At 33.7% G+C, this 141,160-nt stretch overlaps 18 protein-coding genes, 1 long non-coding RNA gene, 1 other non-coding gene and 1 pseudogene across 24 annotated transcripts in view; 11 read left to right on the top strand and 10 right to left on the bottom strand.

Annotated features, from left to right (window-relative positions):
• LOC122281745 (UDP-glucose 4-epimerase GEPI48-like) overlaps positions 1-853 on the top strand; it is a 5,266-nt gene extending 4,413 nt beyond the window's left edge. Inside the window, exons 8-9 of the mRNA XM_043093502.1 lie at positions 181-272; positions 538-853. Coding sequence (XP_042949436.1) covers positions 181-272; positions 538-631 — 186 coding nt within the window. The 3' untranslated portion in view covers positions 632-853. The remainder of the gene's footprint in view (positions 1-180; positions 273-537) is intronic.
• Positions 854-4,347: 3,494 nt separating this feature from the next.
• On the top strand, positions 4,348-13,787 carry LOC122281744 (dynamin-related protein 5A-like). The gene is made up of 16 exons (XM_043093501.1): positions 4,348-4,685; positions 5,532-5,595; positions 5,688-5,795; positions 6,044-6,145; positions 6,436-6,486; positions 8,057-8,118; positions 9,111-9,201; positions 9,340-9,404; positions 9,986-10,180; positions 10,317-10,436; positions 10,697-10,767; positions 10,878-11,103; positions 11,706-11,756; positions 12,826-13,054; positions 13,149-13,288; positions 13,387-13,787. Exons 1-16 carry the CDS (start codon positions 4,557-4,559, stop codon positions 13,513-13,515), a joined length of 1,833 nt encoding a protein of 610 aa, XP_042949435.1. The 5' UTR covers positions 4,348-4,556; the 3' UTR covers positions 13,516-13,787.
• A 791-nt stretch (positions 13,788-14,578) lies between these two features.
• On the top strand, positions 14,579-19,749 carry LOC122281743 (GDSL esterase/lipase At4g10955). Its single transcript, XM_043093500.1, has 3 exons — positions 14,579-14,883; positions 17,552-17,657; positions 18,428-19,749. The coding sequence occupies exons 2-3, from the start codon at positions 17,596-17,598 to the stop codon at positions 19,398-19,400; spliced, it is 1,035 nt and encodes a 344-aa protein (XP_042949434.1). The 5' UTR covers positions 14,579-14,883; positions 17,552-17,595; the 3' UTR covers positions 19,401-19,749.
• A 723-nt stretch (positions 19,750-20,472) lies between these two features.
• On the top strand, positions 20,473-25,133 carry LOC122281742 (GDSL esterase/lipase At4g10955-like). 3 transcript variants are annotated; one of them, XM_043093497.1, is made up of 3 exons: positions 20,473-21,068; positions 23,294-23,498; positions 23,646-25,133. In XM_043093497.1, the coding sequence occupies exon 3, from the start codon at positions 23,649-23,651 to the stop codon at positions 24,714-24,716; it is 1,068 nt and encodes a 355-aa protein (XP_042949431.1). In that variant the 5' UTR covers positions 20,473-21,068; positions 23,294-23,498; positions 23,646-23,648; the 3' UTR covers positions 24,717-25,133. The 3 variants fall into 3 exon arrangements, with proteins under 3 accessions (XP_042949431.1, XP_042949433.1, XP_042949432.1); XM_043093499.1 differs by having other exon boundaries at positions 20,476-21,068; positions 23,357-23,498; positions 23,744-25,133; XM_043093498.1 differs by having other exon boundaries at positions 20,476-21,068; positions 23,744-25,133.
• A 2,049-nt stretch (positions 25,134-27,182) lies between these two features.
• LOC122280677 lies at positions 27,183-28,101 on the bottom strand. The gene has a single exon (XM_043091654.1). It carries the CDS (start codon positions 27,964-27,966, stop codon positions 27,352-27,354), a length of 615 nt encoding a protein of 204 aa, XP_042947588.1. The 5' UTR covers positions 27,967-28,101; the 3' UTR covers positions 27,183-27,351.
• Positions 28,102-47,879: 19,778 nt separating this feature from the next.
• Positions 47,880-51,372, bottom strand: LOC122280386 (phosphatidylinositol 4-kinase gamma 2-like). The gene is made up of 2 exons (XM_043091262.1): positions 49,265-51,372; positions 47,880-48,822 (listed from the first exon to the last, which is right to left on the bottom strand). Exons 1-2 carry the CDS (start codon positions 50,633-50,635, stop codon positions 48,445-48,447), a joined length of 1,749 nt encoding a protein of 582 aa, XP_042947196.1. The 5' UTR covers positions 50,636-51,372; the 3' UTR covers positions 47,880-48,444.
• Positions 51,373-53,428: 2,056 nt separating this feature from the next.
• On the bottom strand, positions 53,429-54,754 carry LOC122282556. Its single transcript, XR_006230407.1, has 2 exons — positions 53,820-54,754; positions 53,429-53,640 (listed from the first exon to the last, which is right to left on the bottom strand). It is a non-coding gene; the product is annotated as an uncharacterized LOC122282556 (long non-coding RNA).
• Positions 54,755-61,406: 6,652 nt separating this feature from the next.
• LOC122282424 lies at positions 61,407-66,382 on the top strand. Its single transcript, XM_043094377.1, has 3 exons — positions 61,407-61,772; positions 62,462-62,972; positions 63,063-66,382. Exons 1-3 carry the CDS (start codon positions 61,407-61,409, stop codon positions 66,380-66,382), a joined length of 4,197 nt encoding a protein of 1,398 aa, XP_042950311.1.
• A 585-nt stretch (positions 66,383-66,967) lies between these two features.
• LOC122282423 (replication protein A 70 kDa DNA-binding subunit D-like) lies at positions 66,968-69,582 on the top strand. The gene is made up of 8 exons (XM_043094375.1): positions 66,968-67,217; positions 67,284-67,380; positions 67,474-67,598; positions 67,681-67,759; positions 67,843-67,987; positions 68,088-68,224; positions 68,327-68,447; positions 69,463-69,582. The coding sequence occupies exons 1-8, from the start codon at positions 66,968-66,970 to the stop codon at positions 69,580-69,582; spliced, it is 1,074 nt and encodes a 357-aa protein (XP_042950309.1).
• A 5,293-nt stretch (positions 69,583-74,875) lies between these two features.
• Positions 74,876-77,281, bottom strand: LOC122280769 (annotated as a pseudogene).
• A 669-nt stretch (positions 77,282-77,950) lies between these two features.
• LOC122282421 (calcineurin B-like protein 7) lies at positions 77,951-82,850 on the bottom strand. The gene is made up of 6 exons (XM_043094373.1): positions 82,845-82,850; positions 81,774-81,991; positions 81,010-81,217; positions 80,813-80,887; positions 79,905-79,970; positions 77,951-79,799 (listed from the first exon to the last, which is right to left on the bottom strand). The coding sequence occupies exons 1-6, from the start codon at positions 82,848-82,850 to the stop codon at positions 79,674-79,676; spliced, it is 699 nt and encodes a 232-aa protein (XP_042950307.1). The 3' UTR covers positions 77,951-79,673.
• LOC122282422 lies at positions 78,422-78,853 on the bottom strand. Its single transcript, XM_043094374.1, has one exon. The coding sequence runs from the start codon at positions 78,851-78,853 to the stop codon at positions 78,422-78,424; it is 432 nt and encodes a 143-aa protein (XP_042950308.1).
• Positions 82,851-83,567: 717 nt separating the features above from the next.
• LOC122281588 (E3 ubiquitin-protein ligase SINAT5-like) lies at positions 83,568-86,862 on the bottom strand. 2 transcript variants are annotated; one of them, XM_043093211.1, is made up of 3 exons: positions 86,394-86,862; positions 84,605-84,991; positions 83,568-84,135 (listed from the first exon to the last, which is right to left on the bottom strand). In XM_043093211.1, exons 1-3 carry the CDS (start codon positions 86,589-86,591, stop codon positions 83,773-83,775), a joined length of 948 nt encoding a protein of 315 aa, XP_042949145.1. In that variant the 5' UTR covers positions 86,592-86,862; the 3' UTR covers positions 83,568-83,772. The 2 variants fall into 2 exon arrangements, with proteins under 2 accessions (XP_042949145.1, XP_042949146.1); XM_043093212.1 differs by lacking the exon at positions 86,394-86,862 and adding an exon at positions 85,898-86,375.
• A 12,504-nt stretch (positions 86,863-99,366) lies between these two features.
• LOC122281586 (probable inactive ATP-dependent zinc metalloprotease FTSHI 1, chloroplastic) lies at positions 99,367-116,216 on the top strand. 2 transcript variants are annotated; one of them, XM_043093208.1, is made up of 15 exons: positions 99,369-100,378; positions 100,457-100,541; positions 101,399-101,833; positions 101,956-102,009; positions 102,117-102,182; positions 102,900-102,995; positions 103,078-103,206; positions 104,753-104,805; positions 105,585-105,780; positions 106,160-106,274; positions 106,344-106,618; positions 114,888-114,971; positions 115,057-115,169; positions 115,254-115,503; positions 115,676-116,216. In XM_043093208.1, the coding sequence occupies exons 1-15, from the start codon at positions 99,651-99,653 to the stop codon at positions 115,859-115,861; spliced, it is 2,865 nt and encodes a 954-aa protein (XP_042949142.1). In that variant the 5' UTR covers positions 99,369-99,650; the 3' UTR covers positions 115,862-116,216. The 2 variants fall into 2 exon arrangements, with proteins under 2 accessions (XP_042949143.1, XP_042949142.1); XM_043093209.1 differs by lacking the exon at positions 115,676-116,216 and having other exon boundaries at positions 99,367-100,378; positions 115,057-115,153; positions 115,254-115,465.
• Positions 116,217-116,411: 195 nt separating this feature from the next.
• On the top strand, positions 116,412-119,160 carry LOC122281587 (F-box protein SKIP8-like). The gene is made up of 3 exons (XM_043093210.1): positions 116,412-117,121; positions 117,687-117,883; positions 118,697-119,160. The coding sequence occupies exons 1-3, from the start codon at positions 116,657-116,659 to the stop codon at positions 118,938-118,940; spliced, it is 906 nt and encodes a 301-aa protein (XP_042949144.1). The 5' UTR covers positions 116,412-116,656; the 3' UTR covers positions 118,941-119,160.
• A 414-nt stretch (positions 119,161-119,574) lies between these two features.
• TRNAQ-CUG lies at positions 119,575-119,646 on the top strand. Its single transcript has one exon. It is a non-coding gene; the product is annotated as a tRNA-Gln (tRNA).
• Positions 119,647-123,076: 3,430 nt separating this feature from the next.
• Positions 123,077-125,532, top strand: LOC122283016 (RNA polymerase II transcriptional coactivator KELP-like). The gene is made up of 3 exons (XM_043095150.1): positions 123,077-123,536; positions 123,677-123,782; positions 125,247-125,532. Exons 1-3 carry the CDS (start codon positions 123,258-123,260, stop codon positions 125,333-125,335), a joined length of 474 nt encoding a protein of 157 aa, XP_042951084.1. The 5' UTR covers positions 123,077-123,257; the 3' UTR covers positions 125,336-125,532.
• Positions 125,533-125,774: 242 nt separating this feature from the next.
• On the bottom strand, positions 125,775-127,195 carry LOC122282420 (probable protein phosphatase 2C 80). Its single transcript, XM_043094372.1, has 3 exons — positions 126,878-127,195; positions 126,468-126,611; positions 125,775-126,062 (listed from the first exon to the last, which is right to left on the bottom strand). The coding sequence occupies exons 1-3, from the start codon at positions 127,193-127,195 to the stop codon at positions 125,775-125,777; spliced, it is 750 nt and encodes a 249-aa protein (XP_042950306.1).
• A 4,796-nt stretch (positions 127,196-131,991) lies between these two features.
• LOC122282841 lies at positions 131,992-133,555 on the bottom strand. Its single transcript, XM_043094884.1, has one exon. It carries the CDS (start codon positions 133,451-133,453, stop codon positions 132,350-132,352), a length of 1,104 nt encoding a protein of 367 aa, XP_042950818.1. The 5' UTR covers positions 133,454-133,555; the 3' UTR covers positions 131,992-132,349.
• Positions 133,556-136,275: 2,720 nt separating this feature from the next.
• Positions 136,276-136,896, top strand: LOC122282419. Its single transcript, XM_043094371.1, has one exon. The coding sequence runs from the start codon at positions 136,276-136,278 to the stop codon at positions 136,894-136,896; it is 621 nt and encodes a 206-aa protein (XP_042950305.1).
• A 3,282-nt stretch (positions 136,897-140,178) lies between these two features.
• LOC122281335 (DCD domain-containing protein NRP-B-like) overlaps positions 140,179-141,160 on the bottom strand; it is a 2,636-nt gene continuing 1,654 nt past the window's right edge. The window contains exons 2-4 of the mRNA XM_043092738.1: positions 140,937-141,037; positions 140,759-140,842; positions 140,179-140,643 (exon numbers count right to left, since the gene is read on the bottom strand). Coding sequence (XP_042948672.1) covers positions 140,491-140,643; positions 140,759-140,842; positions 140,937-141,037 — 338 coding nt within the window. The 3' untranslated portion in view covers positions 140,179-140,490. The remainder of the gene's footprint in view (positions 140,644-140,758; positions 140,843-140,936; positions 141,038-141,160) is intronic.

Below are 141,160 nucleotides of genomic sequence, written 5' to 3'. Positions count from 1 at the left end.
ACTTCTGACCACGCTAAATTTAAATGTTAGATCTTTATTCTGCCTGAACGGGAGTAGGTTTGCATGAGTGTGGTTCCTTGATGTAGGCCTTTTTAATTCTCTGAATTGCACTGGAAGAATCTAGGATCGCCTTTGTTTTTCTTAATCTTGAGTTTTACTTTAAACATCTTACTGTTCCAGAAAATTCCACTCGTAATGGCTGGGCGGCGAGCTGGTGACGCTGAAATTGTTTATGCATCAACAACAAAAGCAGAAAAGGAATTGAATTGGAAGTAAGTGCTAATTTACAAGCAAATAAGTACTCAGGTGTAGATCAGATCATTCAATTAACACTAGCTGAAGGGATTCGTGATGTCCACATGCTAACACTTCCCATTATTTTAACCTTATAAGCTCTGCTATAAATAACTATAAAAGGTGAGAAAATGTATCAAAATTGTTTTTGTTTCCTTCAGTGGTAAATTTTTTTCAAGGCCTCTAGCTTTGGGGCATTTCCATGTGGTGTTGCATCTTCTTATAAGTTTGATGTCCTTGCAGGGCCAAATATGGCATCAACGAGATGTGCCATGATCAATGGAACTGGGCAAGCAAAAACCCTTATGGCTATGGATCACCCGAGTCCACGAACTAGCACGTCGTTAATATCCGTTTAAAGGTTACATGTTGCCGGTGGTGTCATGCTTTTGTAGCCTTCTGAGAATAGGTGTAGCTAAATTTTAAATTACAGGAAACCGTCTTTTATTTATTTATTTATTTATTTTTATTTATTTATTTTTATTTTTAAAGAAGGGTATAGCTGAATTTTGTTGGACTTTTAAGCTGATAATCAGTGGCGTCATAGGTTACTAGCCAAGTTCTTCTTGTTTTATTTATTCCATCATCATAAAGGTTCTATTAGGTTTCCCCCTCAAAAATTTGTGGGACTTGAATCACTCATATATGTCTGCTACAATCCCAATCTTCAAGTTCATGAACATTTTGCATGCACTTTGAAGGAGGGCTTGCAGCCTTTTAGACCGGTGTATATTACAATAACAATTACAATTCAAATACAAGTTTACATTAGAAAAATTACGGGTACGACTTTCCTAATTCATTCATAGTACAGCTTTTGATCTTCTAAGAACAGGTAAGTGAATGCCATTAAGCAGTCCTCTGTCTTAGATTAGATGAACAATTTTTTTAAGATGAGAGAAACAGTCGCCTGTGGTGTCTTACGAGTAGTTGCCTGTAGTGGCGGTGGAACGACACATGCCACAAGGGTTGAGGAGTCCATGAAAATTGTGTGTGGTGGTGGGTGAAGGCTGCACGATGATCGACTGACTATATTTCGTCTATATATGGGACGAATTGAAGGGAAAAAGCAATGAAAATAAGAGGCTTTGCAAATGGCAATTGTAATAGGCAAAAAGAGAGGGAGCAGCCTAAAGGGTGATCAACTCAAAATAAAAATAATATTTTCGAGCCGGTGAATATAATACATAAAATTTATTACAGAGGGTGATATTTTAGTAAACAAAGTGCATTGTTGAGTGGAATTATTTTGATTCTTTGAACTCGAAGTAGTGTTGGGTGGGTGGGTTTACTTAATGAATTTGAATTGCAATAGCCGTTGGACATTTTGGAATTTAGTTAGATATGGGGTTTCTCATTGGTGGCTTTGGATTTAAAGTTGAGAACTGCAACAAGTATAAAAAGATTACACAAAAGTAAGTTTACAAACTGACATGATTTTATATGATCTATTATATATACTTTACACTAAAAGTAATTTTATAATTTGACGTATTACATCAGGTTACGTCAGTTTGTAAATTTATTTTTATATAATTCCTTTATAACTAAATATTTCTCTGTAAAATTTGCGACCTCCAAGGTTGAAGCTAGGGGTGTAACCGGTCCGATTTGATCCGGTTTTGAACAAAATTTAGGATCGAACCGGTATATACCGGTTTTGCATTTTTCAAAATCGATTACGCACCGGCTACCCTCCTAAACCGGTACTCCGGTTTTACCGGTTTTCGGTCCGGTTTTACCGGTTTTAATGTACTATATTATATATTATATAATATATATAATATAATATATAATACTATAGTGATAATATATTGTAGTATATTATAATTGTATTATAGACTATAATGATATATTATAATATATAATATAATGATATATTATATTATAATATATAGTGATATAGTATAAATATAACTATTAATATGCACTATATAATATTACTATAACTATTAATACAATAAGAAAAATTATATAAAATTTTAAAATTTAATATTATATTAATTAGTAATTTATCATATAGTACAAAATTATTTTATATATAGTTATATATTATATATAAATATTATATACAATATAAAAAATTAAAATATATATATAAATCGGTCCAATCCGGTCCGGTCCGATTTTAGAAAAAGAAAAATTAGAACCGGACCGATTTTGACTAGTTTTAAGAAAACTAAAATCGATACCGAACCGAACCAACCTCAAAATCAGACTGATGTCACTAATTTAGTCCGGTCCGGTCCGGTCCGGTCCATCGGTTTATCAGTTTTTTTTTACGCCCATAGTTGGAGCGTAAATAAGGGAAATTAAAACCGGAGTTATTAACGTCTCTTTTGGAAGTAGTCTTTGGGTTTCTTAAAGCGACAGTTGTCGCCATAGTAACATCCGTTTACCAAGTACCATAAGCCATTAGTACGAAAGAAAGACCGATTGTATAATAAGCTGTCCTGTAGTGGTCGAAATGTGACATATTAAGAACTGTTACGTATATAAATATATCATATAAAAATGAATTTTAATTATACTATTTCATAATTTTTATTTTTATACTAATTATATATTTTCATAATTATACTAATTAAAATTATTTTTTATATCTTTATGATTAAAATATTTTTAATTTATAATTAATTTAAAACTATTTCATAATTTTATAATAAAATAATATTTTCTTAATTTAAATATATTAAAATTAGTTTATCATAAATTAATTTTAATTAGATAATTAAATGGTCAGCCACTATAGCTTCTTCATTCAAAGGTAGGGCGTGGACAACGTTGTACCATGACATGACTGACCCAACATAAACGCCCAAGTCAAGAGTCTTTTGGACGGTGCTAGATTTGGCCATAAAGTCATCACCACAACTGTCTTCCTTTTCGAAAAGATTAATGGTACGTGAAGTCTTAAAATGTATAAATATTATATAATTATTTTAAAAAATAATGAGTTTAATTATTAAAAAATTAAATTTTTTTATGTAAATTTTATATTTACTTATTTTTATTAAAAAGATTATGTAGTATTTATACATTTTACACTTTTAAATATTATTTCTCTTTTAAAAATTATATGTTCGCAAATAAAATTTTGTTGTCCATTTACAATTTTATAAAATTTATATTAATTCTTAATTTTTAAAATTAGCTAATAGAACTTCGCTATCTAATGTTATCACGCCAATTCATTAAGGCTTGTTTGGAGAAAAAATTTATTCTAAAATTCTCATATGGTCTTGTTTAGTCTCATTTTACATTATTCTCAAATATCACTTAAATATAATATTTTTAAACTAATTATTATAATTTTTTTAAATTTTTAAATAAAAATTAAAAAACAATTTAAAATTTTCAAATTTTAAAATAAAAATAATATTAAAAAATTATATTTTAATAATATTTTAATTTTATAATATTTTTTATTCACATTTTTTTCTCATTTTTTAAAATCTAAAAAATACTCAATTCAAATTATTTTACTAATATTTACAAACTATCTTACTACTATTCATAATAATCTTATTTCATCTCGATATTTTTTTTAGTTAGAATTTTTATTTATTTAAAAGTTTAAAAAAATTGTAAGGATTAGTTTGAAAATTTTATATTTAAATTATGTTTAAAAATAAGATACAATTAGATGAAATAAAATTAGATAAAAATTTTATATCTTACATTTTATTTATATGGTTGTCTTTGCCAAAAATATTGTTATAAAATCCAAACTGTATATAAAAAATTAATTTTGTAATAATAAATTTCATTTTTTTTAAGATGATTATATAGAAATTACGTATTTTATAACTGTAAGCAATATTACTTATATGTTAAAAATACTTTATACAAATTATTATTATTTTTCTGAAAGGAACTGATCGCGGCACTTTTTTTTTTTTTTTTTTTTTCATTTATAAAATGGAATGCACTCATGGCAAATCCAACGGCAGTGAGAAGGGGACACTGTATATATGGTACAGCTGGCGGGTCATGTCACGTCTATTGAATTTCAAAACGTTCTCCTACTTAAATATTTTATTCTAAAAATTCTCAATTCTTCCGAAACGCGCTTCGTCGCATTTACCCACCTCCTTTCCTTCAAGACTAGGCTTCAACACCCACAGCCATAACCCTCCCCCAGAGTCAATCTGTTTCTCTCTCAGCTGGCATATCACTTTCTCAGATCTATTTCTCTCTTCGGCCATCGGATCCAGTGGTCTAAACCTGAGCGGCTCTGAGAGGCTCCGTTCTGATCAGAAATGGAGAACTTGATCTCTTTGGTGAACAGAATCCAGAGAGCTTGTACCGCCCTAGGTGACCACGGTGAAGCCAGTGCATTGCCCACTCTATGGGACTCCCTCCCCTCGATCGCCGTCGTCGGTGGCCAGGTCAGCTCTCTATCTGTCTCTCTCTGCTCCCTCTTGCACAGAGGAAGCCCAAGCTTGTTCTATTCTATGAGCTTCGGTTGGTAGCCTGAGCTGATCTCTCTCAAATCTCTCTCGTATTTTGTGAAAAATGATGGATTCTTCCAATTGTTTTGGAAACATTCAATATCCGTCTGCGTAGGTTTGTTCGTGTTTTTAAATTTCTTTGGGATCCTATTAGAACTTCTGTGCCTTTTACCAAGCTGGATAAATTAGATTTCGGTTTATCAAAAGCGAAAAAAATGAAGTTGTCCATCAATGGTCGCTTTATGAACAATAAAATTATTACCGGCATTTAAAGCTCCCGATTCTGTTGCTTAGATGTCAAATGATTCTGAAAGCGCTTTTGGATTTTAATTATCTCCTCAAGTCCTCCTGATCAGTATTCGTTGCTGTCCGGGGGCTACTGAACAGTTTGAGGATGATATTTATTATTTGTTCTGCTACTCAATTCTTGGTGCTTTCCACATTTAACATGTCCTAGTAGAGCGGTCAATTAGATTTGTAGATCCACTTAAACTTAACTTTTTATGGTTATAATTTATTGAGTTGTATTTTTGCCTCATTTACAAATCCATGTATGAACTTTCTTTATTCCGTCAGCTAACGCACTTGATGAGTTAGGATGATGATTGTTATTATTTCTCTGGTTTATGCATTCAGGGCAGTTTCTAGATACTTTTTTGAAGTTTCTGAAGGGGAAAAGATCATAATGATTTCAAATATATAACCTTCATTGAAAATATTTGCCTTTTTAATCCATGCCTGAAGAAAAAATGTAGTTTAATTCTGTATTTTATTATTCCACAGAGTTCGGGAAAGTCTTCTGTGTTGGAGAGCATTGTTGGAAAGGACTTCTTACCTCGTGGATCTGGTAATTTATGGAACTCATAACTTTATACATACATGTTTGTTTCCTTATTTGTTTATGTTGAATGTTAAAATAATAGTGTAAATTATATGCAGGAATTGTTACTCGGCGTCCACTTGTCTTGCAGCTCCATAAAAGTGAGGAAGGCAGCAGAGAATATGCAGAGTTTCTCCACCTTCCAAGGAAAAGATTCACTGATTTTTGTAAGTTTCTTTATCCTCATAAAGTTTTTAACTTATGGACTGAGTTTGAAATGTGAAAATGCCATTTATGTTTTGTTTTAATTTATTAGGCCGCTTTAAAGATTTTCTAATCATCATATGGCACATCATGCCATACCTTAATACATTGACAACATGCACGCAAACCATTCATGGGGAGGGAGAGAGAGGAATGTAACCATTTTTAATATTGTTTCACTTTACACATCTTCATTAATGATATTGTGCAGCTGCTGTAAGGAAGGAGATTCAAGATGAGACTGATCGAGAGACTGGCCGTAGCAAGCAAATCTCCAGTGTTCCTATTCATCTCAGCATTTATTCTCCTAATGGTAAGATAGAAATCCAAAATTATTTTTGGTTCTTTCTTTCTTAACTCTGCCTGCATGAATGTATCATTTATGTTTACACGTTTTTACCGATTAAAAAAAAAAAATCTGTCATTTATGCATGAAAATATTTTCTAATGTGGGCACGAAGTCATTCCTTTGTACTTGAGTGTGTGTTTTAATTGATATTAAATTTTTGTATAGGAAAATATGTTCTAATGTTATAATTTACTTGGTTCTGATTTCTTTATCAATTATTTTATTTTATTCTGATTTCTCAAATTTTTTGGCAGTTGTTAACTTGACGCTCGTTGACCTTCCTGGGCTTACGAAAGTAGCTGTTGGTAAGCTACATTTGTCTCTGAATTTGTTATGTGATTCATTTACTGATATTCTTCTCTGTCACTTTTCTGTTTTGTTGCTGAGAAGCACAAGAAAGTGAAAGGAGAGGAAATTTGAAACCACAAGCCCTCATTATTTAGGCTGTGACTTATTAAAAAAATGTGTTCCTATAAAAGACTCATTAAAAAACTGAAAAAAGCATCTACACACTGAGGCTGTTTTTGTTTCGGCTGAAATATGTTTGGGGGAAATGCTTTCATTTCTTGGTCTGTTTGGAAAGGGCGGAAAATAGAGGTCAATGGAAAAGGACTTCTGGGTCAATAGGAAAATCTTGTGTCTAGGGTGGAAAATGATTTGCTCCTTTTCGACTCCTTGCTTCACGCATTCTTCTCTACCCAGACAAAAGGTAGACCCTTTTTGCTCAAATAAAACACGTGGCTCAGCCATAAACTGCCACATGTTGATTTTTTTTTTAAGAAATCTAATTAAATATTTTTTATAATAAAAATATATTTTAAAAGTATAAAATTCACTTTTTATTATAAAAATGTATTTTTATTTATTAAAAAAATTTAATCAAATAATTCTTAAAATCCCTAGAGGTTGGCTCAAGTAGTAAAGGCCTTGGACTTGGGGGTATCCTCCCCTTAGGTCTAAGGTTTAAATCCCCTTGGATGCAAACAATCTCTAGGAGCTATTAGACTGAGGGATTTTTCTCTTGAATTACCCGAGGTGCACTTGCGGGAAACTCCTTGCTAAGGGCCTGCGCACCCTAGGGATTAGTCTGGACGTTGTTCCAGGACGCCCGATACCAATAAAAAAATTTAAATAATTCTTAAACTAAATTAACACTTGGTGGTCTATGATTGGGTATGTGTTTTTATGTTGATGGTGATGGATGAAAAAAGTAACGGATTATTCTATTTCTAGTAAACTCATACCAAGGGGTTATTATTACAACGAAGTTTTTACTGAAAATTTTTTGTAAGTGTGAATAATATTAAAAGTTATTAGGTTTTCTATATTTTTAAAGTATATTAATATGATGAATCAAATTGTTGTTGATAAGTCATATAATTAAGTTAATTATCTTCAATGCAACCAAACATTGAAAAGGCATTGTTTGGTTACACAAAACCAAAAATCTCATTTCATTTCATCTCAACTCATCATTACAACTTTTTCAAATCCCCATACAAAATATAATAAACAATCTAACCTTTTCAAATCCCAATACAAAATTAATATTCAAAAATTATATTATAACAATATTTTATTCATTACTATTTAAAACATTTTATTTCATCTCATCTGTGTAACCAAACGAGGCCATTTTTGTATCATTTTCAAAGTACCAATCAAACATCAGAAAAATCAGCAATTCTTCCAGAAAATAAAAACTGCCTAAGTATTGTAGAATTATTTGGCTGGCTTATCTTTCTGTTGGAACCTTTTAGCTCTCCTTTCTTCTTTTTCTTGGCTTTCTAATTTCTATTCAACAAAAAAGTCATTGTTTTTTTGTATATATATGAATGAGAGGATATTGTATCTAACACTTTCTGGGTATTATAGAGGGCCAACCAGACAGTATTGTGCATGACATTGAGAATATGGTTCGCTCCTACATTGAGAAGGTAATATTTGTGTCAAGTAGTGTTTTTTTTTTTTTTTTTTTTGTGCAAATAACCAATCAATCAAATTAAGTATAATTTTCCTAAATATAAGGGCCATGTTTGGTTAAGAAATTCTGAGATGCGTTTTTTACTGGGTTTTGTAAGGGTAGATAGGAAAATCTGAACATTTTTCTTGAAATGTGTTTTGTATTGAGATTTGTGAAAGTAGATGGGAAGAGGGGAAAAGTTTTTTAGATATTATTTTTAGGATAGTTTTGTTTTGGTGTTTTTGACTTTTCACTGAAATCTAGGTAAATGGTTGGAATAATTGATATAGTAAAAATATTTGAGATTGAAAGATTTATGGTTTGGAAGTTGAAAAAGTATGAAATTGGACTTACCAAACCATAGCCAAATATTCTTCTGGTCCTTTTAGATTGTGGATATGGAACTGGAGACCCTTTTTTCCTCTCTAATCTTAGAGAAAAAGAGGACAAGGAGAATCAAAACCTAAATTGGTACTTCACAGTCTTTCATTCTTATCTAATATGTTGGTTATCTTCTGAGTTCAGAGCTTCTACCTGTGGTTTTCTAGTATCACATTGCCCTGAAGATGGTAAACTCCTTAAGAGTTTAGTTTTTAGTAAGCAATTTCTAGGAAACCAGAGGTGGATTGTGCTTTTTGCATTCTGTATTTAAATTCTTATTGATTATAAAAAAAAAAAAAAAAAAAAGAGGCTCAAACTATTCTGTTAGACTTCTTTCCTATTATGTTTATACCCTTTTGTTTTTTATTCACATATTTTTCTGTTGATGAATGTGGTTCCTATTGTTTTGTTGATCAATGTGGTTCCTATATTTTGCTCGTCCATTCTTGGGTTAAATTCTCCATGAGTTAATGATTTTTCACCGTTTATGTTAGGAGTAATTCTTTTGCATTTTAGCCTGTCCTTATTTATGATTTAGAAGCTAAATTTCTATGTTGTTATTTTGTCTTCTGTACTTTTATGCAGCCCAACTGTATAATTCTGGCCATTTCACCTGCTAATCAAGATCTTGCTACATCCGACGCTATCAAAATCTCACGTGAAGTAGACCCTACAGGTAACCCCAATATCGTTTCTTTCAACAGTATTTTCTCTTTTCACAGCTCATGTATACCCCATTGAGTGCCGTTTTCATCATGTGTAGGAGGGGCTCTTTCAATGTTCTAGTTCTTGATTTACCATTTTCATTTTGCAGGGGAGAGGACCCTTGGGGTGTTGACAAAGATTGATCTTATGGATAAGGGTACTGATGCAGTGGATGTAAGTTGACTCGATCTATGACCCAGAATGATTTGTGATGCTTCAGTGTATGCTTACAAAAGAGAAGGAAAAAAAAAAAAAATTGTTCAATAAATTGTGATTTTCTTGAATGCTTGTCTTGTTTAATATGTGGAATGCGCCACTTATCTGCATCATGTCCATCAGAGGGTCCAATGGTTCCTGCCTCCTGGATGTCTTATTAATTAAGATGGGAATATTTATGCCACTAGGCCTGATACATTACATATACATGATAATAGGTGCTGATAACTTTGAGAGGGGTCCAGAGAAACCACATTTTTAAAGTACACTGGGATAGTTTTCTAGTAACCTCAAACTTTTGCCAAGGACCCTCTCCCTCTCCTGACTGGCTGTCCCTATTTCCCAGATATCTGAGTTTGTTGTGATCTGGTATTTCAGTCCATGCCACATCTTTAGCTAGTATTAATTTATGAATAGGCACCTGCTCATTCAATAAAATTGAGATTATCTAAATGTCTTAGATGAATTCTATATGTTATACAGCTAGAAGCATTACATGCTTTGCTTTTCTAAATTTTGAGTCATATTTTGTTTCTTAGATGTTAGAAGGGAAGTCTTATCGGCTGAAATTTCCTTGGGTTGGTGTTGTGAATCGGTCACAAGCGGATATTAACAAGAATGTTGACATGATTGCTGCTCGGCGTAGAGAGCGTGAATATTTCTCGAATACCCCTGAATACAAGCACCTGGCTCACAGAATGGGTTCTGAACATCTGGCAAAGATGCTTTCCAAGGTGGGCTAATCGATATTGTTTCCTTTCTAGTTTTTGTTTTTCTTGGAAAAAATGTGGCAGTTGTATTTGGATGTTAGTTATTATGTTTCTGTCCTAATGTTTATATCCTGAGTTGATCGAGTGGTTCATATTTCAGCATTTAGAAACTGTAATCAAGTCCAGAATCCCAGGCATTCAGTCCCTTATTAACAAAACAGTTTCAGAACTTGAAACAGAGTTAAGTCGTCTTGGAAAGCCAGTTGCTGCAGATGCTGGAGTGAGTTTGATCTTTCTTACTAGTTTGGCTTGCTTTATCCTTTAAATATTCAGCTCTTTTGACCATCAAACTGAGTAATAATATGGCTTCCTCTCTCTCTCTCTCTCTCTCTCTCTCTCTCTCTCTCTCTCTCTCTCTCTCTCTCTCTCACACACACACACACACACACACACACACACTATTTTGACTTGGCCTCTTTATTTTCAGGAGATCCTCATCTCTGTAGGATTTACTAGTTATTAATTGCTAATGGCATGCAGGGAAAGTTGTACATGATCATGGAGATTTGTCGTGCTTTTGATCAAACATACAAGGATCATCTTGATGGGGTGTAAGTTTCATATTTTCATCATCTTCCTCGATTATGGGCAGACAGCGGGGATTCCTTGTGATGCAGTTTCTATAATAAATTTGATTTATTGTGTTCAATATTGTCTGCAGGCGTCCTGGTGGTGACAAAATTTACAATGTCTTCGATAACCAGCTTCCTGCTGCTCTTAAAAGGTTGCAGTTTGACAAGCAACTTGCAATGGAAAATATACGGAAGATTATAACCGAGGCTGATGGATATCAACCTCATTTAATAGCTCCTGAACAAGGATATCGTCGTCTCATAGAATCAACTATAATTACCATCAGAGGTCCTGCTGAAGCAGCTGTTGATGCGGTATGCATTAAAATTTAGGAGAAACATATATTGAGGAACCAAAATTCTACTTGCCATATGTTTCATGCCCATTTATAATTGGTTCTTCTTTTTGTTTCTTATTAACCATCTCAATGTAGACCTTTAAAAGACAGTCCGAGTATTGTGTTGGCATCACCATCAATCTGTGTAGGATGTATATACCAATTTGATGGGTGTCTCACTCCTATTGACACCTGTTTTTCGAAGTTCGATTTGTCTGGCAGTGTCAACACCATCATGAAATCATCTGGCTAAGGTTACCATTTGGCCCTCGTAGATGGGCCTGCCCATTTGTGTGGTGTTTTCACCCAATAGTTCAATTGACTGTTGCTTGGAAAGATTAAACATAGATGGAACATAATGGGTCTGATTGTTTCGTTGAGAAAGTCAACCCTGATTTGGCCAAAAGTCTCATATCCTGGCTTTGTAAAAGGCAGTGGATTAATATATAATGAAAAACTTTTACCTGAAATCTTATTGGTATAGAGTTGCCGAATTTCCTTCATATCCAAATTCTGACTCCTTGCTGAATTGTGGTTCTTGCTTTTTGACGACTCATTTATGTTTTATCATGGTTCCAGGTCCATGCCCTACTGAAGGATCTAATTCACAAGGCTATCAGCGAAACTCTAGTATGTTCCTGACATGCCAAATTTTATTTCTTGCCATTATAATTGTCCTTAATGTTTCTTAAAGTTTTGTGTGATGAATCTAACTAGACGACCTTTTCATTATATCAAATCTTTCATAAGTATTAACTCAGAAAAAGCATGGGCATTTCTAAAACGACTTGATTGAATGATATACATGGCAGTGACTCATATTTTAAGTGTGTGCTGTTCTTATGTTAGAAACAAATTTGGTCCAATCAAGAAGACGAAGATAGATCTATAATCCAATTTTCGCCTTTTTTTTTTCCTATAACAACAGAGGTAGAAATATATTGTAGAGGTCAATGGAAAAAATTGAAAATTTGCAGAAATCTTGACACCTTTACAAAACAGTGTGCGGTCATAAAGATTTGCATGTAATTATAGGGTCAAATCCCACTAAGAACCTCCATGAATAATATTACAAAATTTGGAATAGCAGAAGTCCTAATTGGAGTGAAGTTGGGAGACAGTTTCTTTTGACAAAAAAGAAGTATTAGAGGCAGTTAACAACTGATGCAAGTTTGTGTACATGTTATAATTCAGAAGTGGAAGTTGACGTATTTAACCTATATTATGTTCAAAACATTGAAGTTATAGATATTATCGTAAAGTTTGGAACTTCGAGCTTTTGAGCCCCTTATACCTATCTTGGAGAAAGCTAGTAGTTTAAGGTTATGCCAAAAGCTTGGGCAAACGTTTTGGCATCAATTGACCTTCACTTGCTTGATTGATGACAACACTTGCCTACCTATACCACAACATCCATGCACCCTCACCCACCTGCATCTGCACCTGCACAAGTCCATGCCCAGTTCAAGAATACATGTACGTTTTGCATCATTGGATTTTGAGCCCCTTAAAAGTTGAAATTTTGCTGCTTCAGAAATCGGGTCAGAAGAGGTTTTCTTTCTTCTCTTTCCAATCATGTAAAAAGGCCATACGCACTAGATGCCCTTACCCATTTTTTCCTTTCCTTCAGCCTTCTCTTGGATCGAGGATCATAAGTTTTCAAGCTTTTTTTGTAAGTGTAATTTTGCTTGACTCACAGGAGTTGAAACAGTACCCTGGCCTCAGAGTAGAGGTTGGAAATGCAGCAATTGAATCGCTTGATCGGATGAGGGAAGAAAGCAAAAAAGCAACACTTCAGCTCGTCGATATGGAGTGTGGTTACTTGACAGTTGATTTCTTCCGGAAACTTCCTCAAGATGTTGAAAAGGGTGGCAACCCTACACATTCAATCTTTGATAGATACAATGATTCATATCTTAGGCGAATTGGTGAGGCTTACAACTATGACAATTATGCCTGAACTTGTCTTTTTATCTTACCTCGGTTTCTCTTAGCTGATTTATCCGATGCCTCTGTAAACAGGGACAACCGTATTGTCGTATGTCAATCAGGTATGCGCAAGTTTGCGAAACTCAATTCCCAAGTCCATTGTTTATTGCCAAGTGCGGGAGGCCAAAAGAAGCCTACTTGACCACTTCTTCACGGAGTTGGGTAAAATGGAGGTGAGAATCGAGATCCCTCTTATCACGTCTTTGTTTCTATCTTTAGTTAAGCAAAACTGATGGATGGATGTTTGGGTTTAAAAATCCGCCTGATGCAGCCGAAGCGGTTATCAGCCTTACTGAACGAGGATCCGGCCATCATGGAGCGACGTACTGCACTCGCAAAGAGGCTGGAGTTGTACAGGGCAGCACAACAAGAAATCGATACAGTTGCTTGGTCCAAGTAGAGCTGTAGTATAAAGCGCCATTTGTTTTTGTCCGATGGATTTGGTTGGCTACACGTCAGCCAGTCATGTTGTAGTTTCCGAATTATGGTATGTAAAGAGGTGATTGTCGTCTATTGGCAGGGGAAACATTCGTCTTTTTCGTATGCTAAAATTTACACGTTCAATATTATATATGAATGCGTCATGTCATATGTTCATATTTTTCTTTTCTGAAATTTTATTTATAGAGTCGGTGTAACATATTTAATATGATGGGAGCATTGATTTGATAATGGAAAACTACTTTTTCTTTGCACCTAACCATAAGAAAAATATAAAGATATTTTTAAAAATTTTTTGCCCCAGGCCTCGTTTGGCATTGTGCTAGTACTGCATGAAAGCCAAGATTTCTTAACGAGCCATTCTATATAGCACGTGGGGTATTAATAAATTCACGGAAATGATATTTTAGTGATAAGACTAAATCATGTAGAGTCATTAGAAAAAGATGGATAAATTTGATATTCATACGAACAAGTTATTTATTATTTTTATAGATGCTGCTACTATGCCTCTCAGTATTTATCGGCTCCTTTCGTGTAAATTGTATTTTTATTTTCATTTTCTTTACAAATTTTTTTAAATATTTTTAAATATATATCAATACATTAATAATTATTTTCTTAACTATTAAGTAACTAAAATCAAATAAAATGACATATATAAATGGTTAAAATGAAAAAACAAAACCATAAGATATACTATTATTATTTTTTTTTTATAAATAGATCCCCTTTTTTAAAAAAAATATATAATGTATTAAAATTGTATCTAACGTTTAGGGCTGGTAACATTAAATGTAAGTTTGGATTTTGAGGTGAGATGAAATAGTTTTAGATAGAAGATGAAAGTTAATAAAATATTTTTAAAATATTATTTTTTAATATTTTTATTATTTTAAAATTAAAAAAATTAAATTAAAAATAAAAATAAAAATAAAATAAAATGAAAGTGCGGTAGCATTACTCATTCAACAATCTATCTCCTCACTGGCGCGTCTTTTAAATCTGAATCATCGGACCTCTTCCCCACGGTTGTGGAGTGTGGACCCCACACACACGAACACGTCCTTTCCTTTGATTGGTGAACCACGTTGTACTTAAAGACACGATACCGTCTTCAGAGGATTTCGCTCGTCGAATATGATTCCAGATTCCATGTTGAGTTTGAAACATTTCGAAAATTCCCGTCATCCCATTGCCCATCGGATGGAGAATTGGTGACATTTCGCATTTGTCTCTCAACAGCCATCAATTCTCAGGCCCTAATTCTTTACCTCAAATTAAACCTCCTGCACATTTCGTCAGATCTGATCTAGATTTCTTGAAGGTCCATTTCTCTTACTTTCTCATGTTTCAGTTACCTAAATGATTTATTTGTCTGATTATTTGGCTTTTGAGAATTTTAGTCGTTAGAATGTCGGTTTTATTTAGCAATCTTGGACAATGTTCAGATAGAAAAGCTTAAACTCTTATTGTGGGTTTTGGTTGAATTGGTTTTGCATGGAAGAAATCGGCTCTTTTTTTCCGAAATGATTTCTTTTAGTAAACATATATGGCTTTGTTTGAAGCATTTACCATGATGGGTTTTCCTTTCCGTCACCAATGTAGTTATTATGTTTAGTTCTAAGTTGATTTTAATGACGATAAGCCATATGCTTGTTCCTGCCCCTGTAAGGAAATAAAGGAAAATTGCTTTAGCTAATGGGTCTTTTGTAAAGCATTCTTTTTCCAACAATTATTCCTACCTTAAGAAGGTGGCATTTTGGTACCATCATTTTTTTATTTTAATTTTTTTTTAATGTTTGAAGTTTGAGGAACCAAAAAACTGGGCTGTTGATTAATAAAAAGAGGTTTATAATATGGATCTAGGTTGAGTAAATTATACATGTTTGTTGTATAAAGGGAATATATTATGTTCCAGAGAGAATAAATTAGCCTAAAATATTTGATCATTTGTTGTCTTGTGAAACTTTTATCTACCTGCACCATTATCCTTCTTGCTAGACTACAAGGTGAAAAGGACAATGTTAGCTTGCAACACTGTAGGATCTGTTGATGTGCAAAATATGAATTTGGGAATTAAAGGGTCAGGGTCTATATGAAAAAGTATGTGGTGGAATCACAACAACCACATGCTTCGGCGCTGATTAAAGAAGTATTCCTTTCTTAAACGCTTAGATATAGCCTGAAGTGACCATCCGTATATTGGGGATAAGGTTTAAATTAGAGTGGCTTTGTTTCCCCTTTTCAACAAGCTAGCTAAAATTTCATTAATAGAAAAAAAATATGGGTGGTACCTAGCTAGCTACACAGAGAGTATTCTATGCTTAAACAAACAAAGAACAAAGAGCAAGAAATTCCTCGAAAACCAGAAATAGAGCAAAAGTGAGCAGACATCCAAATATAAAGGAAATTAAGGAAGGATCCTTGATTTTCTCCACCGTGCTCTCACAATCCTTAAAATGACAATCATTTCTTCCCCACCAAAAACCACCTGACTTTTCTGAGTCGCTTACTTCTCAATGAGCACTAGCAGCCTGGCCTTTCCAATGCGCCAATCTTCTGTTTTTTGATTGGTCAAAAAAGGCTAATAGATCCACAATCATTTGAGGCAAATGAAGGCCAAACAAACTGATGATAGGGCTCCATAAAACTCTAGCAACCCCACAATGAAGCCAAAGGTGGATCAACCGTTTCCTTACACTTTTCACATATACAATATTGATCTACCACTAGAATATGCTGCTTCCTTACGTTTTTGAAGCGAGATTCTTCCCTAAAACTACCGTCCAAACAAAGAAAGCCACTCATAAAGGAGCCTTCCTCTTCCTAATATTCTTCGAAGGGCCCTTCCTTAGAGAGGTTTCCCAACATTTAAAAAAAAAAAAAAAAAAAAATCCTCGAAGGGTAAGATGATCTATCATTTTAGGGCATAACTTTATAGAATGATCTATCTATGAATGCCCCTTGCTTTGAGAGAACCCAGAAAGCCTTTCCTCACAATGTCTTAAATGGGTGGAATACAAGCTATCCAAAAGTAGTTTTCGATAGAGTTTACCATCCAAAAGAGATGTAAGAATATCTACCTCATAATCCCATGCTGCTCTGATAAAACCAACATCCCACTGATGAGAACCATTGGAAAATTGTAGATGGTTCACCACTGAAGCTTTTTTGACGAGCAAACCCATATTGCACTTGATAAATTGCCACCTCATATCTAGTCAAATGGGAAAACTTCCCTTAGCAACATCTGAATGTATTTCCAAAGTCCAACCTTAAATGTCCCATTTAACTTTTTAACAGATCCATCCATCCCACAAGCATCCATATTGAGCTTCCACCTCCACGTGCCATATACTTTCACTTTCAGAAGTATACCTCCTTAACCATTTCTCCAAAAGAGCTTCATTGAACATAGTTATGTTTTGAGGAACACGCATTGGTGTAGTGAAAAGGGACATACAATAAGTTGGCGAATTTGGAAAAGTATTCTTGATCAAAGTAATTCAATCTCCCTTTGACAAGTACAGCCTCTTCCATCCAGCTCAACACTCCATCTTCTCCAGAATGTCATCCCAAATAGACTTTCTCTTGTGATCTAAATATGTTGTTGGCAAAGATGCTTCCCTGCACCCAAGGATATTAAACAGAGTTGCTTTGTTGTTTTAGGTTAGTGTCTAGGATCTAGAACTTGGTTAACCTCCAATTGTTAGGACCCGCAACCTCATTGACATGATTATAATTGAAAAGATGTAATTAATTACCCGGTTTTAATTATGTTATGAACTGCCTGAATGGCGTTATACTGTAAAGAAAGAATATAGGAACTTTTTTAAAAATTATTGTGGTACTCCTTATAATGAGTTCCCCAAGGGTTTACATTACTTTAAGATCGTTTATGATAATTTTTTTTGCTTTTAATACTTGTATCTAGAATCTACAATGATAGTCTACGATGACCCCTGAAACACTTCTTGACTTGTGCATTGCAGACAGCTTTTGAGGATATTGAAAGGAAGACAGAAACGAACGTATAATGGCCTCTGAGAGGGAACACTTTAGCCTTTCTGGACCATTACACCTAACTTCAGTTGACTGGTGAGAACTGAAAAACCTAAACCACCACAACAACACGTTCCCCCCCCCCCCCAAAACAAAAAAAAAAAAACACACACACAAAACAACAAAAAAAAAAAAAGAAAAAGAAAAAAAGAAGAAGAAAGAACATAAGAAAGGATAGATAAATAAATGTCCTGTTTAGTATTTTACTTCATCTTTTTAGGTCTTAGGCCTCTGAGGTTGCTTAAGATGATGTGTAGGGAGTGAAGTGAGTTCAACTTATTGACTGAGATTGGTATGCTAGCTTGATGTCAAACAAAATAAAGATGTCTTGTTTCTCAGCTGTTTCATTGTTTTGCAAATACAATGTAGTCAGATTATACTAAACTGAAAACTACCAAAAGTTTTCTGGTGCAACTTATAGGTAGCAACCATAACTCATAGGCTTCACCCCTTTCCCGCAAAGGGTGGCATGTGTTCTAATTACGCCCCAGATTTATATCTTAACACATCTAGAAGCTGGGGTCCACTTATTTATTAAGTTAAATGCGTATGGCTCTTTTCCTTACTAGTCATTTTTCGGCATATGCTTGTTGACATGACTTGGGTCCATACTTTTGTAAGAATTTGAAGATTCTGTTCTTCGCTAAATTTCCCGAAGATGGGCTGTTTTGTTGCATGCTGTTAACATATCTAGTCCAATGCCATCCAGTATTGGATTAGTTTTAAGTCAGCATTGGTTTTGCTGGATATCCTCTTTCTCTGTTTATAAGATCATGAGGGTAAAATATTTTACATGCTATATCCAGGGAGAGTGCACATGATCAAAGGTCTGTGGCTGCCTGTTTGGTTCAGGGTGTCTACATTCTTGAGCGGGACCGCCAAGAGAAACGTCAAGGTGCCCATGCCCTTGCTCCTCCTTGGTGGGAGTTTTTCCATTTTGGGTTGCTCCGTTGTCTTGTGGACAATGCTGATTCTTCCATCTTTGGTGCCATTTTTGAATTTAAACCTCCAGCATCTTGCTGTAATGACTCACTGGATGGAAGTCCACGATACGTGCTTGCTTTTCGAGGCACCATAACTAAGGGAGACTCCCTCTCACGGGATCTTGAGCTTGACCTCCACTTGATCCGAAATGGACTTCACCAGACATCTCGCTTTGAGATTGCTATGCAAGCTGTCCGAAACATGGTTGCTGCTGTAGGTGATTCAAATGTCTGGTTAGCCGGCCATTCCCTAGGGTCAGCGATGGCAATGCTTGCTGGAAAAAGTATGGCCAAGAATGGCATCTTTCTCAAATCTTTTCTTTTTAATCCGCCATTCTTTTCTGCCCCAATTGAGAGAATCAAATCTAAAAAACTGAAACATGGGATTCGATTTGCTACCAGTGTGATCACAGCAGGACTCACTCTTGCCATGAAGGCTAAACACCAGAGTAATAGGGCACCAGAAGATCCATTTGCTGCTTTGTCTGCATGGGCCCCTTGTCTATTTGTGAACCCAGCAGATCACATTTGTTCAGAATATATTGGGTATTTTGAACACAGGAGAAAGATGGAAGAGATTGGAGCAGGAGGTATTGAGAGGTTGGCGACCCAGAACTCGATAGGAAGTCTGTTAATAAATGCAATGGGGAAGGAGGCTGAGCCACTACACCTCATTCCTTCCGCAAGAATGACAATCAATGCAACTCCTTCCCGAGATTTTAAATATGCTCATGGAATTCATCAGTGGTGGGGACCTGATCTGCAGTTGCGGTCTGAGCTCTACAAGTACAAATAGATGTTGCCATACTTGTCGATATTATTTGCTGAAAGACTTTCTATTGGTGTTGGTCCTCCTTGTAATGGATTATAAAACAAGTTTTTGATCAGGTTCTTATCCTGCTACTTAGTTGTCTCAGCCAGTCAATTTGAACTTGTAGCGAAGGCTGTTTTATTTTGTGGACCGATGAGGGTCAGACAATGTTTTGAAGCATGGAGCTTTGAGGCCATCGGTTCCTTTGATGGGCTCTAAATGTAATTTGAATTGGTTGTATGTGCTTAGAGCCATGCTTTCAAAAATATTATAAAGTTTGTAAAGAGAACAAAATGATTGTGATATGTTTAAAATTTATTACTTTGGTATTTAATGTTTATAGTATTGTTACTTTTTATTTTAAATTTTGTATTATTTTAAATTTTGTATCATTAATCGAAGCTTCTGATTCGGTATGTCTACTACTTAAATGAAAAATTTTAAATATAAGCCCACAAACCAAACATCATATTTTTCTTTTTAATTTTTAAATAGATGATCTAAAATAATAAACAATTGGGCGAGTGAAATCTAAATTGTTAAGATAATGGTGTTTGTAAGGGATGATGGATTTTCGTTTGGAATCAGAGATAAGATGAGAAGATTTTATATGAAAGTTAAAAATTAGATAAAATATTATAAAAATATTATTTTTGTTTTGAAATTTAAAAAAGTTGAATTGTTTATTATATTTTGTGTAGAAATTTGAGAAAGTTGTAATGATGATATGAGATGAAATACTCTCTGAAGCCAAACTAACCCTTAGTTTATTATTATTATTATTTTAAAAGAAAGTAAACAAAATGACTTTTTCGATTTTACATAGATAATAATATACTTACAATTATGATTTTATCATTCACTTTATAATTAATAAATGCAATCATAAAATTTTATTATAATAAATTTTAAATTTACAAAACTACCTTTCATTAGGCTTAAAATTATAAATAATTATAAAAAGTTATAATTTAGGTGTTTTCTTTTTATGTAAAATAAATATAATATTCATTTAGTAGAAAATATTATATATTTGAATCATTTTACCTCCAGTTTGTCGGGGAGAGATTGAGAGACAGAGAGAGCGCGAGCCACCTGGATCGGGTGAAAAAATAGACGGCCGTATCTTGCATTCACCAGCAAGCAAAACAAAGAAGAGGTGGAAGATTCGAACCTGCATCTCCACGGTGACGTTCTTCTAATCTTCGGCAGCGGCGGCAAAAGCACAGTTGCGTGCACCCAGAGGATATCCGACCCTGCGATGTGACGAGTCGAGTCTCGGCCACCACGATCATTGAGGACGAGTTGATACATTTCACGTCATTCAATCATTCTCAACCCTTACAAACTAAATAAAGATTTTCGGAATGACTCTCACCTATACGTCTTCAATCCAAGGGGAAAGAACGAACCACGTCCCCGAATTGAAACGACACTGTCTTTCCCAAGAACTCGCCTTTAATGTACTACAACGAAACTGGTCCCGGGATTCCGAAAGTTCCTGTCATCCTATGCACTCTAATGGAGACAATTTCCATGCCGTTTGTCAACGGCCACCGACTCTTAAGGCGATTTTAACTTCAATCCCCTTACATTTCAAGCTGGCCCCTCCGCCTATTCCATGTTATCTGCTCTACCTGTAATTTCTTCAAGGTACGTTTCTCTTATGTTCTCATGTTTTTTCTCTTTATCTTTCATTTCTCCGATTCTTCTGCATTCGAAATGAGTCATCAGAGTATCGGTTCGATTATCAATCTTGGACAGTGTTCACAAAGAGAAGTCCCAGCTCTAGCAATGGATTCGGGTTGAGTTGGTTTTTGTATGGAAGAGATCAAAGCTTTTTTCACAAAATGACTTCTTAGAAACCTTAGGGAGAATGAAGGAGAGGAAATAGGGCTTTGTTTTTCCAGTGTTTATTTTTTGACAAGTAAAAGATATCTGTATTAATATGATTAGGCATAGCCCAAGCATACAAGAGTTTACACCTAGTTAAGTGGGAGAGATACAAACAAGAAAATCATGAAAATTTAGTCCATTACAAAATACAATTTACAACACTCGCCCAAAGGAACAAACTTTTAACAAAGAACACTCTAATCTCTTCCAATGTTCGCTCCTTATCTTCAAAAGTCCAATCCTTTTGTTCCTTAGCCACCAAAGAATACATATATGAATTATCTTTCACATGGCTGAGATTTATGGAATCCCGTCCAAATTCTTCCAACTGGTCAGGAGGTCAACCACTGTAGAAGGCATAACTCAGGCTAACTCCAATCTTCTAAAGACATCATCCCATGGTGATCTAGCAGCCTCACAGTGCAGTAGAAGATGATCCAGAGTCTCCCCATTCTTTCTGCACATACGACACCAATTCACAACAATCATCGATATTTTTGTGGATTATCCATAGTCAAGATCTTGCCCAGTGAAGCTGTCCGAGTGAAAAATTTCGCCTTAAGAGGCGCCTTGTTTCTCCAAATACTTCTCCATGGAAAGCCATTCTGCTGCGGATTGATGAGGTTCTTATAAAAGGAGCAGACAGAAAAAGCACATTTTCGAGCAGGTGTCCACCACAGGTCCACAGCTTATCAGTACCCTGATTACTCAGTCTCATGGCAAACAAGGTTCTGAAAAAATCAGCAAAACTGTCAACTTCCCAATCATGAGCCACCCTCATAAAATTCACATTCCACTGGATTGAGTCACCGACTCACCGGACATCCCATGAGATCCGCAACTGATGCTTCCTGTTCACACACAATCCTGAAAGCTGTAGGAAATGTGTCCTTAACTCCATCTCCACACCATAAATAATGCCAGAATTTTATTCTAGATCTGTCACCCATCACAACTCTAGTGTGTCGAGCAAATACTCCCCACCCTCTTCTTATGGGCTTAGATATGTTTATTATGATGGGTTTGTTTTGTTTTGGTTATCTTAATGCAAAGCTTAGATCTTTTTGGGCAATTGGTCCTAGTTTAAGACACCATGGTGATTTAAGGAACCGAAACTTGGCAAAAAACAAAAAGAAAGTGTATTATTTGGTTCAAATTTGAGTAAATTATATCAGTTTATTGTAAAAGAAGCATATGTTATGTTCAAGAGAGAATGAATTGACATAAATTATTTGGTTTTCCTCTGCCTTATGAAACTTTCATCTTCCCACATCATTATTGTTCTTGCTACACAGTTCACTACAAGATGAAAAACAAAGACATTGTTAGCTTGCTTTACTGTAGCATTTGTTAGGATGCAAAATGTTAACTTAAGGGCGATAAAGGTCTAGGATCTACATGAAAAGGTATGTGGTTGACCTACAGCAACCAATGTTTCTGTATTTATCTATAGATTTCTCTTTAAAATAACAAGACATATTTGGTTGATTTCTTATAACTAATATTTGGTTGAAAAGTAAGAAATATGGGTATAGTTGGTCCTAATTTATGAAGCCTGAATTGACTATCTAGTATCTGCATGTGGGTGGGTGGGGGTTCCAATCTCGATCTGTTGATTTGGCTTAATTCAGTATGCATCATCGAAGAGTGTACTCTATAATCAATAAGAAAAAGGACCCTTGGAATTGATTAGGTCTTAGAACATGCTGAAGATCCCGAAACAAGCCTGCTGCTTTTCGAGTTTTCCTTGAATTTATCAGAAAAGAAATTTGTTTCATATGTTTGTTCATCAATTTTTATGATGTTCATGTTGGAAAATGTCTTGTGTTGGAATTTTTTAAAGTACCTTTTGTTTAGATGACTTGCTAAAGCAAATAGAAGTTCCCTAAAGGGTATAGTTGTTCTGAGATTGTTTAAGATAATTGTTTGCTGATACTTAATAAAAAATATAAATTGTTTGCTGATTTAGTTCTTGTATCTAGCATACACAAGAAAAATCTATGAGGACCACCGAGCAGTTTATTTCCTTTCCACATGCATTGCAGAAGAGCTTTTGAGGAGATCAAGAGAAGAGAGAGGGACGTCCCTCCCAGAGGAAGAGAGAGAGAGCGGGACATGTGGTGTAATGGCCTTTGAGAGGAACGCCTTTAGCCTTTCGGGACCATTACACCTAGCTTCTGTTGACTGGTGAGACCTTCAAACCTCCCCCTCCCCTAAACTCCCCAAAAATAGGAACACTGAAATAAAGAAAATATCCTGTTTAAATTTTACTTTTGTCTTAGGTCTAAGGGCTTTTGCTTGATGCTAACATAACATAATTTGTTCATTTCATAGAGCATGGGAATAGTTTTAAGTTCTCATTGGTTTTGCTGGATGGTCTCTTTCTATACTTTCAAGATGATGAGGGAAAAAGATGCTATCTGTATATGCAGGGAGAGTGCACATTACCGAAGATCTGTTGCTGCCAGTTTGGTTAAGGGTGTTTACATTCTTGAGTGGGACCGCCAAGAGAAACTTCAAGGTCCCCACGCCCTTGCTCCTCCTTGGTGGGAGTTTTTTCAATTTCAGTTGCTCCGTCATCTTGTGGATGATGCTGATTTTTCCATCTTTGGTGCCATATACGAATTCAAACCTCTGGCATCTTACTATAACTATTCAGGGGATGGTAGTCCACGTTATGTGATTGCTTTCCGAGGCACCTTGCCTAAGCCAGGCTCCCTCTCGCGGGATCTCGAGCTGGATCTCCACTTGATGAAAAATGGACTTCACCTAACATCTAGATTCGAGACTGCTATGAAAGCTGTCCAAAACATGGTTGCTGCTGCAGGTGCTTCAAATGTCTGGCTAGCTGGCCATTCACTAGGGTCAGCAATGGCAATGCTTGCTGGAAAGACAATGGCCAAGACCGGTATCTTTCTTGAATCTTTTCTCTTCAATCCGCCCTTCTTTTCTGCCCCCCTCGAGAGAATTAAGGATAAAAAAGTAAAGCATGGGCTTCGAATTGCAAGCAGCGTGATCACAGCAGGACTCACTCTTGCTATGACTGCTAAACATCAAAGGAATTTGGCAGCTGAAGATCCATTTGCTACCTTGTGCGCATGGACCCCTCGTCTATTTGTTAACCCAGCAGACCCAGTTTGTTCAGAATATATCGGGTATTTCGAACACAGGAAAAAGATGGAAGAAATGGGAGCAGGAATCATTGAGAGGTTAGCAACCCAGAACTCGATCGGGAGTCTGTTAATGAATGCAATGGGGATGGAGGCAGAGCCACTACACCTCATACCTTCTGCAAGTCTAACAATCAATTTAACTCCTTCCCGGGGTTTCAGACAAGCTCATGGAATTCATCACTGGTGGGGACCTGATCTGCGGTTGCGGTCTGAGCTCTACAAGTATAAATAGATGTTGCTATAATTATCAGTATTATTTGCTGAAAGAATTTATAGCTGTGTTGGCGATGAATTGTTTTGGTCTTCCTCGTAAGTGATTATGGAAGCACTTCTGATCAGTTTCTTATGCTGCAACCGAGTGATGGCAGCCAGCCAGCCAGACGGTCAATTTGAAAGCTGTTTTTGTTTCATTATTATGGACAGTTAAAGGTTCAGAGACTATGAAGTATGAAGCCACCAATTTCTCTCATTTCATTACCTGGAACATGTAATTCGAATTGCATCATTGTATGTACTTAATTAGAGCCATATTTAACAAAAATATAATGCCTTGTAACATAAGAAATGATTCGTGGTATGGATTGCAACTTTTAAGGTAATTTCGTATATATATTTTTAATTTAACAGTTTAAATTTTAATAGTTTAGTATATATTGTCCATACGAGTTATATTAATGTTAGAATTAATTTTAGAACATGCAAATCTTGTACATTTACTTTGAAAAATGTGGTTTCGCTATTAAAATAATTTTTTTAATATAAATTTTAAATTATCTATTTTTTCAAGAAAAAGTTACATTGGCTTATATATTATACTTCCTCGTTTGGATATACAATTCAGATGAGATGAAATAAGATGAGTAGTGATAAAATTTTTGAATTAAGATTAGATGAAATAGTTAGTAAAAAAAAACGTGTATTTGGATTGTGATTAGAGATAGTTTTTAATTTTTTAGATTTGAAAAATGTGTAGGTCTCACTGTTTTATAGAGTATCCGAATTGTATATTGTTCACGTATTATTCATATCAATTTAAAACTGTTCATGTACTTTTTATATTAGATTGGCACTGTTTATGTATTTTTTATGTCAGTTTTTATTATTTTATACTATTTCTTTAAGTGAATATTTTCAAAATTTAAGAGAAAATATTACGTTTAAGGCAAAATTACTGTATAGTATAGAGATAATTTCATAGGTATTGGATAACCAAACCGGCCTTAAATATCATTTGTATATTAATATACCTTGATTCAGGACGTCTTTTGGCGCAGCTGTCTGCCCGAGTTAGTGGACTTCTGTGGTCTGGAAACCCGTAAACGGGCGTCTTTGTTGAATGAAAATATCGATATTCGATAATGCAAGGGACAAGGTTTTATTTTACACTTTTTTTTTTTTTATTATTACAAAAGTTGAAAAATAAAGGAAAATATGACGTCGTTTTCCCGACTGTTGTCGAGGAATAAATAAGCAAGCAGGTAACTTTCGCGGTCAATGATTGAGGCTTCTACCCGGGCGGTGAGATTTAACTGTACAAAATGGTTAATACAGTTTTTTACAAGGATGATGCTAGTCAGCTAGTGTGCCACGTGCCTTTACAATTTCTTTTTTATTTTTTTACTTTTTTTTAAAATATATATTAATACATTAAAAATTATTTTTTTAATCATTAAGTAAATAAAAAAATTTTAAAAATCTTGCCAACTGTTAATTTTTTTGGAGGACACGTAGGATTACTGTATGTAGCGCTATAAGTACTTTTTAACTATAGAGGAGGTGACTCTTACAGCAAGATTTTTATTTTTTATTTTCAACTTTTGTCGGGCCAACGTGCTGATTAGACAGAGACAGTGCAGAGAGACAAAGGACGTAATTTGCATTGGGATTCGAGTCTACTTTGTTCGCTTCTCCCATTAGCTCACTCGCACCGCAACCATCACAAATACGCTTTGCTTAACGCTACCACCTGGAATTAAAAAGCTTAGGCTTCATTTGTAACAACACTCGTCTCAATTCATGTCAGTTGAGTTCATTTAAGTCTAATTCAATATTCAAATGTATAAATTTTAAATTGTTAAACATCTTTTAATTTAGAATTTTTTATACGTAAAATTTATAATTTTTTTTGACTTAATATCTTTTTACCCACATAATTTATAATCTTTTTTAACTTTTTATAAAAAAATTAAACTCATCTTAAATAAATTTCATAAAACTAATTTTTTTATCTCAACTCATAATTATTTATAAAGAAACTCAACTAATCTAAACTCAAAAAAAACAACATTCAAATTTCCTTGATATTGGTCTCTATTTCTGTCTTTTAGGTTCGTTTAATCACTGAGAATTTTTTATTTTAATTCTCATATTATCATTATAACTTTTTTAAATATTCTTATAAAATATAATAAATAATTTAATTTTTTTTTAATTTTTTTAAATTTTAAAGAGAATTCTCAGTGCCAAACCGAACCTTAGTCTACTTAATATGGTGTTTAGGGTATCCAACTTTGCTTACGTCCCAATTAATATCCTCCTTCCAATTCATGCTAAAAAAAGCAATCCCAAAAGCATATATCACAGCTTTCTACTTGATTCCTTATTATGACATTCTGAAGAAACTCTCTTCCTCAAAGGTTAAGAAAATGGCAAAAAAAAAAAAACCAAAAAAGCTGGAAAAAACAAGGCCCTACTGCTCTACCTGAAAGCTCAAATGCAGAGATGCTTTTAGCAGAAGATTAATGAGTTCTTTTATACACTTTTTCCTAACGATTCTGGGTAGTGCTACAAATTTGATTCTAAAAAACAACCAAAATCCCCAAAACAAAAACCAACTACAATTACACAAAATATGGAATAAATTATTGTTAGCAGTGGAAACCCAACACAGATCCATCACTCACAGCGACGACGACCTTGCAGCCCGCTCTAGCCTCCACGTGATGCGTGAAGAAGTGCAGCACTCGAACCCGGCCCGCCATCTCCAGCCGTGACTCGATCTCCATGGTTGGCCCGATTCGGAACCCACCCCCACCGCCAGCGACTCCGCCTCCGGGGAGGAAGGAGGTTCCCATGACGCCAACAGTACTCTGCGGAGCCGTCGTCAGCGGGAAGGACTGGACGGCGAAGGTGGCAGCCATGTACTGGGTGCGGCCGGCGTCGATCTTGTTTGCGGGTATGAACAAGAAACCGACCTGGCTACCGTAGTAGAGTAGCCGGAGGGTGCTGTCGTAGTGGGAGAAGACGGCCCGGTTGGGGTTTCGGACGGCGACGTACTGGGAGAAGGTGAAGTTGACGGTGCCGTTGGAGATGGAGAAGGAGGGAAGCTGAACGGCGTTGACAGAGATCTTGGGGTCGTGGGGCTTGAAGACGGTGAAGTAGACGATGAGGATGATGATGAGAATGAAGATTAAGAAAATGGTGGCCACAATGCATGAGGCCAGGTTGGTATGACCGGAGGGCGGCCTATGGGGCTTGCTCATGGCTCAAGATCGAGCACGAGGATATCTGCGAGTATCCGAGTGAGAGAGATAAGGACTGGGAAAATTAAGCCTGTCTGTGTGCAGGGTTGATATAAGGAAGGAAAAAGGAGCCCAGACTGCATTTTCTGTAAAATTTTAGTTCATTAGGTTATGATAATTTATAATTTATTTTATAAAACTGATCATAATTTGAAAGAACGAAACATAATCTATTCTTTTAATTATTATTATTGTTAAGGTGTGTTTTGTTACGATCAAATTAGAAGAGAGACAAAGAGTCATTCCCCACTAATGATGATAGCTCGGGTCTTGGTTAGCACCATTGGAAGCCCATAAGGGTCGTTCGAAGCGATGGATGGCGTCCGTATGTACATCCATATTAATGAATATAAAATTAATACAATAAATATAAATAGAGAGGGAGACAGATTTATGTAGTTTAATATAGGATCTACGTCTATAGGTTATTTAGGGGTGCAAATCTACTATAATAGAAGTATTTATAGTCTCTCGTATATCTTTTATCTTATTGTACAAATGGAGTTGGTGACCCCGATTGCCTAGAAAAATAATAAAACTGAAGCTTCTATTCAGAAGTTGAATAAACTCTCTCACCAAGTTTCCCAGGAGTCCTTTTTCTGAACCGATCTAATTCCTTTTATGGGCATTTGTTAGTGAAAGATGAAGAACTGACTTTATGTCATTTGGTTATCATTTTTAGCATGCTTGAACCATTTTCTCTTTTTCATCTTTTTTCCAATACTTTTCTCTTTTCCTTTGACTTCTCCCTGATTTTTCCCTGTCTCTTGTCCCATCCTTATCCTCTTGTCTTCATCTCTCACTTCCTTTATGATGAAACCCTCCTTTGGGTTGGGCCTAGGATGCCATATGGTTCACGGACATTTTACTCCATTCCACTCCTATTTCAAGTAATTTTTATGTTGACACCTTAATATATATACATTAGAGCACTCTCAACAGATTATCTAAATGTAAAAATAAAATCACATGAGAAACGCTTCTGGTAGGACAATCCTTTAAGTGGAGATAAACGAAAACGAATGAGCTAGTGACACGTAAGTGACCTTTCAACTATCCTGTGCGCCGCGTTGCAGATAATTTTTTCTCTATTTCTGTCTTTCTCCCGACCCACCCCTCCCCTCTCTCTCTCTCTCACTCACTGAAAACCCCTCTCTGTGTCGAACCGAAGACCCCTCTCTCTTTACTGCAAGCAAGTTACATGAATCCATCAACATCTACCATTGGGGTTTTCGAGCTGGTTCCATTAACACAAATACAAATTTTTAGTATTCTATTGTTTGGTATTCCATTAACATGGGATTAAATTTGTTTGGTATTCTATTGTTTGTGGTGATGGGTCAGTTTTGTTGTAAAAATTGAAAAGAAATTCCTATAGATCCCTCTGATCATTAAGTGATAGATGGTCCAACTTTTTAGAAATTAACTTGAACCCAAAGAGAAAAGTACCTTCATTCTGTAAAATGAAAGTCGAAATTTTTTTCCTTTCTCCATGTTCTGTTTTTCAAGCTTTGTTCTTCATTGTAAAATGATGGAGGATTGGGGTTTTATGGGAGAGGGAGGGAGATAGCGAGAAGAGAGAGAGAGGGCATCCTGACATAGAGACTTGAAGGAGAGACCAAAGGATGGGTTCGAAGTAGAGAGGGATTTTGTTTGATGGGTGAAGCAGTGAGGAATTTTGCTTGATGGGTGAAGGAGATAGTGAGAAGAGAGAGAGAGGTGAAGCAGAGAAAGGGATTTCGCTTTCGTGTTACGTGAGAGAGAGCAAGAGTTGCCCTGCGCTGCGGCTTGAAAAGTTGGTGATGTAGCCCTTACGTGGCTTTCACCTATTGGCTTCCGATAATAAGGGTTGGTAGGATAAACCAGTCTGAAGTTATTCTCAAGTCACATTTAGCTATTAGATATGATAAGTTGCTCGCAATGGATTAAGCAAACTCAAACTGACTGGCTTTTAGCTACAACATTTATAAAAGTAAAGTCAAATTTGCTTGTTACTATTCAAAGAGTATATGTTTATTTATTATTTGTTTGGAACTCTCTCTCTCTCTCTCTCTCTCTCTCTCTCTCTCCTCTTGATATTTTCTCAACGCAATTACCATCAGTTTCTTTCCCTCGAATTCTTTTTCCCACACTTTTCATTTCTATAATTCCTTTCATCGTTCCAGCTCATGAAAGTGTAGAATGTGCTAGTGGATAACTACCAGGGACGCCATCGCACCACCCATGTGGTCTCTTCCTCTCCCTGTCTCTGATGGTATTTCATCTTCCTCCCACTCAGGAAAACAAAACCTAGCCTCTCTCTTTCTCTCTCTCTCTCTCTCTCATACGGCACTCAGCAACAATTGCATATAATCGATCTGCACTCAGCAACAACTGCATATAATCGATCTCCACCAAATCTTCCTCACCTAGTTGTCTTTGATCTCGATACGAATGTTCAAAAAACTGAGGTATGTTCCATTATCTTAGTTTTTGCATCAACATTTCTTTTCAAATCTAACTTCTCAGAGATTTTTACTATGCCTCCATGAACCATCTTCGATTCTCCTCACTGATAAACACAAATTAAAAGTTTAGAAAATAGCGAGAAATACCTTAAATTACAATAAGGCTGAGTACCTCAAATTACGAGAGGGTTTTCGATTGGGGTTAGATTTTGAGATTTTTAGAAAAACTCATTTTTATAGGATATGGGGTTAGATTTTGAATTTTAATAGAAACCTAAATTTATCAGTGTTTTCAACCCATCTGGTTCTCTCTCTCTTTAAATCTATGTGCAGATGAACTTGATCTTGTTCATTAATTTATCATTTGTTATATGGAGAGAAGATTGGGACTGAGGAATTTGGGGCTTACCACCTATGAAGATCTTTTTGAGGTTTATTTGGGGGTTTCTAGGATCTGATTTGGGGTTTACCATCTGCACACATTGTATTTTCACAAAGAAAAATTTTCTAACCAGAGGCAACTAGCTGTTGAATATTGAAGACTTCTTGTCTTTGATGGTGGATGAGAGTAGCATGTGCTGGTGTGCATGACTGTGGATAGTCATAGGATGTTTGATTGGGAATTAAAATTTATGTTTCAAAAGTGGCCATGCTGCTGGCTTTATTTATGTCTTTTAATTTGTTCTCAGTGTCAAATATTTCATTCTTTTTAATATGGTGGATTTATCGAGGATATTATTTCAGGACCATAAAAAATATAAGGAGCCTCTGTGTGTTTTTTCTTCTTCTTCTAAAATTACATTAACTTCTTGCCTTTAATGGTGGATGAGAGTAGTATGTGCTGGTGTGCATGACTGTGGAATTAAAATTATGGACCATCTACTTTCTCAAGAATATTAAAATTTGAGATTCTAGTTCTGGTGTCGTCTTAGATGTTGCTGAAACTATACATTGGACATTTGCTGAACCTCTTTTATAACTGTTGAAAAGCTTTGCTCAACCAAGCAGCCAGATTTGTTTATCTACGTAAGATACTCTTATATGGTTGTTTACCATCTTAGTTTGTATTATATTCTACCCCAACTGGCCATTTATTATAATTACAAATTATAATATGATGAAGGATGGCTGCACCATTTGATGAGGATCATTTTTTCACCACTCTCTTACAAAGTGGTGAACAATGGGAATGCAGCACCCCGTTCCATAGCATAAATGATAATGTTCTGGTCCAAACTTCACATTTCGATGGTGAAAAAATGCCACCCTCTAAAAGAACATTTCGAGGTGTCTTTAATTGCAAAGGAGGACTGTCTCCTCGTTTCAGTTTGGCTAAACATTAGCATTGATGCTATACGGGTGACTGACAAAAAATCTACTCAAATGTGGGAGAGAATATGTGCATACTACAATGAGTATAAAAAACCAAATAGTCTTGAACGTTCTCTAGTGTCATTGACCAATCGATGTCAATATATCAAAAAATGCACAAATAAATTTTGTGCTGCTATTGCTCGAGTAGAGTCAATACATCCCAATGGTTTCACTTAGTAAGACAAGGTAATAATTTAGTTTCTCCTTTATGTTTTTTTATAGCTTGAGCTGATTTTTACCCTAACATTCTCACTTGACTCATTTAAGCTTTAGAATGCCAAAATATTGTATAAAGAGAATAAGAAGGCGAAGGTCACGATAGAAGATTGCTAGTGTCTATTAAAATAGCAACCGAAATGGCAACAATATATGTCGATGTTGCAAACGAGAAGGAGACCACCTGAGAAATGTCCAACCATTACTTACTCAACTCCGCTAGCAAATGACACTCAAGATAACAACGTCGAGATTCATTGGAGGGAGACCTCTAAGCAAAAAGAGTGAGGAAGAGATGGAGAGAAAGAGGAAGTCTAGAGAATGTGAAGATGCTGAGTTTGGTAAAGTCCTAATTCACATGATCGATGATAGAAACTGTGTGCATGGTGGAGAGGAGAGAAGCAGTGATTTGATGTAAATAGTCAAAATTAAATTCATCTTATATTATTTTATTGTCATATAATGAAAAAATAGTTATTCTAATATAGAGACTTATGTGAATGGAATAGCCAAAAGTCAAATTCATCTTATATTCATAAAAAATGTCCTTTAACTTTGGCTAATCCATTAAGGATTCTCTTAGAAAATTGTGAGCACATAATCTAAAATAGACATTTCACAATTGAGATGTGTTAATATTGTTACTAATCTAAAAAAATCTCATTTTTCATATAGTATTCAAGAATGACTTGTGATATTCCATACTAATTGATAAATATATGTAATGTATGAGATCTCATATTACTTAAAAATGAGAAGTTCTTATTAGTTATAATGGTTGTAACGAGATTCCAATTATATCATTGACTGATCATTTAAAGAACATGCCAAGACGTAGTCTAGATCTCCCTTGTGCATTACACAATAACTAGTTATAGGTAAAGTATATAATTATGCCGTGTTTATTAAATATTAAATATAATATTGAATTCATTTGCAAATTTTGTTATTTTTTAGTTTTAAGTTTTATGATAAAAGAAAAAGGTCATGGAAATGAGAGTTGGAGTGGCGATGTGTGATGTTCAACTTTGATACTTCAAAACAAACTCGGTACACATAAACTTAGAATGTGGAATTCAATTCCCTTTTATTGATCAAAAGTGAGAATAAACTCACTTTGCATGGTACAATACAATCTGTTCTTTTTTTCTGCATTTTTTTAAGATAAAAGAAGGAAAACATTGCATCCACTGAAGCTACATTATGAGAAAATTTATGAATTGATATTTTATTTTATTTTTCATATTCTTTTACTTAATTATTGAGAAAATATTTTTAAATGAGTTTGTAATTTTTTAAAAATATTTAAAGAGATTTAAAAAATATTTAAAACAAAATCCAATATATATATATATAGAAAAACGCTCAAAACAGTCACCCAACCTAACCACTGAGGAGTTGACTGCCATCGTGGAAAATTTTTATCAAAACGCATCGTTCCATCAATACTGCCCTGCCTCCCTTCGCCTTCCCACAGACAAACATGAAGTCCATCTATTCTAGTCTATGTCCTTGAAAGCCTTCTTCCCAAACAGAGTCGTTCGTGGTTGCCGCAGCTTTGTCTTCGAAGCTTCTTCTTTGCAGGTTCTTCTTCTCATCTTATTTGCATCTTCTTCTTCCCACGAAGCCTTGTTTCATTGAGAAATTGCACTTTCTATTATTTTATTCGATTTTTCCTCCTTGAAACAATTGAGGATCTTGCACACTTTTCATTCCGGTTCTACTTATTGGCATATAACTCTCACTCTATGAAAGACAACTTTGATCTTCATCGCCTTGATCTGCACAGTGTTACTGCTTATTTCTATTTTTCAAACCCATTGAAGATAAATCTAAAAATAGATAGCGGTGCCTCCAAGTTCGCAAGGAAAATAAGAAAAGTTGAGGAGGCCAACATGGTTTCAGTGAGAGCAGACCTTTTAGAAGGCAGGGGGTGGAGATGATATAGGACATTTGTAAAGGCATTTGCTGGACAGGGTTGGCAAACCAAATTTTATCCTCATAGCTATGAAAGCCAAGCTGTAAATATAAATTCTTTGAGTACTGATTGAACTGAACATTCCAAGTGTATAGAAAACTTAACTGAGCGAACCAAATTTTGGTGTAAAAAAAAAAAGGTGTAGTTCGTGATTTTCTTTTGGAAAAGAAAATTGAAATTTCCTTGTTAGATTCTGGATGTTGTGTGCGGCAAGTTTTGCTTCTTGCTATTTTTCTTTAAAGATCTACTTACAAATAGAAGTTTGAAATGGCGTCAATCATCAGCAAGATCTACCCATGAACAGAAATGGATGAGAGACCCAACACTGAAGATTTACCCACACGAACTTCAGTTGAACCAGAGACCCACAAAGATCTCACTACAAGAAATCGGACCTTTTCCAGCGATTTTATTTTTGTTGAAATTAAAATCGCTGCAGTAGCATGTTAAAAGCAGCGATTTTACAACGCTGCATACTTGTAAAATAGTAATTTTCTTTTAAGACTATTTGCAGCGATTTTTTACTTATTACAACGAAAATTATTGCTGCAAAAAGAAGCCTGTTCATTGCCAAAAATTGCAGCACTTTTTAGTGTTATTGCAACGAGTTTTTCCGTCCGAGTTAGCAAATTGATTTTGCAGCACTGTATTGTTCGCTACTACAACTCATGGCCGCGCCAAACACCTTATTTCACTTTTATATTTCCCCCTAAGTTTTTTTTCCCTCACGTTTGCGCAGTCTAACCGATTTGCAACAGTCCTGTTTCACTTCAACCCATTCCCATCAAGCTTCGTCGGAGCTCAATCCACCCCAACGAAAACCTAGTTTCCTTGCGTTCTCGAGTGGCTTGAGCTTCTCCACCTCTAGCCACTTTCCAACAATTTCTCCCATTAAGCTTTCATTCCATTTTTAGCGCTGTTTTTGTTCAGATTTTTTAAAGAAGATTTTGATCTCCCAATCGTAAACCCTAGTGTGCACATGTCCTTCTATTTTATTTGGTTGTAGTCTCCGTTTGGGAAGCTGAATGATTATGTTTCCACCTTCGCTGGAATAGACGATTCCGTGCCTCCATTTCTAGTCCGAAGTGCCTAGTCCTCTGTTTTCCAGAATGATCAAACAATTTCTCCTAATTGCAGTGCTTTAACGTATATTTCCAACATTTTTATTCCGCTGCATATTATTATTTGTAACAAATTTCTCAAAATCGCTGCAATTGCATATTCAAATCCAGCAATTTTTAAGAATTTTCAGCGATCCCAAATACTGCAATTACACTTTAACAACGCTTTTATTTACAGCCTTACCCTTTTTGTAGCGCTTTTGAATTAGTTGCAGCATTTTTATTCCGCTAAAAAATATTATTTTCAACAATTATCCAATAACTCGCTGGAATTGAGCAACTTAATCACAGCACTTTTGGTTGAATTTTCAGTATTTATATTACACTGGAAAAGAAAATTTGCAACAATGACTAAAAAATCGCTGCTATTGCAAGCTTAATTCCAGCGCTTTTTAGAGGGAATGCAGCACTTTTAAACGCTGAAAATTTACGTTAACAGCTATTTTTCATATATATATTCAATCACATTCTTACTTGCAGCGCTTTTAGGTCCATTTTCAGCATATAAATTACGTTGAAAATAAGCATTTCCAACAATTCTAAAATAAAGCGCTGGTATTACATCATTAATTGTAGCGCTTTTCAGAGCAATTGCAGTGATTTGTAATGCTGTAATTACTCTTCTGCAACGATTTTTCAGACAATATAATCAGTTTTGCAGCAGTTTTTCAGCTAATTGCAGTACTTTTAGTTGCATTTTCAGCATCAAGGTTACGCTGAAAATAGATATTTACAACAATTTTGAAGATAATCGATGCAAATACTTGAGCTCAATTGTAGAGATTTAGAGAGTATTTGCAAAGATTTAAAATACTGGAAATAAGAAATCTCAACGATATATCTTTATAGGCTTGCGGGCAGTTACAGTGATGTTTGTAGAGTTAGCAAGGAAAAAAATCGTTGCTAAAAATATTTTAAGCAGCGATATTTTTTTTTTTTTTGCTATTTTGGATAAAAAAGACGCTATAATAACGGCAATTGTATAAGAAATTTAGAAGCGCTGGAAATAAGTATATGCAGTAGTTTATATATTTTTTTACAACCATTTTAAGCGCTGCAATAATTTTTATGCAGTTCTTCAATACCCACGAAGATGGAGACCCACTATTTCTTTCATTTTCACCAGTTTTTTTTTTCTTTTTTCTTTTTTTAAATATTTCGACTGATGTGGCCAGTCGATTTCTCAAACGGTTATGCATCTCGACTATCTGTATCAAAATTGATATATATATATATATATATATATTTATATATATTGCACTTATCAATAGCAATCATCGGCCTAGTCCCTGTGGCCTATCACCCAAAGAAATCCTACTCTGGTTAAGGTAAAAAAAAACGAGAAATCTTTGAAAATCGAGATATCCTTTAGTTACATAAATAAGGTAAAATGAGATATTTTAAATAATAATAAATAAAATATTATTATAATATAATTTTTAAATATTAATTTTATATTAAAATTTAAAAAAATTAAATTATTTAATATATTTTATATTAAAATCTGAAAAATTTATAATAATAAATTAAAATAAAATGAGATAAAATTTTTAATTAACCAAACGCCTCGTTATTATGAAATTTTAAATTCGGTGACAAAATGACATGTGATGGGGTTGGTTTGTTGGTACTAAATAGTGTTGGAATGGGCTGGCAAAGGACCAAAGTCAGTCACTAATAATTGTGCGTGCGTCAGACTCAAGGAGGGGTTTGGCAGTTTGCCAACCTCCTCCCCCTTTTTTTTTTTTTGGTTTTTATGAAAAACAAAAGCAAGTTTGCCAACTAGCAATAGCGTGGTATTATTTGCCATCATTTTTCAACTTCCCAATTATTTCAAATTAACTTTTTTGTGTATTTTTTATTTTTTAAATGTTATTAAAAATACATACATATGGTAGTAATAATATTTTTAACTATTTAAAAAATAATATTAGATATAATTATAAGTTATATAAATGTCGCATATTTATTTAAAAAAATAAAATCTCCCATTAAAATTTAATATTTTTATATGAATTTTATATTTATTCAATTTTTTAAAAAAAGTGTGCAACACTTACATCCTCGATTACAACTATCATTTTTCTTCCTTACAATAATGCCTGCCCGCCAACTCATTTTGTTGTGCTTTGTAATAGTACATAAGATCATACAGAACATCATACATAAAGATCTATATATGAGTTTATAAGAGGAAGAAAACGGTGACTTGAGGAAGAAGATGCAAGTAAAGTTACAGTCTGTATATATTATATATACTATATAAGTTACTATATATACTATATATTATATAAGCCCTTAATATATATAGTATAATTATATATATAATCTATAATTATATATAATATAACTATATATTATATATTAACTTATAGTAAACTAGTAATGTAAATTGTAAAATATAAAACAAGCTATAGTAACTTATATAGTAACTATATAGTCTATATTAACTTATATTAAATTAGTAATATAAAATATAAAATAAACTATAGTAACTTATATAGTAACTTATATAGTAACTTATAGTAAATTAGTAATGTAAATTAACTAAATAAGGTATAGTAACTTATATAGTAACTATATTATTATATAGTAACTTATAGTAAATTAGTAATGTCAATTAACTATATAAGGTATAGTTATATAAAACATATAAATACATATGATTAATACATAAAAAATACATATTATAGTAACTATATACTATATAAGCCCTTAATATATATATAGTATATATATAACTATATATTATATATTGACTTATAGTAAACTAGTAATGTTAAATATAAAATAAGCTATAGTAACTTATATAGTAACTTATAGTAACTTATATAGTAACTTATAGTAAATTAGTAATGTAAATTAACTATATAAGGTATAGTACCTTATAGTAACTTATAGTAAATTAGTAATGTAAATTAAGGCACTAGGTATGGTAACTTATATAGTAACTATATTAACTTATAATAACTTATAGTAAATTAGTAATGTAAACTAACTATATAAGGTATAGTAATTAGTAACTTATAGTGTAACTAATAACTATATTAACTTATAGTAACTTATAGTAAATTAGTAATGTAAATTAACTTATACTAACTATATTAACTTATATTATTCATTATAATGTTTATACATTATTATTTATTAGATGTTAATATATTGATAACACATATTTTTATAAAATATGCACAATATCGGAGTCAGAGTCGGAGTGGAAGTCGGAGTCGGAGTCGGAGTGGAAGCCGGAGTCGGAGTCGGATGGAAGTCGGAGTCGGTGTGTCAGAGTCGGATCGGAGCGGAGTCGGAGTCGGGACACCTCCACCTCCGACTCCGACTCGACTCCGACTTCCAGGAAAAAAAAAACTCCGACTCCGACTCCGATTCGTCGAAGTCGGAGCGGAGCCGGAGCAGAGTCGGAGCCGGAGTCGGATTTTCGGATTTCTGCTCAGCCCTAGTTACAGATTGAGGAGTTGGGTTCGTTTATAGTGGGGGAGATATATAGATTATAGCCATTTGGATCCAAGTTATGAGTTTGATATTCTTGTCTAGCTGATTAGTTACCTACGATCTATTTGAGGTTGGTTAGGAGTCTTAAAAAGTGTTTAAATAATTTTAAAAGTTTTTTAATGAAAAAATTATGTTATTTGAATATTACATATTAAAATACTTTTTAATTTCAAATAAGCTAAAAAATAAGTTTGAATTTTGATGCTTTTCTTTAAACGTACTTTTCTAAAAAATCTGGGATGTAGTTCAAATTTTAAAAAGATAATTAATGAGCAAAAATATCTATATAATTTTAAGATAATTATAACTTTTAAATTTTTAAGAATATGGTTAAAATACTTTAAAAATCAAATAATTATCATTTCCACCTCAGAAACTACTTTTTTAATTTATTTTCAAACATGTAACATTTTTTTTTTAATTTAATGGATGCTCATTTGGTAACCCAGGTGCTTAAGGAGTAGGAGGAGTAATTCGTGATCATGATGTTGAGTTGCATTTGGGTTTTTCTATTCCTATTGGTCGCTGCTCTAATAACCATGCTAAGTTTATGGGTTTAATTATGGTTTAAGGCATGCTAGGCGTATAGGTTGTGATGCTATTAAGATTGAGATGGATTCAAGACTAATTATTGACTAGATTGGTAATGGAAGGTGTGGTTTGTGGTATCTAGAAGATTATTGGGAAGAAATCATAAGCCTTCTTAGTTAGATTCGTTTCACTTGTAGACACATCTATCGGGATTGCAATGCGGCGGCTGACATTTTGGCTAAATCTCGAGCTAAGGAGGGTGATTCTACTTATTCTTCTACTTTGGAGCTTACTTGGTCGGCAAGAGGTTTGTTAAGACTTGAGAAGGGTGGTTTGCCATATTTGAGAAGAAAGTAAGTGTAGTTTTTTATTTTACACGGTTGGTTTTTTAGAATTGCATGTGTTTCTTTGCTTTATTTTTAGTGGTTTTTGGCATATTTGGGTTTGACATTTTTATAGCCCCCAAGTATTTTATTGTTACAACGGTTTTCTACGGCTATAAATGAGAGCTTTTAATAAAATTTAGAGGAGATCACTCATGAAAATGTGATCTTCGTCTTTTTGTTTAAAAAAAAATATAACATTTTTTTAAGTGTTTTAAATATATGGTAACCAAACAGTAAATAACTTTTTACAAATAGAACTTATTACTTAAAAGTATAAGTGATAAGTCTTAAAATTATAAGCTTTTTCACTATAAATCCAAACATGCAATAATTGGAAAATACTCGAGATGGGTCTCTAAATTATATACTACATGAAATAGATTAGGATCCGCAATATTTCGAATTTCCAATAGTATCAGTGATATGATACAATACATGCGCACCTGGGTTTCTTTATAGGACTTACACTACTTTTTATTTTTGATTTGGTCATTACTCATTATCTTTGTATGTGTATCATAAGCAAGACATGCATGCTGATGTGTTCATGCATTTAGAACATTAACATGCAGTTTTCTATAATTTTTCTTATGAATTGATTAAAAACTGCATTTTCCGAAATTTTATCATAAATTTTACTCATCTCAAAAAATCTCATAGAGTTATACATCTCATTTCCTATCATTTCTCTATTCTATTAAAATTATGTTTCTCTATTTTTTTTTATTAATTCTTTCTCTCACTTCCATTTCCAAATTTAACTACTAATTCTTTTTTCTTACGTTTTCAACTATCACATTCTACCTAATTTTGTAAGTAGGAATCCTATTTTTTTTCGGAGTAGAATAATAGGTTGTTATTATTAAGTATTAAAATTGATATTTTTTTTAAGTATGTACATTTTCCAATGCGATAGTATTTATGAAAGATAAATAAAAATGAAGATTAGGGTTTTGTTTGAGATGTAATGGTAATATTTTTTATTCTTTATCTAACGGTAATATTTTGATTCACATATAACGATAATATTTTTTATTTTTTATCTAATGGTAACACATCTTCTATACAAAAGCAACGGTAATATTTTCTATTATTTGTCTAATGGTAACACACATTCTTTGAATTGAAACTGTAATATTTTTTGTCTTTTGTCCAAAGGTAACACATCTTATCTACGTAAACAGTAATATTTTTGTTCTTTATATAATGGTAATATTTTTTGTTTTATATGTAAGGTAATATTTTTGAACTTTTTTCTAACTCCCATATTTTTTGCAACGGTTCCCTTTTTGGTATCTAAATATGAGGACTTTTTGGTTCCATTCACTTATTCATCAGCCTAAATCTCATTTCATCTTTAGAGAAAATTCATTTTGGCCTTATTTTTCACTGCTTCTTAAATGACTTGTTCATTCTTTGACAAATTGTTGCTAAACATATCATCTAAAGATGAGTTGGAGGTTGTTCTTAATAATGATGATAGATCAACATTGACTCATTGACTCATTGTCACAATTGCCAACGTCATAAGTATATTTGGCATGATTATATTGAAAGGCATGAACGACTATTTTGTGACTATTTTGCATAAACTCCAGAATATCCCTTGAATCTATTTTAAAGAAGATTTTGTATGAGTCGTCATCTGTTTCTTCACATTCAACATGAGAGAGAGAGAGAGAGCCTAATGAGCCATACTTCATCCAGAGAAGATATAATGCTTGAAGACTCGGTCTATCTTCCTTGCAAAAGATAAACTTAGAATGTTTGTATATGGAATAACTACTAATTTTATAGATGAATACATATGGATTGGAGAAATCATCGTAATGGAGAGCCTAAAAAAACTTGTAACCGAAATCGTAAATGTTTTTTTCTAATGAATATTTGAGGTCTCCAATGCTACTAATATTGCTCAATTGCTCACTATTGGTAAATAACGTGGATTCCCATGGATGCTAGAAAATATTGATTGCATGCATTGGAAGTGAAGGAATTGTCCCATTTCTTGGAAATGTATATACTTCGGCCATTGTCGTGAACCAACTATTATACTAAAAGCGGTTGCTTCATATGATTTTTGGATATGACATGAATTTTTTGGATTTCTCGATTTGCATAACAATATCAATATTCTAGGAAATCTTTTATTTTCACTAAACTTGCCCAAGGGCATGCTTCTATAGTAAATTACTCAATCAATGGCAATGATTACATTATAAGGTACTACTTTGCTGATGGTATTTATCCAAAGTGGTCAATATTTGTGAAGACTATTCCATCTGCACAAGGGAATAAGAAGAAATAGTTTGTAGCATCACACGAATAAGCAAAAAAGGATATAGAGCATGCATTTGAAGTCATTCAACAACGCTTCGTAATCGTTTGTGGATCTGTTCAAATTTTCAAGATTAGAGATATAACAAATATAATAAAAATATGTGTTATTCTAAATAACATGATCATTGAAAAAGAGCGTGATGATAATCAAGGTCTCGAGTTTGAGTGCGATCAAGTTGATGATGATCTTCCTTAACTCTCACACAATCCTACAAGTGAGCTTATGGAGTTCATTCGGGGTCTTTTTGAAATTAGAGACACTTTGGCATATCAGCTCCAATCAGACTTAATTGAGCATCAATGAGAATTATATTTCCAAAAGTAGAATATTTGCAATCCACTATAATTGAGCATGTTATTAGTAGTGCACTTTATTTTCCTGTTTGTTCAAATTCTATTTCCTAAAAAATGTTCTCTTGATATGGAATATGCCAAGTAAAGCTGTATTATGTTCATTATCCATAATAGTTTAAGCAATTGTAATATTTTGTTTATCATCTTCTATCTATGCACAAAATCATTGTAAAAAACTTAAATATTCTAGAATAAATATTACCAAACTTATAAAGTATAGCATGCATAGTTACAAAGTTTGTTAACAATAATAGTTAACAAAAGAAAAAAAAAAAAGTCATTGATCAATATTAACAACATTATACAAATTGGAGAATGTATCAATAACAAATAAATTTGATTAAAAAAAAAAAACTAAGTCATTGAAATGGTTAGCATTGCATCTCGCCACTATTTGCAATCCACTATAATTGAGCATGTTATTAGTAGTGCACTTTGTTTTCCTATTTATTCAACTTCCATTTCCTATAAAATGTTCTCTTGACATGGAACATGTCAAGTAAAGCCGTATTATGTTTATTATCTATAGTAGTTTAAGCAGTTGTAAGGTTTTGTTTATCATCTTCTATCCATGCACAAAATCATTATAAAAAACTTAAACCTTATAGATTAAATACTACCAAACTTACAAAGTATAGTATACAGAGTTACAAAGTTTGTTAACAATAATAGCTAACCAATGAAAAAAGTCATTGATTAATATTAACAAAATTATACAAATTGGAGAATGTATCAATAACAGATAAATTTAATTAAAAAAAGAAAAACTAGGTCACTGGAGATGGTTGGCATTGTGTCTCGCCACTATTTCCTTTTGAAGTTGATGGAAATATGCCCGTTGTAGTCCAGGCCAGGTGGTCATATCCATTCACATGATTCGCTCATCTCTCTCCAAGCGTTCAGTCTTTGCTCTCTCCTTTGCTTGGACTCGCTCGAATTCCAGTCTCTCAGACTCCAACCTTAGTCTCTCGTCTTTTTGTCGTATTTTATGTCCTTTCCTTTCTCAATCATATTGCATTTTCTAGACAAAAACTCTTTCTCCTAAATGCATGACTCTTCGAGAAGAATACTTCATCTTGCTCAACTCAACTATTTCCTCTGCTAGCTTGCCTTGGGCCTTACGCTTTGCTTTCTCAACTTTCCTTCCAATTGACTTCTCTAATTCAACGGCATCATTGTTTATGACATTCTCCACCTCGATATCATTTACTGAAGCTACAAATATAGTTGAGACACGAGTTGAGGTCATGGACATCATCGACCTTCGCTTTGTACCTTCTTTTGTGCAACGCTACATCCATGTGGGTTGGTCTTTCAACAAGTGCCAACAATACTTGAACTGAAATGAGGTATTTTCCAGTGACTAGTACATGATATCCACTTTATCAAACTTGCAATTATATATATATATATAGAGAGAGAGAGAGAGAGAGAGAGAGAGAGAGAGAGAGAGAGAGAGAAATAATTATAAAAAACAATGGTAACAGAGATTAAAACAAACAAATAAATTAGCAGTTAGAAAAAGTTAACTATAGTGTATGGTTATACCTAGGCTTGCTTGGTCATGTCATTTTGATTCAACCCTTCAATTTGAGCCAGTTTTGCACAAAATTTGTTGGTCGCCTTTTGAATGGCCAACCACTGATATATTAAGGACCCAACACTTCACTTAGTTGTACTTGGTTTAAACTCATTTAAGTAATTCAAAATTTTATCCCAAAGTTGTACATGTTTTTGGTCCGTTCCCTGAATGACATCTACACTAGCATTCAACCATGCCGAGACAAGTAACTTATCTTCTTCTTTGGTGAAATTCGCACCCCTTGCTGATTTTTTAACAGGGAGATGCCGAAGGGTCGTGAAGTACATATGTTTATGGTCTTAAAAATCCATCTCTAAGAAATTGCAGACACGTAATAATTGGTAGACATGTTAGAAACTTAAGAACAGTAGACAAAAGATTTGATTCACAGGCTCAGGAAAAGAGTGGTAACAGATAGGAAGTGTAGCACATCCTCAATGGTTGCATCAATCGATTACCAATAGTGATTGGTTGTCCGGGTTACCCTGTCATAGAGTATGTCTCAACTTTCCTTTGTTTGCACTCAATTTTGTCATCATCACAATTTAGGGGGATAGACATGGACAAAGAACCAAATAAACAAACTAATCGACCAAACAAAAGTAAAGAACATTGGGTGGAGCACAACATAACTACAAGAAATGATGCAAAATAACCCAACCAACAAAACTCAATATAGAAGCATGCCAAAATCCAACACAAGGACAAGATGGTTATTTTTTTAAAAGAAATTATACCTTTATGAAGAAAGCTTTCAAATCAAAGTCAGAAGTGCACTTTGTTTCAAATTCCATTTCACAAAGCAAAAGGATTTCCAAGTTTTACATTCTAGTCAACAAGAAAAATGGCATGCCAGAGATATGAAACAAGTACTTTTTAACATGAAAATAGCAAAGATGATAGTGTCTGGGGCAACAACTTAAAAGGTGGAACATCTTCATTGCTAATTAAACCCAAGGCCATGTACTTAAAGATAATTCTGTTTTACAAGTAAGATAACATATCACAAATGAAAATGCACATACAAAGTCATACCAAACAAGAAAAGCATTCAAGAAAAATATACCTTTTCTATCACAAATAAGAATGATATTACAGCACAACAAGTGTCTCTAAAAAGTTGTAAATAATCCAACAAAGTATAAAAGGATGGTATCGCAGCACAACTACAACAAAGAATGTAGCTTTGAAGAAGATGAAATATTTAGCATAGATATCTAACATCAAAACTAGTGAAATAAGAAACTGATCTTGCCTAAAAAACTGAATATCATATGCCAATCACAACTAAACAACAAACTCATCAAAGTAATCTCTATTTCAGAAACCTTAATAATATGCATGTAGTAGAATACCTAAATCACAAAACTTGTGCCTCAAGGCTAGATAATGAAAATCAAAAGGATACTGGCTATATCAATTACAAACACCAATTTATGAAATGGCACTAAGAACATCATGCATGTATATATCTCATAGCCAAGTTTCACAAAACTGAATAGAAACTTTAACAATGAACAACAACTTGCAGCACAACCAACCAAGCATTGGCAAGAAATCACAAAACCAAACTCCCAAATAGGGTGTAAGGCATAAGTCAAAGCAGAAAACATGTTTTACATGAACCAACAAGGGTTAACCCTTCATGCATACCCAACCAAATAAGCCAAGAAAGCACAAGTTATCACAAACAGAAATAAAAAAATAAAAAAAATAAAAATTCTTATATTTACATATCAAGGAGGCTTAGATCTTTCATTTTCAAGCATAGCAAAGGGCACAAGATAGGATGGTTGCAATCCTTGTTGCCTTGTGAAATTTTCATAATTAAGATGGTCATTCGAGTTACCCTACTATACCAGTTGATGAACATTCATTAGAGCTACTGACATTACACTTGTGTACACCTAACAATCCGACCATCATCATAGCCCCTACACTTACATATGCAGTCCAAACGACAGCCCCAATCGAATGCCAACCACAGAATCTGAAAATTACACAAAACCACAATCATAACCATGGTAATGATAAATCATAGCCCTAATGTTGTAGAAAAGACTTTGGCTAAATTTACAACTATAGTAACATGTAAATCAAAGACCTAAATATAAATAACAAGGAATAATTGAATCATCTATCTAAATAGAAACATGTATAAATCCCCAATGCTAGAGAAATGAAAACTTGCAATTCACAACTATATTTAAATGTAAATCAAAGAACAAAACATAATAAATCATAAGGTTCAGAGACCCAAATGAAAACATGTACATTGTCCAATGCAGCAAAAAATGTACAAGTTCATGCATAAGAGCTATCGTAACATGTAATCAGAGACCCAAATGTAAGAAAATGTAAATCATAGCCTACAAAATCACATCTATAGTAACAAAATCACATATCCAAATTAAACAGATTGAATCCTGGACCAACAATCAAAGTGAATTGTAAATCAGAGCCCCAATTTTTCTCAATAGAGAGGTTCAAAATTCACAGCTACATCTTCATAATCAAAAACCCAATGTAAATCACAAGGAATAATCAGAAAAAAAAAAAATTCGAGTAAATCACAAGCTAAGACAAGTTTTAAATATGAAATATCTAGGGGTGTAACTGATCTGGTTTGGTCCAGTTTTATACAAAATTTGGGACTGAACCGGTACACATCGGTTTTGCATTTTTAAAAATCGATTATGCACTGGTTATCCAAACTGGTACCTTAGATTTTATCGGTTCTGTCCGGTTTTCCAGTTTTAATAGTATTAGTATACATATTATTAGTATTTGTTATAGTGATTTTAATTTATTATAACTATATCATTGATAGTGATAGTATTAATATTACTATATCATTATTTCATATATAATTATTTAGTATAGTGATTTATATAGTAATTTATATATAGACTTTAAAAAATTAATAATAGCAATATTGTATTAGACTATTAGTATTAGGTTATAAAATGTAAATTGTAATTAATATACATTATATACTAATGTATATTAGTATTACTAATTTATTAATATATTTATCAAAAAGAATATATTGAGAATTTATTAGGTCATAAAATGTTATTAATATATATATTATGATTAAATCATATAATCATATAGATTTTTATGTTTAAGGTTGAAATTTTATATTATAAATTATAATAACATTATCTTATATATAATTAGAATTTATATTATATATCAATTATATAATATAAAAAATATTATATATTATCTTATATATATTATATATAAATTATAGATAATATAAAAAGTATTATATATAACATTAAAAATTTTAATTTAAAATATATAATTTAGTGAATTGGTCCAGTCTGGTCCTCAAAAGCTTAGAATTATGAACCGGTATTGTCCGGTTTTGGAACTAAGGGAACCAATCCAGGACTAGTTCTATTGGTTCGGGCTGGTACGGTTTGATTTTCTGGTTAATTTTTACACCTCTAAAAAGATTGAATTTGAGTAAATCTCAAATACTCATTGGAGTAAATCACAAAGTAATATGTGTGAACATAGATGGATTCAATCACAAGAAATATGAAAATAATGAAGCAATATGAGTGAATACATGAAGATGAATCAGCACAGAGCATTCCACAGAGAGAGAGAGAGAGAGAGAGAGAGAGAGAGAGAGAGAGAGTGTGTGTGTGTGTGTGTGGGTGTGTGGGTGTGTGTGTCGGAAGTGTAGAGTCTTACTTACCAGAGCCTACAACCGGAGGGGTTACCGGATGGGGACATGAACTATGGTCGGTAGCCAGTAGGACACAGAGAAGAGAGACATTGCATGGAATAAGGAACTGAAATGAAGGATTTTGGATGCTACAGTGGCTCCCAACTTCCCATACCGACTCCCGATATATGGGGAGCCACTGTAGCATCTCCAAACCAAAGTCCTAAAATGGAGAGGTTGGATGGAGCATGCATTTGAGATTTTCCCCAAATGTAAACCCTAAATTTTAGGGTAAATGAAGATTTAGAGGCATTCGTATGCAGGTGCTCTTTTAACTTAAACAACAACCATTTCAAAATGTATCACATCAATTAATATGACTTGAAAATGATAAATCTAAGATGAAAAAGAGCTATTTGCTGCTCACTCAAGAAATATGAAAAAAAGGAAAATGATACAACAAACCACATTCTCACTCATTCTCATTTGGAGTATATAAGATAATCCCGGCAGGCAATGGAACCTGGGCACAATAAATAATCTTATTTGTAAATCTCAATTGCCTACAGTCATTAGAATCCATTTTCTTCGGATAACATTGAAACAGTTCAGGATTCCAACCGTCAAAAGAAACACTTTACAGACTTTGGTTGGCTAGCCAACCAACAGCCCCTTCTTGGAAGAAATCAAGACTGAAGATTGACATTTCTGTACACAGCTCCGAAGTATCTCATATAATCCTGCAGAGCACATCTTATTCATAATATTTTTTCTTTTTTTGGTTTCGACATCCCAATACAACCCCAGGTAATAGTTGACTGAAGTAAAGAGCAACAGCTTCAAGCTATCACCACATTTTTTGTATGACATTCAGTCCATCCAAAGATGGACCATTTAATAATACAAACCAGAGTTTTATTTAGCGTGTTTATCAAGATGGGAATCCATGATCCGGAAGACAGCTTCAAGGAATGCAGCCTCACTCATGCCAGGGAGCAAGGAATCCTTGGCTTCACAAACAATCTTCTCTATAACAGATTCCTTTGTCACAGTTTCCCTGCACATAATGCTTCCAATGGCAAAGGGAGTGAGACCTCTCTCCACTCCTTTCTTCAGAAGCATGGTGGATATACGGAGCATGCGGGCACACTCAAGTGTAATGTCCCATCCATAAAATTTCAGTAGTGCTATATCTTGTTCAGCATCTAGAGAATTTATGTACTCAATGGTGGCAGGAGAGTAAGGTTGGCGAGCTTGAGGCCAGTAAAGCCATTCAAAAGTACAATCTTCAAACTGCAAAGAGGGCAAATCGGCTTATAAGTAAAACCTAATCGATCTCAATTTTAGTGAAACAAGATAAAACCTTGTTTACACCAGTCACGTTGGTGGGTTATAACAACTGCTACATAACTACATAACTGCAAAATGCATCAATTGTTCCACATGTTTTGGTATCAGCAACAAACTGCATCTCAAGTTCAAGAAGGCTCATAAAATCATTATATAAAACAAAGCTAAGCAAACCAAAAAAATGGGGTCTAAGCATATTTCACAAGAATTTCAAAGTTAAAAAAGAGACCAGACATGAAAATTAGTTATTTTATATGCCAGTCAGTTGTTATCTCCTTAGACTCAACTTAATTCCTATTGGCTACTTTTGCCAAAGCATGCAGGTAAAACATATAATGCATTAATCAATTAAAAAGAGCCACGGCCAAAAGGAGAAGATACATACATTTTCAGGTAAGCAGTATCCATGATCAATTGGAATAAGTATATTCTTCCCCTCCTCCCCTTTGCGGAACAATATGTTGCCAGCATGCCTATCTGCATTTGCCATTCTAATATCAAGCACACTGATCTTATGTACCTCATCCACGGGGAAAGCCCCGGGACCAATGTCCTCGCAACTTCCATCATTCTTCATGAACAATTGCAATGAGCCAATCTTAACATTCTTTGACTTGCAATTATACCCTCCTGAATGATTAAAACCTTGGTGCAAGCAGCGAACCATGGTTGTCGGGGGTACACCAGCAAATCCCATTGTTTCGCCTAATAGCATGCGAGGTCCAGCCCTAGGATGATCCAATATGTAAGCAGCAACTTCCCTCAATGCTCCTTCTCCTACCTTCGTTCCCCTCTTCAACCCTTCACCATTTGATGACACTGGTAGGCCTCTGGGATTGTGAACGGCCATGGGCTCCTCATCATTGGGCTTGAAAACGGAAACATATTCCTGACCAGATGAATCTTGCATGAAATAAGCTCCTCCGGTGCCTTCAGAGGACCTGATAGGTTGATTTCCTTTCTCTAAACCAGCGAATGCAGAGTTAATCATATCCCGGATAATAGAGGGAAATTCTACCTTTGTATTAACAACGATCGGTTCCAACCAGAAATCTCCACCTAGTGGCTCCCTCGTAACTACTTGAAGCGCCCCGGGTTGCTGATCTCCTCCAACTCTGTCATGGCTCTCTTCAGTTGCAGTTGCAGTTGCTGCCACAACCAAAAGTTCCAACTCCTTCTCAACAGGCTTGGTTCTAAATTTTGCAGATTTCTGAACAACCAAATGAATCACAGCATCGTTATCCTTGCATATATCAGCAACACGTATCTGGTCGTTGAGCTTCTCTCCGTTACAAAAAATTTCTTGATCCTGAAGATCAACAAAACCTTTTCCCTCCTCCTTCCAAATGCGTTGCTTGAGGTACCCTACATTACGATACCGATCTACTTGAAACACAATCTCTTTCCCACAGATGGTCCTAACGGTGATGAGTAGGAGATCGGAGAGCCTTAGAACCAAATGTAGAACATCCCCACCAGTGACACCATAGTCCTTGATAAGATCATCGTTCCGGGCTAATTCCCTGCCTGCATAAACTAACTTTTGCTTCTTCACTACGAACCCTTTACATTTCTGAATTCTAAGCTTCACTGACGTTATCGAATCGGACTCCAATACACGCATAGGAATCACTGAACCGGCAACAGTGAGGTATATTAGGATCGATTCTCTAGAGCAAGGTTCTGGTCTGCTTCGGAAATCTCCGGCAGAATTCACCAGCTCTTTGCGAATCGGAGTAATATCAGCAATAGACATTGTTCAGATATCTTGAAAACCCACAAGAAACGCAGGGTCAGTTTCTTGTTGCGTTACATAATCTGAAATTACGAGGATTCTCAAACCTCTAAGAAACCCATCAATATTTACAAACCCAACAAGGCCCTTCGATGAAATTCGATCAAAGAAACCAACTTTCCATAAGATTTTCTCAAAAAACGTGAAGATTATATAACAAGAGAACACAGGAATCGGAATCTAAGTCCCCAGAAGGACTTAAACTCCCAGAGATTCAAGAAAAATTGTTAGATTGCAAAAAGATAGAAAGCCTATAATCCAAAACTGAGTGGAAAACAAATTCTTGGAGCTCCTGGGGGCTGGCTTCAAAGATGAAATATTCTCCAACCCCAAGAGAGAAACAATCTTTGCAATTCAGGATCCCGGTATGGGACATGACGGGTATTTATACACCTGTTGGGGACTAAAACCTCTCGAAAAAAAGTATAAGGATGAGCAATGCGATGGAGAGAGTGGATTCTCACAGGAGGAAAAGAATCGAAGGGAAATGGACGAAGACTGAGAGCTTTAAATGGGGAGAGAAACTAATGGGTGTCGACTAATCGCAGATGAATTGATCCGGTGTTTTCAAAATTCCCCGAATTGGCGTGTCATCGTTTTCGATTGGTGCGGGGTTTTCGCCGAGGCTTTTCTGGTCCGAGAAAATTGTCGCCGAGGAGACAGAGAAAAAGAGAATAGAACGGAATTGTAGCCGTTGGCTTTAATAGAAGTTTTGACCCATCGACAACCGGGACAGGATTTCGAAAGAATCGTTTTAAAAAATGAAAAAGACAGGGAACTGACTGACGACGTTAACTGCTTCCTAACGGTCGTTTATTTATACAAAATAAAAAATATTTAACAAATCTATTTTTTTCCGCCTTTCATACATATTATTAGTAAAGAATATTGGTAATTTAATGGTTTTTAGGATTATAATATATCTCACAACAAGTGATTTATTGACATATTGAATTTTTAAATAGTAAAATTCTTACTGAAAAAGATTAAGAGCTCGTTTAGGCACTTAGAAAATTTCAGAATATTTATAAATAATAGTGAAATGGTTTGAATTAATATGTTTTTATCAAGTTTTGAAAAATAATAGAGCAAAATTTGAATAAAATTTTACGAAGTTAAAACAAATTTTGAATATTATTTTTATTTTAAAATTTGAAATAGTTATATTGTTTTTTGTATTTTATTTAGAAGTATAGAAAATATGTAATTATTAGAATAAAAAATTTAAAGATTTTAAATTTAAAAGTGTTTTTTTTTTTTTAGTGATATTTGTGATTATATGAATGAAATATCAGGGAATACTTGAGATTACTTTATTACCCAAACAAGGTCTAAGATACCCAAATGATTGATTGTAAAGTATTTTATAAAATGTTACATTATTTAAAATAATTAATGTGATATTTGATTTGATTTTGAATATTAAAAAAATATTACCTATACTTATAATTTTACTTACATAATCCTAGGTGTTGACGTGCCAATTACAAAAAATGGTGTAAATTCTAAAATTTGAAATCCAAATATTAAAAAGAAAATACTAACAAAATATGTCTTTAATTCAGTAGGTATAATATTATAGGTATATATACCATGCTGTTAAATATTTATACTTTCAAATTTGATTAAATCAAATATTATACATTGAAAATAAAGTATCACAGCAACACCAATGACTACGTGTCATGTGTAATTTATTTATTTATTTTTTTAAAGTAGACTACCCATATTAGGCCTTCCCATCTTATTTAAATTAAATTAATATAACTCAAAGATCATGAAAGATAAAATAAATGTTATAATATTTAATTTTGATATCTCATACGATAAAAATAATGGTAGGTAATATATGAGATTCTACATTACATATAAAGGAGAAGTTCTTGCTTTTTATAATATTCTAATAAGGCAACAATTGTATCTTTAACTAGTTCTTTTGGAGTATATGTCATGTGGTTTGGACCTTCTATTATGGTATTATAAATAGTATCCGAGTTTATCCCAATCAGAAATATGAGACTTAAACCATACCACTTATAATGGATATGCCCAACAAGGACGTTAGAAATTTAAGGGGGTAAATTTTGATACCACATACGATAAGGATAATAGTATGTAGTGTATGTAATCTCACATTATTTGGAAATGAAAAGTTTTTATTTTTTATAAGGTTCTAATTGTATCTTTAACTAGTCATTTTAGAGTATAGGTCATGTGATTTAGACATTCTATTAAAGTGTTACATTAATATTATAAGACAAATCTATTTAGGGAATTGTAAATATTATAATAAAGAGCAACTTCTGATAATTTAATATATATATATATCTATAGTGATAATATAAGCGGCAATCCGAAAGCTACAGTGTTAAGAACAGTAAATATTTTATTTCTCATTTTACCCTTAGTTTTATTTGGCAATTACAGTAGTTTGCATTTTACTTTTATTTCACCGACATTTTTTTTGGTCTTTCTGCCTTCACACCGACAGTTTGGTTTTTATTATTGTATTTCCGATTTTGCCCTTAATTTTATTGTTTACTTCTTTCTCCTTAGTGTCGTTTTGTTTTTGCCGGCTTAATGTTTTTGTCTTTTTACCCTTAATGTTTATCTCTTGATCCGAGAAAGTGAATTGAACTGTAGTTTAAATATCAGCATTTGTTTCATTTCATTCATTTCATCTGTTGAGTTCTCTCGTGCGTTCTACTCTCTCGTTCAGGAATTGTAGGTACGTTTTTATTGTTTTTCTTAGTATTCTGAAAATTAACTGTATTGTGTGAATGAATTTGTTACATTATGTAATTACATGATATGCATATGTATTACAGCAAAAAAAAATTGAAAGATACAAACTATATTTGCATATTTACATCTGTTTTTACATAGAGTAGAGCCAACAAAAAAAATTAAACGCATCAAACAAATTCGATCTTCTGAAATTTCATCTTCTGATTTCTTCGTATGTGCTGAGAACACAAAAATAAAAAACCGCAGTTAAGAGTAAAAAATTAAAACTCGGTTCCAAAATTTTTGAAAAAAAAAAAAACTCTCGGATTTAAAAAATTCCCTCTTAGATGTGAAAAATATTTATACTGATAATATATATCAATACCCCAAAATAATGCACAAATGAAAAATATTTCACCTTCCGGCATGGTCGTGGGCTGCCACGGGTGGCCATTTGCAGCGGATGTGAACTGTGATGCGAGGGAGATGCAACAAACAATAGATCCAACCGAGAAACCCAGAAATATCCATCAGGAAAAACAAAAAGTTTGTCCAACAAACAACAGATCCAACCAACAAACCAAAAATATCGATCAGATAAAAAATTTAAAAATAAAAAAAATAAAAAACCCAAACAGAGTGCCTTAATACACACAATAGTGAAATAATACACAAGTGAGAAAGATCTCACCTTCCGCCGTGGTCGTGGGCTGCTACGCGCGGCCATAGGCAGCGGATCTTAGCCACGATGCAAGAAAGAAGCAACAAAGAACAAATCCAATCAAAAAATCCGAAAATATCCATCGGAAAAAAAAAAAAAGACCCAAACACAGTGCCTTAATAGACACGAGATGCCGAAATATACAGAGAGAGGCCGTAAGGGATAAGTTGTTGTATAGATCTGAAAAATCCAAACATCAAACAACAAAATAAGACATAACAAGAACAAGATAAGAGAAGAGACAAAAACAAAAACAAAAAACGACAAAGAAAATCAAACAAAAATATATTTGTTCAGATCTGAAAGTAAAAACAAAAAAAATTAAAAATCGTAAAGAATAATCTTGATCTAGATGTATAAAAAACCAACAAAAAATATGTGAAATAAACGGTTCACATCTGAAAGCTTAAAAAAAAAATTATTATACTGTAAAGAACAATCTAAATCTAAACAAACAAAAATGAACAAAAAATAAATCAAATAAACGCAAGATATGAGTAATGAGGACGAAAGTACAAAAGATTAAAAGGAGAAGAAAATACAAATAGAGATCAAAAGAGAAGATGAAAGCTTTAAGAGAGAGAGAGAGAGAGAGAGAGAGAGAGAGAGAGAGAGAGAGAGAGAGAGACGGCAGCTCAAACGAAAATGGGGCAAAATGAAAGAATTTGTGTTAAAGATGCTTATATAGGGTTGTCTAGGGTTAGAGTAAAAATTACTTTTCTGCCCCTGTTGTGTTTTGTTTATTACCGGATTAGGATTTAGATTTATTTACTTATATATCTAGATATGTACATTTATTTATATACAGACGTTTCAATTATATTATATATATAAATATTTATATATTTATAGTTATATTATATAATATTGGAAGTTTATAAAAATTGAGTAAAATTTAGAGAAAATTTTTTTAAATTATCATTTTTAACTAAATTATAAATAATTTCATGGGAAAGTTAATGTGAATGGGTTTATAACATCAGTTTTTTATTATTTTTTCAAACTTGTCTATTTTGGTTTTTCTTAGATTTTTGTTTTTTTCTCCATTACTTACACAGTTTATATATTAGTATAAAATTAATTTTGAATATTATTTTTTTATTAATATTTTTTTCTAATCATGTAAACTTTTTATTATATTTATTTACTTCCAATTATCTACACTTTTTATCATAATTATATTTATTATCTTTTTAAATAATAATTTTAAAAATAATTATGGAAATATAAAAAATTTAATTATAAAAGTATTATCATACACAATAAAAATGGTTGAATTTTTTGTTTAAAATATTCAATAAAGTAACATTTCAAAACATACAAAAATATATTGAGTTGTTAAAATTCTAAATACAACTAAGATAATAATAAAAAAATAGAAAATTATTATTTTAATAGATTAGATAAACAAACTAAGATAATAAAAAAAAAGAATAGAAAAATATTATTTTAATATATTAGATAAACAATAGCAAATCAAATGTTATAGGTTTTTAAAAACTAAGTAAAATTTGAAAAACAAATTTAGAAAATCTCATTTTTAACTAAATTATAAACAAGTTTATGGGAATTTTAATGTTAATGCCCTTATAAAATTACTTTTTCCGTATTTTCTCAAATTTGTCTATTTTGCTTTCTATTAGATTTTGGTTTTTATTTTTTTCGTTTACACCATTTATAGATTAGTATAAGATTAATTTTAAATATTATTTTCATATTAATATTTCCTTCTAATCATTTAACCTTTTTATTATATTTATTTACATTGAATTATCTACAGTTTTTATTATACTCATATTTATTATAATTTTAAAAATATTTTAAATAATTATGGAAATATAAAAAATTTATGATATCTAATTTTTTGTTTAAAATATTCACTAAAGTAACAATTTAAAAAATAAGATAAAATATTGAGTTCTTAAATTTATAAATAGAGGTAAAAAATTAATAATAAAACAATAATAGAGTAAAATAAATAAAGAATAAGCAATTGAATCTTAGAGGTTTAAAAAAAAATAAGTTAAATTTAAAAAAAAATTAGAAAATGTCATATTTTTCTAAATTAAAGATAATTTTATGGGAAATTTAATTTTAATACTTTTTTAATATTACTTTTATGTTATTCTCTCAAATTTGTCTTTTTTTTTTTTTTTCCAGATTCTGGTTTTTTTTCCTCATCATTTGCACCACCTATACATTAATATAAGATTGATTTCATATTTATTTTCTTCATTTTGTAGATTTTATTGTTAAGTAAAATTATTTTCCTTTATTTTTTTAACTTTTTAAAAGAATATTTACAAAACTAAATATGAACTAAATTTATAAAAGTAAATCTACTTGTAGGATGGGTGACTAAATCTATTCATGCTTTCCATTTTCAATTGTTGTAGTATTTTTGTCTTCTTTATGTTTTACTTTTTATTTTTTTCAACACAGATGTAATCAATTATTAGAGTAGCCATTTATTTCAATATTCAAAAAATCTTTGAAACATGAATAAACTCAATCTAAAAGTCTTACACATAATAAAACAATAATATTGAGTAATATAAAGGAAAAAACAATTGTAGATGTAGCTAAAAATACAAATATAATTTAATATACTTATAAAATTGAATAATAAATGAGAACATAACATTTCATTTTTATATATGTCAATAATCCATAAAAATAGTCAATATTGTCAATTTATATAAGTATTAACAATGATTAGCTTAAAAATGATCAATCATATTGAGTAATATAAAATAGAGTAAAAATTTTACATGTAACTTAAGAAAAATATATAAAAAATTCATACCAATAAATGACAACTTATCATTTTATTTTTGTACACAAAAAAAAAAAAGGGGAACAAATCAAATTAAAATATAAATATTTATTAAAAAAACACTTCAACAACCAAAAAAATTATTTAGAAAAAAATATTATATTGCTGTAAAAAAATTAAACTAAAACAAAGTTGATTCAAGTTAAGAATAAATTGTTCAAATTTTTAGACATATGTTATATTCTGTGAAAAAACAATTTCAATGAAGAAAAAATATATAAAAACATAATAATAAAAATAACGACTAAATTTTTTTATATCTAAAAATATAACATTTAAAAAAAATTATATGCTTTAATTTTTTAAAAATTAATATGCTTCTTTTAACTAATAACATGTTCTTCTTTTTTTTTTTATTTGTTGTATTTTTTGTTGTTAAAAATAGTGGCTATTTTTATAATATATATCCATATATATAAATATATAGAAATAAGAAATATGAATAAATAGAAATAAATAAAATAAAATAAAATGAAAAATATTTCAAAAAATCAAATTGATTCAATGTTTCTAATTGATGTATCTAAAGTTATTAAACTATTTTGCTTTGCTGATTTCATTTGTATAAATGAATTTTACATTATTTTACATCTTTAAAGAAATATATTCTTATTAAAAAAATTCTAATATATTATTTGTTGTCAAAAATAGGGCTTATCTTGTCAACAGGAGTATCAAAATTCAGATGACATTATAATCATTTGGTAAGAAATTTGTAAGTGTTCATTTGTTTTGTAAATATTAAACATTTATTTTTTGTTCTATTAGATATTTAATTGTACATATTTCTTCAAAATTTAAAAAAAAAAAAAAAACTTATGTCTTATTTGTTGTCAAAATTAGGGCCTTTCTTGTTAATAAAGAAATCAAAATTCAAATCACATTATAATCTTTTGAAAAGAAATTTTGAAATAATAAACAAATTTTGAAATAATAATACATATTTAATCTTAAATATTTTTTATTTTACCTTTTGCTGAAATATTGCAAAAATCTGTTTATCATATTTTGACTTTTATTTTTTAATAAACAAATGCTATGAAACTTTTTAAAAAATAAAAAATTGACTACATATTACTATATGTTTCTTTTATGTAAAATCATTGTATATATTATATACAAATCTCAATTTATTCTTACATATTAATTACACAATTATAAATGTCTTAATTTTTCTTGTTCTTTTACAATATTTGCATTTTATATATCCATTCATACTTCAATAATTTGTTTCTTTAACAATAGTTTCATTTCTTTAAACATATTTCGTGAGACTTATTATATAAATGTTATTTTTTGCAAATATTTATTGATTAACATATGGTCAATAAAAATTTTAATATAGATTTCAATCTAAATAATGGTGTTTCCGTCAAGTTTTAATCTCAAAATCACTATAGAACATAGTGATTTTAAAAATAATACCATATTTAGACAATGATTTGTATGTAAATTTGATTTTATCAAACTATAAAATTTATACCTATAAATTCAAAAAAACATTTTATGACCAATTCTTTGACTGTAAATATTTGCAAAATAAAACATTATAATTTTTTATTATTTCTAATTTAAACTATTTAAATTTTATTTTTTTTAAATTTAACCATTTAAATAAATGTATGAATTAAAAAAATTTAAATTAAATACAAACTTAATATATAATATAAATTTTTATAACTTCTTTTATATAATTCGTTAATTCAAAAATTCAAAAGAAATTTTTAAAAAAACATTTGAATGTTATCAATTGTATCCCTCGCCAAAATTAATTGCAACAAATTAAAAATTTTTCATCTGCTTAAAAATTTTAAAAATAAATATTTGGTTTTGAAAATAACATACATTTTTTTTAATAGGTATTACATTCTCAAGTAAAAGATCTGCAGTTAACAAATATCGTGCTAGCTAAAGAAACTGTAAGTATTATTTTTCTTTATATACTACAAATTCTTTGCTTTATTCAATTTATGCTTAAAACTATATCTTTATAAAACTATAAAAAATTTATTTGCAAAAATTTATTATTTTGACTGTAACAATAAATTGTTAATTTATTTGCTTAAAAAGTTAGATTATATTTCAGATAAAATTTATCACATTTATTTTGGTGGTTTCATTTCTATAAATGAAATTTACGTTACTTTAGATTTAAAAAAAAATATTTTCTTATTAAATGAATTCTAATGTATTATTTGTTGTCAAAAATAGGGACTATCTTGTCAACAGGAAGATCAAAATTCAGATAACATTATAATCATTTGGTAAGAAATTTGTAAGTATTCATTTGTCTTATTAATATTAAACATTTATCTTTTGTTCAATTATATATTTATTGGTACATATTTCTTTAAAATAAAAAAAAAAATCTAATGCATTATTTGTTGTCAAAAATATGGCCTTTTTTATTAACAAAAAATTCAAAATTTAAATAACATTATAATCTTTTGACATAAAATTTCTAAATATTATATTAAACATTTATTTTTTTATAAATATATATTTAATAGTACTTATTTAGTCTTAAATATTTTTTATTTTAGCTTTTGCTAAAATGATGCAAAAATCTATTTATCATATTTGTGTTTTAATTTTTTAATAAACAAATGCTATGAAAATTTTTCAAAAATAACAAATTTACTACATATTAATGTATTGTTCTTTTATTTAAAATCTTTGTATATATTTACAATTGTCTTTTATATGTTGTTAGTTCATAAATTTACACATCATCTCTTTGATGTGAAATTTATTTCCTAACAAAAGTAAATTTATACATTTCTTTTAAAATTATTTCACTTATTAACTGTTTGTATTTTTTTAAACATTTATTTGTCCTTGAACATCAATCCATCCAGAACTTTATTAATAATTGATATCTTTAAAACATTTATTAACATAAAAAAATAAAAATAAAAATAAACTTCTATTTTTTATTTTTCTTCTTTCCAGTTCTTAAAAATTTTAAATTTTATAAATATGTTCTTTAAACTTTAATATTTAAATATAAAATCTTTGCATATAAATTTTAATGTTCTGGATGGATTTTTGTTTAAGGATGAATATTTTGTTCCTCTATGTAATAGAATTAAATACCAACAGTTATAAAATATTGTTTTGTCACAATACTATATATAAATCTCAAATTATTCTTAGATATTAATTATACAATTACAATTATAAATGCCTTAAATTTTTTTTCCTTTCAAAATATTTGCATTCTATTTGTCCATTGATACTTTAATATTTTGTTTTTTTAACAACAATCTCATTTCTTCAAACATATTTCATGATAGTTATTATATAAATGTTATTTTTTGTAAATATTTCTTAATTAACATATGGTCAGTAAAAATTTTAATATAGATTTCAATCTAAATAATGGTGTTTGCATCAAATTTTAATCTTAAAAATAATACCATATTTAGACATTGATTCTATGTAAATTTGAATTTATCAAGCTATAAAATTTATAGGTATAAATTCAAAAAAGACATTTATGACCAATTCTTTAACTGTAAATATTTATAAAATAAAACATCCTTATTTTATGTTCTTTTTGATTTAAACTATTTACATTTTATTTTAATTAAATTTAACCATTTAAAATAAATGTATAAATAAAACAAAATTAAAATAAATACAAACTTATTATATAATATCAATTTTTATCACTTCTTTTATATAATTCATTAATTAAAAATTCCAAAATAAATTGTTAAAAAAACATTTGAATGTTATTAATGTTTTAAATTTGATATTATAATAACAAATGACTATTCTTACTATTATATATGAACTAAAGATCAAATTCTTGCAATTTCGTTTATCAATTGTATTATTTTTGTATTTACAAATAATTATTATAATATCTCTAATCAAAATTAGTTGCAACAAATTAAAACATTTTTATCTCTTTAAAAATTTAAAAAATTATATTTCTTGTTAAAAATAACATACATTTTTCTTTTTTAAAAATAGGGATTATATTTTCAACTAAAAGATCTGAAGTCAACAAATATCCTGCTAGCTAAAAAAACTGTAAGTATTTTTTTTCCTTGTATATTACTAATTATTTCATTTATTCAATCCATGCTTAAAATTATATCTTTATTTAGCATGTAATATTTTATTCAATAAAGTATATACTATAAATAAATATATTTATTATATGTTCTTTTTTGTTCCAATTAATAAACTTTATGAACTTTTTATTTATTGTCAATTTAAAATTTTGAACTTTTAATTTACTTTATTGACATATCAAATGATAAAATTTTATTATTTATTTCCAAAATCTTTATTTCAGGAAATAATTAAATAAAATTCTACTTCAAAAACAATCAACAAAAAAAATGTCATCTAAAGATCTTCTACAAAACAAAAAAGATCAATTGCAGCAAAGAACAACAAAAAGACATTGTCAGAAACAAGTTTCAAAAAGAGATATGGTTGATTTTCAAGATTCAACGCCATCTGATATTGATCAAATGATTATATCAATCGATGATACATCAAATGATCATCTCGAACCTATTGGCAATATTGAAAATTCTAATATTCAACAATACCATGGAAAGAGGCCCAGAATTTCTCGCCGTAATTTTAACATTCTTGGAATGACCTCCTCAGAAGAGCCTAGCATATGCCCAAATATTCATCTCCTTGCTGAAAATTCAGAAGAATCTACACAATTAAATATTTCATACAGTTCTTCTGCTGGCTCAAGTTATTCTGTAAATTTGTCGAAAGGAAAGTCAACAAATGCACCAACAGAGACAAGTCAACTTTCTGAACAACTTATGGTCCAACAGGTTTAGTAACTTTTCTTTTTTGTCATCATATATTTTATTTATTTACTCTCTTTCAATAATTATTTTTTTTTTCTAAAATAGGTTCTTCTTGTTGATCAATCACAATCAAGTGCTCAAAAAAATATGCGAAGATGTACTTTTGGTAAGAACTAAAAATAAAATGAATTATTTAATAACATTATATTTTATTGTTATTTATATTTAAAATATTGATTGAAAAAAAATTATTTAATTATTTCTAATGAAATTTCTTATATTTGTTTTTCCTTTACCCCAACTCAATAGGCACATTACGTCGTCATAATGTTGTACATAGACAAATATTACAAAATGTTCCAGTTGAAGCAAATTATTTACCAAATATGCCACATTGTCAGCATTGCAAAGCAAAAAGATTCTTTCATGAAACAAACAATTTCTGCTGTGCTGATGGATCAATCTCTTTGGTTACAAATGATGTTCCAGATCAACTCTATAATCTGTTTGTTTCAAATACTGCTAAATCTACACAATTTCGGACATATGTTCGAACGTACAACAACAAATTTGCTTTCACATCTTTTGGAGTTAAATTTGATAGAAATTTATGTCGAAGAAACAGAGGAATATATACATTTCGAGCTCAAGGTCAAATTTATCACTATCTCCCTGATTTGATTCCTTCAGATGGTCAACCTTCTAATTTGCAGCTATATTTCTATGACATTGAACATGAATTCGAGAATCGCATTGTTGACTCAATCAGAATGGATCCTTCTATTATTGCTCAACTTATGGATCTCCTTCGTGTAAATCCATATTCAACATTTTTTCGATCTATTGGTGATTTACCAAATTTAGAATATCAAAAAATCTGTATAAAATCAGATCCTGGTTTAGATCAACGGGTGTTTAATGCCCCAACATCATCAGAAGTTGCAGCTATTTGGGTTGAAAATGATGATTCAGAACATTTAACACCTCGTGATATTTTCGTATTTAATCATGTTGGCGGGAGTCATTTAGTTCAATATTATTTTGGATGCTATGATCCACTTCAGTATCCTCTGTTGTTTCCTCTCGGAGATATTGGATGGCACCAAGGCATACAAAGAATTAACAAAAGAATTGCATCTGTATCTGCCAATAACTGCACAACTCAATTAATTGATCCTCATCAATCAACATCAGCAGAAGAATTACTCAGAAGAGAAGAACAAGGTTAAATTTTCTATCCTATCTTTTTTATACAACTTATTATTAATATATTTGGTATGTATTTTTTTAAATAATTTTTTATTGCTTTTGTAGTTTTAAAGAAAAAGAGAAAAGATCCCATTGTTTCTTGCCGTGAATATTACTGTTACAAGTTACAAATTAGAGAAAATCTGAAATCTATTCTTCTAATCTCTGGCCGACTTCTTCAACAATTTGTTGTTGACATGTATATCAAGATAGAGACTTCAAGGTTAGATTATTTTCGTTGCAATCAACAACATATTCGATCTGAATTATATCAAGGCATTGTTGATAGCATTAATCTTGGACAAACAAATGCTTCAAGAATTGGGAAACGTATAATTTTGCCTTCATCTTTTATTGGAGGCCCAAGAGATATGCAAAAAAGATATTTAGAAGCAATGACTTTAGTTCAACGATATGGCAAACCAGATATTTTTTTGACAATGACATGTAATCCAAACTGGAAAGAGATCTCAACTCAATTGTTACCACATGAGGAAACCCAAAATCGACCTGACTTAATTGCTCGAATTTTTAGAGCAAAATTAGAGGATCTGAAGTATGAACTATTCAAACGAGAAATATTTAGAAAAATCTCAGCATATGTTTATGTTATTGAGCACCAAAAAAGAGGACTTCCACATGCTCATTTCTTAATTATATTGCGTCAAGATTGGAAATTATACGCACCAGAATCTTTTGATGAGATCGTATCTGCTGAATTACCTGACAAAGACAACAACTTACATCTCTATACAGCTGTTATTAAGCATATGATGCATGGCCCATGTGGAGTTCTAAATCCAACAAATGTATGCATGAAAAAAAATGGTTGTTGCAAAAATAATTACCCAAAACAGTTTGTCTCAAACACTGTTGTTGGAAATGATTGCTTCCCAATATACAAACGCTGCAACAATGGAAGAACAGCCAAAATCAGAGGACATGATTTAGATAATCGTTGGGTTGTTCCATATAACCCTTATTTACTTGCAATGTTTGACTGCCATATTAATGTTGAGATATGTTCTACAATAAAAGCTGTCAAGTATCTCTACAAATACATTTATAAAGGCCATGATCGTGTTGCCTTCAATCTGGTTTCTGAACAAAGCACTCAACAGATTGATGAAATTGAAAGATTTCAATCAGCTCGATGGATTACTCCACCAGAGGCTATGTGGAGAATATTTGGCTTTATTATCAATGAGGTTCATCCAGCAGTCTATAGCTTACATTTACATCTTGAAAATCAGCACCAAGTTACTTTCCGTGCACATGAAAACTTAACAAATGTGATAAACTCTGACTTTTCAGCAAAGTCAATGCTGACTGAATTTTTCGCAACAAATCAAGTTGATCAGAATGCCAGAAAATTGTTGTATAAAGAATTTCCTGAATTTTATGTTTGGAGCCAACAATACAAAATGTGGACTATTCGGAAAAAACAGGTTGTGATAGGTCGAATTGTTACAGCAAATCCTTTTGAAGGAGAAAGGTATTATCTGCGGATGTTATTAAATCATATAAGAGGTCCTTTATCATTTGATCATCTCAAAACTGTCAATGGTATCTTGGCCCCCACATTTCGTGAAGCTGCAACTATGTATGGTTTATTACAGAGAGATGACAGTTTAGAAGAATGCTTATATGAAGCCTCTCTTTACCAAATGCCTTTCAGTTTAAGAAGACTATTTGCAACAATTTTGGTTTACTGTAATCCTACAAATCCAAGAGATCTCTGGGAACGCTTTGAACAAGATATGTCTGCTGATTTTCAATTAGTTGAAAGTTCTTCATCAACTGTTAGAACTGAGACTTTACGCTCCATCTCCACAATATTTGAATCAATGGGTAGAAACATTAATTCGTTCCATCTTATCAACCAAAACATTGATTTTGATCAAGATGAGTTTTTGTTTAGAGAAATTGATGATGAATTAGCTGTTCCAATTCCAGAAGAAGATCTTCACGCATCAACACTGCTTAATTGCGAACAACAAAATACTTATAATTCTATCTTACAAAAAGTTTTGTCAGATGAACCTGCGATGTTCTTTATTGATGGTCCTGGTGGTACAGGAAAAACATTTTTATACAAAGCACTCCTTGCTACAACAAGAACAAAGCAATTAATTGCTCTTGCAACTGCTTCATCTGGTGTAGCTGCATCAATCTTACCTGGAGGTCGAACTGCACATTCACGATTCAAAATTTCACTACATACCAACAAAAATCTCACATGTAGTGTCAGCAAACAAAGTGGACTTGCAAGATTACTACAAAAAGTAAAGTTGATCATATGGGATGAAGCTCCTATGTCAAGAAAAGAATCTATAGAAGCATTGGATAAAATGCTAAAGGATATTAATGATTCAGAATTATCTTTTGGTGGAAAAGTTATTGTATTTGGTGGAGACTTTCGTCAGATTCTACCTGTGGTCCCAAAAGGAACAAGACAACAACAGATTGATGCCAGCTTAGTTTCTTCCTACCTATGGCCAAAATTGACAAAAATTCGTTTAACTGAAAATATGCGTGCAAGATTAGATCCAGACTTCTCAAAATACATATTGGATTTAGGGAATGGGTTACCACCAATCACAATTAATGAATGCGTCAGAATTTCTGCAGTCATGTTAATTCCATATGAAAATGATGCTGCTTCTTTGGATCATTTGGTGGATACTGTTTTTCATAATATTTCTGATTATTCAACAAATATTTCAAGCATGATGAATCGAGCTATATTGACACCAAAAAACAGTTATGTTGATGAAATAAACACTTTGTTGATTCAGAGATTTCCTGGAGAGTTAAAACAATATTACAGTTTTGATGAAACAATCGACGCATCTGAACAGGCAGTCATGGAAGATTTCTTACATACTTTAACACCAAATGGACTTCCTCCACATGAATTATTGTTGAAACAAAACTGTCCAATCATGTTATTGAGAAACATCAATCCTTCAGAAGGGCTATGCAATGGAACACGACTAATCTGTCGCAATTTTGATCGTAACGTTATTCATGCAGAAATTGCAGTTGGTCATCACAGTGGCAAAAAGGTTTTTATTCCGAGAATTCCATTTTTACCAAATCCTGATGAAAACAGTGGTTTCCCATTCAAACGAACTCAATTCCCTGTTAAACTAAGCTTTGCAATGAGTATAAACAAGTCACAAGGACAGACATTAGATTTTGTTGGGATATATTTGCCACATCCAGTTTTCTCACATGGACAATTATATGTAGCTTTATCAAGAGCTAAGACTATTTCTGCAATCAAGATTCTGATACGACCAATCTCAACTGATGAACCAGAAAAAAACTGCACAAAAAATATTGTCTACACAGACTTATTAACATTGGCCTCCTCTGACTGATGTTATGCAGGTAACAAATTTTTTTTTATATATTTAATTTTAACTGCTATAAATAGATTAAAATTTTCCTACAATTTTTTTTTTATATTTCCAATATTCTATTAATTTATTCTTATTAACTAATTAATACATATAAGTTTCTATTAGTTTTTATTTTACAATTTAATTAATTCCATTTCTTTCCTTTTATGTTTATAGACTTCATTTCTTTTTGGCTTATCAGTTTTCAAAATGCGGATCACTTATACATCAATTAAAGATATTACTCCAAAGACAAGGGACTGGAAAATTAAGATGCTCGTGGTTGAAAAATCTCCCAAACGAGTTGGGCAACACTCATCAATAAAATACCAAAATTTAATGTTGGTAGATGAACAGGTACAATATTTTTTTCTCTACTTACAATTTAATCTACAAATATACTCATATATATATACTTTATATAACATATCTTATACATTCTATGTAATTATAATTACTTGTAAAATTTTTTTACTTTTTTTTAAAAACAAATTCCTTACTTATTATAAAAACTAACAACCAATACTTTCTTATATAATATAGGGAAATCGTCTGCAAGCAACAATGTTCGGAAATGATATTGATTCAAGAGAAGACTCTCTCCAGATGTTTCGATCCTACTATATTATAAACGCATATGTCAAACTACTGGATCCTAAATATAAAACTGAGTCGCATGAATACCAATGGATTATAAATGCAAAAACAATCATCGAAGAGATTCCAGAAAATGAACAACAAGTAGAGATGCCAAAGTACAACCTCATTCCCATTAACGAGTTGGATGCTTATAAAGATTCAATTGCAGAAATAGGTAAATTATTATCATTTTTTAATTTTTTTTTTCTAAACAACTAATCATTTCAATATTTTTAATCAGATCTCTTAGCAGTTGCTCTTCACATCAAACCTCCAAAAGAAATAACATTAACAAATGGACCAGCTACTCTTCAAGAAATCTATGTTATAGATCAAAGGTAAATTCTTTTTCCCCTTTTTAATTTTTGAAAATTTTTTTATAATCTTTACTTTTTAAATTCTTTTTAATTTTCTCCTTTCATATCATGTAGCTTCAATCCTATCTCGTTGACTATGTGGGGACGTTTTGTTCAAGACGAATGCAAAAAAATTTCTGAAATAATCGAAACAAAACCAATTCTACTTGCAACAAAGCTCAAAGTTCGTTCTTACAATGGTAATTCTAATAATTCAAATTCTTAATTCTTATTTTAAATCTTACATTTTTTAACTAACAATTATTTATATTAACGAAACAGGACTATCTCTTTCATCTCGACCAGCAAGTGCATTTACAATCAATCCTGTTATCCCTGAAGCAAAACTGCTACAAAGATGGTAATTCATATTAATTACAATATTTTTTATTAACATATCTATTGAAAATGTTCCAATTATAATTTCTTTTTTTCTTTTTTTAGGATTGCAATCAATGATTCAAGACTTGAAGTCATAATTGCAAAATCATTAAAATACCCATCTACATCTTTATCGTCAGTTGGTATTCGACAAATAACAAAAAATTGTGATGTTGCTGCATTACTAAAAAGTTTGCAACCAATGGAGGTAAATTATTTTTCTTAACATCATATTTATATTTATATTCCTTCTCATTAAACAAAATATTGTTCTTAATATAATATAGAAAGCAAAATTCTGGATCAAGGCAAAGATAAATATCATAAATTTGGACCAAATCTTCTTCTATATGTCATGCATCAATTGTAACAAAGGAACTGGGCATGACCATGATGAAAGCTTTCTCTGTTACCACTGCAAACATCAAAGTGTTGCTGAACCACGGTACACATTTTTTTTACTTCAATAATTAACAATTCATTTCAAAATTATTCACATATTAATTTTACCAATACTAACAAAAAATAATACTTTTATTATTTACAGTTGTCGAGCATATGTTGAAGTTGATGATGGGACAGGAAAATTAGCAGCTGTTATATTCGGTGAACTTGCAGAACAAGCATTGGGTCATTCAGCCATTGATTTCATGAATCATACTGGAGAGGTAACTTTATTCTTTTTCACAAAATTTTCAAATAAAATTATATATAAATTATTTTTACATTTATTAATTATTTAAACTCACTAAATATTTACTACACAGGAACATTTACCATTTATACAAAAAATAGCATCAGAAGCTTCAGAAAATCAATGGATGATTCAACTTGCTGTGGACCCAGAAATATTCAACCAACAAAAACACAAAAACTTCAATGTTATCTCCATCAGTCCTATCCAATATGGACCTGAGCTTGAATGACACCTAGACAAAAAAAACAAATCCATAACTCATTTTGCTGTTTATATTTGTGTAATATTTTTGCTGACAAATTTTTGTAACTTAACTAAACAGTTAACAGTAGAACGAAGCAAACGTGCATCGCACGTTGGACCTCAACTAGTATATTTATATACTTAGAGTTTTCAAAGTTATTGTCTGACCTTTAGGTTTAAAACGGAAGATAGAAGTAATCTCGGGACTGTTTGAATGAATTTCTTCAACACTATCAAATAATTAATAAGTATTGTAAGACTTATTTTATGCGTCTTAAAAAAAAGCACGAATTCCATGTTAGAAATAAGTTGTGCAATTTTTATTTGCCCATCATTTGAAATTAATTCTAATCTTAAAAATATTAGTTTCCTTTCTTATTTTGGGAATGGCTCATTGATGAGTGCAAGATAGAATAAAATAGGATTTTTATCTCATTTAGAAAAAAAAAAAAAAAAAAAAAAAAGTTCAGCTTGATTCAATCACAATTTATCTTGATTTAATCACAATGGAAATTTTGAGCCCAAATTAAGGGAAATTTTGGTAAATCAAGTCGAACTTTTTCATCCCCTTTGCTTATTCCCAGATTATCGAGTGAGCACCTAAATAATAATTTCTGATACATACAGTCAATTTTGCATAATTTTTTATCACTACATTGCTAACTCTATGCCATGCACCCAAATTATAGTTATGCAACATTTGCTATTTTGATAAATATGTAAAAACTATAATTTTTGTGCAGAAACTTATGAATCCTAAAAACTTAAATCTTTTGTCGATGTTTGTGAGCTTTTGGAGAACCTCTGGATTCAAGGGCCCTAGTTCATCGCCGGCGCATCAGAAAAGGGTCCCAAATCCATGATGCAAATCTGCAGAAGGCACTCATCACTCAGCTCTATTTTTGCTCGATTGTTCATGTCTACTGTACAAAATATTGTAAACAATTAAAGCAATTCACACAGAGAGAGAGAGAGAGAGAGGGTAATAATATAACCCATTTGCTTAATGATGTCTCCGAAGGTTGGTTTATCTTTAATTATCGGAAGAACTGATGATGCTGGAGAGTGGTTCAATAGATGCAGCGAACGTGGGTTCTAACTTCTGCAAAGTATCGGGATTGGGTTTGAGAAAAGCATCAAGAAATTAAAAAGATGTGTAGAGTACTCTTTAAAGCTTAGATAAATGCAGTCACATTATTATGTCTAATGCAATGAAGGAGTTCTTTGGGGTCGTAGGGTAGGTGTGGACAGGATCTTCTATTATGGGTTTCCTTACCTTTAGTGCTTTGAATCATGGTGGAGATAACATTGTTGATATTTTGTTAAATAAAAAATGGTGCAACCAAAGATGTGGACTGCTAAATTATAGGTTACTCTAGCACTTTCATGATTCCTCACGTGGCTATGGGCTCTTATTCCTTATAAATAATGCTAGATATGATTTTAGAGTAAGGTTATGTACAAGTACTGTACAGTTATTTTGAAAAAAAATGGAATCTATTATTAAAAAAATTAATTTCTTTTCATGCGGGTTGTATATTTATTCATTTTTTTAAATGATTATATAGTACTTGCGCACTCACAACTGCAACTATTATTTCTCATAATTTTAAGATGTAAAAGATTCAAGTACTCTATTTGAAAAAGTAAGGTTCATCGTTAAAAAATAATTTTTTTCATGTGCATCTCAGATTTATTCATATTTTTCAAAATAAGTACATGAGGCTTGTACACCTTAAAACTATAAATATCATTTTTTTTTTTATATCCTTGGGTGTCCGGGCCAGCTTACGCGCACCTCGACTAATTCCACGGGGCCCTGAAGTTAACGGTCAGGTAAACCTCCAGTAGCCCTGAGGGGACTCGAACTAGTAACCACTGGGAAGCAAACCCAAGGCCTGACCAATATGATCATTTATCATGTCCTATTATATATAGAATAATTCAAAGATTAATATTAAAAATACAATAATGATCATATGCACCCTTTTATTGCGTCTAGCCTTTGAAAATTAGGAAGAAATTATCCTTTATATATATATCATGTTTACGTTACAATTGTCATGAAAACTATTAAGATATTAAATGATATGTGAATAAGAGTGTTGATGCTACAAAGATAATTACAAAATGAAAGCTTGTAAATTAACGCGGATTTGTTAGTTTTGTAGATTAATTTTTTTTTATATAATTTTCTTTGTTAACTAAATATTTCTTGGGTGAAAAACTTCAAATATTTCTTAGAAGTTAGAACATTCTGATTTTACGAAGGATTTTGTATTATTCAATCCATTTATAAAAAAGTTAGCATTGAGTCAACAAGATATATGTCATTCATTACATTTATAAGGAAGAGAATCGTGATGATTGGAAGAAGATTAGCATATTTTGAGATTCTTATAACATCCTGTGATAATAATGATTCACGCACAATCTTTTTTATAACCTCTTTTATAAATACTAGGAAATGGCATTGGGTGCGTTTGTTCCGGGATACATATAATGATTTTTAAAAAAAAAAGGTGAAAAAGGTCATTAGCTTATTTATTTGGGAAAAGAAAATACAAAAGACAAAAATTCAAGATAGAAAAAAAATAATCTAAACTTTAACAAAATATGAGTATTAGTTTGTATCCATATTGAATTATCTATTTATTCTCTATATAATAATTTAATAAATTATTTTTATTTTTATCACATTTTATAGTTCAACTAATTAAAATATTAATAATAATTATATTCTAATCAAATTAATAATATTAAATATTAATATTAATAATAATTATATTCTAATTAAATTAATAATTAATATTATAAATTAAGTGTTTTATTAGTTCAATTTACTTAAAGTTGAATTTTATAATGAGAATGCTCTAAAGTGTTTCTGTTCTAAAGAGTAAAGTCATTTTAATTTTTTCATTTAAAAAAATTGAAACAAAAAGAAAGAAAAATGAGTACACTGTCAGAACAAAAAGGATATGAAAAAAAGACGTCGATTCATGTGACCACGGGGCTATTAAGGGTTTTTTGATAAAATAGAATTCTTCATTAAATTCTACGAATGAGCTATATATCAAATGGTTAAGGGACTTAAGGATCTTTTGGTAAAACAGGATATCCTTTATTAAATTCTACAAAGGATCTACAAGTCAAATTGTCAAGAGTTTTAAGGAATTTTTGATAAAACAATATTTAATGAAAAAATAAGAAAAGTTAATGGAAAAATAACAAAAATTACTGTTTACAGTTAGATAACTATTTATTATAATATAATAGATATTTTAAACTAAAGATATTTATGTAAAGTAATATTATTTCTGTAATATATTTACAGAAAAAAAATTGTCCAGAAAAGTCTTGATATTTACATATCAACCTCTGCTAATAAAAAAAAAACGTGATAAAGAAACCTCTGTACTTAAGAAAAGAGAAATAATTTATACAAATCCCAATAGACAAGTCCTGTATAGGTCTTTTGTTAAAAAGTAAACATCACCATGAAAAAAGTGCAAATATCTTTTTAATGGGATTCACATTTTTACAAAAGGCCTTACTAAACTAGTCTATTTGAGATTTCAAGACTTGTACCTAACATTACTAACCAAGGAAAAATTTAATCCACTTCTATTTATTTTAAGAATGATTAATGATTTCTATAAATTTCAAATATATAAATTTTGTACATTTATTTTATAAAAAAATGGACTCTATTATATATAAAAGAAATTATTCTTTTTAGTAAAATCTACTCTCTTTTTTATAAATAGACTATACGGAATTTATACAATTTATACTTAGCATTACTCTATCTATTTGTAAAGAGTAATAAAATATATATACAACTCTTTTTAGAATTATTTACAAAATTATATTTTAAAATGAAAATATTTATATAAAATAATATTATTTGTATAAAATATTTTTTATTTAAAACATAATTATATAAAAAATTATAAAAATGATTATATGTCTCTCATTTTTCTTTGTAAATGTACTGTTTTTAACTTCTCTTGTGTTTTCTGGAGTCCTAAGATTCTTCGGGTCAGTAGACGACGCTCCTCCGGTGGCCGTTGGTGGGAAAGAAACGTTATGTCGGTGAGATATGTTCAAACGTGTCATTGTTTGATTGGAGATGAGACTAAACTCGCTCAATCTCATCGGAGTGTGCGCTTTTTTCAAATTAAAGCAATGGCTCGTTGTGAAGGCACCCCTCCCATTTTCCCTCTTGTCCTAAAAATTAGTTTCTATAAATCTCAAAATCATCTTATTTTATTATCTTGGTAAATGTTACGGGTGTAATCAGTTCCGATGGTCTGGTTCAAAGAATTTCCAAATCGAAAGTTTTAATTCATCATTTTTGCTTAATTAGACCATTGCAATCAGTCCGGTTGGTCCATAAATTTATCTTTCTTTTTTATAAAAAAATTAATTAAATTAATAAAATTAAGTGATCTCTTTAATATTTTATATATGATTAATAAATATTAAATAATTTTATTAAATATATGGTTAATAGTGATCTCTTAGATAAAAATTATATAATTAACTTATACAACTATTATATAAAATAATATATTATATATATAATAAATATTTTAAAATATATATATACACACATTCGGCCGATCTCAGTCTAGTCCAAAAAACACACTCAAGACCGACCAATAAGACTGTCGGTCCGGTCTGGTCCTGATTGAACCATTTGGTCAGACTAAATTTTTTAGTCCGGACTAATAATTTGTTATGAGTCTAGGTCTCGAAGGGGGAGGTCATCTCCAAGATTACAACAAATGGGCATTTTGTTATTTGTAAGGGTAATCTTGTACGTTCTATTTTAATTATTGCAGTTGAGTTATTAATTTACATTGATCGAGTCTTATATTGGACTAAGTCGGGTAGGGGTTAGTTGTTATACGTGGGTTCGCAAGTGGGTCGTAGTCATTGGGCTATTAGAGTCGTGTCATCGTGTTGGTAATTTATTGTTTACGTAAATTATCTATTTAAATCTTGTAATCATGCTGAATGGAGGGTTAAGTTCTGTGCATCAAATATTTGAGTACTTGTGGAGGTCTTAGGCACCTCGAATAACCTACAGAATTACATTTTTTTACTTTACAAATTATGTAAACCATAACAATGGTGTCAAAGCCACATTCTTGTGTAATGGCAGAGAGTACTCGTCACGCTCAACTTGCTGATGCAATGTCTTCTCTGAAAGGTAAAACAACTCAATTGAGAAAGGAATAGGAGTGGCAACGATAGTTTCTGGAGATGGTATTGAAGCAGATTAGTAATTTGGCAGCCAGCTATGATCAATTGGTTGTTAAAACAATAGCTAATAATTCAGGTGAGGGCTCTTCTAGACCGGTAATGAAAATCAGTAATAATCTTATGTTTGATGGAAATATAGGGATTCAAGCACTGGCACTTAGGTTGGATTTTCCAAAGTTTGATGGTTCAGAACCTGTGAAATGGATTCTTAAGGCCCAACAATGTTACACTTATTGTAATAATCTGGAAGAACACAAATTGTAAATTACTTCATTCCATATGGAAGGTAAGGTTCTCTCATAGTATTATTGGTTAATGAATTCTAGCCTAGTTCATTCCTGGGAGGAATTTATGGTGGCTCTCAAGGTCCGTTTTGGACCTTCAGTTTGTGAGGATTCGGTTGGTGCTTTCACAAAGCTCCGTTAGATCGACTCAGTGAAGGAATACTAAACTCGATTTGAGATACTATCCAATAGGATCTGCAAACTTACCAAGAAATTTCACATCAGTACTTTTTTAAGTGGACTATGTGATGAACCGTTAGCTAACGGTCCAGTTTGATCCTTAGGGGTAATCGGTCCTAAAAAAGGATGAACCGAAATTTTTGGTCCTTGATCCTGGACCGATTACACCCCTAAGTTGTATCACCATCGTACTCTTTTGTTATAATCTGAAATAAAATATTCTGCAAATTTGTAAATGTAGATATAATGTCAAATTACGTAAACTTTATGTCGTGTATAATTGATTCTATTTTTTCATTTTCTTTTTCTCTGGTTGTTCCTAAAAGTGGATGCCATACTGGCAGACAATGTGTGAATGGTCTGAACACAAAAACGTGCTAATCCCATGAACTTGGAGGATATAGTAGTTCCGAAGGTAGAATGATCCAACGCAAAAAGCTTCAAGTATGGCAAAGTGCTCAACATATGGACAAACATTTGGTTCTGAAATCATACTTGGTTTACACATCCTCTTCTATTACTGACCAGAATAGGCTAGAAAACTAAATAGGACTTGACCTGGATTGTAAGGTTGATTTCGTGTATACATTGGCAAATAATGATAAGGAATATATATGTTGATCTTTATAGAGATTCTTTGTCATCTTTACAGTCTGATCTCACCAGGAAACTAGGAAATGCAGTTGTGATGTCCCTGCAAGGAACAAAATTATGCAGATACTAAGTTCTAAAATGGTTGTAAACGAACCATGAAAATGGCCGGCAATTGAAACAAAGATGTCAAGGCCATATCCTTCTATTGCAGCTTGTCAAGGCTTTATCTAAGATGATCCAAAGACATCTAGAAAGGCAAAGCTGAAGGCCAAGAGTATTATTATCGCTAAGCAGAATCCAAGCATTTCTTTTCCAAAGATTTTTGAAGGTAGAAAATTGGGCATCTAATTCCAATATTTGGTTTTGTTCACTAGACCTCTCTACACAAGGTTGTGAGTAGGACTCAAAGCCTGCTAGACTAACATACTGATCATACAGAGAAATATATAAACAGGATGAAAGGTATTTACTTTAAATATGGAATGGTCATATTGTTCAGTATGGATGGCGAGACACAAACTCCTTCCACTCTTCCATGTCAATTTTTCCATCTCTTTTCATATCTGCTTCTTCAAATGTCTATACAGTTACCAAAAGAAAGATATTGTTAGTGACAACATATTAATTACATGATGTTGCGCCATCTAACTGCAAGGCATACCTTATCAATAATGGATTCGATGATATCATCAGAAAGGAACATATCTGAATCCTTCAGAAACTCCAAAAGCATTTCCTTGACCTTTTCATGAACGTGTATGGCACTCATTTTGTTAGACAACATGACAATTTGAAGATACTCCACAATTAATCATGCTTGCATGAAGTCAATCACACAGATTAAAACTCTCCAAGTGCTGAACAGCTAGCAAACCATGTTAGTTTACAAGCTTTTTCAGATTGTCATGTTATCTAACAAGAATTAAGTCAAAATATCACTCTTTACCTCCTCGCGTTCAATAAAGCCAGATTTCCATATATCGTATATTTGAAATGCAACTGAGACACCAGATCATATAAAGCTTTAGTACTGTCTCAAGGCATACGCACAATTACTGGCACAAGCAAATACAAAATTATAAAAGATGTAGTGATAAATAAAATAAAATAAAACCATACAAGCAACTTTTTCTTCTTGAGATGCTTCTGGGTGGAATACGCTCAGAGATCGAACAAACTCTTCAAATTCTATCACACCATCATGTTTGGAGTCAAACAGTTGGAATATCTGTTAGGACGGGAATGCACAAACATGGATGTCCCAAAAATGACAGAGATTAGGATGACTTAAAAAAAAAAAATCTGAACTTTTAAGAACAAAAGGCAGAAATGGCTGTGATTAGCGAATAAAAAAGAACTAAATAATGAGAAAACAACACTAAGAAATCAAGAAAGCACAATTTATCTCCAATATAAATAAGGTAATTAAAATAGCCAGGAAGCTGACCCTGTCTGCAAAGAGACTTTGTTTCTTGCTATTCCTAAACAATCCAAGCTGAAACTCTTCCTGCAAACTCAGAAGTGAGTTCAGAATATATACTAACATATGAAAAAGACTTTTCCGTCTATTCAAGTAATAAAAGGTCGACTCAAGTAGTCAAGGTTAATACAATTAAGTTGAAAAAAAAACCAATGTTTTCTGAACAGGTCTGCCAGTTTCATATCAACTCGTGTTGCATCTGCATATTATGAAGTAATCTAGCCTACATGATCATGATCATACGTATATATATGAAGTGATTCTGGGTGTGATGGGTGAAAAACTTACTTTGCTTATAACCCCATCACTAACTATAGAACTGCTAAGTTTCATGAACAGCTTGTACAAAGTTTCAATCTCGGTCACGTTAACTGCAATAATATAAGGCGTACAGATGCATTTAGCAAGAAAAAACCAGGAAGGGGATTCCTACCTGAGAATGAGTAGAGGAAAAGGAAGTGAGACTTACACAGAGTTTGAGAGGCGAGAACAGCTAGCTCTTCATATTTAAGTCGCTGCTTCATGCAAATGCAGCCCATTGTAAACCCTCAAGGTTAGAGGCTTTATTCTGGGGAAAACCTGGAAAGAATGCTGCTGTGGGTCGTGGTTTCATTCACCGACTCCCAACAAAGGCTTAACGTGCAACTGTTACATATTTTCTGCGTTGGTTGCAAGTCTCCGCTACTCTTTATTTTAGTCCGATTCAGCAAAGTGATTTGATGACGATGCCTTTCAGGACAGATGCTATCCTATTGTAAAGAAGTCATTTATAACATCTGCTTTTTTTACACGAGCAAAAATTCCATTTTTTTTTTCATCAATATCATTTTATGATATGGAACATCAACAGGTTTTTCCTAAGTGACAAGCAAAAAAGGCGACGAGTGCACCCAAGTGGGGCTTGCTACCCACCTCATGTTCCCACCAATTTCGAACCCAATGCCTAGTAGGTTCTCCACGATGCTTAATTCTCGATTTGGCGGTGATTCTTGTGGTCTGGAATACTTTGTGGACATATCAGAAGAGGAGTACAAGATTTGTTGCGTCATTTGTAATCCATGGGATTCTTGAAATGTTGAATTATTGGAGCTCTTAACATGTACTTGAAGGTTATACACACACACACAGATATGTAAATATATATATATATTTATATATTTATATCTATTTGACGCCAAAGAGTTGTTGGCGTGCATTCGAAGATCTAGAATCAAATTTTCTCAACTTAATCCAACCGTGAGGCCCACGTATTAAATGCCTTCCAAAAAGTGTGATGGTACAAGATAAATTCAAGACTAAAGGAAGGGAGAGAGGCACAGAGCTGAAAAGAAGACAAATTACAGGGACTTCTTCCTCTTAACTTTATCTTTTTCCTCTCTATTGATTAATTCACAATGTAACAAAATAAAATGGAGCTGGGTGTTTGTTTTTTTGAAAATAATGCAAATTTCATTGATTAAAAACTCTGTAACAGAGATTGAATACACTCAGGAGTTTCCTCCATGTCGTCAATAAAATCTGTAATGCCTAATGCATTCTTGCCTATAGTGTGAGCAACTATATTGGCTCCTCTATGGATGTGTCTGATTGACCAGTGTTCAAAATTTTGCAGCTGGAGTCTGATGTCTGATACTAGCATTCCAAAACAATTCAAATCCTCCACATACTTTGGACAGCCTTCACAACTTTGCTTGCATCTTCCTCTAATATTATTCTTCGCAAGCCCAGTTCACTACCAAAAGTTGCTGCTCAGGGAGCAGCATAAGTTTCTGCTACTAGGGGGTCTGGGACTGAGTCTTGCTTCTTCCTTATTGTGGCCAACACCTTGCCCTCCCAATCTCGAACAACAATCCCAATACCTACCTTGCAGTGTACCCTATCCACAGCAGCATCTCAATTGATCTTGAAAAAGTCTCTTGAAGGAGCTTCCCATTCTTCCACTCGATTGTTAGTAGGTGCTGGCTGATTGGTTTCCCCATGCTTAGATTCTCTAAGCTCTTGCAGCGACCGATATGCACTCTGCAACAAAAAGTTTGGGGGAGTGAGAGTATCTTTAAATACAAACTCATTTCTTCTCCTCCACAGTTTCCATAGTACGACTTCAAGTTCTTCCATCTCCTCCTTGTTTAGCTTTAGAAACATTTCGACCATGAGTTCCTTAAGGCTCTTGTGAGAGATCCTGCTCTTTTGGATTTTCTTTGAGCACTCACCCCAGACATCAATAGCAGCTGTGCATTCCCATAATATATGTTCAGTGGTTTGATTTTCCTGTAAGCAGAGAGGGCATTGGGGGTTGTCCACAATTTTCATTTTTAACAAGTTCATTTTTGTAGGCAAGACATTAAGACAGGCTCTCCACAAAAATATTTTGGCTGCAAGTGGGAGTGCCAATTTCCAGATCTTGGTCCAGGTGCCCCTGTCTGAAGTGCTTTGTGAACATTGGCCTTGTGATCTTCTTTGTACTTCACCTTGAAGATGATATGTGCTTCTTACAGTAAAAAATCCATTGGCAGTGCACCTCCACATAATTTGGTCTGGCCTATTACTATGACTTATAGGAATTTGGCATATGATATCTGCTTCTTCTTTTGAAAACACTTCTTTAACTAAGTTCAGGTTCCAAGCCACTGTATCAGTATCTATAAGTTCAGCAACCTAAGCTTCTACATCCAGGATTTTCAAAGCACTTTGTGGTTCGTTGGGGCAACCATTTGTCTAACCAGATTTTCACTGATTTGCCATTGCCAATCCTCCATAGTAAACCTTCCTCAAGCAAAGGTCAAGCTGATAAAATACTCCTCCATACAAAGGAGGGGCTGCTGCACAACTTTGCTTGAAAAAACTCAGTTTTAGGAAGTACTTTAATTTGAGATTTTGGCAGCAAGCGAATCTGGGAACTGTAATATGCTCCAGCCTTGCTTTGCTAGCATTGCTAAGTTGAAGTTCTCAAAATCTCTGAATCCCAGTCCACCTATAGCTTTTGCTTTCCCCATTTGGTCCAATTTAATCCAATGCATTCTACATAGTCAACCAAAAATAAGACACTAACGTTTAACATTGTCAACAACAAACTTCTTCATAGAATTTCTTGTATCAACATATGGTTAGTGACCCATTACGTGTATATAATAATTACTGAGATAGACTAATGGAATTCAAATGTACAATGATATGAACAGAACGGAACAGCGCACTTTAAAAATGGAAGAGTCATGTTCTTTATCAGGGATGGATTCTTAGCTACAAATTCCTTCCACTCCTCTTGATCAATCTGCCTCCATCATTGTCTAAAGGATTGCACCATAATTGGAAAGTTCGATAGAAGAATAAGTGAGAACATGGGGAAAATACAGAAATTTATGAAGTTTAAGCACACCTTATTGACATTCGCTTCCATAATATCAACAGATTCGGTCGGAAGAGCCAATACCATCACCTTCAACTTCCGTGGCAATAATCGAGAGAATAAAAAATGCAGTTGTTGGATTATTAAAAAAACTCACATGAATATTGTGAGTTCAAGGCTAATAAAAACTGGGCCAATGACCTTGCAGCCTGATGACATCTACCCCCTATTTCATGAGGAATGTTTGGGGATTGAGTTCCCACATTTTACCACCCAAAATTACCACGTGATTCTTAAATGTATCACCAAGATATAACTCATTGAAGTCAATCATTTTTAATAGAAACACATATAATGTTAATAAACCTAATATGAATAAAAAAAAAGGTCCCTTCATCTATTTTCCTAGGATTTTAGAAGCGAAGTGTAGCAACTTAACTCAATTTTGTCAACAATTTCAGAAAGCATTTTCCTATTTTTGCATTTTATCATAGTAATAAGTTTTTTTTGAGATTTCTTTTTATGTAGTAGTAAGAATTATCAGTAAATCTAAGTGAGGATGCATTGAAAAAATAAATAAATAAAATACTATGAAAAAAAGTTGTTTGTGCGGGGAAGGGGGGGTCCGATATAGTGTATAGGAAAGCGTTGTCCTTGAAAAGAATCTGTCTCTCACATGCTGAAACGACATGACAATTTAATAGATTACATAGGAGGAGTTTTCCTCCAATCCAATTTGGAGGGAGACTTCGTCCAACTGGGGAAATCCTCCCTGGATGGGCTCTACTCATTTCTAAGTGTTAGTGCTATTTGACAAAAGTACTGAGAATTGACCAATAATGTCCTGGAAGATATTAGCAACTAATGTTGTCATCAACAGCATTTTGCAATCTTATCAAATAAACAATGAGGTAAAGAGGAAAGTTGTCAGTACTCACCTCTTCTTCCTCAATGTATCCGATCTGCCTCAGATCATACAATCTAATTGCAACTGCAAGAAAATCTTTTCCCATCTTAGCATTCATAAGAGTAACGGACAAAGCAGGGGAGTTTGTTTTTTTTTTTTTTGTGTAAAAATGATGCATATCATATAACGCAGGGGATATTTACATATCTACATTTAAGATCAATATGCTTCCAGGTTCCTAAAACAAACATCAAGAATAGAACAGAACAATGGGGTTTCATGAAAATTTGCCGTACATGAAATTTTGACTGCTTCAGGTGCATTTGGGTGGAAGATGTTTAAAGACCGAACAAATTCTTCAAACTCAATAACCCCATTACACTTAACATCAAACAGATCAAATTCCTGCAATAAGTTCTGGTGCCAGATTGCATAATATCAGCTTCCAGATTTGGAAACTGGGCAATCATAAAGTTAATTTGAGTGATGATGAGCAGCATCAAGTCAAAGCATATGACTACAAAGTTATATGACAGTTCTTTAAGATCATGATAACACTTTTTAGATCCATTAGACAGTACTAAATTCAATTCAAATTTAAGGATATTGACGAGTTGGATTTCTTATTTCTTTGATACACAGATACAGCTACTTTGATGGTACATTGCTTGTGATCGCATGAAGTACTCAAATTATAGGGCTTTTTTTATTTGTTACTACAGCTGCCCTCCAAAAGGTAAAAATAGGTCAGATGACCTCAACGTAAAATGTGAAGATGCAATTTAAAAGTTTAAAACTAGAACAAGAAAATGCAAGCTTCCTAAACATAGAATGTCAAGTAAATTAGCACACAAATAAAAAAGTTGACTTAAATTCAAATAAGAGAACTAAGAAGCCTATGCTAAATTTCAACTATATTAATTCCAGAGTTCAACGTGTACCAAGCTGCCAACACTAGCTCATGAAAACGCACAAATAAACATCTTTAAAGCAAATTCTTCGATGAAAATACATTGTAAATAAGACCACCATTAAGTATGGTACTACTGCTTAGTTTCTTGAATAGATCATACAGGACCTCAATTTCATTGACTGCAACTGTAAAAAAATGTAAAATATGATTACTATTTAGGCGTTTAGCAGCCGTGAATTTAAATGTTGTTGTAATTGCGAACTTTAGTGCTGTTAAGGTGAAAGAGTTCAACGGCAGCTAAACTCTGGTTCCTTTTCTGAGGTCACCTGTAGGTACTCTCACATATCATTTTGGTAACACCTGCTAAAGCTTCGTCCGTGCGCATTTGTTTTTCAATTTTTAATGTGACTGATGCCATTTGTTGATTTAGTAAATATGAAGAAACTAATGTTGTTCAATTTGTTGACTTAGTTAAAAAAAATGCAACTTTTGTTGCATTAGAAGGAAAAATTCCAGGAATATGTCAAACTCAACCATATATAAATGGACCATAATGGGAGGTTCATACATCTTCTCACAACTTCGATAGTAAGCATCTAAAAAGATCAGAAAAAGATTTCATCTTTCCTTTCTTGGAAGGCCCAAGACCACTGGTTATTGATGTTAAAGAAATCACTGGTACTACTATTAATAAATGAAGCTACCCATCATAAATTTGTTAATACAAAATAGCAGGAAATTAACAAACTGATCTCTTAAGGTGAAAAAACCCCAAGCTCCCAGTTGCCTGAAGTGTAAACTCTTAAAAACTGACCAACTCTATGCTTTCAAAACTTTGAAGCACGACAGTACAAAATAAGTCCACTGCTTAAAGAGCCTGTTTTGCAGACAAAACACAAAAATCTTTATATAAGCGTGCTGCTTCAAAGAGATGCTGCAAATATGGGTGTAGGACCCAGCCAAGACAAATAAAAATCAAGTACCCAACAAAATCTATATAATGCGTTCACGAATAAGAAATCATTTTTAATCAAGAAACTAAAATCATATTGGAAGATGAGAAAATAAAATCTGAATTAATCTCAAAGGGTATTGCTAAAGTTGATGACGAAGAACACAATCAAGAGCTCTTTTCATAAACCAACCTCACCTGCATGGTCTTTTCTTTGACGGGCGGTCAATAGTTGTTCACTTTAATGGTTCCTCCGTCTGCATGAATTGTCCTGCAATTGTTCTTTTTTTTTTTTTTTTTTTGATAATCTGTCCTGCACTTGTTGCTGTGTCTGTATGTGCCAACTCCTAGTTTATATTTAAGTCCATGATGTCGCCCTTTTGGCTTCTATCTCCAATAACGATTTAAGGAGAGATATATAAAACGAATCTGAATAATTAATAATGTACAGACAATATTAAATACGATGTACATAACCCCATCTTTTACCATCTAATTAAGTTAAACTAATCAACTCTAAGATAATTAAATTATATTTAAAAATTGAGTTACTTTCCCGTATGTTGCAAATCTAGGACTAGTTGTATATTAAAGTCAGGGAGTCATTGCTCCGTTACTTTGTGCGGGTGTGCTTGTACTGCAAAAACACAATCCAATATACTGATATGAAATTGCACCTAAAAGCTCTATTGAATGAGCTCTTCCATGTAGTGTTTCGAGTTTCAAGAACATCTTCGAGAGATGAGGTTGTTGATAAGTAAGGAGTTCAACGAAATTTATAACTAGTAGAGAGGTAAGTAACAGCTGAGCTGGTTAGAACTTAGGACCTCTAATCTCATATCATGTTAAATCCTATTTGTTTCAAAAGTTCAATGCGAAGGAAAGACATAAAATTTAATTGTAGAAGTAATATCCCTCTCATAAAAATAAAAACTAGAGCAGCTTTATTGAACGAATTACAAAAGCCGAATACTCCAGTATCCATAAACTTTCCTCATGACCCATCCAGTATCTGAAAACAGCAGCAAAATAAAGAAAAATTTGATGTACATTTGACACATAAAGAGGCAGCAAGCCAGCAAAGCATCAAACAGGAACGCGTAAGATGGTCAGAGGACAAGATATCTCAACTGCAGATATTGGGTATGCAAACCCCTCCATCTGGATTCTGCTGTTCTTTCCAAATTCGTCCAGTAACCCGGAGCTTTAGCTCCTTCCTGTCTCCACCAGAGAAAAAAAGTGCAATGTTTCGCTGAATTATTAGACCATCATGGCTATCTCGGACTTTCCTATGGTTATCACGAATGCTCCGTGGAGTGCCTTCCCACATCAGCTTCCTGCCATTTGCCCCAACCTCCAGGCTGTAGCTGAAGTTTTGCGCTTCAATTTCATCACCCATGAAACGAAGGAATCCCATGTAAACTGGGGCTATGCCAATCAGAAACGCTTCAAAGTGCAGGCAGAAGTAGTGACCAAAACAGTTGAAAACCTGAGGAAAAAAATGACAAAGAAAAGAAAGGCTCAGAATTTAGGAATGTGAAAACGTTGTACCAAATGCCAATAGCGCCAAAAAGTTACCATTCCCAAGGTTAAAACTTGTTTCATGGATTGGAGTTCTTCAAGGTAATGCATTTTTGTATTGATTGAAAGAGAAGTTTTATATAACATACAGGTTATGCATTTTTGCTTAGTTCTTTTAGAAACTCTCATCTTTCTTCTAGTGGCTTCAATAGTTTAAGAAATATAATATACTTGACTGTATTTTTTGTCACATATTCTAGATTTCATCCTGTTACCTCTGACTACATTATCCTTTGTGTTACACCAAATTATAAACCAGCATCTGGTCTGTGGGTCTGCAAATGTTCTATGGTGCAGAAGAAAAATCTACCAAATTGAAATATAGAAATATAAACCTCCAAATGGAAACTTAAAAAAGAATCTCTGCTAGTACTTACTGTAAGCATCCAGGTCGCATTCTCTACCTCGCGGGGATTGGACTTGACATAGCGGTGATTGAATGTGCAGCCTACATGGGTGTCTACCTTATGATCGTCCCTCAGATGGGCTACAAGAAAAGGGATGTCTCCAACAACAGGACACTCAGATCCCGCATATGGGCAATTGTACGGTCTGAAGCTACATTGAGCCTCGTGCTCGAGCTTGCTGTAGTAGGGGAAAATCTCTGTGCATCCCAAGAAGCCATACTTGCAAGGGAGTTCAAGTGACTCTGCCACCTTCTCCAATGCCAGACACCTAATATCTCCAAGCTCTTGTCTACAAGTGGGGCACCGGTTATGTACCCTAGTTTTACAGGTAGAACACAAAGTATGTCCATTCTGGCACTGCAAAAGTATAAAGGCAGAAATCAACTACTTCCAACCAAGCAAGAAACTATACTAACATTCAAAATAGGTTACATCCTAAGACTTGTACTGCTATTTACTGCTATTTTGCTCAGAAATAAAAAGTTACATCATAGAAGGAAACTTCAAAACATGCAATTAAAATAGGCCAACTTTTTTTGCAATACCATTATCAGTGCTTAAGGCAGCCAGTGAAAGACATGCTTAGCAAATCTAGACAGATCATATATAGCATCTACTCTCAACAGTCCTCTAACAAAATTATGAAACGTGCTTATATAACTGAAGCAGGTTTGAAAAAAGTTTCCCAAATTTGTTTTAAACGTTAAGGTTATACAAGTTAATCATTGTGTCAACCGTGCAAAGTAACCCACCGGTGGGTAGCCCAAGTGGTAAGGGCAAACTTGTGTGCATGTGCCCCATGTCACAGGTTCGATTCCCCCTGGGATCAAACTGCAATTTAAGTGGGAGGCCATGGCGGTGGTTTGCTGTGCTAGTCTCCCTGGGGGTTTAGGTTCCATGGGTGAGTCCTAAGGGCTCTGCTGTGGGGTGGTTCCCCCCGGCATCAATAAAAAAATAAAAATAAAATAAAAAAATAAAAACTCTGCAGAGTATATAGGCCATATCATGACCATAACTTCCCAGTGAAAAACCCCTCGATCCCCTTTCAAATGGAAACTAGTGTCAGGGATATGCTTAATATCTAGTAAATATACATCCGAGTTCAGCAAAAAGAAAATATCACATTCGAATGAAGTAGGAAAAAAATAGATAAAGATATATACACATAAATAATGGGAATGAGATAAATGTTCTGCCTCACAAAGCCCACCTACTATCTCGAACAAAATTTAAACTAAAAATGATCCTACAATAATTAATTACCATCAATTGCATTCCCCAAACGCGATGTAGAGCTGGCCGCAGCAACAAAATAAAGAAGATCTAAGAAATTCAAACCAGCCCTCTATTCTCAGAGACACCGCATACATTCAAAGAAAACCACAACCTCAGCCAATCTCAAAATCCATCAAGCACGAAAAAGAATATCAGAAAGCCAAGAGCCATGACTCAAAATCCAATCTTTAATCATACCATTAGCTTCAAATACAAATACTTCTAGACCCGGTTCGCCAATTCCCCCAAAACAAAAAATAGCTCCAACCCAAAACTTAAATACGAGTTTTACATAAGAAAAACTGATCAAATACGTGCCACACACATCCTCTCTATAGACAGACTTGCATCAGAATTTTACATTTCCAATCACCAAAACCCATCAGATGAAATTCAACTTCAAAATCACCTTCAACACCAAAATCACCCAAATGGAACCAAATCACAAAGCAACCCCTTTATATAATTGAAGAAAGAGACACACCTGGTGAATCGGAGGGTACATAGAGTTGGTACAGACGGGGCATTCGAGAAGTTCATGGACGCTAGTGCTCCGAGAGGGTGCCGGTGGGACCACATTGTTGCGGGACTTCAGCAAGGACTCGAACTGATGGTCGTGTTGGATCTCTTCCTCATCGATCCCATCCAAAGACGACACACATTCAAAGCTATCCCTTTCCATTAAAAATTGCGATATTATATGCTACAAATAAACCATGCCAAAGAAACTGCCAAAAACTGGGGGAAAAAAATCATTCACTTTCTTCTGATGGGAATTTCTTACACGGTTCTTTTCTATGTTTCATTCGGTTTTGCCTCTCTGTTTCTAAATAACTAAACATGGAGTAGTAGACAGCAGAAAAAGATCAGGATCCTAAGTTCTCAACGCTTTTAAAAGCGATATGCTTTTCTTGGAGAGTTTTTCTCGAAGAAGACGGAATGGGTCACTGTCCAACTTGTCACAATATTATTACTTTCTGAAAGCCGGTTGGTGCTGGAAATAAAGGACCAAACTGCATTCATTCTTCTGTTTTTCTCAATAAACAATAATAATTAATTACATTTTCTCGCTATATTTTCCTAATAAACTAACACATTTCATACCATATATTTTAGTCTTGATGTAGATTGAGATATAAATGTGAATATTCCTCCACATCATTTATTCTTAATTATCAGAATTAGACGCCATATTTTAATTTGTGACAATGTAATTATTATCTCATCCAATCACTAATTAATCTAATAGTTTTGTAGGAAAATGATGATTAAGATTTTTTAATTGTTTACTTGAATTTGAATATATCAAATAAGTGGAATAGACACGTAAAGTTGGTCTTATAATATTTATTAAGTATTTAATATTGTTCTAAAAAATTCGAATACAGCCATAAATATTATAAAGTTCTCTTTGTGCATATATTTCTCTTTCACTTAATATTTTCAAGTTCTTGTCTGATCTTTTTTTTGAATCTCTCCTGTAATTTTATTTTAGAAAAACAAAAACATTTTTGAAAGGTACGGATAGAGTGCTTGAAATGAGAGAGATGACTTCTTCGGAAAATGCATTTTGCAGTGTAAAAAATTAAAAGCTACTTATGAATATTTATATAACAAAGTTTGTCACTCTTAGCACTCTTAATGGAACATGCATGTGCAAAAAAAGAGTCTCATTTAGTTATTACGGATCAAAAGTTGACTTCAATAAATTATGTAAAGTAAAAAAGTTTGGCTTTTAACTACAGTATTTATAAAAATAAAGTCAAATTTGATGTGAACTATTCAATGACCAAATGTTTAGTTTATTGGTTTTTTTGGTAACACACTCTCTCTCTTCCCTATATATTTTCTCATAAAAATGTCGGTTTCTTTGACTTTTACTATAACAATCAATGTCAACAAGGGTTATTAGCATTATATTAAATTTATTATTTGGCATTTATATTAAATTTTAGATGAGTTTAATTAGACATTTGTGATTATGAATATTAAATTATCATTAAAAATATAATTTTTTAACCAATTATTTAATTAGAATATGATTAGTAACTAACGTATAATCAATAGAATGGTAAAATATGACAAAAATATATATTAAAAAACTTATTAAATTAATATTATTTTATTATTATATAAAAAAATAAATTGATAATCCAATATGGAGACTTATGTGAATGGAATAGTCAAAAACTAAATCTATCTCACATTTATCTAAAGTGTTCTTTAACTTTGGCTAATCCATTGAGGATGCTCTACACGAGATGGATTCCAACACACTAGGTTTATCTTGAAGGCATTTAATTCATTATTTTATTCTCATTTTATGCACCCTATTAATGGTTTTTTTATGTAGCCAAACAAATTTCTAAATGTATGAATCTTTATGACTTTTGGACAAATAATATCCTTTGAAATTTCAGAATCTATAGCTGGGAAGACCAATAAATTGGTTAATTTCCAAACTTTATTTTATTTTTTAATGAAAATTTATGATTTCTTCTAAGATAATGTTTTGGAATCTCCACCAATAATGAGGGAACTGGTGGAGCTCAAAGAAAAATTAATAATGTCTTGTTAATAATAGATTAGGGTCTAGGCTTGGAATTGGAGGTGGGTCACGCTTATGTGGTGGTTGTAAGTGGGGGAGCCCAAGATCTATCAAAGGTTATTGGGCATGTGTTGTTGCCATGCCATCCCTCTTAAGCTTTTGGGCCTTCACAATTGGGTGTGTCAGTTAGAAGAAAGGTTGAGCTTAATCATAAAGGAAAGTAGAAAGTTGGGCTTGTTATGTTGAAGTTAGTCTAACCCATTTCACAATGGCGGGTTAACACTGTCAATGGGTCTTTGTTGGGCCACAAGTTCTTGCCTTTGAATATCCACCAGAAAATGCGTTTTGCTCCTTCATTAATGGTGGAATGTTCCCATAACATGTCAACGGCAGCTTCTGAGCTTTTGCACAATGTTCCGATATATGGTGAGAATGATAGTTGCATTAGGAATAAGGTCTCGTGGGGTTCATCTTTGATAAATCATTTAGGGAGTTCTCAATTCCTATTTAGGTCATAGAGCCTTCACAGATTACTTCACCTATTGTTTTGAGGCCTACATATTGTGCCCAATCATTTGTGTTTGCTCCTATAAGGACAAATGGTATTGGGACAACACTGTCGTTACATCTTAGAGTTGACAAAGAATGAGCTTTGCATTCTGATACTTTATTAATTCATTCATTATTGTCAAAAGGTGACCCTGAGTAGGGGGAAGTGTTGGAAAGTGATAACATTGAGGTGGGGGTAGATGTACTAATTGTCATGTCTTTTGAAAAAGAAGAAAATGATTTGATGTAAGCTATGTTTCTTCCTTCTTGTCTGCAATATGAGGAAGAATAAAGGGGATTAGGGGAGGAAAATAGGTTAGAGGAAATGTAGATGGTGATTAGGAATGGGGATTATACAGAACCTTGGGGGCATCAATGGAGGGAGGGTCTAAAGTCTGTACCTTTATATTCCTAGTATTCGCATTCTAAAATGGGGTTGACATCTTCAAATGGGTGCTTGATGAAGTAAAAGAAAGTAAAAATTGTGTGGGTATTTCATTTAAGGGCTTTGAAGAACAATTTTGGGCTTTGCTCATTGCTATTGAGTCGAGCCGCTCTTTATCTACAAAAGTAGCTTCAAAACGTGATAGGGAGTTAAAGAGACTTACTTGTTCCATTAATTCTAATATGAAAGAATGCAATGTTGGCCGAGGTAGATCCAAGGGTAGGGTGACAAGTTTGTTTTTATAAAACTCAATATCTTATATGGAATGTTTGGCGGTTGAATGATCCTAACAAACATTGGGAAACTAAATTGAGAGGACTTGAAGAATTAGAATGGGCAAGTCATTGGGAATGTAGATGGACATAAGGAGTCCCTTCTTAAGGAGTTGCAAGGTTTGGAAAGAAGGGCAAATGGTAGAACTCCTTCAGAAGTGGAGATTTCGAGGAAAAGTGCTACTGGTTCTGAACTTGAGAGGGTGATTTTGATGAAGGAGATCATGTAGAGGCAAAAATCGAGGGTACTCTAATTAAAAAAAGGGGATAAATGTACAAATTTTTTTTCACATGGTGGCCAATTCACATCTAATGGATAATGCTATTGAGTTGATTGAGGTCGGTGGTATCGTTTTTCCTTATTAGTCTAAAATCAAGGAGAACATTTGTCTCTTCTATAATAAACTCCTTATGGGGTAGTATGTTTGGAGGTCAAATCTGGATGGTTTAGTGTTTAATAATATGGACCCATTGAGTGCTCAATGGCTTAAATGTTGGGACATTGTAAAAGGGATGGTCAAGGATAAAACTCCTGGTTCGGATGGTTTTATCATGACTTTCTTTCATGATTGTTGGGACATTGTATGGGAGGATATCATGAAGGTGTTTCATGAATTGCACTCATTTGTTAAGTTTGAAGAGAGTCTAAATGCAACTTTCATTACACTTATTCCTAAAAGGCCGTGAGCTTCTAATGTGAAGGATTTTTGTCCAATTAATATTGTTAATAGGGTTTATAAAATCATCTCTAAAGTCTTGGCCAACCATTTAAGCACTTTTATAGAGAAGATTGTTTCAAAATCTCATAATGCATTTGTTAAAGGGAGACAAATTCCGGATTCTATTTTAGTAGGTAACGAATGTCTAGATAATAGAATAAAATTGGGAGAGTGGGGTATTTTATGTAAGCTTAACATGGAGAAGGTTTATGATAATGTTAATTATGATTTTCTGCTTTTTATTCTTGAGAGATGTGGCTTTGGGAGGGGGTGGTGTAATTGGGTCAAACATTGTGTTTCAATTACACGATTCTTAGTGTTAGTGAATGGTTCTCATGTAAGTTGTTTCAATAATTCTCGTGGATTGAAAAAAAGAGATTCATTGTCTCCCCTCCTTTTTTTCATTGTTATGGATGCTCTTAGCCACATGTTGGAGGTTGTGATTGACTGTGGTTTGTTGATAGGGTTCTTCGTCGGAGGGTTTAATAATGTATTAATGTTTCTCATCTTCTATTTGTGGATGATACGTTACTTTTTTGTAATGTGAATTTAGGTTATGTGTAAATTTTAAGAGCGCTCTTACCTTTTTTTGAGATTGTGTCTAACTTTAAGGTAAATCTTAGTAAATTCAAGATGGTTTTGGTGGGTCCAGTGAGAAATATGAGAAGTTTGGCAAACATTTTGGGTTGTCAGGTTTCTTCCCTGCAGATAAGATACCTTAGATTCCCTTTGGGGCTGTGGGCTAGAGCAGTTTGGGATGGAGTGATTGAGAAGGTAGAGAGAAGACTGGTAGGATGGAAGATGTTGTATTTATCAAAAGGGAAAAAAATTACCATTATCAAAAACACTCTTCTAATCTTCCCACTTACTTTCTATCTTTGTTTTCCATTTCAATTGGTGTGGCTAATCATATGGAAAAGATTTTTTGAGACTTCTCGTGGAGAGGTATTGGGGAGGAAGTCAAGTTTTATTTAGTCAGTTAGGAGAAAATTTGTACCCTTTGTCATGTGGAGGAGTGGGGTTAAGAAGTTAAGGACCTTTAGTAAAACTTTTATTGGGAAGTGGTTCTAGAGGTATAATCAAGATAGTGAGTCATTGTGGGGGGCTATGATTGATTCTAAATATGAGAGTACTTAGGGGAAGCTGGTGGCCTAATGAGATTAGAGGTACTTATGGTGTGGGGGCATGGAAAAATATTAGGAGTGGTAGGGATGATTTTGCCAAACATGTTAATTTGGTCGTTGATGATGGTTCCAGAAGAAGTTTTTGGCATGATCCTTCGTGTGGTGGTAGGGCTCTTAATGCTGTTTTTCTAGGCCTTTTCTCATCACTCAAAACTCAAATGCTTCAATGGTTGAGGTCTTAGACTGCTCTAGTGGTTCACCTCAATAAAATTTACATTTTACTAGAGCAATAAATGATTGGAAAATGGATGTAGTTTCGAATTTGTTTGGCTTGTTGTATGCCACACATCTTAGCTACGTTGAGATGGGTAAGAGGTCTAGATTCGTACTAGTAATAAGAAATTTTCAATTTGTTCTACGTACAAGATGTTGTCTAGTCTGAATGTGGGATACTCTTTTCATTGGAAGTATATTTGGAAGAGCAAGGTGTCTTCAAAGGTCATGTTCTTTGGTTTGATTGTTTCTTTTGAGAAAAATTATGACTTTGGAAAATCTCAGAAAATATGGATTAATTGTCATTGATTGGTGTTATTTGTGTAAAAAATATAGTGAATCGGTGGATCATTTGTTAATTCATTGTGAGGTGGCAATATAGTTATAGTATGAGGTGTTTAATAGGATTGGAGTGACACGGGTGATGCCTAGAAGGGTGGTGGATCTTTTTATTTGCTGGAGATGTTTAAGAGATAACTCTTAAATTGTCATTGTTTAGAATATGATCCCTTTATATCTTGTGTGGCATATCTAAGTCGGAAGGAATGGTCGTTGTTTCAAAAATAAGGAATGCTCGGTGAACGAACTTATATGTTTCTTTTTTTTTTTAACACTTTTGGGTGTCAGCTATTGCCTTTAATGGAATTAGTGTTCACGATTTTCTTGTTTCTCTCTCTAGTTCTTGGCTTGTAACTAGTTTTCAACATTTGTATACTTCTTATATACTTGGACTTTGCCTCTTTTTATTCATCTTAATAAAAATTTCTTATTCATAAAAGAAAAATTGAGGTCATTCATTGTTTCTTAGTATAGCTTGTATGTTTTCATCTATGAAAAATTTGTAAAAATCAACAAATTATGACATAATGTTGCATATTATAGATCACAACAAGCATATTATGTGAGTGATGATAGATTACGCATTGTGCTCAAGAAAATAAAATAAAAAAATTAGAAAATCCTAAAAACATTAAGATAAAAATAATGAAAATCCAAAAATTAAAAAAAAAATGGGAAAACACAAAAACCCAAAAAATACAAATATATTAGTTTTTAAAGATAAAAGGGAAATATTAAGGAAAAGAAAAACAAAACAAGAATTTATCATTTGGAGAATAATTTGTGCAAATTTAAGTATGGAGCAAATCTTTTGAAGAAAATATAGGATACACTAAAGGAAAAAAATAGAAAAAAAAAAGAGATAGACTAAAGATATGTTTGCTCAAGACTTCCACGTCTAAAATTTATATTAACATTACTCGAGATGCATTTCCTTAGACTTGGCTTATGTTTAGGAATACAAACTATCTCATCTCAAAATTTCTCATTATTTCATTCTTAAATATCATTCAAAAATAAATATTTTTCATTTCTAAATATTTTATCATTTTTATCTAATTATTATAACTTTTTCAAATTTAAAAGATAAGATAGGCTGCCTAACAACTTTGCACAATGGTAATGGGGATTAGAATTCTTAACTAGCGTTCTTTTTCTTTCCAAATTTTGATTTTCTAAAAATGCTTTTAGTAATTTTTATTATCTTTTATTCTATAACACATGCACGAGGTACCATGTAATAATATTAGCATCATTTACTTCAAGTTTAAGCATTCATAAGTAGGGGCGATGAGTATTGACTTAGTCAAAATTTATATCCGAACTCCTACTTTGACTTTGACTTATGTAAATTCTGATCCGATTTTGATTTCGACTTGTTGGAATGAAGTCGTAGTGGAGCCGGATTTGAGCTTTCAGATTTGGGTTTTTTTTTTTTAGTTATTTAGCCCATTTTAAAAATTTTGCGGGCTTTCAAATTTCAAAATTTTCAAAAATTTAAAAACTAAAACTAAATTATTCACTATTAATTTACTTTTATATTAATATCTAATTTATTTTTATACTAGATTTATACTATAGTGTCTAACTACATATATACTATAGTATTACATATTATTTTTAGTGTCTAATTACAAGTTATTATATTATAGTATTACATGTTATTATATTACAATAATGTCTAACTTATTTATAACTTATTTCTACACTAGACTTATTTTTACTGTCTAATTGCATATTATTATACTTTAGTAAATTATTATAATGTGTTATTAACTTATTATTATACTGGACTTATTAGTTATTTTTATACTAGTGCCTAATTTATTTCTATACAAGACTTCAACTAGAGTGTCTAATTACATGTTTTTTTTTTTTTTTTTTTATGGGAAACTGAGTTAATTTATTCATCAGACAAAAGTTACAACAATGACCGAATACATATAGGAAAATTTCCAGATCACAAGCCAACTACTACGTTTGGAGCTCCATTAGTACACAAAATTCATTTATGACCGGTATGGTTTTAACTACTGTTGTAACTTTTTACAGACAAATAATCTAAGAGATAACACTCTGTCTAAAATAGAAACTCACCCTACCCTCCAAGGTCCGAAGGTGAAGATGACTTAATCTCTATGGAAAAAACATCCAAGAGAAGATATTTTTTTTATTATTTAACTAAACAAAAGAAATAACAATGAAAACAGAAAGATAGATGTGAAAATGATAAATTATAGTCTAAATTTACTCCAGTAGATGTTAAAATCAGCCATAAAAGTCAGATTTGAAAAATCTGATGGCAGGAGAAGTTGTTGGAAGAAGTGATCTAGTGATCCACCACTATCTTCCCAACGATCGACTTAGGAAGCATATTGTGCTGCTCATGTTTCACAAAAGGTGTCGAGGATTATAGATCCGTCTTTTTAACCTTGAAGGAAATAAAATAAATTAAGAAAAAAAGAGAATAGAGGGAAGGAGAGGGAGAAGAGAATGAGGGAATGAGAGGGTGAAAAGAAGAGAAAAGATGAATGAAGAAAAAAGGGAAGAAGGGGGAGAAGGATGAGCTCCTCCAGGAATTTAAAAGATTTATGAGAAAGAGTTCGAGAATAAGAGTGACAACACTATGGTTTATGGGATAGAGTTTTCACCTATCTATCTACCTTAATATTACATATTATTACACGAATGTCTAATTTATTTATAACTTAATTATATACTAGACTTTAGGATTGTACAAAAATCGACGCCGTCGACTCCAACCAGCCTCCACCGCAAGAATCGGTCGGTCAGAGGTGCAATTTATTCAAAATTGACGTTGATCAGTTTAGCAGCAGTTTAACCCTAGGCTAAACCATTGAGCCAACCGACGTCAGCAGTCTATTTATTTTTTTGAAATATACCTATTTAAAACGACGTTGTTTTACTCATTTAAGGTCTATAGTTTAAAAAAAAAACTAAAACTAAATGAAATGGCGCCGTTTGGCCTAAACCAAATAGTGCTCATCTTAGGATTTAAACACCCCCATGCACTACATCCCTCTTCTTCTTCTCGCCTCCACTTCTTACTCCACAGCCTCCCTCTTCTTCTTCTTGACTTCACCTCAAAGCCGTTCTACTGTGAGTCTGCAATCTCCACCCTCCATATTGATCTTCTTTCATTGTCGTCCCTCCCTCCCTCCATCCATTTGTGCTGTTTCATCCATTGGCATCGTTCCATTGATGTACTGATTAATTTTCTATCTTTTTATTACGACTTAATTCTTTAACGGTAGTTCTTTTGATATTTGTTGGCTTAATCCGTTTTGATCCAACTTATATAGAAAAAATTGGTATCAATTAATCCGTTTGGCTTAATTTGTTGTGAATTTATGATGTGTTATGTCTAAACCGAAACCATACCGATGAACTGATGTGAACTAAGACACTAATGGTAATCGGTTTTATCTCCAATCATTAGTGGTTTCGGTCGATATTTCTCCCTTAAATGCACGTTGGTTTCGGTTTCGATTTTACCCAAAAATTGTGCCTAATGGGTCAGTTTTCACTCCTGCTAGACTTTCTAGTATCTAATTACATATCCATACTTTAGTAAATTAGTATTATGTGTTATTAACTTATTATACTAGACTTATTTAAATACTAATATCTAACTTATTTCTATACTTAATTATGTACGATAATAATATTTTGATGTTTACATATACTAAATTATCATTAGTCTATTTATATTATAGTATAAGTATATAATTTTATAATAATTAGCTCATAATAGTATATTATTGAATTTAACTATATAAGTTTTACTTATATAACTATATAACTATACTAGAATATATAGATAAATACATATTTTTATAACATATGTATAATATCGAAGTTGGATTGGGAGGAAAAAATCAGAGTTGGAGTCAGAGTATAAAATCGGAGTCAGATCAGATTGAAGTTGGCCCAGTGACACATCCGACTCCAACTTTGACTAAAAAAAATAAAAAATTCTGATATTGAGTGTGACGCCCCCAATTCCCACGTATGGACACATGGAAAATCGAAACGTTGGGATGATGACAACACGGGTCACCATCCTATCGCCAAGTGTCAAGTGTGTGTATATGCAACAAGTGTACAATAAAAACACGCAGCGGATAATAAAAGTCTTATAACTAAGTACCAGAATTTTTGTTTAATACAAAATCGTTTAAACCATACATAATAAAATATTACAAGTCTCAAATATTGTTTCAAACCAAAATACAAGTCATAAAAACTGATAGAGAATATTTTTAAACATCAAAGACTTTAAGTCAAAACTCTGGAGGAGCCGCCTCCTCGGGCTCAGCCTTCTCCTCCTTCTCCTCCTCAACATCTGCATCAAAATCTACAGTACCAAAATGGTGCCGCAGGTAAGTAATATTCCAAACGCCACAAGATAAAAAAATATATTAAACTCAACAATATGCATGAAAGAATGCCAAATGTACATATTCCATAAATCCACATTTTTCCATGCACGTCAAAATTCCATTTTATCCCAAAACATATCCTTTAAACAAATCTTTACCATTATCCCAGGTAATGCCCCAAATCAAGAAAACCACCATTTTTTTCAGAAAAATGGATCATAATAACTTCAAACAAAATCTCGTTATTTTCCCAGAACATGACCCGTATCCAATATCCAAAACTCGTTCCAATTTATTGCGTGCATCATGATCTCCCCTAGGGATCATTCGCACACTCTGGCTCTTGTGTCACACTGCAGGTAACGACTACGCATGTGACACCTAAACAAGCGATGCCCAGTTTCGCGCCCAGCGCGTACCTGGACCAAGCCATCCTCTAGTCCTCACCAGCCTAGGGACCACGGAGCCAGCCTAGGGACCACAGAGTCGACACAACAGCGTTACCGTATCATGCGATCCGGTTGTCGCTGGGATGTCACTCAGTATTATCCACTCCCGAGTGACCAGAGGAGCTCCACCGAGATAATACCCCATCCTGGTTTGTGGTCGTGATACACACGCACCCGAAAATCCATTTATACTGATAAAATCAATTTTTCACAATTTAAAATATGCACATGAATACACAATGCAATACACACCTCAAAACACAATTTATCCAAAAAATAACAATATCAACAATAACAAACAACTCCGTCCTCAAATCCATCCGATCCCCGACTCTTCGGACTTAGTCCAAAATAACCAACTAGTCAATGAATTTATTGAAAAAGAAATAATATATTTAAATCTAAAATAGAGTTTGAAAAATACTTACAGTGCTATATGATAATTTTCGAATGATCAAGGAGCTGCAAACGGCGCAGAAAAAGTAACGTAACAGTGTAAAATACACTGTGGCCGTGGGTTGTAAAATAACTACTTTCAAACGGGGACAAACCAAGACTTGGAATTGATAGGAAATAACCTAGAGGTGTTTATGAAGCTAATGGAAGTGAGAGTTGGCCGTGGGTGGCGGTGGAAATGACGATGGAAATGAAAAATGGCAAAAACAAGGATGAACTCGTGGGAGTTGCTCCGACAACGGATTGGAGCTGGAAATGGGTGGTTTGGGACGGCAAGAGGTAGATGATGAAGTGGTGAAAAGATGGTGGCTGGAGGTGGAACGACGACGGCGAAAAAGCACAAAAATCGTGTGGCTTGGAGGAGCTCGTGGCGGCTAACGGTAGTTCGGATGTAGGTGAAATTTGGTGGAAAGGTGCACCGGCTGTAGGGGAAAATTTCTGGGTAAGTGGTGTCGACCACGTCGCCGGGGAGCGGCGGTTCCGGGCAGTGGAACGAAAACGAGTGGAAATGAAGGAGAGAGAGTGTTGCGCATGGGAGAAGAATCGGAGAAGAAAGAAGAAGAAAAAAAGAAAGAAAAAGGAAAGAAAAAGAGAAAGAAAAATAAAAGAGAAAAAGAAAAAGAAAAGAAAAGAAAAGATAGGGAAAAGAAATGAGATCCAATCCTCACATTTAGAGTCCAGAAACTGATCCAACGAAAACAATTTTAAAAGCTATAAAACGACTAAATTAATTTAAACACCACATCAAGCTAAAATATAATAAATAACTAATAAAACCTAACAGCTAAATTTTAAATTAAAAAATAAACTAAAATAAATTACACAGTATTTAAAATCAAAACGATAATTAATATTAAGAAAGTTTCACAAAACAAATATTACAATTAAATAAATTCAATTAAAATATAATAATTTAAAATAAAAGAACTAATATTTTAATTAAATTAAAATACTCCTTCAATGAAAATAAAAGAACTAATATTTTAATTAAATTAAAATACTCATTTAATGAAAATACACGTAAAAAAAAAATGTCACATTGACTACAACAAAATTGGATTCCAATCAAATTTTTTATTTTTGCTAAGAATCATAACTTGGTATACGACGAGCGCAAATTCCAACCACTCCAAACCCTAAAACAAAAACAACTAAAATATGTACACATGTAACTCCATTAAGAAAATGCCGGATTTGGATAAAACTGAAATAATATTAGAATTGGATTCGGGATCATATTTTCGATTTTGGCTTAGAATCAGAATGGGTGTCTGACTAGCAAAAATTCCAACCACTCCAAACTATAAGTTGCGGTTTAAATAATAAGATGAGATGAAATGATTTCATATAAAAGTCAAATAAAATATTATTTTTTAATATTATTATTATTTTTAGATTTAAATAAGTTAAATTATTTATTATATTTTATGTAAAAATTTTAAAAAATTATAATAATAAAATAAGATAAAATAATTTCATTATACAAACCGTGCCTAAAATAAGTAGAATGGACACACACATAAACCCACTAAAAAAACACAAGATTCGAATAAAACTGAAATAATATTGGAACCGGATTCGAATAAGATTTTTGATTTTTGCTCAGAATCATAATAAGTATCTGACGGGCAAATATTCCAACCAATCCAAAATCTGTCTCGTTTGTTTTTACAGATGAATTGAATTAAGATTAAATTTGAAAGTTTAATAAAATATTATTAGAAGATAATTTTTTAATATTATTTTTATTTTAAAATTTAAAAAAATTGAATTTTTTATTTATTTTATGTGAAGATTTAAAAAAATTATAATAATAAGAAAAATTGAGATAAAATAAATTAAAATAATTTATGAAATGAAAATGCTTGTACTCCCTCTCCATTTGCCCTCTCCAAAGACCAGGGGCACACATAAACCCGCTAAGCAAACGCCGGATTCGGATAAAACCGAAACAAAAACCCTCTTCCAATCTTCAATTCCAACCGTCTGCAGAGACAATGTTGTACGGTAGCTACTCATTCCAGCTATCATAAACCCTGGTTTCGTTCTCTCCTTCTCCGTTTCCATTCCAAATGAAAATGAGCACAAAGTATCGCATTCTTGGTATAACCCTTCAAAAACCCTTAATTTGATAAACCTACAGTAATCCAATTCAGCTTAAGCAATGGCCTCCATTGACATTCTCTCTACCCATAGGGTTCACCTTCCTAAACCCTGCATCCAACTCAGAAGATCACACCCAGTCTCTTGCCCCATTTTAATTCACCCAAAAACTTCGAATTTCACTCGAAAAAATCCAATTCATGCGAGATTTCTTCTTGGTTCGTTCACAGTCTTTTGCAAGAAAAATTCGGAGTCCTCGTCACAGGTCGGTGAGGCTAGCGCAACCACCAAAGATGATTTTGTGACCCGGGTTTTGAAGGATAACCCAAGCCAGGTTGAGCCCAAGTACCGAATTGGCAAAAAGTTGTACACTTTAAAAGAAAAGGAGGATTTGAGCAGGATTTCCAAATTGAATTTTATTGAATTATTGTCGAAAAGGTTGAATTTGAAGCTGAAGTCTAAGAAAGAGAGCGAGGAAGGTCGAAATGAGACTGGAGTAGGGGATAAGGCTGTGTATTTGAAAGATATTCTGAGGGAGCATAGAGGCAAGCTCTATGTGCCCGAGCAGATTTTTGGGACGGCAATGTCAGATGAGGAGATGTTCGATAGGGATTTGGAGTTGTTGCCAAGAATGAGCTTCGAGAATTTTCAGAAAGCGATGATGAGTGATAAAGTTAAGTCGTTGACTTCAAAGGAGGATACCGGTATGCCATATGGTAACCGTTACAGGAATTTCATTGTGGAGTTGAAAGAAATAGCGGGTGATAAGAGCTTGCATAGAACTAAATGGTGAAGATTACCCACCGATTAACTTGTTCTTTATAGTAAATAGTTTGTGCTTATTGATACTATTTCGTGACTCTGCAGGGTTATGAGGCTGGATGAGAATGAAAGTGCAGCTCTTTTGGAGGAGTACACTGGTCCGCTATATGAAATTGAGAGGCACACTACGGTAATAAATTTTTTACTCTGTCGACATTGACTTGCTATTCTATTTTTAGAGGCAATCAAGAAGTTCTATTTATAAAAAAAGAAAAGAAGGCATAGCCCAATGCACCGACTTGCTAGTAATACCTATGGACCAAATAGCTACTGGTTTTAAAAAATGGCCTGTGAGTAATCGATGTTTCAATAGTTGTGTCCTTCATAATTTGTAAAAGAGAAAATTAGGCAAAAACCCCTAGGGGTTGGCTCAAGTTCTAAAGGCCTTAGTCTTGGTGGTATAATCGTTGCAGGTCTAAAGTTTGAATCTTCTTATGTGCAAACAATTCTTAGGGGCCATCGCATTTGGTGATTTTTCCCTTGAATTACTCGAGATGCACTTGTGAGAAACTCCTTGCTAAGGGTTTGTGCACTACAGGGATTAGTCGGGATGCCGTTCCTAAACACCCAGTGCGAATAAAAAATAAAATAAAAATAGGCAAATAAGTTTGAAATTTCAAACTGAAGTTCAATGCAAATGTACAAGAAAACAAGAAAAAAAAAAAATAATAAAGAAGAAGAAAAAAAAAAAGAAAAAGAAAAAGAGAATACAAGGAAAGATGAACGAATGTTCTGTTTCAAAATCTCAATCTATTCACAAACTTGAATATCATATGTTCATTTTTTGGCCACGATCTTTTAGAAATTTTGTTGATTGTTTGAGTTTCATTTCATATGAAGAATGAGAGTTTGTTTATATTTCCTCAGATGTATTAGATCATTCTACTCTTTCAATACAGTTGACACAACATTTGCACCATACAATAAGTTAAAAAGTTGGGAGATCCTTCTGTTGCCTTGACCTTTTTCTTGAATATATTGCTGCAGTATTTGATGGGAAAAGTACCAGAGTACCCTCATCCTGTGGCGTCTTCTGTGTCTAGCAGAATGATGGTAGAGCTTGGAATGTTGACGTTGGTGATAGCTGTTGCAGCAGCTGTTATTGGGGGGTTTCTGGCTTCTGCTGTGTTTGCTGTTACCAGTTTCATCTTTGCAGCAACCGTATTTGTTGTATGGCCTATTGTCAGACCATTTCTGAAGATTTTTCTTGGTCTCTTATTGGGAATTTTTGAGAGAGTTTGGGATAATGTTATTGATCTTTCAAGTGATGGCGGGGTTTTCTCCAAGATCTCTGAATTTTACACTTTTGGCGGTCTGTCTGCCAGCCTTGAGGTGTTAAAACCAATCATTATAGTCCTTTTGACTATGGTCCTTCTTGTCCGTTTCACACTTTCAAGAAGACCTAAGAACTTCAGGAAGTGGGTAAATGTTGCTTATTTTTGTAGTTTCTTTTTTCATCTTCCATCTGTTCGTTACAGGACTGATTTTAGCTTGTGGATTAAATCAGAAAGGATCTTAATTAATACTGTTTCTTTTATATGTAGGATCTGTGGCAAGGGATTGATTTTTCACGATCTAAAGCGGAAGCTCGAGTTGATGTTAGTTAATTCGTTTTTTTAGGATCACTTGTTTGCACATCTTTCCAATTTTATTAAATGTCCGGATGATGTTCTTACTTTCCATGTTTGGAATGATGGTCTTTCAGGGTTCAACTGGAGTTAAGTTTAGTGATGTGGCAGGGATAGACGAGGCAGTAGAGGAACTCCAAGAGGTTTTGTATTTACGTATCTCATAGAATAGAGCACAATAACTGAACATTCTTGCTTTCCATTCCTTTGCTCTTTGCTTTATCTGGTTACTTTGAGCTGAGAAGAAATTTTGGGCTCTTTCAGAAAGTTATTAACGAGAGAAAATAAAAGTAAAAGCATTATTTTTTCCCTTTGTGTGATGTAATGAAGTTCAAATCATGAGGTTGACAACCTTTGCCATTTGAACTTGTGATATTACACCTATACTTTTCTTACCTATATGTAGAAAAAAAAACAATTACACCCAAGCGTGGTAATTTTTAACCACTGTTAGTCAATTTTTCTGTTTCTTTCAGTTGCATTATTTCAAAATGCATAAAGGCCAGAAGAAAGTTTTTGTTCCAAAGTGTAAAATTATACTTCTATGTTTATAGGTGTGAAGGCTATCTTCTTTTCTGCATTTTTTTTTTCATAAGCAAAAGTAAAATTTTATTGATATAAAAGGCTTCACCTAAGTACACCTTCTTTTCTTCACTTTCTCATGAAAAACATTTCCTTTGCCTGCCTTTTTTATGTATTTAATTTTCATGAAATATTAGTTTGTTCAGTTAGTATTTATGCTAATTATCTAGTTCTTTATGTATGGAGAATCTTTCTTTGTCTTGTTTTACCTGTAATCTGAAATCATAATTGATGAAAAATGAAAATTTCAATAACATCATTATCATTCTGCTGACTAGTTGGTGAGGTACTTGAAGAACCCAGAACTGTTTGATAAGATGGGGATAAAACCTCCACATGGAGTTCTTTTGGAGGGCCCCCCTGGATGTGGAAAGGTTAGTTATCATCCTCTGGTTTTGCAAATTGTATGGGTGAAATTTGGCAAATAGATTCTGAAGCTTACACATACTTTTACAGACCCTTGTTGCTAAGGCCATAGCTGGTGAAGCTGGCGTTCCGTTTTACCAAATGGCTGGATCTGAATTTGTTGAAGTTTTAGTTGGTGTTGGTTCTGCTCGTATTAGGGATCTATTTATGCGAGCCAAGGTGAGTTATAGTCCTGATTATGAATTTTATTTTAGATTTTTTGACAAGTTTGATTTGTTTTTTGGTGACTTGTGGCTCCTCACTGTGATTCTGTCCTTTTGATTCACGCTATATATTCCAAACTTAGTCCTTTAATATGCTTATTTGGGGTTTAGAGAGCTGCTGATTTTTAATCAATCCTACCTGGAAAATGGTTGTGACGTTATGTGAAGTAGATGTATATCTATAAAGGAGGGTGGTGGATGCAAAGTAGAGGGTTTCCTGGTTCAGGTGGCTTTTCAATGTAGTAAAGAGGTCCTTATGGGGTCAGTTAAGGAAGATATTTGTGGTCGGAGAAACTTTCCAAATTTATCAGGTTTGAGGTAAGGGATGACACACGAATTTGGCGTAAACTTTGTTGTGGTGATGCATTGTTAAAAGACGCATTTCCTGAAATTTTACGAAGTGCATGCGATACAGATGTAACAGTGACAGAAATTCAAAGCTCTATCAATAGTATCTTTTTTCCCTTCATCATAGTGGTAAGTCAAGAAAGCATGAATAATCACTTTGGTTTGGTGTTACAGTGTAAAGAGATGAGGACTGATGAATTTTGCTGGTTTGGAATTACGTTGGTCATGCCAAGGATGATTATTGTATTGCTGAAAGGTGATTTGGTAGATAGTAAGCATAAGTTCAAGTAACAAACTAAATATGCTCCCCTAGGGGTTGGCTCAAGTGGTAAAGGCCTTGGGCTTAGGGTATGCTCTCCCAGGTCTAAGGTTCAAATCCCCTTGGGTGCAAACAATCTCTAGGGGCCAACGGACTGGGGGATTTTCCCCTTGAATTACCCCAGGTGCACTTGTGGGAAACTCCTTGCCAAGGGCCTGTGCACCTCTGGGATTAGTTGGGACGCTATTCCTAGACACCTGGTGCCAATAAAAAAAAACAACTTAGTATGTTGATTAGTCTAGAAAGCACAAGTACTGAGTTTTTTGAATTTTTTAAAATGTTTTTTACCAGGTGCATGTGATTTTGCTTTATTGTGTGCAAATCTGTGGACATGTTTACAGTAGATAGGGCCGGTGTCCTCTTTTAATTATTGTTGTTTTTGTGATTATTATTATTATGCTAGTTTTACTTGAGAAGGCTTTGTCAAAACAATTTAATTTTGTGTTTGGTTGAAGAAAGATTGAGAAAAAAGAAGATAACAAGACAAATTGAGAAGGCTTAGCAGATATAGAGATGCAAAATTTTCAGTTTAGTTTTTTATGAGTGTGTGCTGCATACATTTGTGCCTATGAACGAAGGTGGATATAATTATCAAGGAGAAGTGGCAGTGTTATCGTTTCCTAAAAACACCAGAATCATCCTGTATGTTGGTGGCATATGATAACTTATTTTTCTAGGTAAGTGGTATAGTTTTCTAGTTATCATTGCAGAATTGAGTTTTCTAGTTATCATTGAAGAATTGAGTTTTCTAGTTATCATTGCAGAGTTTCTTAGCACGTGTGCTTACTTTGGAAGTATTTCTTTTATGATAAAAAATATTTTTCCCTTCATGCAGGTAAATAAACCATCGGTTATATTCATTGATGAAATTGATGCATTGGCAACTAGGTATGGACACCTGTGTGCTTGTGGACGGAATTTTAGTTAGTGTGTGTGTGAGTGGGTATATATTGATAAACACAATAACTTCATGAAGGAATCATTATGCACACTTCTACCTCTATAGTCCAATGAGGATTGTTTGAAGTCCAAAGCTCTTAAGCCAGGTTTTGGTGCTCCACCATATAGTTGGAAATAAAAATTGATGTCGTTTGAACTTAAAGTAGAAAATTTGTGGTAGAACTTGTGAAAAGGGTTGCATGTTAGTGGTTGACACAGAGCCATTGTCTTGTATTGCATGCATCATAGATGAATTGGTCACAACTACATTGATTTAGGTTACATGGTGTATTTTGTTTCTCAGTCAATAACACTAGTGTTGGGGTGAACTGCTATATCTAGGTTTTTAAACAAGACCACACAGACACTTAAGATTGAAGTTCATGTGATAGCTACTCATTAAAAAAAAGATTGTGGGTCATGTGATAACTGGGTACCATCCATTTTCATTTAATGTGATATGGAAGATGATGCTGTCCTTACAATTTGAGCAGGGTAGATAAGGTGGGGTTCTTAGAATGTTGCATGATCTATGCTAGACAAATTTTATGAAAGATTATGAATGGCTGCCATATTAACTATACTAAATGGTGCAAGGTTCTACCTATCAAGAGACGTGTTCATGAGAGAGAGAGAGAGAGAGAGAGAGAGAGAGAGAGAGAGAGAGAGAGAGAGAGAGATGTTCATGAACGAAACAAATAATCATGTGTTTGTTTTTCTATGATCAGGCGTCAAGGAATTTTCAAGGAATCTACAGACTACCTCTATAATGCGGCCACTCAAGAGAGGGAAACAACATTGAACCAACTCTTGATAGAGCTTGATGGGTTTGATACTGGTAAAGGTGTTATATTTTTAGGTGCTACAAATCGTAGGGATTTGTTAGATCCTGCACTTCTTCGACCTGGCCGATTTGATCGCAAGGTTTGTCTTCATTACTGAATTGGAAAACATTATTGGCTGATCTATCTTGCTTTGAAGAGAATGCAAAGAAACTGCGGGCATCGGGATTTTTTTGTTGTTTGGGGGGGTGGGGGGGGGGGGGGGGGGGGGTTTGTGGGGGAGGTAAGTTAGATAGGATAAACTGTCATTGACATGCAATGTACTTGACCAGCTGTTGGCAGGATCGGGATCTATCATGAATGACATTTATTTATAAAGCAATTTACTGAGTCGTTGGTGAACATGGATATGATTTGTATTTGACTGATTCAGTTTTCTGCTTGATTTTTCTTAAGCTCTGTGATAGCTCTATCAAATAGTCATTAACTGTTTATTATCATTTGGGTTTTCTCTCTTTTAGATAAGAATTCGTCCTCCTAATGCTAAAGGGAGATTGGATATTCTGAAAATTCATGCAAGCAAAGTGAAAATGTCAGAGACTGTTGATTTATCCATCTGTGCACAGAACCTGCCTGGTATGCATTTCTCTCTGGTGTTTTAGCTGTCTGCATTTCCATATCTCAAACCATGTATATAATTACTAGGATGGACGGGAGCAAGGTTGGCCCAGCTGGTCCAAGAGGCTGCTCTCGTGGCAGTCAGGAAAGGGCATCAATCAATTCTTCAGTCAGATGTGGATGATGCAGCTGACAGACTTACGGTAGGACCCAAACGTGTTGGAATAGAGCTAGGTCATCAGGGACAATGCCGTAGGGCTACTACTGAAGTGGGAGTCGCAATGACATCTCATCTGCTGAGACGATATGATAATGCAAAAGTTGAATTCTGTGATCGCATTTCAATTGTCCCTCGTGGTCAGGTCCTCTTCTATCCCCTTATTTACATCATCCTCTATTTTATACAAAAAAAAATTCCTCATGTTTGTGAGCTGCTTATGTTGTGGCCATTGCACCCATTTGTAACTAATTCAAAAATAGATGTTGTCCGTACTAAGTGGAGGACTACAGCTAGACAATATATGTTACTGGGTGGTTTGGATTGAGCAAGCCTCTCAACTCATCTCATCTAATTGTTACAACTTTTTCAAACTTCCACACAACAATAAACAATTCAATTTTTTCAAATCTCAAAACAAAAATAATATTCTAACAATATTTTCTTCAACTTTCAACTTTCATCTCGTCTCAACTTACTATCCAAACCTCCCCAAATGCAAACATTGGGAATGCCCATATGGCCCCTTTGTACAGTATTGCAGCACTGGTATCCACAAAAATGAAAACTTTTTACTTTATATTTGGTACCTTGTATACTTTCTGTGTACTTGGGTTATGACTATTGTTCTTGTAATAAAATTTTATTCTTATCCAAAAAAAAAAAAAAAAACGTTTATATTTGGTTCCTGTTGAAATGTGGAGAAGAAAACTGAATATTCCACTAACTTATGAAAGAGATTACATTCCCTTTAAATAGATGATAATTCTCATCTAATTACTATGGATATTTACAACCTACGGAAAATAGAATATCCTATTTAAAATGGAAAGTAGTAAAATAGGAAAGATTATCTACAGAATTGGGTAACATGCTATCCAAATCCCCTAGGATCTTGGAACCAAAAATAGCTAACATTTGTTAGCTGTAAATTTCCTAAATGGCCTCTAATAAAGGCTGATAGATATCTAATAATTCCACATTCCCTTCAAGTTGGGTTGTAAATATTGATTAGGCCCAGCTTGGAACTCAGATCATCAAAATTCTTTCTTGGCAGAGCCTTGGTAAGGATATTGGTTGTTTGGAGACATGTAGGCACATACAACATCTTGATTATTCCTTCCTCTATTTTTTCTTTAATGAAATGTTGATCAATCTCCACGTGTTTTGTTCTATCATGATGTACTGGATTCTTTGCAATGTTGATGGCTGACTGATTGTCACAGAACATCTTCATGGGTTCTTCACCTGAAATCTTTAATTCCTTAGAAGCCTTCTTAGTCATATTCCTTCACAGATGCCGTGTGCCATTGCTCTGAATTCAGCTTCTGCACTGCTTCTTGACACAATTGATTGCTTCTTAATTCGCCATGTAACTAGGTTTCCCCACACATATGTGCAGTACCCAGAAGTTGACCTTGGATCATGTATTGATCCTGCCTGATCTGCATCATTGAATACTTCAATATCTCTTATTTGATTATTCTCAAAAAATAATCCTTTACCTGGTGTTAGCTTCAGATATCGTAGGATTCTATAAACTGCCTCCATATGTTCTTCATTGGGATTGTTCATGAATTGATTCACCATACTGACAGAGAAGCCAATATTAGGCCTGGTGTGAGACAAATATATAAGTTTTCCAATTAGTCTTTGATATCTTACTTTATCCACTAGTGCATTGTCTTCCTTGGCTCCTAGTTTGGTTGTTGAATCCATAGGAGTATCTGCTGGCTTGCATCCGAGCATCCCAGTCTCTTTCAAAAGATCTAGAACATATTTCCTTTGGGAGACAAAGATTCCCTTCCTTGACCGTGCCACTTCCATGCCTAGGAAGTATTTGAGATTTCCAAGGTCCTTGATTTCAAATTCTTTAGCTAGAAGACTTTTGAGACTACTCATTTCCTCATAATCTTTTTTGATAAGTAATATTAAATTTTATTAATGAAAAGAAGGCGTAAGCCAGGTACACTAGGAGTATACATGTGAATACACCGTTTTAAGAGCTAGAAAAAGTTACAAGGAAATCATGGAAGCTGAGACCATTGAACTCTAAAGCCATGGCCCACAAAAATAAAGTCTTTCATAAAAAACCCCTAAATTCTTCTATAGATCTTTCCTGGTCCTCAAAAAGCCTGTTGTTTCGTTCACTCCAGATGCACCATAAGATACAGATGGGGGCCATTTTCCATAGTGCTGCAATCTGTGCTGTCCTTGATATCCCTCTCCAACTTGCCAATAATTCAGCTACCCTTCTCGGCATTGTCCATGCTAACCCCATCCTGCTAAAGAAATGATTCCAAGTGTCCCTAGCAAAATCACAATGTAGGAGGAGATGATCTACTATTTCCCCACTCTTTTTGCACATACAGCACCAATCCATCATTATAAGACCGTGTCTTCTTAAATTATCAATGGTTAAGATCTTCCCAAGGGCTGCTGTCCAGACAAAGAATGCCGCCTTAGGAGATGCTTTATTCCTCCATATGCTCTTCCACGGGAAGTTAGGCAAAGGTGGGGCTGCAAGAGTCTCATAATAAGAGCCTACCGAGAATTTTCCTTTCCAAGATGTACACCAAACCAGCTTATCATCAATTAAAGCATTAGGGAAGATGTTATGAAGTAGGTTAAAAAACTCCACCAGCATGCTCACTTCCCAATCATGAGCCTCCCTAGTGAGATTTATGTTCCACACTTGAGCATCATGTGTAGTACCCCACAAGCTTGCCACATTTGCATCTTTTTCCCTTGCAATGCTGAAAATAGCAGGATAAGCCGCCTTAAGAGCTGTATCACCCACCCAAACATCATTCCAAAAGCTGATTTTCTGGCCATTCCCCATACTTAGCCTGGTGTTGCTAGAGAATACCCCCCACCCTTTTCTTATATACTTTCATAACCCCACACACCATGTGCCCCCCTTCCCTCATTAGAGTACCAACCTTCCTTAGCACTTCCATACTTTGCATCAATCACCCCTTTCCATAGTGCTTCCTTCTCGTAATTATACATCCACAACCATTTCTCAAGTAAGGCCTAATTAAACAGCCTCACATTATGGACCCCAAAACCACCCACACGCAAATGTGTGCACACATTTTTCCATCCAACTAAATGAAATTTAAACTCATCTCCTTTGCCACTCCACAAAAAGTCACGTTGTAATTTTTCAATCTTGGAGGCAATGCTAGCTGGAAGGGGGAATAGAGACAAGAAATAAATGGGAAGGTTAGATAATGTGCTTTTAATAAGTGTGATCCTCCCCCTTGGACAAATATAATCTTTTTCACCCAGCCAACCTGCGTTCAAATTTTTTTAGCACCTCCCCCCAAATTGTCTTAGTTTTGAAAGATGCCCCCAAAGGGAGGCCAAGATACTTCATTGGCAACGAGGAAACCCCACACCCCAAAATACTGGCCAACCCCTGAATATTACTTACATCCCCCACTGCCACCATTTCTGTCTTCGCTAGATTTATCTTTAAACCAAAAGCCGCTTTGAAACATCTTAAAATGGCCTTCAAAGATTGAATATGCGCTACATTATCATCACAAAACAGCAGCGTATCATCTGCATATAAAAGATGAGAAATAGTAATAGGCCCATTGCCCACTGAGAATCTTGAAAAGAACCCACTTGCTATAGCGGCCGACACCATCCGACTTAGGGCCTCCATCACGATCACAAATAGTAGAGGAGATAGTGGGTCGCCTTGTCGTAACCCCCGCGAACTATTAAAGAAACCCACAGGTTTACCACTTACCAAAACTGAAAACCGAGCTGTAGAAATACAATGACGTATCCATCCCTTCCATTTTTTCCCAAAACCACACCTACCCAAAAGATAGAGCAAAAAGTTCCAATTGACATGATCATAGGCCTTCTCCATATCCAATTTACACAAAATACCCGGGATCTTTGACTTAAGCCTGCTGTCCAAACATTCATTGGCTACAAGAACCGAATCCAGTATTTGCCTTTCTCGTACAAATGCATTTTGAGACTTCGAAATAATCTTATCCAAGACCGTACTGATTCTGTTGGCCAAGACTTTTGCAAGAATCTTATACACACTGCCCACTAGACTAATAGGCCTGAAATCCTGTGCCTCTCTTGCGCCCGGTTTTTTGGGGATGAGTGCAATGAAGGTAGTATTCAAACTCTTCTCAAATTTACCAAAAGTAAAGAACTCCTAGAAAACCAGCATAATATCCTCTCTTACCACCTCCCAACAAGTCTGAAAAAATGCCATAGTAAAACCATCCTGCCCCGCAGCTTTGTCTTTGTTTAATTTCTTGATGACTTGATGTACCTCAACTTCTTCGAATGGTCTTTCCAACCAAGCCATACTAATACGATCAATGGCATCAAAAGCTAACCCATCTACTGTAGGCCTCCATGCAAACGGTTCTTCCAACAAATGCTCAAAATGTCCAGCTACATAGTCTTTGATTTTTGCTTGATCAAAAACTACCTCGCCATCGATGTTCATGGACTCGATTGTATCGAACCTTCTATGGGAGTTTGCCACTCGGTGAAAAAAGTTTGTAGATCTATCTACCTCCCTTAGCCACAAGACCCTTGACTTTTGCCTCCAAGAAATCTCCTCCATTAAGATCAACCTTTCTAATTCTGTAACTACTTGCCTTTTTCAACCTTCTTCATCTTCCACAACCTCCAAACTTTGTAGCTCTTGAAACAAGGATTTCTTATTTGCTTCTACATTACCGAATACCTATTCATTCCAAGTCTTCAAGTCCCTCTTTAAGGCCTTCAACTTTCTCGCCAATACCTTGCTCGGAGTGCCCTGCATTTGATACGAACTTCACCATTGCCTGACCAGCTCCACAAATCCCTTGGATTTTAACCACATATTCTCAAACTTAAAGGGCCGTCTGCCCCCCGGTATTCCCCCACAATCTAACAAAATAGGAAAATGGTTCGAGCACAACTGAGTGAGTCTTTTCTGACAAGAGTCTGGATATTGTATCTCCCATGAAGGAGATATGAGGAATCTATCTAGTCTTGACTAGGCGTGGTTGCTAGACCAAGTATATCCACCTCCCAAGAGAGGTATGTCCATGAGTCCCAACTCTGAAATGAAATCGGAGAATTCCCCCATAGCATGATTTTGCCAACCATCTCCCGACCTTGCACTTGGAAATCTTGTCACATTAAAGTCCCCCCCTATGCACCATGGCATCTCCCACCATGAGCATAAACTTGCAAGCTCATCCCAAAGTAACCTCCATTCACCCTCCAAATTAGGACCATATACCCCTGCAAAAGCCCACTCAAAACCATCTTCTGAATTTTTAAACAAGCAACCCACAAAATATTCTCCCACAAACTTATCAATGTTCTCTACCACTCTTTTGTCCCACATGACCAATATTCCCCCCAAAGCCCCATCTGAAGGTAAATATGCCCAACCTACATATTGGCAACCCCAAATGCTCTGAATGGTTCTTCTTGTGATTTGTTTCAATTTAGTTTCCTGCAAACATATGATGTCTACCTTCCATTGTCTAAGTAACGATCTTATTCGAAGGCGTTTATTGATGTCATTCAGCCCTCTTACATTCCATGTCAGGATTTTAGGCAGCATTAATCAACTAGTCCAGCCCTTCCTCTATGACGCCCCCGACTCACTCTCCCTTCTCTACCTTCATAATTAAGAGACCAAGTAAGCCTCTTCAACTCCCTATTTTCCTTCACCCCCGTTCCCCCCTTTTGGTGTCCTGTCTCAATGGCAATAAGGAGTGCCTTGAATTGTTCTTCGTATCCTTTACAGGATATCCCTATCCAATCTTGAAGCTCCTCCACTTTTTTTAGAATCCAATCCGATGGAGTGCCGGGAGGAATACTCCTTAAAGGTGTGAGATCATCTTCTGGGCATCCCTCTCCCTCTTCTGTTACTCTAGAGGGCTCACATAAGAGCAAAACTTCTTCTCCTTCAGCCTCCCCCTTTTCCTCTCCCTTCATCTTCATACCATTTTTATCACAAACTTCCACTTGTGCCTCTACATTCTCCACCTCTTCAAACACATCCCTCGGCACCAACTGACCCATCTCCCCCTCCTCTAACTCTTCCATCACTATTTTGGAAACCAGGACTCCAAAATTTTGTTCGATCTGGGGCAGAACTCCTGTCACTGTAAGGTTCGGAGTTTCCTCTTCGAAAACAACCAAAGCCAGCTCTGGAGGAGCGTCACCGGCGACCGCCGTTGCTGTCTGTGGAGGTGGAACCCCCGTAGAATCAACGCCGAGAGTGTGGTGGTTTTTCTCTACAGATTTCTGCCTCTGTACTGCCGTTGCTGTCCTCTGTTGCGCCGCTGGCCCATTTTCCTCCCCCATCGAAGCCTCCTATGGCGTCGTCAGCGTTGTCTGTGGGAGTTGCACTCCCGTCAGGCCCTCACCTGAGATGATTAGAGCTGGTTCATCTAGAACCTTGTGTACAGAGGTTGAAACAAGGGCCACCGTCGTTGGCGGCTGGTCTTCCCCCATCATCGGAGGCGGCGCCATCACCGGCGGCATCGGTAGCGCCGTCGGGGCCTGGCCAATCCCCATTGGGCTGCACCCCGTCTGGCTACGCTGCCATCCCGTGAGTTTACTAATAGACAGTAAATTGCAATCCAAATTTGGCACTAATAGAACTGAGTTGAGTGTTAGGTTCTCTGAAATTTTAACAGAACCTGTACTAGCCACCCTTGAGAGTGAACTATCTGCAATCTTGACTTTTAAATTTTCATAATAGGGACTATAAGTAGAAAAAATTTTGCCATCTCCGGTCATATGGTCCGATGCTCCCGAGTCTATAATCCATGGACCTAGCTTCTCCTTTTTTACATTAAGAGCAATTAAAAAATTACCTTTGTGTGCTAAAGAACCGGTACCAACCGCGGTAGTAGGGGCTGCTGAAGATTGGCTGAACATTTTATGCAATAATTCTAGTTGCTCCTTGCTGAAAAGACTGGGTTCGCGTGGTGTCAGTTTTTCATCTACCTAGACGAAAGTTCCCCTTCCTTCTTTGTTGTTGGCAAAGCGGGAAGGTTTCCAATCTGCGGGTTTACCGTGGATTTTCCAGCAGGTGTCCTTGGTGTGACTAGGACATCGACTATGGTCACGCCACGGCCTTCCTTTCTTCAGTCGACTGTCACTGCTATTATATGGATTACCTCGAACTGCAAGGGCTGAACTCTCCGGGTTTGTTGCAGAATCTTGAGGTCCCATCATTATCTTCTTTCGACTCTCCTCTCGGCAAACTTCTGAAAACGCTTCTCGGATGTTTAGCAGTGGTTTGGATCCTAGGATTCTTCCTCGTACTCCGTCAAGATTTTTATTTAATCCAATCAGAAATTTTTATATTCTTTTCTTTTCAACAATTTGTTTATACCTGATTCCATCTTTGGGACAGCTCCAATAGTGCTTCTTGAATAAGTCCAGCTGTTGCCAATAGCGGTTGAGGGTGATGAAGTATTGGGTCACTGTCAAATCTTATTGGCGTAAGTCATAGAGAACACTTTCCACCTCAAATAATTCAGATGTATTCTCATTGTTAGAATATATTTCCTTGGTAGCTTCCCAAATCTCCTTCGCTGTTCTATAGAGAAGAAAATTTTCTCCAATGTCATTTGTCATGGAATTAATGAGCCATGACATGACCATGTTATTTTCCGATTTCCATGTTTTGAACTTCGCATCATCCTTGCTTGGTTGGGCTGCAACTCCTGAGAGATAATCATCCTTTCCCTTTCTGCATATAAACATCATCACTGAATGGTACCATTGGAGATAGTTATTCCCATTAAGTTTGTGTCCTGTAATGGGCATGAGGCTGCTATCTGAACTGCTGCTGTTGCCTGAGACCATGGCTTTCTGATTGGTGACGTCTGAGACTGAAGAGGTGGAGTCGCGTCTCCCAGTGGCCATACCGTATTTGGTCATATTAGAAAATTAGGTTTCAGAGGTGGCTCTGATACCATGTTGAAATATGGAGAAGAAAACTGAATATTCCACTAACTTATGAAAGAGATTACATTCCCTTTAAATAGATGATAATTCTCATCTAATTACTAGGGATATTTACAACCTACTGAAAATAGAATATCCTATTTAAAATGGAAAGTAGTAAAATAGGAAAGATTATCTACATAATTGGGTAACATGCTACCCAAATCCCCTAGGATCGTGGAACCAAAAATAGCTAACAAATCAACTCCTAAAGATCAGCCTCTAATAAAGGCTGACAGATATCTAATAATTCTACAGTACCCATCTACTTTTGGAGAAGTTCACTATTTGATGTTTTGGTGCATTGCTTTTGTTACTTAATTTTTCATAGCTGGATTTGAATCAGATATCTTTATCTCACCTGTTATTCATGGTTTAATTATGTAAACTGATGTGTGCAGACATTATCTCAACTTGTATTTCATCGACTTGATGACGAATCGTACATATTTGAACGCCAACCTCAACTGCTGCATCGCCTTCAGGTGCACTTCAGATTTTGCCAGTTTTGTGCTGATAGTTCTTATTGGAGGGCGTCATCTTTTTAACCCAGCTCATGTCAATGTCTAGGTTTTTCTAGGAGGCAGGGCTGCCGAAGAGGTCATCTATGGACGGGACACATCGAGGGCATCAGTTGGCTACCTTGCAGATGCATCTTGGCTTGCTCGTAAAATTTTAACTATGTTGGTCCCTCAATCATATTTGTATTCTTTAAGTTTCTGCTTGCTCTGATATTTTCTAATACCTCCTTTCTTCCTCTTCAACAGATGGAACTTGGAGAACCCAATGGTCATACATGGGGAACCACCACCTTGGAAAAAGGGTGTCAAATTTGTAGGACCCAGGCTGGACTTTGAAGGATCACTTTATGATGACTATGGACTGATTGAACCCCCCGTCAACTTCAATTTAGATGATCAAATTGCACAGAGAACAGAAGAGCTAATAAGGAACATGTATGAAAGGACGGTTTCTTTGCTTAGGAGGCACCATGCAGCTTTGCTCAAAGCTGTGAAGGTAATTTGGTGTCAAACATAGACTAAGCCACTATAATTTGAAAATAACATTTAATCATTGGTTAAATATGCGTATTGTAATTCGCACAAAAATATACTGTTTTACCTTCCATGACCGTACAGTATTTCTGTAACTTAACTGACTTGTGTTCTGACCATGGATTGGCATTCAGGTTCTTCTCGAGCAGAAAGAAATCAGTGGGGAAGAACTTGATTTCATCTTGAACAAATACCCTCCACAAACGCCTATAAGTAATCTTTTGGAGGAGGAAAATCCTGGAAGCCTTCCATTCGTCAATCAAGAACGAAAGCTCGAGTTAGAGTATGCCCGGCTAACCACATCACAAGGAGAAACCTAGTTGACGAGACACAAGGGGTAGTTTCACGCTTGTTATAGACTGAGATACAGGTGCAGTTCTATGTATAATATCAGCTAGTTGGCCTTCCTACTTCCTCAGTCAGAGCATGCAACAAAGGCTACATTGGCAGATGAATGAGATATAGCATCCCTCCCCAGCACACCCCCAAGAAAGGGATGCAATTTTGGCACATATAGTAGTAATATGGATGTTTAGATTGATGTCATCAGTTGCATTACGTGTTCTATTCCCAAGAGCTGTTAAACTATTTCTTGGAATGTAATTCGGAATTAGCCAACTTTTTCTCTCCTAATATGACTTGAAATTCAATTTATTTAACAGCTTAGTTATCACATTTACAATCTTTGATATCGTTGTTGGCCTTGGGCAATTGTTACCATTGGATGAGCTAAGACTGCCAATTGTTTAGCTTTTGTAGATGTGCTCTAAACGACTGTCGTTTGCAGCTCCTGTGTATTGGGGGTCAACCGTCAAATGTTTAAGAGATGTGAAATTACGAAACCGTCCACAAACTTAACACTAAGTTCTAGAACGTACACGGTCGGTCAGTCAGGACGCAGGGAGAATGCAACCACCACCGTCTTCCTCGTCCTCTGCAAAGTCTATTTTATTTTAGGGTTTCAGAGAACCACCGAAATCCCGAATATACCCCCTCCCTCCCAAAGACGTAAACGAAAACAGAAACCTCGTACTCTCTTCTCAAACGGCGGCGCACGTTGTAAATCTATTTCAGGGTTTCATGTCCTTCCCAATCTTAGCTTTCATGTCTTATCAATGGAGATTGGCACTACTCTTATTACCGTCGTCTCATCCCAACCGTTCCTTGTAGCCTCAATAATCACCGCGCTCTCTCTGTTTCTCGCCCGCTTCGCCATCCGATCAGTCCGGTTCCCCAATTTAAAATCTCCTCAATCGGACGGTAGGGACTCCGCCGCGTCTCCTAAGAAGGTTTGTAATTGCGTTTGCTCTTGTAACTCTGGTCTTGGGGCTCCGGATTCGGCAACGACGGGTGCTCCGTACGTGAACGGTGGGACAGCGCAGATGGTCGAGAAGGCGTCTTCAGTAGCGGTGGCGGAGCGGCTTTCGGGCGCGTCGATGATGGAGCAGCTGGTGCCGGAGATTACAACGCACGCGCTGAGCTACTTAGACTACCCGAGTCTCTGCCGCCTCTCGATGACCAATTCGCTCATGCGAAAGGCCGCCAACGATGACAATGCGTGGAAAGCGCTTTATCACAAGGTAATGATACTTTTATTGTAATGAACAACTTGCTGATGATATTTACTTACATATTGAGAATCTCCCGCGAATTTGGAGCAATCACTCAATTTTGTTGATGATTTTTGGTTGTTGAGGAGCGCTGGGGATTATTGGAAGCAATTTGTCGTGCCCAACTGCATTTGGAACAGCTCAAATCATTTTGAAACCCTATAGCAAATTGAATACTCAAAGAACTTCCTTGTTGTGTTTTTTTGAATTGGGATGTGGATTGGCGTTGAAACCTGAAGTGGAATATGCCCTTAAATCGTTCCATCTCGATTTGAGAATGATGTCACTATTAGTGTGTTTTTGTCATTATATTCCAAATTTTACACCTATGCAACACCATGTTTTCTGCTTAGTAGGGATTTCCTTAGTAGTTGCCAGATTTTGATTTCGTTGGATGTCATGAGTGCAATATAAGGCTTAAATCTGCGTTTGCCCACTTATATGCTGTTCACGTGTCATGTGCTCTGCTTAGACAGAATCACTTTCTGGATTCTGGACCTATCAATGAACTTTTTGTTTCTCAATTTCTTTTCAGGACTTTACATTAGAACAGGATAGCGTGACACCTGCAAATGGGTGGAAGGCTTACTATGCGGCTACCAGAGCCATTGTTCGTAATAATGCCGAATTCTTTAACATTATCAAAGAAAGGTCTGTTCCAGCAATGAGTCACTTTTGGCTAAATGCAGATTATGTAAAGTGCGTTCACGCCTCAGGAGAACTCTTTTCAGGGTATAATATTTTAGGCTTGCTTACTGAAATATATGCTTATGATTCTTTATTTTTGCTTACAGAAAATATAGTGTCGTAAATCGTGTCTCTTGTTAAGTTTATCAACGATGGATAGATTTTGTTTTTTATTTTGTTAAAGCTGTTTTTCCTGTTCATACTACTAGCCTATACGCTGCTCATATGTTCTGAGTTTTTGTTGTATGCTTGCATGATTATTGTTGGTATCAAAGATATTAACCGGATATGACCATTATATATATCTTTGATAGTTGTTTCCGTGAAAATGAATTAGCTACATACGAAGTTGGATATGTAATGGAGATTTTTGAATTATTCTAGCCACAGGAGGAATGGGCATGAAGTGTCCTACAACATCGTGCCACTGATTCAGTCTAGCTAATTTGTGGTACCGAATTTAAGGGATGTTGTTGCAGTGTGCACAATACATATTTGTTTTTTCCTTTTTCCAGATGCAGTTCTCTTGATTGGTTTACTGGCAACAATATATTAAATCTTGGGCCATAGCCTTTGTTATTGTGGGCTGCTACAACTGTGTCCATGTAGGGATTTGGGCCAGTTGGTGAACCCAAAATTCCATTCACACGTGCCAAAATCTGTTGAAGGTTTGTGCACTGTGAATGCCAATGTTGCTCTCAACAGTGAAAGGGGTTAGTACATGCTGAAGGGTTTCATTCATGCAAAATCTGTTGACTTCCCGGCATCTTGAGACTTTATCTGATCTCTACTGTTTGCCTTAGTGTTTGTTTGATTGGAAGTGTAGTGGAGCTAAGTCATGATTGTTTCCTCCTCCAGGTATAATGCTGTAATACAGAGTTGGCAGCTTGCATTTAATTGGGAACACGGTGTCAACTTCCAAGTTCGGGATGTACGGGCACGGGTTCTGACAGACATGGCTTGGGTTACCATGAAAACTTTCGTTGACATTGATGCTGGGCCATTCAACGTGACGAATGTCTTTGAACTCCATAATGGGCGATGGTACATGGTGCATCATCACAGCTCGATGGAGGTCGAGGCTCAAATTGTGCATGCATAACAGAAGAAAAGAAGTGATGATACCAACGAGATATTAATACAGGTCACCAAAAGAAAACAAAAATGGTGGTATTTGTTGGCTGCAGCAACTTGCTTGAAATTTCACCATCTTGATTTCTTTAGATCATCCTTTTTAGTTGCCAGCCTCAATTTTGGTGGTTTTGTGATTAAAAAAGAAAAAAGAAAAAAAAGGGTCGTCCTTGTTTTCTTTCTTGCCCCCATTTCATTTTTTTTGCTTCGTTTCTCTCTCTCTCTCTCTCTCTCTCTCTCTCTCTCTCTCTCACTTTTTTTCAATAGGAATGAGTATCGGAGCTTTAGGAGATTAAATTACGCAGGGTTCTAAAGAACTTATTGCTCAAAGTGGAAATGAATTTTATACAGTGTAATTTTGTATTGCTTAGCGAAGGGTTTGGATCTCAAATGTTGTTGTTGTCTCCAGCAAACAAGCCTCCATATCCCTGTCCTTTCTCGTTTCCAGATTGCATATTCCAACTCCATCAACCCTAGGCATGAACGAGGAGTGCGTTCATGTCTGTGGATGATCCGTCCTGTCTTCACAGGCGAATCCCCTGGGCCCTGACAAAAATGTCTACTCTATGGTTTAAAGCTATTTAAATACTTGCAACAGGCAAGAAGGTTCCATGGTCTAGTGGTCAGGACATTGGACTCTGAATCCAGTAACCCGAGTTCAAATCTCGGTGGAACCTTTGACCTTCATTCTTTTCATCTTTATTCCTCTTGGCCTTCTTGTTATGAGAAAATACTCAAGCACAAAATGATTATATCAAAATAATTTTATAAACTAGAAAAATTATTTCTAACACCTTCAAAAATTTGAAAGAGAGAATTTGGCATAAAATCTTTAACTAAAAAAATAATTTTTTGTCTCAAGTTGGGAAAGAGAATTTTTAATAAAATGTGTGTTTTAGGCCATTCCTATTTATACAATGAATATCTTCAATCTTCCTTTAAAACTGTGTAATGAGATTAACACCATGTTTCTAAGTTTTGGTGGGGGAAGCAGAATAAAGAGGGTGGAGTCCATTGGAAGAGATGGGATAAGATGGGTGGACAAAAAGAGCAGGGGGTATAGGATTTAGAGACTTGAGTAGTTTTATTAGCAAAACAATGGTGGAGATTTATTCAAAACCCAAATTCTCTAACTGCTATGGTGTATAAAGAAAAATATTATAAGAATGCTAATTTTTTGGATGCCAAAGTAAGTTCAAAACCTTCTTTGATACATAGGAGTATAAGTGTATATTTTTTGCAAATGGATAAAATGAGAAGCTGCAAAGGTGAGTCTTCGAAGGAAGGAAAGGCGGATGGTAGATGGAGGAACATCTAGGATTTGGAAGTGCAAAGTGCAGTGAAGGTGTTTCTTTGGAAGACAGGTAATGATTTGTTGCCTACGAAAAATAACCTATTTAAGAAAAGGATTGTTAAAGATCCTAGATGCCCAATATGTCAAGAAGAAAATGTGACAGTGATGCATGTTCTTCGGGAGTGTGCATCAACAAATGATGTGTGGGGAGATGAACAAAGCTGTGTACAAAAATGGAAGAGAATAGGGAGTTGTTTTCTAGAATTATGGGAGAGTTTGATGAGAAAACTGACTAAAGCTCAATTGGAGAGATAGCTGTCCAGTTTAAAAAAGTATGGATAAGAAGAAATGAGAATGAGGCTTACTTATCACAAAAGGCTACTGATATCTACAAAAGAACGATTAGAGGAATTTCAGAAAGCTCAGCAAGTGTAGAAACCAGATGCTACTGCAAAAACTAATGCATGGACTGAAGCAAACAGATCTTAATGAGTGAAATCAAATGAAAGTTTCGTGAAAGTTAATTGGAATGCTTTTGTGGATGTTAAGAATATGGTGATGGGGATGAGAATTATAATTAGAAATGAGGAGGGTGAAATGATGGGTTTCAAGGTGGACTGTGAGTTTTAAAAACTGTGGGTTCAAAGGATTCCATTCTCGCGGGTTTATATCATGAAGCTTTGGTGGCTGTTTGTGATAATAGGAAAATAGTTAATAAAAAACCAAATATTGTAGAGTGTTTTGCATTGTGGAAAGCTTTGAAGATTTTAGAGGTCTTAATTTTTAGAAGATGATCTTCGAAGGTGATGCTAAAGCTATAATCATAGTAGTAGAGAGTGATGAAGAGATTATGTCTTGCTATGGTCCTTTGATCAATGATGTCGCAATAATTTTTACAAATCGATGTGAATGAAGTATAAAATTTGTTTATAGAAATAGTAATACAGTAGATCATATTTTAGCCAAGGCTGCTTTACAATTGGTTGATGAAAGAATTTGGATTGAAGAAGTCCGTGACTCCATTGTAAAAAGTTTGTTAAAAGACAAAGGTTGTAATGATTGAAGTTTTTTTTTATGAAATACATAGGTTTATTTTCAATAATAATAATAATAATAATAATAATCTTATAAGCTGAAATGGTTTAAAAATAGTTTGTTAGATTGTAAAATTATTTTTATTATAAAATAGATTTGACAGATCACCCAAAGTCATGACAATTTATTAAATTATTTTGAATAATCGATTTGTTTCAATAACTCCTCCCTCACATTTCACTTTCATATATCTTTTTTCATACATTATACGCCCTATTTAGATTTAAAATTGATATTAACTCATCTCATCTCATATAATCATTATAATTTTATCAAATTTTTACATAAAATATAATAAACAATTCAAATTTATAAAATTAAAATAATAATATTCTAATAATATTTTATTTAATTTTCATCTGAACTCATCTTCTTTGAACTCACTATCTAAAATCCATGCACTTTGATTGCCAATCCCAACGGTGGATTTCTAATGTTAATTTTATTCATATATTAGTTTTTGCTCAGTATGAACAATTTGAATTGATCTATAGGATTTGACCCGATAAATATCCGCTCATTATCACTCTTATTATATGCCTTTCTTACACTCTTATTATAACTTCGTGGTATTTATTTAAAAAATTAAGAATTTAAATAAAAACTTAGTATCTTTAATGAAGTGATATATCATCTGAATTGGTTATAAAAAAAAGTTATAAAGAAAGTTGTACAAAATTATTAAAATTAGAGCGTGCAAATCTCTTACAAAGTCCTTTTAAAAAAGTAAAATTCACTTATAATTTTATTTTCATTGTGTCTACTTTTGTTGGAAAAAATGATATGAAACTTATTCATCTAAAATTTATATTTGGGATTTGCCAATTACTCTTTCAAATATGATATGCCCCTTTAAGAAAATAATTAACTTTTATTTAAAATACTTTAATCATAAAAAAAATTATATAAAAATAATTCTATAAATTAATGTGGATTTACATAATTCGTCATATTATAAAATTATTTTCATTAGAAATGATATATATAGTTGTGAAGTGTACAGACGTCATATAGTTATTTTGAAAGAGAGTGAGGTTCATTATTAAAAAATTAATTTTATTTTTATTTTCATTTGAGTATTGTATTTATTTATTTTTTTCAATATGATTACGAGGTACTTGCAAACTTATGACTATAAATATTATTTTGTTATTTTTATTATAAAATAAATCTTATAAAATTCATGGTTTTCAATACTGTACTGTACCAACCGGTATAGCCGAAATATGCCGTACCGGCCATTGGTCCGATGTAGATATTGTACCTATTTCGTACAGGTCTAAATACCGACCGATACCAGTCAATATTTCGGTCTGTACCCGCCTACGTACCGGCTCGTATTTTGACCTTTACTTTTTTTTTTTTTCATTTTTTCAAACTACAAGCTTATTTTTTGACTTCCAATTCATACTAGACTATTTATAATTTATATATATATATATATATTTATGTATAAATTATTCATATATAAACTATTATTTTAGAATATAATTTATATATATTTATACATATAATTTATTTATATATCAACTATCTAAAATGGTACACAAAACAGTATCGATATTAAAATATTTTATTTCAATACCTTAATCGGTATGACATCTGATACAGTATTTAAAATATAGATAAAATTACGTAAATTTATAAAATTATTTTTATATAATCCACTTTTCTCGCGTATCTTAGATGTCCAAAATTTACAACCGGAAATTGGGGTCGAACAAAATTGACATGTGCCCCATCACATACGATAGGCCCTTTACACTGTATCTTTCCTTCTCCCCTTTGGACATCGATAAGCACAGACAAAGTTCCCAGTATTGAAGCTATAACCCACAGTTCCACCGGTCATAGGAGGCTCTCTCTCTCTCTCTCGCGCTGTCTGAGACCTTGAAAAAAATGGAACCCGAAATCCAGGAGCGAATCGAAAATACAGTTCGGAGGATTCTTAAAGGGTCCGACATGGAGGAGATGACGGAACACAAGATCCGCAAGCAGGCATCGGCTGAGCTCGACCTCGACCTTTCCGAGCCGCCTTACAAGGCATTTGTCAAGCAGATCGTCCAGTCCTTCCTCGAGCAACAAGTAGAAGAAGAAGAAGAAGAGGAAGAAGAAGAAGGAGGAGGAGGAGAACGCCGTAAGGAGTACGATGATGAAGGCAATCTGATCATTTGTAGGGTGAGATTGTGAAAATCCTAATGCTCTGTTTGTTTGCTGAGAGAGTACGAAAAAAGAAAATTAAGCGAAACGAGTTTTTATTTTTAATTTAAAAAAATATTATCATCATTTCAATAATTTGTCTGTGGGTTTTGATTCAGTTGTCAGAGAAGAGAAGGGTAACGGTCCAAGATTTCCGGGGAAAAACTTTGGTGTCCATTAGGGAGTACTACAAAAAAGATGGCAAAGAGCTTCCTACTTCTAAAGGTCCATTTTATATGGTTAACTTTGCTGTTTCCGTTGCTATATTATTTTTAGACGTTCTAAACCATCGCTGAGAATTTGGACTCAATTGTGTAATTGGAAGACTTAGGCGGTTATCTTTATTTTTGGGCTTGCTTATAATTTCGTGAAATATTGGTATTTTTTCCCGATGCCTTGTATTGAAAAACAAGTTATTAAAAAACAAGTTTAATATAAGAAAAAATGTTGCCGAGTCATTGGACAAGACTTAGGTGATTATGGTGGACAATGGGGAGGTGGTAATAACTGGGGTTTTGAGCTTCCTTATAGTTGTATTTGCTAATGGAGATGTTTTCAAATCCTTAAAGACAAACTTTTGTTTCTTCTAATCGTATTAACGGTTTAGTTGTAGTGTAATTGTGATTTTGAAGCGATTGAGGGTGCTGGAGGGATGGGAGGGCGTGTAAGTGTTGGTGCTCATTTTGGCTACCTTGGTTAGAAGTTAGGATTTCTACTGTGAACGAGTGTGTTGGTGTTGGTGGCCATGGTTATGAAGGTAGAAATGATAGACGTTGTCCTCTAAATGGTCATTGCACAACTGTTGTCTGATGTTGATACTTTTTATGAAGAACAATAGAAGCGAATCGCAGGGTGTTATATGAAATGGTGGCTAGGGCAAAGAAGATTGGGGGACCTTGCTTTCATGGTTCTAGTGGTTAAAGCACTTGCTATATCTTGCTGATGGAAATTAAGAGGACCAACAGAAAGGTCAACAGAGACTCTTCCTACCTTTTGTTGTGACCTAGATTTTTTAACCAACTTTGGCTAAAAAGTTGTATTCTTGAACTATATATCTGGTTATAAGCTATGAAATTTGTAACCCCTAGGGGTTGGCTCAAGTGGTAAGAGCCTTGGTTTTGGTCGTATGCTCCCTTCAGGTTTAATGTTTGAACTTTTGGATGCAAACAATTTCTAAGGGCCATTGAACTGGAGGAATTTTCCCTTGAACTACCTGAGATGCACTTGTGGGAAACTCCTTGGTGTGGTGGGTTTATGCTCCCTAGGGATTAGTCAGGATTTTGTTCTGGACACTCGGTGCCAATAAAAAAATAAATTATGAAATTTGTAAATAGCAAACAGGGTCACTGGAGTTTGGACGACTAGGATTGTTAATCTGGTTTTAGGTGTTCGGTGGACTCTAGTCACATTGATATACTATATAAGTTTCAATGCATAACATGAGTCATGCATGTGTCTGGTCCTTTGCAATCTTTTTATTTGTTTCCCATATTTTGCCTTGGTTTGTTTCCTTTTTTTGTGTTTTTTAGTACCATCTTTGATTATTTACCTCTTGCTTATGCGATAGGTTAAGTTGCAGGCAATGATTGGTTGTGCTTTTCCTCTAATCTTTGGAATTCAAGTTTTTTTTTTTTTTGTTGGTTAATATTCTAAGATTGTACAAAATATCTGCTTCTCTTGTCCTTTCAGGAATAAGTTTGACAGAGGAGCAATGGTCAGCCTTCAAGAAGAATGTACCTGACATCGAGAAAGCCATTAGGAAGATGGAGTCTAGGTAATGTGAAAATGTAATCAGTATGTTCTTTTGAACCGACTTTGCCATTGAGGCATAATCTGGGTTTCAAGGTGGCAGAACATTTTATTCAGAATAGGAACTGCCGTAGTGCCTGTGCACGTTTTTGGACATGTGGACAATCTGGACTATGAAGTATATTTTAAAGCTTTAAATGAATCAGCAATCTCTGTTTTCGCCTCTTGTTCCTTATCTTTTCCCCCCATTATCTTTTGTGTTAGCAACCAAAGACTGAAACATATGCTATGTTGATATTAGCAGTGGATTTCAATCCCTATGGCAAGATTCCATTCCAATGGTGAAACTCGTGCTCATTGTCAGGCAGTACTGTTCAAGAGTAACATTGATACCGATTTAATTATAGAATTGTCATTGCTATTATCTCCCAATGATTGGAAGATATCAATAAATACAAAGCAAAAAACCTAAGCATCAACAAAATTAGCAACAATAACAGTTATATCATCGACTTTGCCACCAAAAAATCTTCTTCCAGAGGCTAAAGAATCTTGCATAAATGGTGTATAGGCTGTTTTATTCGTAGATTTGTCATAAGCATGCTCGGCTACCGCCCAAGCCACCTGCTGTGGAGTGCATCCCACCTCAGCCGCCATTTTTACAACATCCCTAATTTCCTCGTCAAACATGTTATCAAACAGCCCGTCCGTGCCGACTACTAGGATGTCTCCTGATTCTACCTCGATCGTAAATATCTGCATTATAAAGAAATAAGGCCCCATTAATTAATTCCTCTACTGGAGAGGAATTACAACGTTGCATCTCACTAGAGAGGACATAAATCATAAAGAAAACTTCTCTTGTTTAAGAGAATCACCCCATATACAAAGAGATTTCACAAAAATAAATATACAAACATGACTTCGAGTGATTAGTTAGATTTATTTTACAATAAAAATAATTTAAAATTTGGATACTTTATCAAAACACGTTAGTTTTTATGAATTTGCGTCAAATTGCATAAAAAAAATATATCGCTACGTTCGTGTTTTGAATTTTTTTATAATTATAATAAACCTGTGACAACTGATACGTATACATAACATAATTCAATGATAAAATTACTAAAATAGAGGGAGGAAACTGAAGGATATACGCACCAGTGCTGAATCGGGGGTATCATTTGTTAGTCCCAGCTGAAATGGACAGTTGGGATAATGTTGTTGAATCTCCGATTTCTGCATATCTCCTGCCTTTTTAATCAACAAAAACCCACTATCTCCCACGTTCGCTACATGCAAGCACTGCATAATAAAACAAGAACACTATCTGTTATTACTTTCCTTAACAAAACTAAACAAGCTAGTACGTTTATATGCCTATTAGCACTATGTTTAAATAAGTGAAGAATAATGATAGATACAGTTATGTAAGCGTCGTGCACTCCTTTTAAAAAGAGTGAAATCTATTGTTAAAATTAAAGCTAGCTAATATTTTTCGTATAGATCTTATATTTACGCAACGCATAACTGCAAATATCACCCTCTATTATTATGAATTATAGACATACATTGTCTATGAGTTTGATTATGCAAGCCGTTGACGACCCTCTGGCGTTGGTGTTTGAGAAAGCTTGATCCAAAACTCTTTTCATGATCCGATCATCTACGTTTCCGTCGTCTGGCTCCATTGATACGATAGCCTCGAAAGCGTTATTCATGAGCTGCCGGGCATATACTCCGGAGTCCACGCCCTGGAGGATCCAGCTACCCACCCCATCGGCCACACCAATGGCTCCTTTTTCTTCAGAGAGGAAGTAGGCGTCCTCGCCTTGATCAGTTGTAGAGCCTGGTTTTTTCTTTGGTATGTAGTATGCTCCGGCAACCATTCTTATCCCAGCTTTTCCTTTTGAACTTTCCCTAATTAAAGCATGAATTAATATATTAATTATGTCCAGTCCGGCCAAGTAAGGAAAAAGAAAACAAAGGAAGAAGAAAGAAGAAGAAGGAGAAGAAAATAACATGTTTCTGCTCTTGTTGATTTTCAAGAAGCTCTAATTAATGAGATAAACAAACTAGAGGAGGTGAGGACGTGGGAGGGAAGAAGAAGCTGATGATGATCTTGTGTACGTTCTTTATGTGAATAATAATAATAATAATAAAATAATCTAGCGATTGAGATTAATATATCGACGTAAATGAGATACCATAATTGTAGTTAAAAACAACTACCTTATTGTCTTCAAGTAGGAAACTAAATAACGTTGACGTTAAAGGTAGTAATGTTCTAGTAAAACCCAACTTATGCTACATACCTAGACGTGGGAATGTTTTAAGAGTTTCCGAAAACATAGGATGTCGTCCGAAGCACATGAAGTGAACACCTTTGAAAAATCCCTCTTCCTGTCGTTTAGATTACGGACTCGTTTGATACTAATCTTCCCACTGGGATTTTTTTTTTTATTAATATTGTCATTTTTTTTAAAATTTTTCTAAAAGTGTTAAAAAATGCATGTGAAAAAAAGCAAAAATGAAAAAAAAAAAAAAGAAAAAGAAGCATGAAATGCATTAGCAGGATCTCCCGATGGCTGTAGAGCCACCCTTGATGCTAATTTGTTTAGATGTTAACAACATGTCAAATTATATACGAATAGTAATAAAATAATTTATAAATAATAGTAAAATATAATATATTCAATTAACTTGAGCTGCTCGATGCAACTCATAATATTCCTTTGGGCCTAGTTTGTTTACAATAGGGCTTATGTTTTATCTAATTGGATTCTTGTTAATTACTTAGTGTTTGGTCTGGCCCATGACCTTCATAGTGGCCTAACAGTATATATCTAAGAAGGCATGGTGGGATTCATTCTAGAAAATTACTCTAATGTTGGTAGGGTTGCAAATGAACAGAGTAGCTCGTGAACAATTTGAGTTTGACTTGTGTATACTTAGTTTGAACTCGATTTATAATAAATGAGATATTCGTAAACACAAATATAAGTTCAAATATTAAACAAGTAAAACTCATATAAACTTGACTCGACTTGATTTAGACTCGTGAATAAAATTCATATAAGCTTGACTTGACTCATTTTAGCTCGTTTTAAAGCTCATAATATGTTTTATATATGTATGTGTTATATATATTATATGTTAGTTATATTTTATATACTTAAATATCTATTATTAATTTATTTATAGTTTATCTTATTTAATATAGATATGTTATGTTTCTAAAATGTGTATAGGATAATTTGTATAATAATATATTATACAATTACAACCATTGTTGAATTCAAAATTTCAAGTTTTGTATAATTATATATTTACACATGGATTTTGATGATAACAAATAAATTTAAGCATCAAGGAGTCTCAACCTCAAGTTTTCTACACAAATGGAGCCAAGCACGTCCATGAACTAAGCATGAGTAAGAAGGGAATAAGTTCACATTAAAACTAATAGAGTAATTTGTACATCTCTTGAAAAATTCGAAATTAGGATTAAGGTTCAAAATTAATATTTTATCATAAAATATTAAAATACATTTTTTACATGTGTATGAATATTTTGAAAATTAAATTTGAAAGATTATTGATTGTCATATTTCACATGTGCATGATATGATTAAAAGTTTAAATTTTGAAAGTATTAAAAATGATTAATTGTTATATTTCACATGTGCATGTTTTATTTGAATATTTTCAAAAGTGATTGATGCTCTTTTTGATTTATGTAAAAGGTAGATGATTTTGTTTGAAAAATTTGAAAAGTAAAATATTCATTTTGTCATATGCGAAAAGTAAAAAGATTAGGTTTGAAATTTTTAAAAACTGAATGATGTTGTCTTTGACAATTGAATAAAAAGAAACTTTTATTTGAATTTTTTGAAAACGTGAATGATGTTGTCTTTGACATATGAATCTTTTTAAATTTAAATATGAAGTCTCATATGCCTATAAATAGATCATTTGAGGTTTCAAATTACAACACCAAGAACATATGCATATCATTACAATTTTGCAACATTCATTCAAACATTTCAATCTCTATTCTCTAAATATTGAGTCTTAACCCTTATTCATTTTGAGAGAGATATAGTTTACGCTGTATTATTCTTATTTCACTCATTGATGAGTGTTCTCTGATAACCTACCCACTATCAACTCTTGTATTAGTAAAAGGGTGTGTAAAACACTTTCTACACATGCATAACCCTTATGTGTGTAGAAAGTGTTTTACACAAAGAATAGTTGAACCACCACGTGTAAGGTGATTGCAAATGTAGATGGTGTTCCACACAGATCCTTTGTAGCGGTGTTGTTCAAATGTATAATAGATTTCTATCTCCACTTAAATGAGGTTGAATAGTAAATTTGAGGATCCTCAAGGGGTAGGTTGAGGTGAGGACGTAGACAGTAGGGCCGAATTTCATTAACATACTGAGTTTGCTTCTTTCTTACCCTTACTCTTTATATTTATTGATGTTTCATATTTTGTTTATATTTTATATTATATATTTGATTTATAATTATTAATTTTTAAATACAACTCAATTCACCCCTCTTGTGTTGGTCATCTATACAACAACTATTGATTTATTATATTATCTGTATGTATTAAATAGTTTGTTTATTACATTTATCTTGTGTATTATTTTTTTAATTTATAACTATAATTTATTTTTATTAAAAAAAGTTATACCATAAAAACTTTGAATCAAAATTATTTGTTGAATCGTTAAATTATTTGAGTATTTTTTTTTTTGGTAAAATTTTAAATTTTTTTATTAATCAAAAGATAAGATTAGAAATTTCAAAATAAAAAATCGAGTTCAAACTCAAATTGTTTGTTTATTTTTAGTTGAACTTGAGTCAAATTCAAATAACATTAACGGTTAACTAACCGAGTTCGAGTAAAAATATTAGAATTTTATTCAAGTTTGAGCTGAGTTCAAGTAAATAAACATGTTAATCAACCTCGAGTATCCTTATTCGAATTCGATTCGATTCAATTTATTTCTTTTACAGCCCTAAATGTTGGTCACTGTGTGGAGGAAGAATTGCCTCAAACAATCCAATATATCAATACAGTCTTATCTTTCAATTGTTTCCGTTCTATTTCATTTACATTTTCTTTTTCTATTTCCTTGTGTTCTTCGGCATCACATTCAGTATGATCATAACATGAAATAATTTATGAATAATAGTGACATATTAATTAATAGTTGTGATATGAGATTCATATGAAAAAATAAATTTTTTAATGATAGATCTTATTTTTTTTAGAAAAGAGTGAGAGACGCTTGCACAACTCATAAATGTATATAATATCATTCAAAAGTTAAATCCATCTCAACCTATTTTTTATATTCATGAAATACATATCTCTGTCTATTTACATTCAAATACATCTCAATAAAACTCACAAAATATTACTATTTACAAATCAATTTAAATCATCTAAAATCACCTTAACATCCAAATGAGCCTAAAACTTTTCCTACTATTCTTAAATCTTGTAATTAATAATCTTTCATAATTTAATATTTCAACCTGACATTGAACGATTGAAAAATTACTTACAACTTGTGATGTCAGTCGATTCCAACAATATACAAGAATGGCTAAAATAGAATAACGAAGAGAAGAGAATAACTAATAGAAGAGGAAGTTAAAAGGGTAATCAAGAGTCAATTATCACAAAAATATTAATAATTTTTTTTAATTATTGAAATAAGAATAATAAAATGATAGAAGAATTTAGTAGTACATGGAGAAGTCAAAAAAACAAGTTGGGGGGCCAATTTCGTATTTAAGTCCAGTATGAAAATCCTCTATAAGCAGGCTCGAATTAAAAGGTCCAACAGAATCTGCACACTACACACCAGTTTATTTGGGAAGAAACAAGTTTCATACACATATGTGCTGTTTCAGTTATGTAGAAATTGTTTAAGCTGATAAACACAGTATACGATAAATATCACATAACAGTAATCTCATATAAGGATGATCTAGTCTAAAAGACATTCTTTATATATACCATATAACTCTAAAAACAAGAGATGATCTTCTGAAGTCTAGATTTCTAAGAGATATATTATACCGACTTAAGTATTGGAGTATTCTCTGATGCATTACACTGAAATTTTCTTAATATTTATAGGTAAATGATTGCATAAATGGTAATGAAACACGTCCTTAACACAAGTAATGAAAAATAAAAAACTACCATATGATGAAAACTATTGAATTAGTAATCATAAATAGTAAAAAGTCTTTTGTCTTAAAACCTTTATGTTATCTTAAATTTTAATAAATTGAGTAGATTTGTGATAATAAAGACAATCACGATGAGGTGGCTTATAAGTCAAATACAAAAATGATGCTTATAGGTAATATAGATCTTCATTTATGTATTAAATTTTTGATGTCATATTGCGCCCAAAAAAGAGAATAATTATTTTTTAATATTATTATTATTTTAAGATTTAAAAAAAAATTAAACTATTTATTATATTTTATATAAAAATTTATAATGATTATAATGATAAGGTAAGATAGATTGAAAGTGTTACTCAATCTAAACTTAGCATTTAATTATCATGTTTCAATTCTATATATTTTTTTTAATTGGTACCGGATAACAAAGTTCGGACTAATTCCATGAGTGCATAGACCCTTGTCAAGAAGTTTTTCAATTCTATATAAACATATTGAACTTCAACTATAAACCAAACACAGAATCTAATTAAAATATTACAATTAGGATGCCCCACTCTCAAAATCTAAAGAGAAATGTCTTTTTATAGTAGATTTTATAATTTCAATCATACTTAAATGTAATATATTCTAAGTAATTTTACATCTGCCTTGTGGACAAATGAAATTATTTAAAATATTTTACATTAATTAATATGATTAAAAATAACAAAATCTAAAATAAAAAATTCATTACTCAAATGCAGAACATAGTAGCTTTCCCACTCAAATTCTCTAAAATAGAATTTTTTTTCTTTAAAAAAAAAGACTTTTTATAATTATTTACAAGCTGGACAGTGCACCAAGCCATTCTCATTGCACTGACCACAACGCTCTCTCTTATCCGACCCATTCTTGATCACTTTACAACTCCCATCACACTCCCAACACGGCACGAACCTCATGCCCCCGCACCTCTCGCAGCCTTGCCTTCCCATCCCTCTCTCCACTCTTGCCGCCTTCAGTATCCTCCCCAACCGGCCCGCCTCGTTCAGCTCCACCATCTCCTCCACTCCCCCGATGTACCTCCCTTTCACGAATAGCCTCGGTACTCTCGCCGTCTCCCCCAGCAGCTCTCTCAACTCGTTCAGGAACTCCCCGTGCAGCGACACGTCCCGCTCGTCGAACACCACCTGGTGCCCTTCCAGCACCTCCCTCGCCCGGTTGCAGTCCTCGTACGTGCGCCGGACCCCCTGTAGCGAAGTCGTGTAGAGCACCACTGTGTCGGCCCCGCCCCCCGGCGGGCACTTCTCCTGAAAATCACTCAGAGGGTCCCTCTTGATCCTGTCGAAGTTCGCCATCTTTCCTTCCCTTTCCCTCTCTAGCCTGTCCTTCAATATAAATATGTTCTCCTTCAGGGGCTTGAGCCTGAAACCCTCCGACTCTGACTCGGTCCGTGGCTCGTTCTGCTTTGGTTCGGTTCTTCTCGACTCGATCCGCATCGTCTCGGCTTTCCTCAACTCTTTACTCGGCTTCGGAGATAGCTTGGCGTCGAGCTCCTCGAGCGTGTGGAAAGAGGCGCTCTTACGAGGCGTCTGTTTATTGGGGGTCGTGCTATCCTGCACCGGTGGGGGAACTGCTTCCGGTTCCGGCTTTGCGGGCGGGCCGACAATTGTGGGCTTTTGCTTCTTGAGTTCCTCTAACTTCAAGGCTTTGCTGACTTCCTCCCAGGAGTGAGGAGCGTCAGCCTCGAACTTACTGAGCTTCTCCAGAATCGGAGCCGGTACGTGCGTGGGCTTCTCTTCGTGCTCCTGCTGCATATGGTCCACCTTGAGCCAAGGCTCTTCGACTGCGTTGACGTCGAAGACCGCAAAGCTCGCGGGAGCTGGGCGGTAGACATCATCGACGGTCACCTTAATAGGTTTCGAGGAGGCACACCCCATTTTTCTGGCGCTGGATTTGCTTGTGGGATTACGTGTAGATGAATATTGTAGGCGCGAACGTGTTTTTAAGGCAAAATTTGTGTGGCTTTGATGGTGGATAAGAGACTTGTGTTCTAAGCCTCGGGATGTTTCTGTGGTGGTACATGAAACTGCGAGGGGTGTACCTCTAGATAGTTGCCACGTTGTAACAAGTTGAGTATTGGACTCGTGTGTCTTCGATATTTTCTTTTTTTTGGGTAGCTGCTTGCAAGGCAGTGGCTGGTTTTAACTTGGGGGTGATGCTGAGGGTGGTGGATATTTGTCTGTCAAATTCCAACCAAGTAACCCCATGGTGGTGGCGGTCATTAGAAAATGTTTACGCAATCGTATCAAATTGGTGGATGGAAATTAATAAATGGTCATGTCCAATGATCTCAATGCGACTAATTTGTTCTTATCGGAAGAAAATATGTATTTATAAATTTATTTTGAGTAATGTTATATTCAGTCTTATTTATTTATTGACACATAAAATAGAATATTGTTATTATAAAAGTGATCTATTTCACTAAAAGATGTACTGAAATTTTGATTTTAGTTTGATCTATTTGGGCTCAAACATGTTTGTGGATCAATTTCTGTTCCTCTTATGGATGTTTTGGTTTGATCTGTTTGATTTTAGTGCGTTTTAGGAGGGAATATGAAAAAGAGTAATGTGTTTGTGTGGAACACAAAATAATAGGAGAGGAGGAGGCTTCGAGTTTATAGATAGTTTTGTTCAAATTATAATGCAGGTCAGCATGGATGAGTGTGGTGGGTTAGTTTAGCATACTCTTAACAATTTGTTAGGTACATTTTTTATTCAATTATTTTAGATTCGAATTTCTGTAAACAACTTTAAGGCTCTATTTGGAAGTTGGATTGTAGTCTAGTTTTAAGTTGAATCTAACATTTAAACATCAAACTCTTAAATTATTAAACTCATCTAACATTTCAACTCAAAACCTTTTTACATATGTATGAGACCCACGACACTTTTTAATTTAATACATTTTTACACGCGGGATCCATAACCTTTTTTCTTTTCTCATAAATACATTTAAATTCATCTTAACATCTAAACAAATCTAAACTCATTTTAGTTAGACCTCACTTCACTATCTCAATTCACTATTTTTTATAAAGAACTCAACTCACTATTATTTATAAAAAATTAAACACATCTCAACTCAACATTTAAACGGACCTAATTGCCTAAATGAAGCAATGGTGTCGGCCAGCTTAGGACTGCATGGCAAATTAATGAACAAATTCTTTTGTTCAACGGCGAATTGAAGGATTCACGCATGCACTGTTTGTAGCATTATTGTTCGAACATTCCTGTTCTCTCAAATCTACATATACATATATATATATACACAAATAATATGTAAATATATTATGACTTATATCATGTTCCCGCGGCCCCGGGGGGGGGGGGGGGGGGGGGGGGGGGGGGGGGGGCGCGCAGCGGAGCCTTGTATAATGTCCTTGGCTTAGCTCGATCGACGGATCGAGTCTCGCCTCTTCGGATCAACTTCAATGGGATTTGTAATACATACATACATACATACATATATATATATATACACACTTTGAAAAATAATGATTCTCATACAATTATTAATTAGAAAATACATATTAATTATAGAACCAAAACTCCCAATAATACTCCGCAACTCTCAAGAGATCTAGATCAGTAGAAGTACTTCTCATAGAAGTACAAGTGACTTCCTAAACAAAATATACTAACTTGGTACTAAAACACAAATAATGATAAAGCATATATTCTTGATGAGAAATGATATTTGCAGTCGTGGTTGTGCAAGCGACGTGCAATCGCTTTGAAAAAAATGAATTAATATGGAATTCACATAAAAAAAATTAACTTTTTAATTATGAACTTCACTCTTTTTAAAACGATTATATGGCGTTTGTAATTCTACGACTGTACTTAATAATACTAATTCCTGATATTCTAAATGCTTTGCATATTGGTACGTGGAAGCTAGACTCCTGCTACGGCTTGGATTTGCGCGCATGGAATGATCTGAGCACTTTGACACGTACAGATCACTCTATTTCACGTGAGCTTTAGGTTGCCCACTGTTCATCTGAACCATACAAAGTACAGCTACCATGCACGTAAGCATTCTATCTTACGTGCGTAGCAGAAGCTAATTGCCTCCTTCCGGCCATTAGAGGCGGTGGAAAGCGAGTTCCTTGAGTTATGAGTAAAGCCATCTTTTTAGGAGTTAAAAAAGACACCCTTTTTAAGTACTTTGGATGTGTGCCCCGTGATCTCAGTTTATTTTGCCTACTGCTGATAGCGTTAACTTTTGTAGGTGAATGTATGTACATATCTTAAGTTTAGTGTAGATCGATGCCGATGCATCGAACCTATGAGTAAAGTTAGTAACACTTAGATGCCTAGCTATTGGATTAGAATGGAATCTATCAAAGACAAGTTGGCTCAACCCTTGGCCAAGAAATTTGAATATATATATATATATGGATCTGCTTCTCAAATGTCTTTTCCTCGCAATTATTAATTTGCTAGCTTACCGCTTATTCTGTTCCTTTACTTTGGATCATTCCAACTTAGCTTAAACAATTGTCCCAACGGTCCAGTTTCACGTGGCGCCGATCCAAGTTTTTGAAAAAAAAATGGCAGGCTTCATGTGTCGCTTCTGACTCGCCAAATTGTCTTTCCTCTAAGTGCTGCATGCTCAGAGCCTCAGATTCCACAACTTAAATACAAATCAAAACTTGGGTTGCGACTAAAACCTTAGGAGCTTTTGGCAATGGGGAATTGCTCTCTCAAAGGGGTCACGAGAGACTGTTACAACTCTATAAGGGTTCTGAGTGATTCTGGGGCTGTATTACAATTCAGAGGCCCTATTACAGCTCGAGAAATCCTTAACGATCACCCGGGATATGGCATTTTCCAGCAGGGTCATGCGTCATCACCCGTGCAGGACCTCGATTACCTAATTGGTGGCCGATTGTACTATCTACTTCCACTTGTTAAGGAGTGTGCGCTTTGCAACAGGGAAGTCAAAGAACAAGTGCAGAACACAATGATGATCGAACAATTAGAGGCCGAGTGGCTGCAAGCCAAGAGGTCGATGAGTGCAGCAACGGATGTTGCGGAGAATTTGGCAGATGGATCGGCTCTTGAGGTGCTGCCATCGGTTGAAGATGGAGTTTGGAGAGTGAAGTTGGTGATTGACACAAAACAGTTGGAGGAAATACTGTCGGAGCAAGTGAACACTGAGGCTTTGATCGAGAGAATGAGGATGGCTGCAAGCTCAGCAGCCTCAGCTAGCCCATCACCAAAGCAGACGAAGGGTGCTTGGGCTTGGGGAATGGCTTGGAGACCGACTTTGCCTAATCTTTTCAAGGGCCTTGATCATGGAAAATAAATAAAAAACGACTATTTTCTTTAGCTCATACTTGAGTATTTTAGGATATTTGTAGGTTTAAGAACTTCGTCCTGTACATATTCTAATGAAATGTAAGGTTCTTTATGAATGCATGAAATGCTGCACAACAAGGTTTAATGTAAAAAGCTTCATGTACTTCATATGTTTGGTGCAGAACTGAATACATTGATTAATGGAAAATCTTATCATGTGTTTGTTGATACTACTCTTAATATAAAATATAATTAATATTTAAATTTTAAAACAAGTGATGATTTTACAGCAAAGTTCATGAGTTCGAATTCTCATTTTACACTCTTATCTATTTCTTTAAAATATTGTTTCATGACAAAGTGCTTGACAGTGTGCTACTAGCTATATTCCATGTCCAGAAGACCCTAACAAAACTTCAACTACTCTGTCCATGCCATCATGCATCAGATAACCTTAAATAAGGCTAATCATCAGAAGACTAGTATTAGAACAATTTTCCTTTCTTTTTTTCTTTTCTTTTTTTTTAAATGGGCAAATGGACATTTGGGATTGAGTGCATGAAGAATGCAATGTAGTTGTTAGTCTTTTTCAGTACTGCAAAACGTCAAAGTATTGGTTTGAGATGAATTAAAGTGATATTGACATCCAAATACAACCTATCTTCATTAGAATAATTGATTCTTTCTTCGTTTCCTTTTTCTTATAAAAAGAAATAATGGTATACATTATTAACCAACCATTGATCAAGTCCCGGCCGGCCACCAAAGTCTTCGTCGAATTTTAGTTAGGTCAACTTTTCTGGGAGTTCTAGGCTTCTAGCCACCAGGAGAAGGGACCCAGCCTTATTACCTTTTTTTTAAAAGACCCTATCTCACCTGCACGGGCTGCACCGCCCCATTTTTTTTTTTTTTTTTTCTAATCCTATTTATCATGTCATTTCCATATCACATATTATATAAAAATTTTTTCATCTTATTAAATATATAATATATAAATGATAGTAAAAAAATTCAATTAATTTAAAAAAATAAAATTTTAAAAACTTAAAAATAAATATGATATACGCATAAAATGATGAATAATAAAACTCTATTTTATTTAAAAGCAAGTGAATGTTTGGTTCTTGTTATTTGGTTAGGAAAATGGATTGAATAAAATATTTGGAAAATCTTTTTCAAGCATCATGTAAGAAATTGATCCATTATTTTGGTATTTTTGTCGTTAATCTACCAAAAATAAATATATTTCTTAAGAGAAATGTTTTGCTACAAATTTCTTTTATAAAAATAAGTTTATAAACTGATATGACTTGATATGGTATGTTAAATTGTAAAATTACTTTTATTATAAAGATAAATTTAAGGTATCATATGATCATACCATATCAGTTTGTAGATTTATTTTTATTAAATCTGTTACCATTTTTCTTTTTTTAGTATGATTTTCATTATGATATCTAGTTTATATTTTAAACAAATCTTCATTTTAGCAATTAACATAGAAAAACGCTTAACATACGTCACACAAATAAATACAATTCAGACTAAAAAATTCAAGATGAACATCATGTTATTATCACATGGTACGTAGTTATCTTGGGATTATTTTCTCCAAATATTTAACCCAGGAATCATATGTAATTTGACAAAACTTGTAAACTCATAAAAGAATTTTCTAAAAGTATTTGGTAGGAAATTTACAAGAGTTTCTAATATTTCCCACCTTACCTATCCAAATAGTAGTAGGACATGTGGTTGTTATTATCTTACCATACAAGATATAAGTTTGAAAAAATTAATTATTTTCTCAATATAAATTAATGTATTTTATGTATAGATAACTCGGATAATTTAATTGATGCATCTCACATTAAAATATTTTGTTCTGTCTAAGATTTCTAAAACTATTGCTTTAATTTAAAACTAAAACGATTTAAGAATAGAAATAAGATATCACAAATAACTCCAGTACCTTAGGTTAAGGGCAATGCTTATCTCACATATAAAAACTACCGATGGTGACAATCGATTCTCTCTTATTCTTCTTCTTTTAACTTAGCGAAGGAAGTGTTTTTAAATAATGTTATGAATTTTTTTAAAAAGAATATTTAAAGATATATATATATATATATAAAAAAAAAAAAAACAATACTTCGGCCTATTTGGTGGCCACCCTCGATGGCTTTTGTCTGTAGCTGTAATAGGATCCTTAGATTAATTATTCTTGCATTGAATAGGGTATATATATATATATATATATAATCGAAAAAATAGAAATTGAAAATGGAATAATCTATAGCATTAAATACGATCTATACAATATATGAAGTTAATAATATATATATATATATATATGATTCATTTGTTAAAAGAAAACACATTAATCATTTGGTTTTTAAATTATAATTCATTATTTCGTTTCCTTTCGGTCATAATCTTAATTTGGTTTTACCCACAAGTAATCATGCGCCCGTGTTTTTAGCTCAAAGCATTGTCGGGTTTTATGTCCGTAAGTGCAAGTTTCAGTAATTACCTTTGATTCAAAGCCAAGGGTATCCCATGAAAAAGTAGCTCCATAATGTCAGTGTCCGCCAATAGTTACAATCAAAATGATTAAAAGTTTACTAGTAAGATGCATGAAGGGACTTCAGATTTTTTTTTTTTTTTTTTTTTTTTTTTTTTTTTTTTTTTAATTTTGGTATGATTCTTTTTAGATAAATCATAAATTAGAATTTTTGTGAAAATGGTGAGACCTGTTTAAAAGATATTCAAATTATATATATATAAAAAAATACAGATACATTTTTGACATTTTCAAGAGTGATATGATTCACTGAATTTTGTGAAAATTTTCCTATATAAATTCATAAATGTTTGAGATCGAATTTGAGTAATGTTACTAATCATTTTAATTTTCATCATTCTCTCATCATTTAGATAATTAGAAATTATTTATTATATTTAAAACTTATCATCAAATGCTAAATCATAAAATAGATAAAAGAATGATAAATCTAATACTAAATCATGAGATGGATAAATAGATGATAAAGTGAATAATGAATAAGATTTTTTCATTCACAAGAAGTTCCGACACTGGTTTGTAATGACATTACTCAAAACTACATCTAACATTACTCTTCCTAAAAAGATGCATCATTGCCAAACACCATCCAAATTCTTTTTTCTTCCTCAAGCTTCTTCGCATGCAAATGGATCAGCGGCTCAACTTTCGTACTAAAGCTTCAATGCATGCATACTCCATATAATATTATATATAAGCATCCCATAAATATAAGAGCTCGTCTTTATGGATCACTTGTGCTTATTTATACACTAATATTACAAGAACAACAAAAGAGGACAGACATTTAACAGCCTCTATGCAAAAACCAGCTTACAAATCACATTTCTATATATAATATATAGGCTGTGCATCAAATTCAACCGTCCTAAACTGCATTTGTTCTCCAAAATTCCCTATAAATTCCAAGATACAACACAGCCAACCAGCCTTCTTTTCTGCTGTTCTTTTTGTTTTCACTATCTTTATTTTACTCGTGTAGCAGTATGCATGTATATATATATAGTAATCCTTTGCTCAAGCGTTTTGGTCTGCGAATATATCCAGGAGAGAGAGCGCCTCTGGAATGCTGAGTTCGAGGCGGAATTTAGGGCCATCATAATGGTGAAGAATTGGCCTGAAGGAGTCCTCCTCTAATGGCTCGCAGACTTTCCTTGTAAGAACTTGAACCTGTCACAAACGTATATATATATCAGTAAATATCAGATATCATGTATATAACCAAATATTTTTCATATTCTGCAATCAAGAAAACCATGAAAATGGGGTTCTTCACTGTTCATACCTGAGCAGGGAAGCGTGATTCACCAGGGCACTTTTTGTCCTCCCAAGCCGTTGGATCTATGTTTGTTCCTCCAAAGCCTGCAGCCTGAACAAAGACCACATTGATATTAGCCAAAATTACACACCCAAAATCAGGAGGAAAAGGAATGACTATTTCGTGTAATAAAAGAGATACGAACCTCGAAAATTCCATGGAGTTGGTGAGTGGAGTAGTTGTAAAGGAAGAGTGGCAAGCCCGGAGTTATAGCCCGAACTGAATCTCGGTAACGAGGAGGCAGACCTGGAATTATTTTGAAGCACAAATTTAGAACCAAATATACGAAGAATACAAGATAGTCAAACGATTTGTAATTGCAAAATAAGAGCAAAAAAATGGCTAAATTCCTCCACAATTTGATTGAGA

Source organism: Carya illinoinensis, chromosome 11, assembly GCF_018687715.1.
Source record: "Carya illinoinensis cultivar Pawnee chromosome 11, C.illinoinensisPawnee_v1, whole genome shotgun sequence".
NCBI lineage: Eukaryota > Viridiplantae > Streptophyta > Magnoliopsida > Fagales > Juglandaceae > Carya > Carya illinoinensis.
This window is presented reverse-complemented; position numbering and strand designations above follow the sequence as displayed.

What these genes read in the sequence shown, in the direction of transcription:
- LOC122281744 (XM_043093501.1), top strand. Translation starts at nt 4,557, where the DNA reads ATGGAGAACTTGATCTCTTTGGTGAACAGAATCCAGAGAGCTTGTACC. An exon ending in ACGTGAAGTAGACCCTACAG is followed by an intron (nt 9,202 to 9,339) that starts GTAACCCCAATA and finishes TTCATTTTGCAG; the next exon opens with GGGAGAGGACCCTTGGGGTG. An exon ending in CTGAAGCAGCTGTTGATGCG is followed by an intron (nt 11,104 to 11,705) that starts GTATGCATTAAA and finishes TCATGGTTCCAG; the next exon opens with GTCCATGCCCTACTGAAGGA.
- LOC122281743 (XM_043093500.1), top strand. Translation starts at nt 17,596, where the DNA reads ATGGCCTCTGAGAGGGAACACTTTAGCCTTTCTGGACCATTACACCTA. An exon ending in CACCTAACTTCAGTTGACTG is followed by an intron (nt 17,658 to 18,427) that starts GTGAGAACTGAA and finishes TGCTATATCCAG; the next exon opens with GGAGAGTGCACATGATCAAA.
- LOC122281742 (XM_043093497.1), top strand. Translation starts at nt 23,649, where the DNA reads ATGGGAATAGTTTTAAGTTCTCATTGGTTTTGCTGGATGGTCTCTTTC.
- LOC122280677 (XM_043091654.1), bottom strand. Translation starts at nt 27,966, where the DNA reads ATGAGCAAGCCCCATAGGCCGCCCTCCGGTCATACCAACCTGGCCTCA.
- LOC122280386 (XM_043091262.1), bottom strand. Translation starts at nt 50,635, where the DNA reads ATGTCTATTGCTGATATTACTCCGATTCGCAAAGAGCTGGTGAATTCT. An exon ending in GATACTGCTTACCTGAAAAT is followed by an intron (nt 48,823 to 49,264) that starts GTATGTATCTTC and finishes CCCTCTTTGCAG; the next exon opens with TTTGAAGATTGTACTTTTGA.
- LOC122282424 (XM_043094377.1), top strand. Translation starts at nt 61,407, where the DNA reads ATGGTTGATTTTCAAGATTCAACGCCATCTGATATTGATCAAATGATT. An exon ending in AACAACTTATGGTCCAACAG is followed by an intron (nt 61,773 to 62,461) that starts GTTTAGTAACTT and finishes TCTAATTTGCAG; the next exon opens with CTATATTTCTATGACATTGA. An exon ending in ACTCAGAAGAGAAGAACAAG is followed by an intron (nt 62,973 to 63,062) that starts GTTAAATTTTCT and finishes TTGCTTTTGTAG; the next exon opens with TTTTAAAGAAAAAGAGAAAA.
- LOC122282423 (XM_043094375.1), top strand. Translation starts at nt 66,968, where the DNA reads ATGTTCGGAAATGATATTGATTCAAGAGAAGACTCTCTCCAGATGTTT. An exon ending in ATCTATGTTATAGATCAAAG is followed by an intron (nt 67,381 to 67,473) that starts GTAAATTCTTTT and finishes CATATCATGTAG; the next exon opens with CTTCAATCCTATCTCGTTGA. An exon ending in CAAAGTGTTGCTGAACCACG is followed by an intron (nt 68,225 to 68,326) that starts GTACACATTTTT and finishes TATTATTTACAG; the next exon opens with TTGTCGAGCATATGTTGAAG.
- LOC122282422 (XM_043094374.1), bottom strand. Translation starts at nt 78,853, where the DNA reads ATGAACTTGTTAAAAATGAAAATTGTGGACAACCCCCAATGCCCTCTC.
- LOC122282421 (XM_043094373.1), bottom strand. An exon ending in GTATTTTCATCGAAGAATTT is followed by an intron (nt 81,218 to 81,773) that starts GCTTTAAAGATG and finishes TGGAAGCTGATA; the next exon opens with TTATGCAATCTGGCACCAGA. An exon ending in TGGAAGCGAATGTCAATAAG is followed by an intron (nt 79,800 to 79,904) that starts GTGTGCTTAAAC and finishes TGATGGAGGCAG; the next exon opens with ATTGATCAAGAGGAGTGGAA.
- LOC122281588 (XM_043093211.1), bottom strand. Translation starts at nt 86,591, where the DNA reads ATGGAAAGGGATAGCTTTGAATGTGTGTCGTCTTTGGATGGGATCGAT. An exon ending in TGTACCCTCCGATTCACCAG is followed by an intron (nt 84,992 to 86,393) that starts GTGTGTCTCTTT and finishes ATACTTTTGCAG; the next exon opens with TGCCAGAATGGACATACTTT. An exon ending in ATGCGACCTGGATGCTTACA is followed by an intron (nt 84,136 to 84,604) that starts GTAAGTACTAGC and finishes TTTTTTCCTCAG; the next exon opens with GTTTTCAACTGTTTTGGTCA.
- LOC122281586 (XM_043093208.1), top strand. Translation starts at nt 99,651, where the DNA reads ATGGCCTCCATTGACATTCTCTCTACCCATAGGGTTCACCTTCCTAAA. An exon ending in GCCCCCCTGGATGTGGAAAG is followed by an intron (nt 102,996 to 103,077) that starts GTTAGTTATCAT and finishes ATACTTTTACAG; the next exon opens with ACCCTTGTTGCTAAGGCCAT. An exon ending in CTGTGCACAGAACCTGCCTG is followed by an intron (nt 106,275 to 106,343) that starts GTATGCATTTCT and finishes TATAATTACTAG; the next exon opens with GATGGACGGGAGCAAGGTTG.
- LOC122281587 (XM_043093210.1), top strand. Translation starts at nt 116,657, where the DNA reads ATGGAGATTGGCACTACTCTTATTACCGTCGTCTCATCCCAACCGTTC. An exon ending in GGAAAGCGCTTTATCACAAG is followed by an intron (nt 117,122 to 117,686) that starts GTAATGATACTT and finishes ATTTCTTTTCAG; the next exon opens with GACTTTACATTAGAACAGGA. An exon ending in TCAGGAGAACTCTTTTCAGG is followed by an intron (nt 117,884 to 118,696) that starts GTATAATATTTT and finishes TTCCTCCTCCAG; the next exon opens with GTATAATGCTGTAATACAGA.
- LOC122283016 (XM_043095150.1), top strand. Translation starts at nt 123,258, where the DNA reads ATGGAACCCGAAATCCAGGAGCGAATCGAAAATACAGTTCGGAGGATT. An exon ending in GCAATCTGATCATTTGTAGG is followed by an intron (nt 123,537 to 123,676) that starts GTGAGATTGTGA and finishes GTTTTGATTCAG; the next exon opens with TTGTCAGAGAAGAGAAGGGT. An exon ending in AGAGCTTCCTACTTCTAAAG is followed by an intron (nt 123,783 to 125,246) that starts GTCCATTTTATA and finishes TTGTCCTTTCAG; the next exon opens with GAATAAGTTTGACAGAGGAG.
- LOC122282420 (XM_043094372.1), bottom strand. Translation starts at nt 127,195, where the DNA reads ATGGTTGCCGGAGCATACTACATACCAAAGAAAAAACCAGGCTCTACA. An exon ending in TAATCAAACTCATAGACAAT is followed by an intron (nt 126,612 to 126,877) that starts GTATGTCTATAA and finishes TTTATTATGCAG; the next exon opens with TGCTTGCATGTAGCGAACGT. An exon ending in ATACCCCCGATTCAGCACTG is followed by an intron (nt 126,063 to 126,467) that starts GTGCGTATATCC and finishes TTTATAATGCAG; the next exon opens with ATATTTACGATCGAGGTAGA.
- LOC122282841 (XM_043094884.1), bottom strand. Translation starts at nt 133,453, where the DNA reads ATGGGGTGTGCCTCCTCGAAACCTATTAAGGTGACCGTCGATGATGTC.
- LOC122282419 (XM_043094371.1), top strand. Translation starts at nt 136,276, where the DNA reads ATGGGGAATTGCTCTCTCAAAGGGGTCACGAGAGACTGTTACAACTCT.